The sequence below is a fragment of the Odocoileus virginianus genome, chromosome 2 (assembly GCF_023699985.2).
Source record: "Odocoileus virginianus isolate 20LAN1187 ecotype Illinois chromosome 2, Ovbor_1.2, whole genome shotgun sequence".
In the NCBI taxonomy this organism is placed as follows: domain Eukaryota; kingdom Metazoa; phylum Chordata; class Mammalia; order Artiodactyla; family Cervidae; genus Odocoileus; species Odocoileus virginianus.
In genome coordinates this window covers 45,821,332-45,965,510 of record NC_069675.1, presented here as the reverse complement: position 1 = coordinate 45,965,510, position 144,179 = coordinate 45,821,332, and the positions used below count along the sequence as shown (strand labels likewise).

Below are 144,179 nucleotides of genomic sequence, written 5' to 3'. Positions count from 1 at the left end.
TTCTTCGCAGTCCCATGGACTGCAGCCCCCCACGCTCCTCTGTCTGTGCAATTTCCCTGGCAAGAATACTGGAGTGGGTTACCATTTCCTCCTGCAGGGGATCTTCCCAACCCAGGAATGGAACCCAGGTCTCCTGCATGTTTTGCTTTGCAAGTGGATTCTTTACCACTTGAGCCATCAGCATAGGAAATAATTATATCTGTAAGATCAAGAAAGGTGTCAGAAGGATTCAGACACCTGGGCAGTGTTTGAAAGATGGAAGCAAGGCATTCCAGGCAGATGGAATAGCATATGCTGAGGTTCGGGGGCACAAGACTTGCCCCCAGGACACATTCCTTTCAAATGTTTCAAATCAGTGTATGCACTTCCTTATATCCTGACCTTTATTTCTACTGGTAAACCTTACTCTCTCGGAGTTTTAGTAAATTGTTACGCTTTTTCAAAAAGAGTAATGCCTGATTCTCAACCAAAGGTAAAGACAGGAGCTCAGAATAAGTCAAGTTTGTTTCAACAAACAGGATGATTTAGGGGATTAGTAACCAAGTCATTGGTCTTTGGCAGCAACAGAAACTCACTGTTTACATACTTCCCACGTGCTGTCCACTAGGGAGTATGATGCTCTCCCTGCCCTTGGGACAACAAAGAAAATCAGTCATAAGTTTGAGAACTTCAATCAGAGTTTCTATATTTAAAGGTAACTTTAAATAACCTTGCATCAAGCCCAAATAACCTATTGATAATTTGAGAGGCAAAATGGAGAAGACAGGAGAAGGAGGATTAAACATAATTTAGAATTAATCACTAAGACTTTGATGGTGGTGGATTAGAATTTGCCTGCTGATGCAGGGGACACAGGTTTGATCCCTGGTCCGGGAAGATTCCACATGCTGCAGAGCAACTGTCTGTGCACCGCAACCACTGAAGCCCACTTGCCTAGAACCTGTGGTTCGAAACAAGAGAAGCTACTGCAATAAGTCCACATACTGCAACTAGAGAGTAGCCCCTGCTCACTACACCTAGAGAAAGCTCAGACAAAGTAATGAAGAACCAGTATAGTCAAAAATAAATTTTAAAAAAATTATTTTTTTTAAATGTTGATGAGGGTATGGAGAAAGGGAAACTGTAGATAAGAAAAAAATTAATCATTAGAAAAAGGAACCAGGTAAACCTAAAACCAAGGAAAAGAGGCTCTAGATATAATAATTAGAGACATAAATAGTAGTTGCCTTTTCTGCTTTATTACCATGTGTGCATGTGTGCTCAGTAGCTCAGCATTGTCCAACTCTTTGCAACTCTTTGGTCTGTAGCCTGCCAGGATCCTCTGTCCATGGAATTTCTCAGGCAAGAATACTGGATATTATTATTCTCAAAAGGCCAGTTAAAATTTTTTTTTGAGATAATTATGGATTCCTGTGCAGTTTTAAGGAATAATGCAGAGAGATCCTACATAGTGCAATATCACAACCAGGATACTAACACTGGTTCAGTTCAGTTCAGTTGCTCAATCGTGTCCGACTCTTTGCAACCCCATGAATCACAGCACGCCAGGCCTCCCTGTCCATCACCAACTCCCAGAATTTACTCAGACTCATGTCCATCGAGTCAGTAATGCCATCCAGCCATCTCATCCTCTGTTGTCCCCTTCTCCTCCTGCCCTCGATCCCTCCCAGCATCAGGGTCTTTTCCAATGAGTCAATTCTTCACATGAGGTGGCCAAAGTATTGGAGTTTCAGCTTTGGCATCAGTCCTTCCAATGAATATTCAGGAATGATATCCTTTAGGATGGACTGGTTGGATCTCCTTGCAGTCCAAGGGACTCTCAAGAGTCTTCTCCAACACCACAGTTCAAAAGCATCAGTTTGGTGCTCAGCTTTCTTTATAGTCCAACTCTCACATCCATACATGACCACTGGAAAAACCATAGCCTTGACAAGATGGACCTTTGTTGGCAAAGTAATGTCTCTGCTTTTTAATATGCTATCTAGGTTGTTCATAACTTTCCTTCCAAAGAGTAAGCATCTTTTAATTTCATGGCTGCAATCACCTGGTACAATGCATCAAATTTACCTAGTTTTACATGCATGTGTTATGTGAATGTGTATATGTGTATGATGAATCCTGCTTATATGCTAATTTATCACATAAGTAGAGTTGTGTGGCTACCAGAAGCAAGATCTAGAACAGTTCTATCACAAAGGTCCCTCAAGTTCCTCTTTCATAGCCACAGGCACTCTTGTCCCTCCTGGTATCTCCAGTCCCTGCCATCTCCAATCTGTTCTCGATCTCTATAATTTTGTCATTCAAGAATGATATATACAAATACCTTTTAAGACAAACTGAGTTTGAGCAAACTCAGGGAGATAGTAAAGGACAGGGAAGCCTGGCATGCTGCAGTTCATGGGCTCACAAAGAGTCGGGCACAACTTATCGACTGAACAACAAACAACTTTTGAGACTGGCTTTTTTTTCACTCAGCGTAATTCACTAAGATGTATCCATGATGTCATGTGTATCAACAGTTCAGTCCTCTTAACTGCAGAGTAATATTTCATGGTGTGGATTTACCACGGTTTGTTTAATCCGTCAGTTGTTGAAGGGCATTTGGGTTGTTTTCTGTTTGGGGCTATCACAAAAGTAAAGCTTTTATGAACATTTGCATACACATTATTTTTTGTGTGGATCTGGGATAAATGCCCTGAGGTACAACTGCTGGGTTACATGATAAGCAAGTTCAGTTTATAAGAAATTGCCATAGACTGGTCCAGAATGACTGCACCTTTTTTCCCATCTTCAGTGTGTGGGTGATCCAGTTTGTCTTCATCCTCGCCTGCATCTGGCATATTGCTACATTTTGTTTTAGCCATCCTGATAGGTATAAGGTGATACCTCACTGTGGCTTAAATTTGTATTTTGCTAATTGCTAGTTTTTCCTTTTTCTTGTTTTTTAAAAAATTTTATTTTATATAGGACTAACAATGTTGTGTGAGTTTCAGGAGTACAGCAAAGTAAAATGCTCAATACTCTGTGACAACCTACATAGGAAAAGAATTTGAAAAAGAATAGATACATGTATATGTATAATTGCTAATTATTTTTGAACAGCTTTTTATTTGTTTATTTGCCATCTGTGAATCCTTTTCAGTACTATGTATATCCATGTTTACTTTATATTAAAGTAATAATATTACTTAATATTAAAATAAATAATATTTACTTTATTTATTTGCTTGTGTTGGGTCTTCTTTGTGGCTTGGGCATGAGAGATCTTAGTTGCAGCATTCAGGATCTAGTTCCCTGACCAGGAATTGAACCCAGCCTCCCTGCATTGGGAGCAAGGAGTTCTAGCTACTGGACCACTGGACTCCCTATGCCTTTTATCTGATTGGACTGTTTTTTAAAGTGAGTTCTGAGAGTTCTTTATGTATTCCAGAAACAAGTCCTTTGTCAGATACATGGTTTGCAATTATATTCTCAGCCTATAGTTTCTCTTTTTATTCTCTTCACAAGATCTTTCACAGAGCAAAAGGTTTTAATTTTGATGAGGTTCAGTGAATAATTTTTTCATTTTATGGATTATACTTTTGGTGTCAAATAAACATTCTTTGCTTATCCCCGTGTCCCAAAGATTTTTTGCCAAGTTTTTTTTTTTTTTTTTTAAGTTTTAGATGACCTGTTTAACATTTAAGTCCAAGATCCATTTTGAGGCAATTTTTTAAAAAATATTTGACTTAGATTGAGATTCACTTGTGTTTGGCCTATGAATGCCCAATAACTCCAGCTGTATTGCTGAAAAGGCTATTCTTCCTCTTTTGAATTTTTTCTAAACCTTTGCTAAAAATCACTTGGGCATATTTGTGAGTCTATTCCTGGTCTCTATTTCTATTTCACTGAACTATCAGTCTATCCCTATGCCAGTATCGTGCAGTCTTGGTTACTGTAGCTATATATTTATCTTTTTTTAATTGTTATTAATTATATTTAATAGGCTCTATTAACAAACAAAGTAAAACCTGACAAAAACCATGCAATCACATTTATCTCGCTTCATAATTCTGCTTCATAAGTCCTGGCCATCTTCTTTTTTTTTTTTTTTTTCCATTTATTTCTATTAGTTGGAGGCCAATTACCTTACAATATTGCAGTGGTTTTTGTCATACATTGAAATGAATTAGCCATGGATTTACATGTATTCCCCATCCCGGTCCCCCCTCCCACCTCCCTCTCCACCCGATCCCTCTGGGTCTTCCCAGTGCACCAGGCCCGAGCACTTGTCTCATGCATCCAACCTGGGCTGGTGATCTGTTTCACCCTAGATAATATACATGTTTCAATGCTATTCTCTTGAAACATCCCACCCTCGCCTTCTCCCAGAGTCCACAAGTCTGTTCTATACATCTGAGTCTCTTTTTCTGTTTTGCATATAGGGTTATCGTTACCATCTTTCTAAAGTCCATATATATGTGTTAGTATACTGTAATGGTCTTTATATTTCTGGCTTACTTCACTCTGTATAATGGGCTCCAGTTTCATCCATCTCATTAGAACTGATTCAAATGAATTCTTTTTAATGGCTGAGTAATATTCCATGGTGTATATGTACCACAGCTTCCTCATCCATTTGTCTGCTGATGGGCATCTAGGTTGCTTCCATGTCCTGGCTATTATAAACAGTGCTGCAATGAACATCGGGGTGCACGTGTCTCTTTCAGATCTGGTTTCCTCGGTGTGTATGCCCAGAAGTGGGATTGCTGGGTCATATGGCAGTTCTATTTCCAGCTTTTTAAGAAATCTCCACACTGTTTTCCATAGTGGCTGTACTAATTTGCATTCCCACCAACAGTGTAAGAGGGTTCCCTTTTCTCCATACCCTCTCCAGCATTTATTGCTTGTAGACTTTTGGATAGCAGCCATCCTGACTGGCGTGTAATGGTACCTCATTGTGGTTTTGATTTGCATTTCTCTGATAATGAGTGATGTGGAGCATCTTTTCATGTGTTTTTTTTTTTGCCATCTGTATGTCTTCCTTGGAGAAATGTCTGTTTAGTTCTTTGGCCCATTTTTTGATTGGGTCATTTGTATTTCTGGAGTTGAGCTGGAGGAGTTGCTTGTATATTTTTGAGATTAATCCTTTGTCTGTTGCTTCGTTTGCTATTATTTTCTCCCAATCTGAGGACTGTCTTTTCACCTTGCTTATAGTTTCCTTTGTTGTGCAAAAGCTTTTAAGTTCATTAGGTCCCATTTGTTTATTTTTGCTTTTGTTTCTAAAATTCTGGGATGTGGGTCATAGAGGATCCTGCTGTGATTTATGTCGGAGAGTGTTTTGCCTATGTTCTCCTCTAGGAGTTTGATAGTTTCTTGTCTTACATTTAGATCTTTAATCCATTTTGAGTTTATTTTTGTGTATGGTGTTAGAAAGTGTTCTAGTTTCATTCTTTTACAGGTGGTTGACCAGTTTTCCCAGCACCACTTGTTAAAGAGGTTGTCTTTTTGTATATCCTTGCCTCCTTTGTCAAAGATAAGGTGACCATAGGTTCGTGGATTTATCTCTGGGCTTTCTATTCTGTTCCACTGATCTATATTTCTGTCTTTGTGCCAGTAGCATACTGTCTTGATGACTGTGGCTTTGTAGTATAGTCTGAAGTCAGGCAGGTTGATTCCTCCAGTTCCATTCTTCTTTCTCAAGATTGCTTTGGCTATTCGAGGTTTTTTGTATTTCCATACAAATTGTGAAATTATTTGTTCTAGTTCTGTGAAAAATACTGTTGGTAGTTCGATAGAGATTGCATTGAATCTATAGATTGCTTTGGGTAGTATAGCCATTTTGACAATAATGATTCTTCCAGTCCATGAACACGGTATATTTCTCCATCTGTTTGTGTCCTCTTTGATTTCTTTCATCAGTGTTTTATAGTTTCCTATGTATAGGTCTTTTGTTTCTTTAGGTAGATATACTCCTAAGTATTTTATTCTTTTTGTTGCAATGGTGAATGGTATTGTTTCCTTAATTTCTCTTTCTGTTTTCTCATTGTTAGTGTATAGGAATGCAAGAGATTTCTGTGTGTTAATTTTATATCCTGCAACTTTACTGTATTCGTTGATTAGCTCTAGTAATTTTCTGGTAGAGTCTTTAGGGTTTTCTATGTAGAGGATCATGTCATCTGCAAACAGAGAGAGTTTCACTTCTTCTTTTCCTATCTGGATTCCTTTTACTTCTTTTTCTGTCCTGATTGCTGTGGCCAACACTTCCAAAACTATTTTGGATAGTAGTGGTGAGAGTGGGCACCCTTGTCTTGTTCCTGATTTCAGGGGAAATGCTTTCAATTTTTCACCATTGAGGGTGATGCTTGCTGTGGGTTTGTCATATATAGCTTTTATTATGTTGAGATATGTTCCTTCTATTCCTGCTTTCTGGAGAGTTTTTATCATAAATGGATGTTGAATTTTGTCAAAGACTTTTTCTGCATCTATTGAGATAATCATATGGTTTTTTATCTTTCAACTTGTTAATGTGGTGTATTACATTGATTGATTTGTGGATATTAAAGAATCCTTGCACTCCTGGGATAAAGCCCACTTGGTCATGGTGTATGATTTTTTTTAATATGTTGTTGGATTCTGTTTGCTAGAATTTTGTTAAGGATTTTTGCATCTATGTTCATCAGTGATATTGGCCTGTAGTTTTCTTTTTTTGTGGCATCTTTGTCTGGTTTTGGAATTAGGGTGATGGTGGCCTCATAGAATGAGTTTGGAAGTTTACCTTCTTCTGCAATTTTCTGGAAGAGTTTGAGTAAGATAGGTGTTCGCTCTTCTCTAAATTTTTGGTAGAATTCAGCTGTGAAGCCATCTGGTCCTGGGCTTTTGTTTGCTGGAAGATATCTGATTACAGTTTCGATTTCCTTGATTGTGATGGGTTTGTTAAGATCTTCTATTTCTTCCTGGTTCAGTTTCGGAAAGTTATACTTCTCTAAGAACTTGTCCATTTCTTCCAAGTTGTCCATTTTATTGGCATAGAGCTGCTGGTAGTAGTCTCTTATGATCCTTTGTATTTCAGTGTTGTCTGTTGTGATCTCTCCATTTTCATTTCTAATTTTGTTAATTTGGTTCTTCTCCCTTTGTTTTTTAATGAGTCTTGCTAATGGTTTGTCAATTTTGTTTATTTTTTCAAAAAACCAGCTTTTAGCTTTGTTGATTTTTGCTATGGTCTCTTTAGTTTCTTTTGCATTTATTTCTGCCCTAATTTTTAAGATTTCTTTCCTTCTACTAACCCTGGGGTTCTTCATTTCTTCCTCCTCTAGTTGCTTTAGGTGTAGAGTTAGGTTATTTATTTGACCTTTTTCTTGTTTCTTGAGGTAGGCCTGTAATGCTATGAATCTTCCCCTTAGCACTGCTTTTACAGTGTTCCATAGGTTTTGGGTTGTTATGTTTTCATTTTCATTCATTTCTATGCATATTTTGATTTCTTTTTTGATTTCTTCTATGATTTGTTGGTTATTCAGAAGCGTGTTGTTTAGCCTCCATATGTTTGAATTTTTAATAATTTTTTTTTCCTGTAATTGAGATCTAATCTTACTGCACTGTGGTCAGAAAAGATGACTGGAATGATTTCAATTTTTTTGAATTTACCAAGACTAGATTTGTGGCCCAGGATGTGATCTATTCTGGAGAAGGTTCCGTGTGCACTTGAGAAAAAGGTGAAGTTGATTGTTTTGGGGTGAAACGTCCTATAGATGTCAATTAGGTCTAGCTGGTCCATTGTGTCCTTTAAAGTTTGTGTTTCCTTGTTCATTTTCTGTTTAGTTGATCTATCCATAGTTGTGAGTGGGGTATTAAAGTCTCCTACTATTATTGTGTTACTATTAATTTCCTCTTTCATACTCGTTAGCGTTTGCCTTACATATTGCGGTGCTCCTATGTTGGGTGCATATATATTTATAATTGTTATATCTTCTTCTTGGATTGATCCTTTGATCATTATGTAGTGTCCATCTTTGTCTCTTTTCACAGCCTTTATTTGAAAGTCTATTTTATCTGATATGAGTATTGCGACTCCTGCTTTCTTTTGGTCTCTGTTTGCGTGGAATATTTTTTTCCAGCCCTTCACTTTTAGTCTGTATGTGTCCCTTGTTTTGAGGTGGGTCTCTTGTAGACAGCATATATAGGGGTCTTGCTTTTGTATCCATTCAGCCAGCCTTTGTCTTTTGGTTGGGGCATTCAACCCATTTACATTTAAGGTAATTATTGATAGGTATGGTCCCGTTGCCATTTATTTTGTTGTTTGGGGTTCACGTTTATACCACCTTTCTGTGTTTCCTGTCTAGAGAAGATCCTTTAGTATTTGTTGAAGAGCTGGTTTGGTGGTGCTGAATTCTCTCAGCTTTTGCTTGTCTGTAAAGTTTTTGAGTTCTCCTTCATATCTGCATGAGATCCTTGCTGGGTAGAGGAATCTAGGTTGTAGGTTATTCTCTTTCATTACTTTAAGTATGTCCTGCCATTCCCTTCTGGCCTGAAGGGTTTCTATTGATAGATCAGCTGTTATCTTTATGGGAATCCCTTTGTGTGTTATTTGTTGTTTCTCCCTTGCTGCTTTTAATATTTGTTCTTTGTGATTGATCTTTGTTAATTTGATTAATATGTGTCTTGGGGTGTTTCGCCTTGGGTTTATCCTGTTTGGGACTCTCTGGGTTTCTTGGACTTGGTTGGCTATTTCCTTCCCCATTTTAGGGAAGTTTTCAGCTATTATCTCCTCGAATATCTTCTCATGGCCTTTCTTTTTGTCTTCTTCTTCTGGGACTCCTATGATTCGAATGTTGGGGCGTTACACATTGTCCCAGAGGTCCCTGAGGTTGTCCTCATTTCTTTTGATTCTTTTTTCCTCTCTGATTCATTTATTTCCACCATTTTATCTTCTAACTCACTTATCCTATCTTCTGTCTCTGTTATTCTACTCATGGTTCCCTCCAGAGTGTTTTTGATCTCATTTATTTCATTATTAATTTTTAATTGACTTTTTTTTTATTTCTTCTAGGTCCTTGTTAAACATTTCTTGCATCTTCTCAATCTTTGTCTCCAGGCTATTTATTTGTAACTCCATTTTGTTTTCAAGATTTTGGATCATTTTTATTATCATTATTCTAAATTCTTTTTCAGGTAGATTCCCTATTTCCTCCTCTTTTGTTTGACTTGGTGGGCTTTTTTCATGTTCCTTTACCTGTTGAGTATTTCTCTGCCTTTTCATCTTGTTTAGATTGCTGTGTCTGGAGTGGGCTTTCTGTATTCTTGTGGTCTGTGGTTCCTTTTTATTGTGGAGGTTTCACCCAGTGGGTGGGGTTGAACGATTGGTTTGTCAAGGTTTCCTGGTTAGGGAAGCTTGTGTCAGGGTTCTGGTACATGGAATTGGATTTCTTCTCTCTGGAGTGCAATGGAGTGTCCAGTAATGAGTTTTGCGATGGGTCTATGTGTTAGGTGTGACTTTGGACAGCCTGTATGTTGACACTCAGGTCTATGTTCCTGCATTGCTAAAGAATTTGCGGGGTATGTCTTGTACTGGAGCTTATTGGCTCTTGGGTGGTGGTTGGTTTTGGTGTAGGTATGGAGGCTTTTGGATGGTCTCTTATTCCTTAATGTTCCGTGTAGTCAGGAGTTTCTGGTTTTCTCAGGTTTTGGGCTTAAGTCTCCTGCCTCTGGATTTCAGTTTTATTCTTCCAATAGTCTCAAGACTTCTCCAACTATACAGCACTGATAATAAAACTTCTAGGTTAATGGTGAAAAGATTCTCCACCGTGAGAGACAATCAGAGAGGTTCACAGAGTTACATGAAGAATAGGAGAGGGAGGAAGGAGATAGAGGTGAGCAGGAGGAGAAAAAGGGGACTCAAGAGGAGAGAGACAGATCTACCCAGTTATCTGTTCCCAAAGTGTTCTCTGTAGCCCAGATACCCGCAGAGCTTCACAGAATTGGATTGGGAAGAGAAGGGGAAAGGAGGAAATAGAGGTGTTCTGAGGTAGAAAACAGAGAGTCAAAAGTGGAGAGTAATCACCACACTCCTGAATAGAAATGGGAACTGAATATTGGATTCTTAAATGTCCAAAATTTATATCACATACTGAAAAACAAAGATTAAAAATCTAGTGTAGAGGTTAGACTCTTTGAAATACAATATTTAAAAACAAAAACAATTTAGAAATGTATATGAAGTTCAGTTTAAAAATAGGGTTTCTCTCTCTCTTTTTTTTGGCAATGTTATAGTGAAATGAAAATGAAAATTGAGGAATAATAGAGGAGTATTAGAGGACTTTAAAAGGAAATAGGAGAGAAAAAGAAAAAAAAAAAATTTTTTTTTCCCTAATTAAAATATCGTAAAAATATATGAAAATGAAAGTTGAGGAGTAATGGGGGGGGGGGGATAGGGAATTTTAAAAGAAAATAAAAGAGAAAAAATAAAAAAAAGGAAAGAAAAAAAAATTTTTTTAAGTTAAAAAAATATATACATATATATCTAGGAATTTCTCTGGAGTTGTTGCGGTCAGTGTAGGTTCAGTTCAATTTCAGACAGCTCCTCTTTCCAGCTTACACTTCTCGATATCTATAGGCCCCTTCCGGTGTAGTCAGTGTTACCTTCAGGGATTTTAATCTGTTGCACTGGTCCTTTCTGAAGCGGTTCCCTTTGTTTATTTGGCTTCTGTTTGCTGTCTCTTCGGTGTCTAATTTCCGCCCTGACACAGGCGGGCAGAGGTGATCTCTTATTTAGGTTCGCTAGTTCAGTTCAGTCCTGCTACGGGGAGGGCGGGGCGCTGCAGACAGATACCGCTCTGTGTGGATAGCACTCACCGTGTTCCGGCCACACTGGGTTTGCCCCGCTCACGGGTGTCTGTGCTTTTCCCGTCTACACTGCTCAGGCTCCTGGCTGCTCTATATGGAGCGGGCCCTGCGTTGAGTGCGGTTCCAGTTTTCGGGTACTCCACAAAAGCGCGGATTCAGTTGCGCCTGCGTTTTGTGCCTTTCCCGGCCTGAGCGGTTCAGGCAGCCAGAAGCTTGGGCGTACTTTCCCGGGTGCAGCGCACCTTTTCCCTCCGCGGCGAGCGGCTCAGGCAGCCAGAGTCTTGGGCGCAATCTCCCCGGGTACAGAGCGCTTTTTCCCTCCGCGGCCCCAGCGCGCGCCGCCAGTCAGGTCTCAGAAAGTCTTTAGATAGGAACCGGGGGCCTGTTTGCAGAGTGGGAGGGGGTGGCTTCTCAGGGCCTCAGTTTGCCCTTTTCCCCTCCCTCCTGCCTCCTACCTCCAGCGGGGATGGGCAGGCTCTTCTCTGGAGTTTCTCAGTCCCTTTGTTTTGGGAACCGCCGGCAGTGTGTTCGGGCCAGTTAATTTTGTCCCTTGCTATCCCACAGTTTAAAAAAGCTCCCTCCGATTGCTCTCAGGGTCTTCGGGCCAGTCCTTACCCTAAGCAATGCCGCCCGCTCCTCTCCGTTCCGCCCCTGCTTGTTGCTGGCGGGTACGGGCGTCTGGGGTACTTTTCTGCTGGGAGTTGCTTTTAGGCACGTAATCTGTGGGCCTTGCTTAATTTTTCCTCCCAGTTAGATTGCCGAAAACTTCCCCCAGTCCCGCCAGTGCGAGGGTTTCCTGGTGATTGGAAACTTCCTCTATTAAGACTCCCTTCCCGGGACGGGTCTCCGTCCGTAGCTCTTTTGACTCCCTTTTTATCTTTAATATTTTGTCCTACCTCCCTTCGAAGACAATGGGCTGCTTTTCTGGGCGCCTGATGTCCTCTGCTAGGGATCAGAAGTTGTTTTGTGAAATTTGCTCAGCGTTTAAATGTTCTTTCGATGAATTTGTAGGGGAGAAAGTGGTCTCCCCGTCCTATTCCTCTGCCATCTTGGCCCATCCACCCTGTAGCTATATATTTAGACTTAACATTGGAATAGAATGACTTATCCTAGTTAAGTCTTTGTTTTCAAAATTATTTTAACTATTCTAGGTGTAGCACTTTTACATATAAATTTTGTAGCAAGCTAGTCTATGTTATAAAATACCTCGCTAAGATTTTGTTCAGAAGCACACTAAATCTATAGTAATCAATTTGAAAAGAATTAATATCTTTACTGAGTAATCATATATTACACAAACAGTGTGTTTATCATCATACAAACACAGTAAAAATACATACAAATATATCATACAAACACAGTATGTTTATCCATTTGTGTGGGTAGCTATAGGGCTAGTCAAATGACCTGTTTAGGAAATTCCCTTGCTGTTCAGTTGTTAGGGCTCTGTGCTTTCACTGCTGAGCATGGGTTCAGTCCCTAATTGGGGAACCAAGATTCCACATGCCAGGCAGGCAAAAAAAGAAAAAGAGAGAGAAACATAAAACAAAATGATCTATTTCATACTGTGCAAGTTGTGGTAGTCTGTGTTTTTGAGGTTTGTGTCATCTAAGTTGTTAAATTTATGTGTATAGAGAGTAGAGTTTGTAGCATTTCCTTATTATGTTTTTCGAGAAGGCCGCACACCAAGGCATTTGGAATCTTAGTTTCCTGACCAGGGATTGAACCCATCCCACCTGCAGCGGAAGCTCAGAGTCTTAACTTCTGGACCACCAGGGAAGTCCTCTTATTACCTTTTCAACGTCTGCAGAGTCTTTAGTGATATCCAGTTTCACTCTTGATATTGTAATTAGTGTCTTCTTTTATTTCTTGTCAATCTTATTCGAGGTTTGTTAATTTTCCTTTATGATTTTCTCCATTGTTTTCCTATTTTCGACTTTATTCATATCTGCTTTTGTATTATTATTTTCTTCTTCCTGCTTGCTTTCAGTTTACCTTGCACTTCTTTTCCTGGTTTCTTGAGGTGAGAACTTTTTTTAACCCTGTATTATTTAGAAGTGTGTTGTTCGGTTTCCAAGTCCTTGGAGATTTCCTGTTATCTTACTGTTATTCATTTTTAGTTTAATTCCTCTGTGTTTGGATAGCATGCTAGGTATTATTTCAATTCTTTTAAATTTATTGAGAATTATTTTATGGCCCAGGATATGATCTATCTTGATAAATATTTCATGGACATTTCACAAGAATGCATATTTTGCTATTGTTGGGCTGGGTATCTATAAATGTTGATCAGATTCTGCTAGTTGTCAGTGGTGTTAAATTCTTTCATATCTTTGCTTACTTTCTATCTAGTTGTTTTACTAACTATTGAAAGAAAGTTGCTGAAGTCTCCAGCTAGTAATGTGAATTTGTCTATCTCTTCCAGTTCTGTCAGGTTTTGTTTCACATAATTTGTAACTCTGTTGTCTGGTGCACAGGTATTTTTTTTTCCCATTTATTTTTATTAGTTGGAGGCTAATTACTTTACAATATTGTAGTGGGTTTTGCCATACATTGACATGAATCAGCCATGGATTTACATGGATTCCCCATTCCGATCCCCCCTCCCACCTCCCTCTCCACCTGATCCCTCTGGGTCTTCCCAGTGCACCAGCCCCGAGCACTTGTCTCATGCATTCAACTTGGGCTGGTGATCTGTTTGACCCTTGATAATATACATATTTCAATGCTGTTCTCTCTAAACATCCCACCCTCGCCTTCTCCCACAGAGTCCCAAAGTCTGTTCTGTACATCTGTGTCTCTTTTTTCTGTCTTGCATATAGGGTTATCGTTACCATCTTTCTAAATTCCATATATATGCGTTAGTATACTGTATTGGTCTTTATCTTTCTGGCTTACTTCGCTCTGTATAATGGGCTCCAGTTTCATCCATCTCATTAGAACTGATTCAAATGAATTCTTTTTAATGGCTGAGTAATATTCCATGGTGTATATGTACCACAGCTTCCTTATCCATTCATCTGCTGATGGACATCTAGGTTGCTTCCATGTCCTGGCTATTATAAACAGTGCTGTGATGAACATTGGGGTGGTGCACAGGTATTTTGAACTGCTGTGTCTTCTTGGTGGATTGACCTTGTTATTATGATATAATGCCCATCTCTACCTCCAGTAGTTTTCTTTGCCCTGAAGTCATCTTTATATGATATTAATATAGTTACTCTTACTTTCTTTCAATTAATATTTGTATGATATGTATTTTAAAATACTTTTATATTCAGCCTGTCTATATGGTTATATTTGAAATGAGCTTATTGTAGACATCATATAAGTTAGGTTCTGGTTTTTAATCCACTTGGCCAATCTTGTCTTTTAATTGGTGTATTTAGACCATTTATATTTAATGTAACTAATGATATGTCAGAGCTTAGGTTTGCCATTTTATGTTTTGCTTTCTGTGTCTTTGTTTTCTATTTCTCTAGTTTCTTTTTTCCAGCCATACTGTGGATTACTTGAACACTTTTGAAGAATTCCATTTTGACTTATCTACAGTGTTTTTCCCTAGCTTTATTGAAATATAACTGACATATATAACATTGTACAATTTAAGAGGTACAACATACTGATTTAATACATTTATATACTACAAAATTATTACCACTGCTATGTTTTTTAAATTAATTTTTTAAATTATGTGTTTAAGATTTTGGCAAAATATACATAACATAAAGTTTACCATATTTAAGCATTTTAAGTATGCAATTCAATACATTCATCATGTTGTATAGCCATCATCTCTATCTACTTGAGAACTTTTTCATCATTTCAAACAGAAACTCTGTACCCCTTAAACAATAACGCCTCCTTTTCCTCTTATCAATAGTATTTTTAATTTTACTCTTTGTATATATTTTTTAGTCATCACTCTAGGTATTACATTATACAAACCTATTAAATTATTGTTTGTTGTTTAGTTGCTAACATGTGTCCAACTCTTTTTGTGACTCCGTGGATGGCAGTCCACTAGGCTCCTCTGTCCATGGGATTTTCCAGGCAAGAATACTAGATTGAGTTGCCATTTCCTTCTCCATATCGCAGTTTAGTTGCGTCATTTTATCAATTCAACTTAAGCATAGAAACCTTACCTCCCTTTTTGTCTTTGTCCTCCCTGTTAATATAATTGTCTTAAATATTTACTCTACCTACATTTAGAACCACATCAAACAGTGTTATAATTTTTACTTTCAGTGCCAATTTAGAAATTTAGAAAACTCAAGAGAAGGGAAGTCTATTGCACATACCAACATTTTTGCTTATTATGTTCTTTCTTCCTTATGTTCCAATTATTTTTTGTTGTTTGGAAAATATTATTTTTGGTATGTCTGTGGGTGATTTTCAATGGACATAGAATTCTGGGTTGACAACCCTGTCCTTTAAGTACTTTAAAAATGTGCTACTTCCTTCTGACCTTCATGGTTCAGATGAGGAATCTGCTGTAATCTGTATTGGTTTTCCTCTCTACAAAATGGTGTCATTTCTTTTTGGCTATTTTCAAGATATTTTCTTTATTTTTCAGAAGTTTATCATATGTCTTGAAGTGGAATTCTTTGGGTTTATCATACATAAAAGATATGTACATAAAAGATATCATAAAAGATATCATACATATCTTTGGTATTTGTTCAACATCTTGAAATTATAGGTTTATATCTTTGCCAAATTAGGGAAGTTTTCAGCTATTATTTCTTTGAATACATTTTCAGTCTTACTCTCACTCTCCTTTCCTTCTGTGACTACAATGATATGATTGCTACTTAAAAAATAATATCCCACAGTCCCTGAGACTCTGTTCATTTTTATTCCAGACTATTTTCTCTCTGTCGTTCAGATTCAGTAAGTTCTATTGGTCTGTTCCTCAAGTTCACTGATCCTATCCTCTGTTATCTTCACTCTATTTTTGAGCCCAAATAGAAAGTTTTAAATTTTAATTACATATTTTTAAGTTCTAGGATTTGTTTCATTCTTTTAATAATCTCTATATCTTTGCTGAATTGTCTTTGTTTCAAGAAACTTTGTCAGTGATTGCTGAAGTATTTTTATGATAGCTTTAATGTAATTATCATGGGCTTACCCAGGTGGCACTAGTGATAAAGAACCTGCCTGCCAATGCAGGAGAGGTAAGAAATGCAGGTTTGATACCTGGGTTGGGAAGATCCTTTGGCTAAGGTAATGGCAAGCCACTCCGTATTCTTGACTGGAGACTCCTATGGACAGAGGAACCTGGCAGGACAGGATCGCAAAGAGTCAGACATGACTGAAGCAACTCAGCACTAATGTAATTATAAGATAATTCCAATATTTGATTCATTTTGTTGGCATCTATTGATTGTCTTTTCTCCATCATATTGTGATTTTCCTAGTTGTTGGATGAATAATTAAAAAAAAATCACATCGTGGACATTCTGGATAGTATATTAACAAAGCTCTGGATCACATTTAATCTTCTTCTTTTTCCTTTAGAGCAGGCAGTCCCCTGTTGAGATTTAACACATGGGCTGCTGGGTATGTATGTTTAGCTTCCAAGCCCTGCCAACACACTTTGGCAAAAGAGGAGCCCTGTCTCATACTGCCTTGTTGCAAAGAGGTGGGGTGGAAGTTCAGCACTCCCCTTGCTCCCAGTGGAAGGGTGGGGGTAGCAACTCCCACTGTCTTGTTGCCTCTTAACCAGGGGTATAGACCCAGCTCCCTGCTCAATGTGTTGGTACCACCTGCTGGGGGAACTGGAGCACCACCTGCTTTTGCCAGGCAGGAGACGGAAGGTCAGCTCCCTACTTTGCCTTGCCAAAACCATTCGGCAGAGGAACTGGAGCGCTGCCTCCGTGTCCATGGATTATGCGGGGCTGAGTGGAAAATTACGTCCCTGCTCAGCTCTGCTGATACCATGCTAGGGGGAAAGGATGCAGTTTTTTGTGTTTGGTTGGAGTAGGATAGATATTGCCAACAAAGTTTTCAGTGTTAGCCCATCCCTTTCCCCAAGCTTGGGTTAGGGAAAATAGGCTTTCTTGGAGCCTTTATTGTGTGTGCCTGTTTGTGGTGCTGAGTGGGAGCCTTTGCAGTGCCCCATCTGAGATATGGGGCTTCCCTGATGGCTCAGTGGTAAAGAACTCGCCTGCCAATGCAGGAGATGCAGGTTTCAGTCCTGGGTGGGAAAGATCCCCTGGAGAAGGGAATGGCAACCCACTCCAGTACTCTTGCATGGAAAATCCCATGGACAGAGAAGCCTGACAGGCTATAGTCCATAGGGCTGCAAAAGAGTCAGACATGACTTAGCAACTAAACAACAATGACAACAACTGAGATATGGGAGAAAACCTGTGAATTTACCACCAGGTCATTTTTCAAGTCCTAAGGTCACTATACTGCCCAATTTCTTTCTGCCTTTCAAAATATTCCTATGTTTGTTTTCTGTGCTACGTCCAGGTTTTTTGTTTTTTGTTTTAAGAAACAACCTGGAGGAATGGGATTACTTCGTGTTTGTGAAACTGGAAGTCTCAAAAGGCCATGTTTTAAGCACTTGCCTAGTTTACTATCTGGAGTTTCCCCCAGGTTGTCAAAAGTCATGAATCTTGTACGTCCGCAATTTACAACCTAGACTCTGCCCAAAATAGATGCGGTAGGAAAAGGCAACCCACACCAGTATTTTTGCCTGGAAAATTCCATGGAGAGAAGAGCCTGGTGGGCTACATACAGTTCATGGAGTGGCAAAGAGTCGGACATGGCTGAGCATGCACGCATGCACACAAGATACATAAACAGATGAATCAAATACATACATAAGAGGAAAAAACAGCACCCTGGATTTTTATAGGGCTTCGTTTACAGAGAACTTTCTATGAATCTATACATATTCTTATACATTTACTTATTACATGTATACATTTACCATATAAAACATGTTTAAATTACTTTAGAAATAAATATATATAACTCAGTGATGTTGCAAGGTGGGTGGAGTAGAATTGTTATTTAAAAAAAATAAGACTGTTGGGTTAAGATTGTTGCCAAAGGTGTAAAAGCTGGCAAGTAGAAGTGTTATAATTTCTGTGAATTTTAGCCCTAGACTCCTATTACCTAACCACATTACTTAAATGATCCTTTGTGTTATTAGGAACCACATGCTTAACAAGTAGTTATGGAGCATAATTTTGCTTTTCGGAGATAGAGTACTAATGGGTTTTGGAGTCAGACAGATTTAAATTCAAATTCCAGCTCCACTGTGTATTAGTTGTCTGATCTTGCAGAAATCCCTCTCTGCTTCAGTTTATTCCTCTGTAAAATAGAGATAAAATAATACTTCCAAAGTTGCTTCTGATAATCACATATTTAAAGCAAAGTGCCTGGCATATGTAAGCACTCGATCAATGGTAGGTATTATTATTACTGGAATAAATAAACAAAGCCAAAGTGGGGAAAAAACGCCCATTACACTTTTGCAATGATGAAGTAGTGATTCAGAATCAAAATTTTCAAAAGCAGGGAGGGGCAATTCCCTGGTGGTCCAGTGGCTAGGACCCCAGCTTACACTTTAGGGCACACGGGTTTGATACCTGGTCTGGGAAGGAAGACCCCACAAGCCACAGGGTGTGCCCCCCACCCCAGGGTATCTATCTATTCCTGCTTGGTTGTGTAGTGCCTCACATGTTGTCTAATAAACACTAGCATCTCTGTAACTTTAGAACTGGAAGGAACTTAAAGGTCATCTATTTCAAGCTTCTTGTTTTATAAATAAGGAAACTGAGGCTGGGCGGGGTTGAGTGAATTACTTCCGAATTACAGTGCTATCACCCTTCCTGCTATACCTGTAAACCACACAAAAGAGTGAGCAGGAAACAAAGTTTGAAAGACACTCGGATTCCAGAAAGAAAATGATCAGATCAATAAAACCTGTGGGACCAAGTCCAAAAAGTATAAAACCCCCCCTCCAGGGCATAATATATGAGGGCACTGCCTGCATATCATCCTCACAGAGGTCTTTAAGGGGGTGTCTAAGCTAGAAGGTGGACTTCCATGGTGGTTCAGTGGTAAAGAATCTATCTGCTAATGTAGGAGATACAGGTTCGATTCCTGGGTTGGGCAGATCCCCAAGAGAAGGAAATGACAACCTACTCCAGTATTCTTGCCTGGGAAATCCCATGGACAGAGGAGCCTGGCGGGCTACAGTCCATGGGGTCACAAAGGAGTCAGACACAACTCAGACTAAACAACAAGAAAATGAGAAGGCAGCCAATGAGCAGTGCTCTGGCCTCCAGAAGGGGCGAAGGCCACACTGGGGAGGGCTGTGCTGTTGAGAGAGGCTGTCTTAAACAATCATTGGTGGTGCTGAAAGAAAGTGGTAGTGGACACAAAAGAAAAGGCATTATTGTCAACACTGCCTACCAGTAGGTCATAATGGCAGGCAGGTATAATCCAGCCAGCCAGCAAACAGGCATGTAAGTGGCAATATGCCCCAAACCACACAGGAGATATAAAAGAACTGAAAAACATTCTGATCAATAGTTTTTTCTGGTAGTTATGCTTTTACCCATTTCTTAATTTAGTCTTAGCAGCAATTTCCAGAAATGTCTCATGTGGAGATTTCTTTTTTTTTATGGCTTGAGAATGATGAAAATTGATTTTTAAATAAATGATGAAAAGGAGTGTTATTTTCAAAATTTGATATTTCATAATAACACATTTTGTCAATTTAATCTTACTTTTTTGTATTGGCTGTCAGCTAGAACAGTCAGGAAATTAGCAAGGTCTCTTTCACAAGGTTGTTTTTTTTTTTTTACAATTATAAACATAGTCTTTCTTACTCATAACTGAAAGTGCATTTTGCATAAAAAGCATATTTTACAGGTTTTCTTTATAGATTCTCAAATTTGAAAGATGAAATTTTTACTTTTTTTATCTTGTGTCTGTCTACTTTCAAGCATCCAAGAGTAAGTCAAGATGAAAAACAAAATGTATGAGATATACTGAATAAGGGTGAATGCTAAGCTATAGTTATGTATAACAGCTAATAAACATTTCGATAAGATGTCACAAGCAGTTCTGAAAACTTTTTGTTACAGAAATGTCTGTGCTTAGTCACTCAGTCGCATCTGACTCTTTGTGACTCCCTGGACTGTAGCCCGCCAGGATCCTCTGTCTGTGGGATTCTCCAGGCAAGAATACTGGAGTGGGTAGCCATTCCTTTCTCCAGGGTATCTTCCCAACCCAGGGATTGAACACAGGTCTCCTGCATTGCAGACGGAGTCTTTACTGTCTGAGCCACCAGGGAAGCCCCAGAGAAATGTTGAGAACAATAAAAACAGTCTACAAAATAATTCTAAATAACGAGAAACATCCTTCACGTATGGGCCTATCTGTTTATGCAAGAAAAAGTCTGGAAATTCATCCCAAGTGTTAAATCTAACTTTTTTTCTTCTGGATCTTGGGATTTCACTGGATGATTATTTCTGTTAACCTATTTGCATTTTCTAATTTTCTGACAAAGAAGATGTATTTTGGTCATAAAGCAAAAGGATTTTCCCCCCTTTCTTTGGATTGTTTTCTTAAATGTTACAGAGAATGGAATCTGGGGTGGAGGGGAGGACCAATGCAAAATCTAGAATGATTGCAAATGAAACGGTCTCTAGATTGAACAAATTACGGGGGCAGGAGCTCAGCTGATACTGGATGGGGTTTTTGTTTGTTGGTTGGTGTTTGTGTGTGAGTGAATTATTTTTTGCTGTGTGGTAAAAATGTAGTCATAGAAAAATAATTTGCAGTTGTTCTGAAAATGGACTTTTTCTCCTGTTACTTCTAGAGACTTTTCTCTGAGAAATCAAGGTTTAGGCTGAAAGCAATTATGCCCTAGGCAGGAAGGACCAATACAAGGGAAGAAGGTGACAAAGATCTCTGCTCTTACAAGTACTGTTTTTCTTTCCTTGGTTAAATTTGCAGTCTCTTCTCCTCTTGTTGGGCTTCCCAGGTGGCACTAGTGGTAAAGAACCTACCTGCTAATATAGGAGTTTGATCCCTGGCTCAGGAAGATCCCTTGGAGGAGAGCAGGGCAACGCACTCCAGTATTCTTGCCTGGAGAATCCCATGGACAGAGGAGCCTGGTGGGCTAAATAGGGTCATAAGAGTTGGAGAGGACTGAAGCAACTTAGCATGCACACACTCTTCTTGTTTATCTTCTTCCCTTTAACAAGTACCTAGGGCACTTTTTCTGTGCTGATTAAATCATGGGAGAGAAAAGAAAATTCATCCCTGACCTAGGAGCTAACAATCTAGTTAGAAAACAAGGTACATTTTGGAAAAGTTAACTAAAAATATGGGGGCAGTATGCACTTAAGCATTAAATGGCTTAACAGAGAAGTCCTCCAGCAGTTCAAGGAGCGGTTGGTAACCCTTAGGGTCACAGTCTAGATCAGAACTGTTCAACTGAACTTTCTACAGTAAAGAAAATGTTCTGTGCTGATTAACACAGTAGCCACTAGCATCTGTAGTTACTGTGCAGCTGAAATCTGGCTGGTACAACTGAGAAAATGAATTTTAAAAATTTAACTTAAATAGCTACATAGGGGGACTTCCCTGGCGATCCAGTGGCTAAGACTCTGCATTCCCAATTCAGGGGGCCCGGGTTCAATCCCTGATCTGGGACCTAGATTCTGCATGCCGCAACGAAGACTGAAGATCTGGCATGCCACAATCAAGGCCTGGTACAGCCAAATACATAAATAAAGATTTAAAAATATAGCTACATATGGCTGATGATGACCATATTGAGGAGTGGCAGACCGAGATCTAGGAGGTATCAATAGCGAAAGATATTAATAGTAATAGGATTTGTCTTCTTACTTGGAGAAAGGGAAGGATTTGAGTAGCTGAGGATAAAGAAAAGCATTCTAGGAGAAGGAAAAGCATGACAAAGCTGTGCTTAATTCACCCTGAAAGTGTGAAAGTGCCCAGTGTTTGGATGGGGGATTGTGATGTTTTGCAATGCTGGGCAGACCACACAGCTAAGAATCAGGATTTGAAACTGCAGGTAATGGGAAGTCTTGATTATTTCTCATTAGTGGATAATAATAGCTCTTACCATATACCCGGCATTATATTGAGTGCCTTATATGGATTGTCTGATTTAATTCTTATAACAAGTTTTTTCAGGAGAATGAAGATTATTATTATTATTTTTTGAAGATTCATTTGATGGCCCTGTAGAGGTAAGAGAAGCAATTATAATCTTGGAAGGATGACAAAAGTGCTTATGAAGGAACTTCCCTGGTGGTCCAGTGGTTAAGAATCTGCCTGCCAATTCAAGGGACATGGGTTCGATCCCTGGTCCATGAACTAACATCCCACCTGCCATGGGACTACTAAGCTCATGAGCCACAGCTACTGAAGTCCACACACCCTAGAGTCTGAGTTCCACAAGAGACACCACCTCAATGAGAAGACCATGTGCCACAACTATAAAGTCTGCTTGTGGCAACAAAGACCCAGCACAGCAAAAAATAAATAAATAAATAAAGTACTAATGAAGGTGAGGCTCAGATGGTTAAGAATCTGCCTGCAATGCAGGAGACCTGGGCTCGATCCTTGGGTTGAAGATCTCCTGGAGAAGGGAATGGCTACCCACTCAGGTTTTCCTGAGCTTCCCTGGTGGTTCAGACAGTAAAGAATCTGCCTGCAATGCAGGAGACCTGTGTTCAATTCCTGGGTTGGGAAGATCCCCTGGAGGGGGACCCCCTCTAGTATTCTTGTCTGAAGAGTCTCCATGAACAGAGGAGCCTCGTGGGCTACAGTCCATGGAGTCGCAGAGTCAGACATGACTGAGCAACCAAGCACAATGAAGGAGAAGGAAGTAGAAACTGAAAAGCCTCATTTTAGACATTAGGAAGTTAGACTCAATACAGAGTATGCAGAGAAAATGTGGAGGGTGAATGGAAAAGGGAGTGAGACAGTCTGTATCCCTAGGGAAACTGATGAGGACACCTGGAAAGCACCAATAATTCTGGGGTGACTGAAGGCAGGTTACTTAGTGAAGGGATCTTGAGAAATGCCAGGAGCCAGCTCATGAGATCCCACCCATGACAAGGTCATGAGGAGAAAACCTGACAGGCAAGGTGGATCAGGTTTTCAGGGATTCCGAAAAGCTGCCCCCGGCGCTCACCTTAAAGATGAGATCTGTCTTTCTGATGCTTGCTTCAATAGACTACTCCCTAATTTCTGTGACACAGACAGAAGGCCTTCCCTGATCTCTTCCCAAATAAGAATAAATTTATAACTTTAATCAATAAGTTTCCCGGGTGGTGGTATTTTATGCGATTATCTAGGGTGAAAGGAGTGTTTTAATTTAAACTCCTTTGCTGGTATTTTAGTTTGTTTAGCAAATGTGTTTATGCCCTTGGTACTAATATGCATGATTGCTTATAATACCCTAATCATAAAATAACATAAAGAACCTGATTATATAAAAGCCCTAATAGACCTAGAGCCTTTTTGAGGGGTGAAGGAGTCCTATTAGAAAACATAAGAAAAATTATTCTAAAGGTGGTTATTGGGTTGATGTTTGCTTGCTGTGTTTTGCTTGCTGTGTTTTTGCTTTTAATGTGCTAAGGTTGTGCTGTGGAAACCATTGTTAATATAGTTATATCTAGAAAAATAAGAGCTTAGCCCTAGTGTGGTAACAATGAAATGGTTGTTGTTAGTCAGGAGTGCTAGGCAGGGGCTGCCTCACCAAAGTCGCAGAGTCAGTGTGGAGTAAACTTCTTAGATAAACTCAACTGACAACTTCTGCAGAAGGATTAATTTTTGTGTTAACGAGGTTATACTTCTACTCTGTACTGTTGCCTTATGAGACTGCTACCTTTCAGTTAAGGTCACCATAGAAACAGAAAATAGGTTTACATTCACCTGACTTGCATAAAATGTTAATAGGCCCCAAGGCCAGAAGATAATGTACAAGACCCTCATAAACAAAGAAGTATGCAGAAAACACCCTGGTTTTGTGAAGAACAAGCTGATGTAATGTTAAACTATCTTCCCCTCAGAAATGTACTAACTTAGGGTATAAAAGCTATAGTAAAAAATAAAGCATTGCCAGACTCTGCTGCACACCCCCAGTCTGGTCACTCTCTCTCTCTCTCCCTCGCAGACTTGGCCCTATCAAGGCTGGTCTCACGTGTCTTCTCTTGCCGACGCCGTTCATCCCGAGGGTACCCCTGGATCCTGCCGAGGCTGGACACCAGCAGAGAAGGGTATAGGTGGCAATGGAAACAGGTCAATGGAGTCAAGGAATCTGATGAAGAAAAGGTTTTCAAGAACCCTAGAGGTAAGTTAACAGCTTCCCAGGTGGTGCAGTGTAAAGTATCTGCCTGCCAATGCAGGAGATGCAAGAGACATGGATTCAGTCCCTGGTCAGGAAGTTACCTGGGGTAGGTAATGGCAACCCACTTCAGTATTCTTGCCTGGGAAACCCCATGGCCAGAGGACCCTGGTGGGTTGCAGTCCATGGGGTCGCAAGGAGTTGGACACGACTGGGCAATTGAGCGCGCGCGCACACACACACACACACACACACACACACAGAGGTAAGTTAAAGATGAAGATGGTGAGGTGGCATAGGAACATGGGAAAGTAACGGTAATGCTGACAAAAAATGAAGAGTCAAGAGGAGAGTCAGTTTTGGAAGGGAAATATGGATTCCGTTTTTGACATGTTCGTTGGAGGTAACGAGTTCCCTGGATGATGATGTCTTGCTAGTTGGGGGGAATGTGAAGCTAGTTTATGAGAACAGATCAGGACAATTTTAATTTTAATGTGCTCTCACAGGACAGCAGGTAGAGAGAAAACAAGGTTGAAAACAGAACCTGGGGCAAACGCCCATCCATATAGGTGAATAAATGAGAAAGAAGAGCCAGTAAGAGAGAAGGGGCGACTGAACCATACCATGGCAATGCCCTGGAGATCAAGGAAGGACTTTAAAGGTGATAGTGAGTTGTAATTCTCATGTGTTGCGGTGAGATCAAGGGAAACAAGAGTGAGAAAAGGATGACTGAGCTTATCAAGGTGATCCTTGGAGAAACAGGAGGGGCACATGTAGAGGATTTGTTTGGGCAGTTTGGCCTTGAAAGAACTGAGGAAAAGGGAAACAGATTGAGAAGGCTTAAATGAAGGTTCCCCCTACATTACCAGGTCAGGTGACAGCTTAGGAAGAGAGAAGGGACTCTTCTTCCTTCTGATACTTGACAACAGTTCACAAAATGGATGGTATCAATAGACATATTTTGAGGAGAGGATTCTCAGTGAAGCAGGACTCAGGGTCACCTGCCAAGAAAGAGAGAAAGGAAAATGGGCAAGGGAGGGAAGAGAAAGGAGGTATGTAACAGCCACAGTTGGGGCTGCCCTTGAGAATCACCAAGAAATAAAGGATTGGGTGCAAGATCAACATGATTCCCTGACTAAACTACCCTCTCTTATTTATTCCTGGGAACTGACATCAGTAGTAACAAACACCTCCACCATTCATCATGTGGTTATCATGTGCTGCTTTCTGGGTGTTTTCATAAATTATCTCACTTAACTTTCCTCACAATGGAGTTAAGTATTATTAATCCTAATTACTTCCGAATTATAAAGAAAGGAAATTGAGGCTCAATGAGATTTTACCTAAATTAAAAAAAGAAGATAGCACACCATGTCTCCGCGCACTGTTTCCAGCACACAAAACACAAGCAAGGGGCTGCCTTATTGGAAATTTATTGAAGAGCTACAGACAGAAAAGTAAACGAATAAAACTAGGAAAAATCTTTTTTATTTCATTTCGCATTCTTTACTTGAGAACCAATGGGATATAAATTATTCCCCAATATCAGTACTAAAAATAAAAGCACGCTGTGAGCATTTTTTCCCTTCTACAACTGGAACAATTCCGGGAATCGGTATTTATTAGTTGATTGTCTGAATTAAAAGTTTCCAACTCTCGAAGAGTTTAATTTTCAGATTAAAGAAATTATTATGTCACCTAATCTTCAGAATAACATTTTAAGTTGTTAAAATGCTGCTGCTTTTGCTAAAATGATAATACACTAAATAAAAATGAAAAAGAATAAGCCATTCAATATGAATAACGGCTCACCTATGTAAAAAAATAAAAGTAAATAATTGAATCAGATTATTTCAGATTTTAATAATGGTGCGCAAAGAATAAAACTGATAATACACTTGGTATTACAATCAATGACGTAGCAATGGAGGGAGTGCTGGGTAGAGAATACAGTAGTGCGGTCTGGGGAGGACCCTCAGTGGGACAAGGGAGCTAATTTTAGGATGAGAAGGTAGAAGAGTTTTTCAGGCCAAAGAAAATGCAAGTACAGAGGCCCCGAGGCAAGCAGCAGCTTGGCTCGTCCTCAGCTGCAGCTCAGTCAGGGAGTAGGTATAGGCCAAGGTTGGAGGCAGGGAAGGATTTACGCAAAGGGATAGTAACTCCAATCTATTCAATGGAATAAGGCGCCGAAGAGGCAGGGGCCAGACTCCCCCAACCTCCGACTCGAGCTTCCTCTCCGCGAAGCTACACGTCTTACACGCGGGGTGAAGCAACCGGTCAGGAGAGACTCCAGGCCCAGGGGCCAAAGGGGCGAGGCCTGCGGGGGGAGTTGGGGGCGAGGCGTGTGACCTCCTAGTGTCGCAAGAGTCGAGGGAGCACCGCGCACTGTGCCCGACCACCAGGCACCCCCCTCTCCTGCCCCACAACCACCGCCGCCTTTCATTCTCGTTATAGACCCTCGCCTGTAGCACCTCCCACCCCGTCCGGCCAGGCTGGATTTCCGGCCCCCCCCCCCAACCGGGGCGGCGAAGCCGTCTTCCAAAACTTCGGAACGACCGTACCCCCTTGAGTGATGGGGAGATGAAATAATACAAGGCTAGGGCGAAGTCCTACAGGAAATAGACCTCTTTATTTCTGCCCTGTTTTCCCTCATGGCTTCCCCAAAACGCCTAGCTTCCCGGGAGGCTCTCCAAGTCACCCCCTCCAACAACGAGGCTATTGGTTTGGCCCTTAGTCCCGGATTGGCTGAAGGGTTACGCCTCGGCCAGGGTTTGGAGGACGTTGGGTCCTTACGTGTTCCCGGCGCCCATTGGTTCGTTTTCCCTGTTTCTGGGCGGAGTCGTTAGGGCCGGTTTCCACCCACTTGTTTACGGAGCGCGTAGTTGTAGAGCTCTCGGAGCTCTGGGGCTGTCTCTAAAGTTCCCAATTTAGCTCTTTGGACCAATTAGGCGCTGGCTCCACCCTCTCCCGCTCCCTCGCACGCCTCCCGCGTGGTACGGCCCACACCTTTAGAGCGGCGGCGCGAGCGGATGCGTTCCTCTGCTCGTGCTCGCCGGGCTGACCCCCCTCGACGGTGCGCTTGGTACGGCCCGCGCCGCCTCCTTCTCTAGCTGGGGTGGTTGCCCCCCTCGGGTCGGTGGCGCTTGGTGCCGCCCGGGAGAACCAGGTCATCGGTCCGTTCCCGTGAAAACAAAAACAATCGGCGGCGCCGCGGCGGGCAGTCGAACGCGGCGAGCGGGGAAGCCGGGGTGCAGGGCCGGGTGGGACCAGCGAGCGAGAGCAGCGGCTACGCGCCGGGGCCGGGGCGCTATGGGGCAGGCGGGCGCGGGCTTCTCGAGGCTCCTCTGGCGCCGGGGCTAGCGCCTCCGCCGCCTCGGCCTCTCGCGCCGCCCGCCTGGGGGACGAGGAGCAGGACGCGGCCTCGGCCGGGCCCGGGCCGAACGGCTGCGGACGCTCGGGAGCCGGGGAGCCGACCACCGCCACCGCCGCCTCCGGGATGGATCAGTGCGTGACGGTGGAGCGCGAGCTGGAGAAGGTGCTGCACAAGTTCTCGGGCTATGGGCAACTGTGCGAGCGCGGCCTGGAGGAGCTCATCGACTACACGGGCGGCCTCAAGCACGAGATCCTGCAGAGCCACGGTAAGACGGCCCGGGTGGTCGCGCGGTACCGGGCCCACCCACCCCGAGCCCCTCGGGCCCAGGCGGGCCAGGAGGGTGCCTCCGGGCGGCCAGACCGGCCTTCCCCGGGGCGCCGAGATCCCCAGGCCCCTGTGACTTTTCCTCCTCCTCTCCCCCCGATTTGTCTCGAACCTACCCCGACCTCGTTGTTAATTAAAAGTGAGCGCGAACCCATCTGGAAACCAATTCTGGAGCCCCGGGTTCCATCCAGGGTTGAACCCGGGAGCGGGGCCGGCTCGTCGCACCTGCAAACTGATTCCCTCTTGGGGTGGGCGCCCCTAGTTAATTGCCTTGGGCCCGAGGATTGGGGCGAAGAGAGGGTCAGTGCAGAGAACCCCACCCCTCCTCCTCCTCGCCCCAAACATTTAGCCAGGGACTGACTTTCCTCGTCTTTCTTCATTTTTTTAAAATTAGAAACTCGCATGTTATTCTTAGCTGTGAGTTAACAAAACAGCCGCTGCTTCAACTCCCTAATTTGACTCTCTGTAGAAGCCTGCCTTTCAACTCCGCAGCGGCACTGATGTGATTCCTAAGAAACTAGCTAAATCAAACTGTTAAGCTCTCCCAGTTGCAACCTGCGATGAGACAGGAGGCAACCTCCCCAGAAACCCATGGTGTATCAAGTTGTTCTTTACGTGCGTTACCTGGTCAAGTTTTTACTTGTTTTCCTTTCAGAAAGCAGATTTTCAATAGGTGTTTCTTTTCTATTATTATAGTCGTAGGCCCTGGGGGAAGATACTTAGCTGCAGTTAACTTGTGGAAGCTGGGTGGGATTCTTTGGTTTTGGGTTATTTAAATAACATAAAAAGTCTGGTCTTCTTTAGGTTAACATATCTGTAGTGATGATTCCTTCTGAGCAAGAAATAATGGACTTCATGGAATGGATTATGTTGGGGAGTTTGGGGGCCCTGCTCAACTCAGAGGTGGAACAGAAATTTTTAATAAGGAAGGTTTGGTAGCTGGGGTCACATGTGGACCCTGGAGCAAGTGGTGGTTGAGGACAGTGGCGCTGGCTGAACTTCTGTCCACCTCTCCTTCCTTCCCGTACACTTTCCTTTCCCAGACTGCTTTCAGTCGAGAGTTAGTGCTCATCCATGGTGCCTGCCTGGGTGCGTGCTCAGTCGTGTCTGACTCTGTGCCTCCATGGACTGTAGCCCACCAGTCTCCTTTGTCCATGGAGAATTTTCCAGGCAAGAGTAATGGAGTCGGTTTCGATTTCCTCCTCTAGGGAATCTTTCCGACCTAGGGATCGAACTTGCATCTTCTGCACTGGCAGGTGGATTCTTTACCACTGAGCCACCTGGGAAGCCCCATCCATGGTGAGGGAGTGTTATAACAGCATTTCATCCTGGACACGCAGTCACTGTGAACTCCAGGAAAAAAGCAAACCCAATGACCACAGAGGGGTTACTGCTGCTGCTGCTGCTAAGTCACTTCAGTCGTGTCCGACTCTGTGTGGCCCCATCCCTGGGATTCTCCAGGCAAGAACACTGGGGTGGGTTGCCGTTTCCTTCTCCAATGCATAAAAGTGACAAGTGAAAGTGAAGTCTCAGTCGTGTCTGACTCTTGGCGACCCCATGGACTGCAACCTACCAGGCTCCTCCGTCCATGGGATTTTCCAAGCAAGAGTACTGGAGTGGGGTGACATTGCCTTCTCCAATAGTGGGGTTAGGACATACGAATATGGAAAAATGAGCAGGCCTAGACGGCTGCCTGCAAGGGGAAGGTAGATGTGGGGTAGGATGGGACTCCTGGGGAGGCTCTGGTGAACTTGGTTTGGGACAAGTGAGAAACTGAAGAACCAATGAAGATAATCAGGGGCATCATGTTTCCTGTTGGCTGAAGATGCACTGATGGAGTTTGGGAGCAAAGTAAGGTTTAAGATGGTGTCCCGGTGTCCTTCTACAAAGGAGAGTGCAGATCATTAGGTTGCACAGAGGAAAGATAGTAGGGTCTAACCACAGCCTTGAACTCCTCTTGAAGAGCGGAGGTCCTGGTGGTGCCAGCAGAAACAGAAAGGACAGGCTTAGAGATGTTGGTCAGCTGGTATTTGGCTATGGGGAGTCACTGACCCTCTTTGCAAGCAGTTTCATAGACTTGTTAAACTAGATGCCTAGGAGTTAAGAAAAATAATACAGATTGAGGTGAGAGTGGCTGCTTAAGTAAGGGGGTGAAGGTGTGCCCCCTCCGCCCCTTATCTGGAGAGGCAATCTTTCTGTATCCTTAAAGACTGAAAGGGACTTCCCAGGTGGCGCTAGTGGCTTCTGCTGGCCACTGCAGAAGACAGAAGGGCTGCAAGTTCGATTCCCGAGCCAGGAAGATCCCCTGGAGGAGGGTATGGCAGCCCATTCCAGTATTCTTGACTGGAGAATCCAAGGAGCTTGGTGGGCTAAAGTCCATAGGGTCCCAAGGGTTGGACATGCTTCACATGCAAAGACTGAAAAAGGTAGGAGTAGCTGAAGGGTGTAGACTTGGAGAGGTGGAAGGAATGATTTCATTTTTAGGGAACAGGTTGAATGTTAAGGGCTTGCAGAGTTTGAGAGAGAGAGAGAAGATAGAAACTATTAAAAAATTCCTTTCTTCCATGAGAGAGAGAGTGTATTAACTGAAGGCGAATGTGATTTGAACTTCGTTTTAGGGGATTTGGGGCCCATTCCAGATGGATAAAATAATTTTGAGAACTTGCTGAAGCAGGAATGTGTGTTAGACCTCTTTGCTTGGGACAGCTCGAGGAACTTATGGTCAGAGGGGTATTAGCCACAGAGTTTGCTGTGTTGTTCAAACAGTCTGATGTAAATTGTGGCGTTCCAGCCTATTTTTTACCTTCTTGTCTAACAAATTGCAGTTTTATATTGATAATCTCTTTGATTTTTTTTAATTCTTTAAGAATAGGATTAAGAAACTAAGGACTTCTCCAGGCAGGAATACTGGAGTGCGTTGCCATGCCCTTCTCCAGAGGATCTTCTAGACTGGGATCAAACCCTGGTCTCCTGCATTGCAGGCAGATTCTTTACTGTCTGAGCCACCAGGAAAGCCCCTAAGAGACTAAAGGCAGCAATAAAACACGAAAGAAAAATAAATACCACAAGTACTAGGTCTAGTTTTCAAAATAAAATCTTCTTTCTTGTGATATTCTATTGTATGAAGATAACAGATATCATGCCTTGGTGTCTGGGAGATGGTATTTTTTAAAGCAGATGATTTCTAAAGTTCTCTGCAGACAATGTGGGTATTACACTGAGTCTTAAGTATACCCCTCTTAAAGCTATATGGACTGAACTCCATATAGTTCCATATTGGAACTCCATTTTCAAGTTTAAAGGAAGTTTTCAAAGCTCTGAATATGCCTGTCTGGGCAAGTGATCTGGTGGTTTCTCATGACCTGGTGGAGGGGCTCCAGTTGGCACCCTCTATAATTAGGTTTGTTATAATAAGCTCATTCTTTGGGTTCATTTGTGGTGATGTTCTTGTAAGAATGTGATATGAATAAAGTAGAATCTTGAGGACTCTACAGATCCCCCAACATTGTGTCACACTGTTGGTGAGTGACTGCCTGATTCAGTAGTGTTCTTTAGTGAGGGCCAGGGGGTCAGGTCAGTTTTTGAGGTTGCATTACATTTTCTCATGTTTAAATTTCTCTTTCTAAAGTTGTGAGCAGACAGCTATACCACGTGAGGATGTTTAGGATGGCTTGTGGTAGAAACTGATCAACCATCAAAGGAAACCCATTGACAACCGTGGTCCACTCGCACCACCCTTGTTCCAGATTGTGACGTGCACTCTACCCAAAGGGGGCTTGCCTGATCTCCCCTAAGATCTCGCTCATCTGCTCTAAACTGCCCCACATGGCATTTCCCTAACTGAGGGAAGAGGAGAGCGCTGTTGCCATTTAGTCATCCTTCCAGTGAGAGTTTCCCTGTGAGTGTGAAGTTTGCTCTAAGATTTAATACAGTTGATGCTGTTGGTGATTGTTCTCACTCTGCCCTTGATCTCATTTGAATGATGCCCTGGTTCTTCTCAAACTTCACTCACACATGCACACTTTTATTTTTCAGATAGATTCACAGTTTCACTTCAGTAGATTTATCCTCATTCTGGGCAATAATTGTGAAGTCATAGATGTGGTATGTTAGGTATAATCAACCTTATATTAAATATGTTAAAATACTTCACATACAGCTAAAGTCACCATTCACATCATTGGTAGGGGAACCGCACTTTGGACAGCCCTTGATTAACAGATAAGTGGTATTAGATACATTCTGGTGATTTGCCTTGTGGTTATTTATTGTTAACTTTTGCGGGAGGGCAAGTGTACTTATATTTTGTTAATCATTAGCACTTCTGTGGTGGAAAGGAGAACATAAAAGAACCATAAATGACATATTGCTGATATTCTAAATTCATGTTTGGTGATAGAAAATTAGGCTGGAACAACTGGGTAACTGTATTATTACATGTATATACTATACTTGAGAAAAATTACAGTGTAAGTGTAAAGGATGTACAGTATTTAATGAAATTGTTATTTGAGGGTTGATATTAAAGGGAGTTTGAATATGGTTTCTGAAAGAGATTGTCAAGGAATTTTCTAAATTTAAAATTGTATTTCTTTTGAGTAGATAATACATTTAAATGGTATAAATTCAAATGATAAAAAGGATATCCAGTAAAAAAAAATCTCCCTCTCAGTCCTTCTTATTCTCAGACCACCTAGTTGTCCATATTGCAGCCAAAGATTTGGCTGTTTCCAGAAAAAATTTTAAGAAGATTCAGGGAAATGATAATTTATCACTGTTTATTTTTTCTCTAAGGCATTGGACATGTAGTTCTACATACTGTGATTTAGGCTTAGTATTGTATTATTGTATTATCACAATTTGCAAGTTGGTAGAGATTGTTTCATTTGTGGGTGCAGCCAGTATATATTATCAGCTAAAACTCAGTGTGTTTCTGTGTGGTCTAACAGAGTATGATCTTCTACCTTTATCTCTTTGGTGAATCAAAGAGAATTTAATTACTAATTGCAGAATTGCCTCTTTTTTTGTTTTTTTAATTTGAGAGTGATAAATGAGAAGTAAGCAATTAAACATGGAAGAAAAAGCAAATTAGATGGTCACATTTTAAACTAATTTTTGTGATGTAGTATTGGGTCAGGAGACAAAAAAACCAGAGGTCCAGGGTTACATGTTAGGTATAACTAACTTTACATTCTAGAATTTGAATTGTATGTGTTACATATATATATTGAAAAGTAGGTTTATTTATATATGCAGATTCTCTGCTTTTCAGCATCTACCAGTGTTGAGTGTCTGTGTTGAACTAATTGTAAAAGGATCAGGGTTTGGTGGACTAGTGGTTTGTCTTACTTAGTCATCCTTATTCTTTGGTGTACTTTGAGTAGGCTGCATACCTTGGTGTCCCCCATTTGTTAACTAAACTTTTTGCTAAGTATAAGACACTCTTGAAAGAATAACGCCGTTCAAGTTTTGAATAAAATTTGGTATCTGCATTTAGCATCTAATCTGGAAAGTAGCAAGATAAGTAGGTCAAAAAAGTTTATATGAATTAACAATAGCCATTGTTCAAAAACTCTGAAAGAAGACAATAGACCAGTCACCGATCTACTTGTGCTGTTTTATAGATGGTGAGAATCATAATAATAATAGGCTAGCGTTGGTGTTTCCAGTTGGGTTTAGAAGCAGATTTAACTTTGTCAGCCACTCCTTTCCAGGCTCATTTAGGAGCTAACTCTGTCATTTGGCACCTTACTCATTCAGACTGCTGTATCACTCAGGATCCTTTTGGTTGCAGGTGGCAGAATGGTTTTAATTAAAATGGATTTTGTTGACTTCATAACTAAAAAGGCTGAGGTTAGGCTAGCGGCTCCTGGGGCACAGAGGGTGTCATGAGGACTGGTTTTGTTCTCTTCCTCTCTTGGCTGTGTTTTCCTCCATGATGGCCTTCATCCTCAGCAGAGCTTTTTCCACGTGGAAGCAAAGATGGCCTGTGGACTCGCGTCATTCTTGTACTGCTTGTAATCCCAGAGACAGGGACATGCCTGTTTTCTGTATTTCCAACAGAATTACCAGGGAATGTTTTTATTGTCCTAGTTCAGATCAATAACAGGCTGCTGGGTGGAGTCCAGTAGCCACCTTGGGCTGTGCTTCCCCAGTGTCAGATTCATGACCATGGGACCTGCTGTTGCTCAAAGAAAGGAGAGCGTTCTAGAAAGGAAGACTTGCGCCAGACAGAAGTGGTAGATGCCCACTGTAGCTGAGCCAGCTGCAAGTTACATCGAAAACAGTATTCTTTGAGATGGTTTCTTGATTAGCCCAATCTTTACTTCTCAGCTTTCGCCTTGACTTCTAACTATAACGTTCAGATAATTCAAACCCTGAGTTGCTGGTATGACTTCATGTGTAGACTCTGAGACTATAGCTTGATTCATGTTACCTTTGGGAACTTACTTGAAATTACTTTAATGCTTGGTATAATAAAATCATTTTCCTAAGGTTATCTTATCTCCTGAGTAGTTTCTAATTCTAGGTAATAACCTCGGTAAGGGGGAAACATGCCAGCACTTCTGTGATACTATCTTACTAGAGTTAATAGAGAAATTTCTGTTGTTTTCATGTTGTAGTCACTTAGTAGTTAGCATAGTGAAAGTGGTGTTTTAGGCAGACTGCTATTCACTTGGGATATTGAAACTTACTTGTTTTTATTTGGGACCCTGCTTCATCATCTGTAAAATCTTTAAAAATGACCCCAAGAGGCAGTTGTGGGGAGACCTGAGGAGTCCTGGCCATAAGCTATGTACTTGGAGACCTGTGCACTGGAGGTACTCCATGTAACTCCCCAAAGTTGAATACTGGGGAGGTGATAACTCTCAACAGGGCATTTCTTCTGGCCTTCTTAGATCACTTGCTAGTCTAACGGCTCAGAGAGCAAGAGACTAGAATCTCTGGCAGCACTTGAGGCTTTTAGAAATAAGCTTCCACTCTGTTTGGGTTTAGTGATCGTATGGCTGAGCTCAAAGTGGTTCTTTGGGAACATTGGGAAATCCATATGGCTTCTCTTGCCAAGTCTTTCTCCACCTAAGAGGCCTGGGGCACAGTATGTTCTCTTTGATGAGTTTGCTGTATCTGTGCAATCCATATAGATTTAATATCTTATTATTGGTCCGCGAAGATGTTTGGGAGGAGATAAAGAGAGACTTTTTAAAAAAGAAGCATGGTATGCATGGCCTCAGTCCGCCAGGAAGGTAGAGGCTTGTTGAGGAGACAACATGTGTCTGTGCTTGTGGAGAAGAACATAAAGTTTTGTCCTTGAGCTCAGGAGATCTGGATTTGAGTCCTTGTTCTGTCACTTCACTGCCTGTCTGTGTGTGTGTGCGTGCACGTGTGCACATCTATGCACAGTTGCATCCAGCTCTTTGCCACCCCGTGGACTGCAGCCTATCAGGCTCCTCTGTCCATGGGATTCTCTAGCCAAGAGTACTGGAGTGGGTTGCCATTTCCTTCTCCAGGTATCTTGCCAACCCAGGGATGGAACCCGCATCTCTTGTGTCTCCTGAATTGGCAAGTGGATTCTTTACCACCAGCACCACCTGGAAAGCCCTTACTGCTTCTACAATCTCACTTAACCTCTTTCCTCCTCAGTAGACTGATAACTTATGTCATGGGTTGTGGAAATTAGATAGTATGAGGGCTTTGAACTCTGTAAAACAAGGTTTACTTATTATTTTTAAGGTCCATACCTTTAAGTAGTGTCTTAATTGAGACACTGGATTTAGATATCTTTATTACTGGTGTATGTTAACTACCATTGTGTCCAGTGGTCTGCTTAACGCTGTAAGGAATATTCAAAAAGTATTACATAACAGTGTTTAAGGAACTTTATATGGATAATGAGGGCAGAGTTTTACAGTTGAGAGGGAAAAAACCATGGCCGTGGAATAGAACACAGCATAATATCAAAGGGCTTCCCTGGGTGGCTCAGACGGTAAAGAATCCGCCTGCAGTGCGGGAGACCTGGGTTTGATCCCTGAATTGGGAAGATCCCCTGGAAGAGGGTATGGCAACCCACTCCAGTATTCTTGCCTGGAGAACCCCCATGGACAGGAGCCTGGGGTCGCAAAGAGTCAGACATAACTGAGTGACTAAGCGCACAGCCCACTTAATATTATTAGATAATAGTGCTTCTGATTGGTGTAAATGCTATCAGTTTAGAAGAATGGGAAGAGAAGGAGCCCTTAGAACGAACTGCTTAGAGGTGGGCTGTTTCAGTTCCATGTAGAGCACTTGGTCAGTAGTTACTCATCCCCAGTTACATGTGAAACTGGGCTCAATCTTGTGGGAGTTGCAGAGGACAGGCAGTCATCCTCATGCTCCAAGCACATTCTGAGTAGTTGGGGAGGTGAGCCCGGTATGTTTTTACAGTGTGAGGCTGTGTACACGGTAAATGCTGATTGAAGGATACCAACAACAGGGTGGGATTTGAGACAGAGACAGGCTCTTCTGACCTGTGGGCAGTTTCAGTAACAGAGACTGAGTGAGGAGAGTAGGAAGATAGATGGGGTGCGAGGAGAGGAGGTCGGTGAGAACACAGATGCAGAGGAGTGAGAGTACAAGAGGTATCCTGGGAACAGGGAAGGATCAGAGTGGGGAGGGAGGAAATAGAAGGATGAAAATTAAGTTGGACTCAGGTTTTGTAGAGTCAGGGTTGTCAGGGAAGGTGGTAAACTGAGAAGATACTGAAAGAGTTGGGTTGGAGGCGGTGAACAGGGAAAGGACAGGGATATGATCTGAGACCAGTTAGTATTTTGGGTGATTGGAGTTGGGAGTGAAGTTTGACTAGAGGCAAGAAGACGAGTTAAGGTTCCTTGTCAATGTGCGACTGATGAAACAGGGGCCTATTCTGGGGTAGTGGTAGAGATGTAGAGACCCAGGCGTGGAGTCTCCTGAGGGAAGAAATTACCAGGACTTGGTGCAGAGTAGGAGAGAAGGGCTGGAAAAATCAAAGGTTCATTTAGGGTTCAGAGTATAAATGACAGACTATTATAGAACCAGAAAGGAAATGGGAAGTTCAGGAGAGGGGAAGGTAGAAATTTGGGTTTGATTTTTAAATAAGAAGGCCACATTCAAATGCTATAAGAAGCCCTATCTGGTTCACCCATTCATTTCAGAGATAAATAGATGTCTCGATTAATTCTCTATATTTCGAATTTGAAGGGAGTGAACAGGCTCTCTCAAAATACCCTGTTGTTTAGTCACTAAGTCGTGTCTGACTCTTTGCAACCCCATGGACTGTAGTCCGCCAGGCTTCTCTGTCCATGGGATTCTCCAGGCAGGAATACTGGAGTGGTTGCCATTTTCTTTTCCAGGGGATCTTTCCGACCCAGGGATCGAACCCGAGTCTCCTGCATTGACAGGCAGGTTCTTTACCACTGAGCCACCTGGGGAGCCCCTAAAAATATCTAGCAGACATTTAGAAACTTGTTCCTACATCTTCCCTCTCCTCTTCTTCTCTGGCCAGTTCTTACCTCACAGGCTACTGTAGAGCGCCCGTTCCTTCCCTGTGCCCATCACACTGGTCTGGCGCTCTGCTCCAGGAGGGCTGTTAGCGTGTGCCGTGTCAGTTAGCTCTCAAAGATAAACTGAGGTGATTTGTAGGTGATTTGTCTTCTCTTGTGTTTGGACTTGCAGCCCCCTCGGCTGTGATTGGTGCAGTGGATCCGAATACCCATCTGTGAATCTGCCTTTGGGGTGGACGAACAAATGCTATACTTCCCTTTACTATATACATTTGCCAGCTGTTAATATACCAAAAAGTTTATTTTGTTTTCAGGGTGTACTTCCTCTAGGGAAAAAAAAAGAGAGTGTTTTCTATTTGTGCCTTTTCCTGCTTCCTCTGAGTATATCTCTGTTGAGTGGTTACTGTGTCCTAAGTGCCGAGGTAGCTCACGAGAAACCCAAAACCTTAGCAGGCGACAGTTTGGCTTGCTATTCGGGCTTCCCCGGTGGCTCAGACTGTAAAGAATCTGCCTGCAATGCAGGAGACCTGGGTTCAGTCGCTGGGTTGGGAAGATCCCCTGGAGAAGGGAAAGGCTACCTACTCCCGTATTCTTGCCTGGAGAATTCCATGGACAGAGGAGCCTGTTGGGCTACAGTCCTTGAGGTCGCAAAGAGTCAGACACAACTGAGCAACTGACACTAACTATGGTTTGCTACATACAGTATGAAATAACCCTTTATTATTATTTTCAATACCAACCTTACTTTTTAGAGTTTCAAGTTTTTCTGTTTTAGTATCTTGCAAGCATATCCATGTTCACCTTGTCAATGACTTCTTTTTTTTTTTTAATTGGAGGGTAATTGCTTGACAGTGCTGTGTTGGTTTTTGCCATACATTTAACATGAATCAGCCACAAGTATACATATATCCCGTCCCTCTTGAACCTGCCTTCCAACCCTGCCCTCCATCCTCCTCTAGGTCATGACAGAGCCAGAGCACCAGGCTGAGCTCCCTGCGTTATACAGCAGCTTCCAGTTAGCTACCTGTTTTACACAGTGTCAACGACTTCTTTAGAATCAGTCCTGTCCTTGAAGTTGAGATGGTGTAGTACACAATCTATTGTTTTTCTATTCATTCAGTAAATAGTTATTGAATGCCTAATATGTGCTGGCCTCCATGCTAAACATGGGAAATTAAATACTTATGTTTTCTACCTTCAAGTAGAAGGGATGAGAGACAAATAAATATTTACAGTTCAGTGTGAAACCCTGGTAGAGAAGTACAAGAAGCTATGCAAGCAAATATTTTTCTAATTTACTGTCTCCAGGTAACTAATGGACATAAACCCTGAAATGGATAGGCAGTGAAGCTAAGGGCAGAGCTTGAAGTCTTAACTGGGTTCTATAAAAACAATTAGTGTTGTATGCTTAGTTGCTCAGTCGTGTGTGACTCTTTGTGACCCTGTGGACTGTAGCCTGCCAGATTCCTCTGTCCATGGGATTCTCCAGGCAAGAATACTGGAGTGGGTTGTCATTTCCTTCTCCAAGTAATCTTCCTGACCCAGGGATCAAACCCATGTCTCTTGTGTCTTCTGCATTGTAGGCAGCTTCTTTACCACTGTACCACCTGGAAAGCTAGGTAAAATCAATTTAGGAGTTAGCTCGCATATGTGTAATTTAGCTTGGCAGATGTCTGATTTTGGAGGAGACCATGTCTATTCTTGGAGAAGGCAATGGCAACCCACTCCAGTGTTCTTGCCTGGAAAATCTCATGGGTGGAGAAGCCTAGTAGGCTATAGTCTGTGGGGTCGCAAAGAGTCGGACACGACTGAGTGACTTCACATCACATGCCTATTCTAATTTCTGAGAATATCATGCTTAAATTTTGCTTGTAAAAGGTACTATTCTATTGCCCTAAAAGGAAGAGTATCTTTAACTTAGACCAGCTGTGTATGTTGACTCTTTACTTGGATTTAAGATCATTATTGCCATACTAATTATTTTGCTTGTTGAGTCAAGTCAAATGATAAAAGTGACCTTAAAAATAGTGCTTTTGTGTTACAGCCACTTTGGTGGTGTTTTCTTACAAAACTAAACATTATTCTTACAATAAAAGGCAATAGTCAGTGTTCCTTGGTATTTACCCAAAGGAGTTGAAACTTATCTCCACACAAAAACCTGGACCTGGATGTTTATGGCAGGTTTATTCATAATTGCCAAAACTTGAAGACAACCAAGATGTCTTTCAGTAGATGAATGGCTAAAGTGTGGTTATACCCAGACAATGGACTAAATAAAAAGAAAAGAAAAGAACTTTCAGGCTGTACATTTGTAGAGGCAGGGTATACTGGGAAATCTCAGTGTCTCCCTTTCAATTTTGTTGTAAGTATAAAACTGATCTTAAAAAATAGTCTTTGAAAAAAAAGTGTTTGTGGTGACAGTAAAAGGTGAGTGATTTCTTTTCATACTTGTCTATGAGTCCTGAGTCCAGGGAGGTTTATCTCATTGCCAGACACACTTGGCACAGGACTTCATCCTGGGTAAAAAGTGACCACTCTCCTAGTGGCCAGCGTGGATCCCAGCGTTCACCTTCAGCTCTGGTTGTTATGGTAAAGATGGCTGTCACAGTAACTGCCCAGCTTTACTTCTAGGAACTGAATCTGGTTAGTTTTCTTTTATAGAGAAGCAGGTTTCTGTTTCTCTAAGAAGCAGGTTTTGTTTTCACACAAGTAAATGAAAAGAACATGAGGCCTCTCCCTTTAGGACTTAGAAGTTTGGTCTCCGTCGATTTGGTGATTACAGTGATTTCCAAACCTGTTTTTACCTTTGGCTGCTTTCCACCAAATCCATTTGAAATTGCATTAGTGGAATCCTCTCTGAACAGGGCTTTCCTGGGGTTCTCTTTCAGATTATGCCGTTATACTTTTCTTGTGCTTTCAAATACTTGGTAGAATTTCTTCTCCTTGGGGCCCACTGGAAACTCAGTGTTAATTAATTGACCTTCTTTCCTCACATCTATGATTTATAAGCGTCGCAAACTGAGTCACTAAAACTCGAAAATGTCGATGGATTTTGCGGTTGGGGCATCGAAGTTCAACTGGCAAATCCCAAATGGCCCCTCTCTAGCTTGAGCCGTGTTCCTTAACCTTTCGTTTGTTGTCTACTGACTGTAGAAGTAAACATGTCCAGATGTTACGGTTTGCATTTGTTAGGCTTTTTAAAAAATTAAAGTTCACATCCCACAAAATCACCCTTTGAAAGTGTGAAATTCACTAGCTTTTAGTACCTTCAGAGTTGTGTAGCCATAACCCATTGTCTAATTCGAGAACATTTTCTTCACTCCAGGAAGAAACCTCTCATTCACAGTCATTCTCCATTCCACACTTCTCCAGCTCTGGCAACTATGAATCTCCTCGCCTGTTCTGGACATTTTGTATAAATAGAATCAAACAACATGTGGCCTTTTGTGTGGCGTATTTCACTTAATGTTTTCAAGGTTCTTCCATGTTGTAGCATATTCCTGCTTCCTTCCTTTTTATAGCTGAATAATACTCTGTCATATGGATTTGCCACATTTTGTTTATCCATTCATCATTTGAGTGTTTGAATTGTTTCCATTTTGGGGCTCTTAAATGCTGCTGTGAACATGTACAAGTTTGTGTATGGATGTATGTTTTCATTTCTCTTGGGTGTGTACCTACAGATAGAATTCTTGGCTTATAGGGTAACTTTGTTTAACTTTCTGAGGAATGTTTTCTACAGCTTTTGCACCACCCCTCAGCAATATATGTAGGTCTAAATTCTCCACATTCTTGCCAACACTTATTATTGTCATCTACCTTTTTTCATTATAGCTATCCCAGTGGGTGTGAAGTAGTTTCTGACTGCAGTTTTGGTTTGCATTTCCCTATTGATTAATGATGCTGAGTACCTTTTCCTATGCTTATTGGTTATTTGTATATCTTTTGTTTGGCCATGCCACACGACTTGTGGAATCTTAGTTCCATGATCAGGAATTGAACCTGGCCATGGCAGTGAAAGCACCAAGACCTAACCGTTGGACCACCAAGGAATTCCCATTATATCTTATTGGGAAAAAAAATCTAGTCAAATTCTTTGCCTATTTTTAATTGGATTATTCATCCTGATATTGATGAGTTATAAGAATTCTTTTTGTATACTAGATACTAGACCCTTATCTGATGCATGATTTGCAGGTATTTTTCTCCCATTCTGTGGGTTCTCTTTTCATTTTCTTGGTAGTGTTTAAAGCACAGAAGTTTTAAGTTTTGATGAAGTGAAAATCGCTCAGTCGTGTCCAACTCTTTGCAACCCCATGGACTGTATAGTTCATGGAATTCTCCAGGCAAGAATACCGGAGTGGGTAGCCTTTCCCTTCTCCAGGGTATCTTCCCAACCCAGGGATCGAACCCAGGTCTCCCGCATTGCAGGCAGATTCTTTACCAGCTGAGCCACAAGGGAAGCCCTTGTTTTGATAAAGTCCAATTTAATTATCTTTTCGTCTGGTTGCTTTTGGTGTCCTATCTAAGAAACTATCACCCAATCCAAGGTCAAGAGTAAACCCATTTTCTTCCAAGAGTTTGATAGTTTCAGCTTTTAATTTCTATCTTCATTCCATTTTGAGTTAATTTCTGTCTATGATATGATCTTTTTTTGGAAATGAGTAGCTAGTTATTCCAGCACCATTTGTTGAGTATCACTTTCTTTTTAACTGTTTTCTCCCCCTTACTTTATTTACCATCAATCTGTATACTTACATTAATAGCACCTGCAAATGTGCAGGGTTTATAAGACTGTGGAGTATACAGTTTAAGAACTTGTCTTCCCTTTGGTTCTTACATCTAGTTGAGACTGATGATGCTGTATATATCTGAAATTGTTAAATGGTGTTTGATTCTGTGCCAGAGGAGTGGTGGAGAAAACAGAATTCATTAGGAATTGAGAAGACTGGGTAAGTCTGTGGGCAGAGATGTTCAAAGAGAAGATAAAGCCATTGAGGTTAGATGAGGGTTAGATACAGAAAGAGAAGAAATGGCCAGAACAGAGCTTACTGAAGCAATTAGGTTCTTTTGGCCCAAAGTATGTATAGGACATATTTTAGACAGATTTAAAATTTTTTCCTGGCTTACCAGGTCTTCCCTTAGCCTAAACTGCATCACTAGAAATTGGAAGCACTTGATACATACTTTGTACAGTTGTGTTTAGAAATAAGGGCAATTTCTGTTTTGGCCATCCCATATTGAATTGGGTACCTTATGGAAACATTCTTCTGTTTACTTATTTTTTTACTTCTCTCAGTGGTTGTCATAAATGCTGGAATGCTTTCCTCTGTAGAGAAGGAAAATGTAATTTTACATCTACCCTTGTGAGTTCTTGGCTGAGACTCCTATAATAAAAAACAGAATAACTAGAGAAAAGCAGTTTGTTAACATGTATACCTCATGTGCATGTGGGAGATGTACTCAGTATTCCAGGGAGTAGTGAGTAACTCAGAGTGGTGGCTTAGAACTCAGGCTTACAGGCAGCTTCAGCTAAAGACAAAAGAAAGGTAGGTGTGGCTAGGCCAGTAATGGGGAGGTTAGCAGGAGAAGCACAGTAAACACGGATAAGGTTTTTTATATCTAAGTCTGAACGTTCATAAAAATTTCTTGTGATTTAGGAGAAGGTAATGGCAACCACCCAGATAATCACAATGGTGTGATCACTCACCTAGAGCCAGACATCCTAGAATGTGAAGTCAAGTGGGCCTTAGAAAGCATCACTACGAACAAAGCTAGTGGAGGTGATGGAATTCCAGTTGAGCTATTTCAAATCCTGAAAGATGATGCTGTGAAAGTGCTGCACTCAATATGCCAGCAGATGTGGAAAACTCAGCAGTGGCCACAGGATTGGAAAAGGTCAGTTTTCATTGTAATCCCTAAGAAAGGCAATCCCAAAGAATGCTCAAACTACTGCACAATTGCACTCATCTCACACGCTAGTAAAGTAATGCTCAAAATTCTCCAAGCCAGTCTTCAGCAATATGTAAACCGAGAACTTCCAGATGTTCAAGCTGGATTTAGAAAAGGCGGAGGAACCAGAGATCAAATTTCCAACATCCACTGGATCATCGAAAAAGCAAGAGAGTTCCAGAACAACATCTATTTCTGCTTTATTGACTATGCCAAAGTCTTCGACTATGTGGATCACAATAAACTGTGGAAAATTCTGAAGGAGATGGGAATACCAGACCACCTGACCTGCCTCTTGAGAAACCTGTATGCAAGTCAGGAAGCAACAGTGAGAACTGGACATGGAACAACAGACTGGTTCCAAATAGGAAAAGGAGTACATCAAGGCTGTATATTGTCACCCTGCTTATTTAACTTCTATGCAGAGTACATCATGAAAAATGCTGGGCTGGAAGAAGCACAAGCTGGAATCAAGATTGCTGGGAGAAATATCAATAACCTCAGATATGCAGATGACACCACCCTTATGGCAGAAAGTGAAGAAGAACTAAAGAGCCTCTTGATGAAAGTGAAAGAGGGGAGTGAAAAAGTTGACTTAAAGCTCAACATTCAGAAAACTAAGATCATGGCATCTGGTCCCATCACCTCATGGGAAATAGATGGGGAAACAGTGGAAACAGTGTCAGACTTAATTTTGGGGGGCTCCAAAATCACTGCAGATGGTGACTGCAGCCATGAAATTAAAAGCACTTGTTCCTTGGAAGGAAAGTTATGCCCAACCTAGATAGCATATTAAAGAGCAGAGACATTACTTTGCCAACAAAGGTCTGTCTGGTCAAGGCTATGGTTTTTCCAGTGTTCATGTATAAATGTGAGAGTTGGACTGTGAAGAAAGCTGAGTGCCGAAAAATTGATGCTTTTGAGCTGTGGTATTGGAGAAGACTCTTGAGAGTCCATTGGACTGCAAGGAGATCCAACCAGTCCATCCTAAAGGAGATCAGTCCTGGGTGTTCATTGGAAGGACTGATGCTGAAGGTGGAACTCTAATACTTTGGCCATTTCATGCTAAGAGTTGACTCATTGGAAAAGACCCTGATTCTGGGAGGGATTGGGGGCAGGAGGAGAAGGGGACGAGAGAGGATGAGATGGCTGGATGGCATCACCGACTTGATGGGCATGAGTTTCAGTAAACTGGGAGTTTGTGATGGACAGGGAGACCTAGCGTGCTGCGATTCATGGGGTTGCAAAGAGTCAGACACGACTGAGCAACTGAACTGAACTGAACTTAATGGCAACCCACTCCAGTATTCTTGCCTGGAGAATCCCAGGCTCCCGTCTATGGGGTTGCACAGAGTTGGACATGACTGAAGTGACTTAGCAGCAGCAGCAGCAGTCATTCTTCTCTTCCTCCTACAGAGATACCCTTAGAAATGGATGTTTATTTTATACATTTAAATTTCCCTTACAAAAGGGTCACTTCTACTCTGTTTTCAGAGCTTCTCCTTTTCTCAGAAATAATCAGCTCAAGATCATCCTTATGCCAAAGGCTATTTTGGGGTGGCATATTCTGCTACCCTTCCCCCGCTTCTTTCAAGTTTTTGCCCAGATGTCACTTCCTCAGTGAGGCTTACCACGTCCACCTGTTTAAGATTACAGTGGCTCAACCCACAAACACTCTCCATTTGTTTTACTCTGGTCCCCTGCCCCTGCCAGGAGCACGTATCCTCTTTTGTCATATTGTGTAATTGACCGACTTCGTATTTATCTTGCTCACCAGAAGTTATGGTTTGCTGGGATTTTTGCCTGGACACAGCTGTACCTGTCACATAATTGAATGCTTAATAAATAGCTGTTAGATGAATGAAGATCCTAAGACTGCTTTTACTTTTGGGCTATTATCTTTCAAATTCTTGGGCCCTATCCCAGACCTCTTGAATCAGAAACTCTGGGGATGTGGATCCATCTACTTTGTCTTAACTAGACCTCCAGGTCACTCTGATGTAAATTATAGTTTTAAGAACCACTCAGTAAGGTTTCAGGAGCTAGGTCTGTTGCTTACAGGTGTGGATATGTAGGTCTATACTTGAGGTAACTTGACAAGTATAACTGAATACAAATTCAGAGAGACAAAGAGAATACAAATAAAGAGAACAATTTCTTTTTGGACTTCTCTTTCTCTTCCTCCTGCTGCCTTTTCCTGAGGAGGTAGCACAAGGAAAGAGGCTATCAGCTGTCGTAACTTTCTGTTGATTTATCAAGCAAAAAGTGTCCCCAAGACTACTTTGTTGTTGTTTGGTCCCTAAGTCATGTCCGACTCTTTGTGACCCCCATGGACTCCTGCACACCTCACTTCTTTGTCCTTCACCATCTCCCAGAGCTTGCTCAAACTCATGTCCATTGAGTCAGTGATGCCATCCAACCATCTCATCCTCTGTTGCCCTCTTCTCCTGGCCTCAGTCTTTCTCAGTACCAGGGTCTTTTCCAGTGAGTTGGCTCTTTGCATCAGGTGGCCGAAGTATTGGAGCTTCAGCTTCAGCATCAGTCCTTCCAGTGAATATTCAGGGTTGATCTTCTTTAGGATTGACTGGTTTGATCTCCTTGCAGTCCAAGACTACTGTAGATTCCAGTAATACAGGAGGAGGCACTGGACTCAGCAGGTAGTCACACTCATACTCATGGCTAACATTTGTTACAGCAAAAAGGTACGAGACAAGCAGCCAGGGAAAAAAGCACACAGGGCATTGTCTAGAGGAAACCAAGAGAAAGCTGCAGAGAGTCCCCTCCCAGTGGAGTCAAACAGGGCATACTTAATTCCTCTAGCATCAAACACTAACAAGTATGAAGTGTTATGGTATTCCCCTGGTGACTCAGTGGTAAAGAATCCACCTGCCGATACAGAAGACACAGGTTCGAGCCTAGGGTCAGGGAAGATCCCCTGGAGAAGGAAGTGGCAACCCACTCCAGTATTCATGCCTGGGAAATCCCGTGGACAGAGGAGCCCAGCCAGATATAGCCCATGGGGTCGCAAAGAGTTGGATACAGTGGCTAAACAACAACAACGTGAAGTGTTTATTTCCGAGGGAGGCTCATTTGGAGACATAGTCTTCTGATGTTTACTGGGTACTGTCATGTAGGCACCCTCTTGTCTAGCAGATAGCAAAATTCCAGACTCCCAGAAGAAAAGCAGTTCAGCACAAACCACATTTTACAAACAGTTTAGGCACAGCAAGCCATTCTTAACCAGTTAGAGTGGTAGGAACCCTCCTGAAATCCAAACTCCCAGATGCCCACCAGAGACCAACCTTGCAAGCCAGTCTGAGGCTGCTAATTCTTAGAAAGACCTGCTTGCAGGGTGGGCCCTTGGCCGGCATCTGGGAACTCGAAGTTCCAGAGAGTTCCTCCCACCCTGACTGGTAGGGATGGCTCACTGAGGCTTACAGGTGGGCGTATATAAACTCTTTCTGCTATGTTCACTGTTTCTTTATGTTATCCAAAAAAAGTTTGTTTTTTCTTCTTTATGTAGAACATAAAGCAATTAGACTTCTCTCTTCTTGGGAAATTTAGTAATAAAATGTTGTGAGAATGACTTGGACAGTTTAAGTGGATTGAGTAAGTGAGTTTATTCACTTAGACATATTTTCTTAAAAATGCCTTGGCAGTATTATTCAATTTAGTAATTACGTAAGTGATTTATGTCATAGTAATATTTTAAAATATATTCCAAATGATACAAAAATTAAAATAGCTTTCTTACTGTTCATTTGAAAAATAGCACCTATGGATGTTACCGTCTGTTTCAAAGTGGACAGTTGATTTTTCTTCACGTCTACCTTTTCGTCTTCCAGAGGGCCAATGTGATAGCTTGCCATCTTTGGGTTTGCTTTTGTGAATAGCCAGTCTTCTTTCTTTCTTTTTTTATAGGTCAAGATGCTGAATTATCAGGGACACTTTCACTTGTCTTGACACAGTGCTGTAAGAGAATAAAGGATACTGTTCAGAAGTTGGCCTCTGACCACAAAGACATCCACAGCAGCGTTTCTCGGGTTGGAAAAGCCATTGATAAGGTATGGTGTTGTCGGGAGTGTTTGGTATGTTCTAGCATCATCCACCGTTTCCCATGACTGCTTTCATCACATTAGCTTTCTCATTGTTTATACTGTTTCTTTCATCCTTGCTTTTAGTAATATGGTGTTACTATGCTCCTCTTAAAGTTCCGTGTTGCTGTTATTCCAAAAAACAAGAATAAAAACAAACCAAAACCCATCTCTCTTTATAGCCTTTTTTTTTAAAAACCCATTTTCTTGTGTGATGACCACTCCTAGTGTCAAGGTGAGTCAGTTTCCAAATTTTTAACTTACTCTGAGGGAGTTTGTTTATAGAAGTAACTTTTCCTACTTCCTGAGTAATTCCCAGGGTGTGACTTGGCCTCTGTTATGGGATGATTGGAGTAACAAAGCTTGCGTCTGTCTGCCCTGCGTCATCCTACTCTCCTTGTCTTCCTGTGTGCTTGCTGGTCACTTTGCTCCAGTGTTGTTTGCCCTGTGAGTGGGTTGGTTGCTAGCCAGCAGAGCCGGCCACTTGACTTGAGTGATTTTCTTATGACATCTCTTAAATCTTTGACTTGGAGGTTTGCTTATAAGCAGTTACCATTTTTAGCACTGGGGCAGTTTTGCCCTTGGAGTTCTTAGTCTTAGTAGAGCCCAAGAGAAGTGGCTTAAGGTTACTGTGTGATACCTAGGAATGTTTCAGCTATTGTGGAGTGTGTGACTGGTTGTGGACATTTTTGTTCACATGTTGTAAACTTCTGGGAGAGTAGGAAGAAATTTTGAGGAGAGCTTTTTGTAACAAAACATGTCTTATGAGCTGCTCCATCTGTATGCATGAGGACAGTAGCTGTAACATGGAAACTCGTGGAATCCTGAGAATGGCTGTTAACTCGTGCACAAACCTAACTGTTAGAAATAATCTGACAAAGTGGTAGTGTTGGCTGGCTAGACTCAAGGCAGCCCGAGTGAGAACTGTAACATGGATGCTTTTAAGGAAGTATTGCTAACCTGTAGGTACGGTATGACAGGACTGAATGGCTGGGGCTCTGCAGATGGTGTGGGTAGCTGGGCCTTCAGAGGTGTTAGTGACCTTTGGGAGAGCTCTCACTGCGCCCAGTGTGCTGAGGGCTTTGACTCAGCGAAAGAGGCCAGAGAAGTGGTGTTGGCCGCAGCGGCCCCATTTTTGGATCTGTGATGGCGGTTGCCAGCAGGGGCTGGAAGGCAGTGAGTGTCCTCTGAAATAGCTCCAAGGTCGAGGGGGCTGTCTGTTAACTCTGAGGATGTAAGCAGAGCTCTGGAAGTGGCTTCGGCTGCAGACGTTTTGGAGACTGTGGCGTCGGATGTCTTCAGTTGGTGCCTGATGTGATTATTGCTGTGTACTGACTCAAGGGCCTTCTGGAAGAGTGGGGTTGGGAGTGCTTTAGAGATGATCTTAAATCACTGTGAGTGAGGAACCCTCTGTGTCTAGGGTGAAGTAACTACTGGTGGTATTTAGGAAGCTTCAGATATTGGTGGCTGCCAGTGACCAAGGCATTCTAGTGATGGTTCAGATCCCAAGAGGTTCCTGGCAGTGAGCACTGGGCTACCCGCAGTTATGACAGTGTGGGGACAGGCAGGATGAGAAGATGCCAGAATAGTGAGAGTAGCTGAAGCCTCCAAAGCAGCCAGTCAGAGAAAAGACCCCAGATTCCGGAATAGGTGGGGATGGCCTTGCAGTCATGCCTCGTGTGTGGTCTCCAAGATCTGGGATATGGGGCTTTGCATACTGCCGCTGGTTGGGGCCATGTGTCCTCATTTCCTAGCTTATGTCTTGTCTGATCAGTGTTAGTCCCTCTGTCTTGTCCGACTCTTTACAACCCCATGGACTGTAGCCCGCCAGGCTCCTCTCTCCATGGAATTCTCCAGGCAAGAATACTGGAGTGGGTTGCCATTCCCTTCTCCAGGGGATCTTCCTGACCCAGGGATTGAACCTGGGTCTCCTGCATTGCAGGTGGATTCTTTACTGTCTGAGCCCTCAGGGAAGCCAGTTATCATCAGAGCTCTCTTTTACTCTTGTCCCCCAGCCACTGGAGACTTGCTAAACATGTCTTCTTCCCGATGTGGCAAGTCTTTATACGTAATCGTAAGGGTTGTCATGTTTTGGCTCATTTTTGAGACAAAGCATTTAAATGTATTTGGTGCTGGAAATGGAAGTATCTATTTGAAAGTGGACGACAAGGGATCCACATAGTGAATAACAACCTACATTCTGACCTTTTTAGTGGGGAGGTAGTTGAGGTGAATATTGCTGATTAAATATTTTAATGTATTAATTTCTCTTTCGAGTATATTTTTCATGTACTTGGAAGTTATAAAGGCTTTTACAGGTAATTTTGGAGGGGGCATAGTTTTTTATATGTTCCTGTGAAAGTAGTTTAGGTTCTAGGTGACCTGGCTTCTAGATTCTTCTGATATATCATGAAATGACATCATTAAGTTGATCCTGGGGTCATTTGTTGAATTATAGTCCTGAGGCACAGCCGAAAGCTTGGATGTCTTAGTGGAGTTCTATAACATTTTTCAGTGTATTCTCTTCCTTTTTGTGGGAAGGCATCTAAGGGGCGGCATCTACTTAGCCTTAGCTGTAAAGGAAACTGTTACCCCACTGGAACTACCTAGACCTTGTACATGAGCTTCTCGCGCACCTGAGGAATTCTGTGTTGACTGATGTTGTCCATGATTCCATTGGTTTGTAAAGTCTTCCTGCCCTTCTAGCTTGCACCTCGTAAATTTGTGCAAGCTTCCGGGGCCACCTGTCACAAAGGCTGGGTGGACTCGTGCGTTGGCGAACAAACAGGATGAAGCTGAAGCCACTGTGGCTTAAGCCTTTAAGTATCACAGTAAACAACCTGAGTAATAAACTGGAATGTCGTCCGGCAGCCTGTGAGCACCATGTTGTGGGCACATGTTCCCACCCTGCCGAGAGGAAGACAATAAGGAAGCTGGTGACTCGTATATGAGCAAGCTGGTTGTTGAGTGAGGAACTTGAGTAAATTTTTGACATGCTTAAAAATTTTATTTTTTCCTTTAATGTTTCAATGCTTCCTTTAAACTTTTTTAGTCATCACTTCCCTGAAAACGTATGCAGAAAAGTTTATGATGTTAGGCAAGACACTTTCTGGCTTTTAATTATTGCCAACATAAAAAATTATTTAAGATTTCTGCTTTAATGTGTTAACAGTTTTCAGATGTCTGTAGTATAATCACAATTTAAAATAAATATCAACCACTGGGTTCTGTAGCCAAAAAAATGTTTTGTTTTTTTTCTTTTAGTAAAACCAAATGTGTTTTTTATTTCCTTCTCTATTTTTAAGAAAATCTAGAATTGTTTCCTATTTAGGATATTTTATTTAGTGTTTTACTTAGTCTTTTGACTTTTTTTAAGCTTAATTCCTAAGTAAGAAAAGTCAGTAAAAATAATTACTGCTTTAGACTTTTGTGTGTGGGTGGATGAAATAATGCTAAGATTTAAGTAACATTTGCTGTGGGACAATTGAAAGCGAAAAACATTGTACATGTTCTTTAGAAAACTGGTGTGGTTCATTCGTGTAAGGGTGCTTTTTGTACATGTCAAAGAACTGGAAAGATTCTGAGGCAACATTAAGTTTGCTTAGGACAGACTTTCCTTACTAATAAGAAGTAAAGATAATCACTGAGTTCTTGATTAAGGTTGTGGAGTTTATATTTTATTTTATTTATTCATTCATTTATTTTTGGCTGCTCTGGGTCTTCGTTGCTGCGAGTGGCTTTCTCTAGTTGCAGCAAGTGGGGGCTACTCTTCATTGTGGTGTGAGGACTCCTCATTGTGGTGGTTTCTCTGGTTTCAGAGCACGGACTCTTGGCACTCGGGCTTCGGTAGTTGCAGCATGCAGGCTCAGTAGTTGTGGCATGTGGGCTTAGTTGCTCTGAGGCATGTGGAATCTTCCCAGACCAGGGATTGAACCTGTGTCCCCTGCATTGGCAGGCAGATTCCTATCCACTGTGCCACCAGGGAAGTTCCATTTTGTTGTTTTTAATTTTTAAAAAATTGTTTATTTTTTTGGCCACCTCACAAGGCATATGGGATCTTAGTTCCCTGACCAGGGATTGAACCTTCGCTGCCCCCCCCCCCCCCCCCCGCCCCCCCCCCGCTTTGGAAGGCAGCATCTTAACCACTGGATCACTGGGGAAATCCCTGGAGTTGATATTTTTACATTTGACTTGTGAGAGTGGGTAAGATTTAGCACAGCAGAGCAGTGAGGTGTGGTCTTCTGTGGGGCCAGGAAAGGAACTGAACAGCTGAGAAAATGCTCAACTCCTGTTAAAGACTCTGAGGGACTGACTTAATGGGAGTGGCTGCCCCTGTCAGGCAAGGTCAGGCTGGGGAAAAGGCAGTGATGGAAGGCCTAAAGATTTGATCCAAGGAGATTAGGGGTAAAAGGGAGGGAATGATAAAAAAACATTTGAGGATTTACATACCCTCCTTAAATAGGATGAAATTAGACTAAGGAGAAGACAAAAAATATAGCTGTCAGTACGGCGTATTGATCATGTTCCACACACTGAGCTGAGAGCATTACATACATTTAGAGGGCTTCCCAGGTGACGCTAGTATTAAAAGAATCCATCTGCCAATGCAGAAGACATAAGAAACTCCAGTTTGATCCCTGGATCGGGAAGATCCCCTGGAGGAAGGCATGGCAGCCCACTCCAGTATTCTTGTCTGGAAAATCCCATGGACAGAGGAGCCTGATGGGCTATATGCCACAGGGTCACAAGGAGTCGGACACGACTGAAGCGACTTAGCACGCACACACACGCATAGCCCATGATGTGTGTTAGTTGCTCAGTTGTGTCCGACTCTTTGCAACTGCATGGACTGTAGTCTGCCAGGCTCCTCTCTCCATGGAATTCTCCAGACAGGAATACTGGACTGGGTTGCCATTTCCTTCTCCAGTAGCCCATGACACAAGCACATTATTCCCTTTTCACATGTGAGGAAATTAAGATTCAGAATATTAAGTAACATACCCCAAGGTATGCAAGTGGTAGATCAAGGTTCAGGAAAAGGTTTCACTCAAGAGTTTGTTCTTAAACACTGTACTGTACCAGGCCATTGCAGGGCTGGTCATGTTTTAAGGCGGCAAATAATGGTTAAAAGAAACCCCTTTTTGTAAACCACTTTTCCTAAACTGATCTTCTGCCACTAGATGGAGCATATGCGTTGATGAGGCAAAATGATGACTGTGTTAAAAAAAATGGCGTAAGGCTATAAAAAATGAAATAGAGAACATTGTAAAATAGTTCTGAGTGAACCTTTTATATAGGTCTTACTGGGGTGTAAGAGGAGAAAAAAGTAATGGCAGGAGAAAATTTTTTGCGTTTAGCCTTAAACAACAGTTAGAATGGGCGAGGTCAAGTACTATTAATATGTAATGGATAAATCCTTATGTAGTAGAGATAAGTTACCCTTCATCAAGGAGGGAAATGAAAAAGTCTAGAAAGCTTACTCTGAGCAAGGCGATAAAGAACTGAGTTTGAAATATAGGCAGATAGTTTGACACATGTATTGGGTAGGATTTTCATAATTACTGAAAAGAAATGGCTAACAAAGCTGTAAAAAGATCCCAGTGATTAGAAGCTAGGAATGAATTCCCTAAAAATAAAACAGGCTAACCACACCCCCTAAAAAAGTTACTAGTAATACATTTAGTAAAAATCTCATATTTTCTCCCATTCTGAGGGTTGTCCCTTTGTTTTTGGTTTCCTTTGCTCTACAAAAGCTTTTGAGCTTAATTAGGTCCCATTTGTTTTCATTTTCATTACTTTAGGCAGTAAATTGAAAACGATTTTTCTGTGATTTATGTCAAGAGTGTTTTGCCTGTGTTCTCCTCTTAAGTTCTATAGTATCTGGCCTTGGTGCATTCAGGTCTTTAATCCATTTTGAGTTTATTTTTGTGTATGATGTTAGGGTGTTCTAATCTCATTCTTTTACTTGTCACTGTCCAGTGTTTGCTTAGTATCTCTTTTTTGTTTTGTGTGAAGTAGTAGATAACTTTTCCCAAGCTGCTTGGAGCCAGAGTCCAGGTCGTCTTCTCAGTTAAATGTTCTCTGCAATACCCCTTTCACTTCTAAACCAGATTAGCTAGGTGCTTGGAAGGGAAATTGATTCCTGGTAGGTGCAACAAGAGCACATTGTTAGGGTCACATACCAGTTTTTCTACCAAAGTCAATGGAGAAGTTTTTTAAAAATTAGCAGTATTAAAGAATTGGCCACCACTTCCCTGGTGGCCTAGTGGGTAAGACTCCTTGCTCCCAATGCAGGGGGCCTGGGTTCCATCCCTGGTCAGGGAACTGGATCCCACATGCCACAACTTAATAGTTCTCATTCTGCAACTAAGACCTGATGTAGTCAGATAAATAAATATTTTAAAAAAGAGTTGGCACTTAGGCATTAAATCAAATACTGAGTTTTATCATGTACTTCTTTTGTCACTACTTAATAATTATAATTTCATAAAATGTATTTCAGAAAGGGATTGATTTTGGATGGTGAACAGTGAAAGGCAGTCCTTAAATCTAGTCAGTTCGTAAGCATGTTTAAGCAAACAGATAGGATGGTTTGTTTAGATTTCATAGTCTTGTGAGGATCGTCTAAGTTATTTACTTCTCCTCTGCCTAGCTTCCAGATTTTAAAACCTTTAATCCATTAAAAATGTGAATGATACTAAAAGTACATGAGATGGTATACAAATTTGTGTGTCCTGCATGGAAGCAACCCAGATGCCCATCAGCAGACGAATGGATGAGGAAGCTGTGGTACATATACACCATGGAATATTACTCAGCCATTAAAAAGAATTCATTTGAATCAGTTCTAATGAGATGGATGAAACTGGAGCCCATTATACAGAGCGAAGTAAGCCAGAAAGATAAAGACCATTATAGTATACTAACACATATATATGGAATTTAGAAAGATGATAACAATAACCCTGTATGCAAAACAGAAAAAGAGACTCAGATGTATAGAACAGACTTGTGGACTCTGGGAGAAGGCCTGGGTGGGATGTTTCAAGAGAACAGCATTGAAACATGTATATTATCTAGGGTGAAACAGATCACCAGCCCAGGTTGGGTGCATGAGACAAGTGCTCGGGCCTGGTGCACTGGGAAGACCCAGAGGGATTGGGTGGAGAGGGAGGTGGGAGGGGGGACCGGGATGGGGAATACATGTAAATCCATGGCTAATTCATTTCAATGTATGACAAAAACTACTGTAATGATGTAAAGTAATTAGCCTCCAACGAATAAAAATAAATGGAAAAAAAAAAAAAGAAAAAAAAACAAATTTGTGTGTCCTGGATTTCTCTTTTTAAGCTGTAATATCTTCTCTAGACAGACACACCCTTGAATGTGTGCTTTTTATATTTTGAGAATGTGCCTTCACATTAAGAACATCCTTCCATGCTTTTTCTTTTCTTTTCCTTTATAAAAGGAAAAATGTAGTAAAACAGAAGTGCTAATAGACAGGTGTTTCTCTTCACTGTCTACTTCTTGGCTGGTTTGCGATGCTGCAGATTTCCTGGGCAGCCATGCAGATGAGTTTGGTTACCTAGCAACAGGGCCTGGAACTGATCCTTGCTCTGATGCAACAGTAAGAACGTGCAGTTACAACAAAAGGAGTTCTTATACTATATTGCATTTCCTCGACCTCTTTTTACAATTTTAGCTTTAATTTTTACTACATGTGAGCTAAGAAAAAAATTAACTCATCCACTTTAGTGGTTTAAACTGCAAAATCTAAATGATAGAAGGGAGGTCAGAAATTTTCATCTAATCCTTTGCTTAGTCATGCTTAGTTGTGTTTTCTAAGACTAGCAAATAAGTTCTAGAACTTGAATGTCATACAGATGTATTGAGTGTAAAGGTTTTTGATTTTTCTTAGCACCAGTGTAGTAGTGAAATAAAATTATATGAAGAGCATCATTATAAAAGAAATTGTTTACATTTATTTAAATGTTAGACTGTTTTAAACTTTTCTTGATGAGCAAAATTTACTTTTGGTAAGTATATGAAGGAAAGATTTGGAGGAATCGTTTTGTTTGACCAGTTACTGTCTGGTGGTAGCTATTAGAATTATGACTAAATGTAAACGTATACTGCTGAAAACAACTATTTTCATATGGGCTGTGCTTTGGAGTTGACCATTGTGTCTTCCAAAGTTATTTCTTTTTTTCCTGCAGAATAATAGACACCTGATTTGTTGGGGGTTGATGTGATTGGGGAATAATCAGTAAATGAATCAGTAGAAATCTAAAGGTTGTGTTTGGATTGAATGAGTTTGATAAATCAGTGAGAAATCGTAGTCTCAATGATTCTTGCCTGTAGAGTGCATTCAGACATTTAGAGAGTTATAGACAGATTCCTGAGTTGGTAATAAATTCTGTCATCCTCTGATACCCATTCTTTTATTCATCTGATTAGCCTTTTATCTGGGGGAATAAAATATGGGAGAAATCTGTGACATTGTTACTGAACCCAGGTCTGACTGTGCCCCAGTAAGGAGGCCAGGTTGGTGAGAAGGAAAGTTTGCTTTATTTTGGATGCTGGCAGTGGGAGGTGGGGAATGCTTGTCCAAAGGCTGACTCCCCACCCCCAATCAGGGGCAAGAGCTTTTATAGACAGAGGGAGGGGCTCAGTGAAGAAACAGCACAATCAGCTCTGACAGTCATCTTGATCATCAGTGGTCTAATCAGCGTCATCTTCCTTGTTTTAAGAACAGTAAGTCTTCCATTCCAGGATTGGTTTGTTCCCATTTCCTTGAGGCCAGTTCTTGGAATTGTGCAGCTGTGTCATGGTTACAGTCTGGTCATCGTGTAGTTAACCTCTCTACCTAGAGTGGTCTCAGTATCTGCAAGGACAGCTCACAGGACATGGCTCAGAATATTATCTATAGCCTTTGAAAAGAAACTAAAGGTTCCTGACTGTGCTTAATGACTAAACTGTTATTATTTGGTCTCCTTTGACTGTTTTCCTTTGTTTCTGCATTTTCTTGCTTCTCTGATTAAACTTAATTCTTTGGCTAAAGTTTTTCCACAGGAAAAAGATAGGCTGAGGACATGGGGGGCGAGGCCCTTGGGTCCTGCTCCGCTTACCATCAGTCACCCTTGTAGGCCTGTATCCCACCCAGTCCAGAGGAGGAACAAGGTAGCAGCATCTTTACTTCTAGTGTTCTGGTTGTCACAAACAGCATAAAGATGTAATAATTAGCTTAAAGGTATTGATAAACTGCTATAAAATCATCTCTCAACAGGCAGAATCTGGTAAGCAGATTGGATGAGGAAAGTGGAGAGCCACAACCAAGCAATTCTGACTTTTTTCAGTGCTAGATACAGTCTATTCAATATGGGCATGGACGCTATTGCCTTAGCATCTAGGTACTCTGTATTATTTCACTCTTTAGATTAAGTACCAGGCCAAGAAATAGGTCTATAAAAAGAGAAGGAATAAAAATTTAAGATTCTGAGAGTAATTTTGCTTTTTTGTTTTTGTGTTGAGTAATTCCAAATGTAAAATGTGTATATTTAGTTTTAGGCTACTGACTTGACATCTAAGAATAGGTAGATCTTTAAAGAAAAGTGGGCTGAATTTTGGAGAGGAGAGCTGTGCTGTGCTGTGGTGATTGTAAATAGTATGTGGTTTGCAGTTCTATTGTGGATTACTTACCGCCTGTTCTTATGTCTGCTGTGAAATAACCCTGTGTTGCTTGTACCATGCTTAAGCAATGATTAACTAAGGATTGAATTAATAATCTAAGTTTAACCTAAACATAAATTAATTAAATTTATGTGCTTAAAAGCAATTCAAGAGGCTTATCAGGGTTAACACCTATGAAAGATAAGGGGGTGGAAGTAAAATTGGGCAGAGAAAGCTTTCAGAGGTAGATTGGCCAATTTATTTACTCTTGATATTTTGAGTTGCCTTCTACTGGGGTAATTTCCCCTTTGTCAGAAGAACTTTAGCAGTTCTTTTAGAGCAGGTCTTCTTTCAACAAATTCAGCTTCCCTTCATCTGAGAATGTCTTTATTTCATCTTCATTCCTGAAGGATATTTTCACTTGATATAAAATTCTGGGATGTCAGTTCTTTTCTTTTAGTACTTGAAAAATGTGTCACTTCTTTCTGATTTCTGCATGGTTTCTGTTGAGAACTCTGTAGTCCTTTTTTCTTTTTTAAAATATGAAAGTATGATAACACCTTTACCAGAGACTTGGAAAATACAGAACAAAGTTGCATATGGTTCCATTATATATTACAATTATTTTTTAAGTATATAAATTAAGATTTTTAGTTGAAAAATCTGTAGTCATGTGAATTATAGTTTCCCTATAAGCAATGTATCACTTTTCCCTAGCTACTTTCAAAATTTTTCTTGATCTTTAATTTTTAGCACTTCGATTCTGAGATGTCTGAGTTTGAATTTCTTTGAATTTATCCTTTTAGGAATTTGCTGAGCTTCTTGAATCTGTAGATTTATGTCTTGACAAAGTTGGGAAATGTTAAAAAAAATTTTCTTTTCCTACACTACACTCTTCTTCCTCTAGCAAATCACTGACATAATGTTACATCTTTTGTTATTGTCCTACAGGTCCCTGAGGTCCTATTCATTGTTTTGTTGGTTTTTTTTTCTTTCAACTTTTATTTGGTTGTTCAAATTAGATTCATTTCTATGGATCTCCACTGCCTTGTGCTGTTCACCTCTATTCTGCTGTTAAGTACATCCTGTGAGGTTTTTTTTTTCCCCCCTGTGAGGTTTAAAAAAAAAAATTATTTATTTGGCTGTGCTGTGTCTTGTTGCAGCATGGGAGAGACCCTAGTTGCCTAACCAGGAATTGAACCCAGGCCCCTTGCATTGGGAGCAAGGAGTTGTAGCCAGCCACTGGGCCACCAGGGAAGTCCCCATCCACTGAGTTTTTTTAGGTTTTGTTTTATTGGTCACTACCTGGTTGGGCTCAAACTATAAGTTCTGACGAGTCTTCTCTTGAGTTGTAGTTTCAATGTCAGCTTATTTCCAAAGCCTTTACAGAGCTGTTCAGATATGTCTTGTTAGTGTGCAAACCAGTGGCCATTCTAGGACCTGGAAGCTAGGTCTGACTCCTAGTTCCTCTTTCAAAGTCTGTGCTGTGCTGCTGAGGGTCAGACCCATGCCTGTGCCACTTGAGGGCAAGCCCGGGGGTTCATAAACAGCTCTGGATGGGAGTGTTACTTTTCTGAGTTTCTTCCTCTCTCTGATCTCCCTGCTACTTTAGGGTTCTCTGGAGCTTCCTGTTTAGTCATCCAGCCAGAGAACTGGGCTTTATATACCCTGATCAGTTCAGTTCAGTCACTCAGTCGTGTCCAGCTCTTTGTGACCCCATGGACTGCAGCACGCCAGGCTTCCCTGTCCATCACCAACTCCCGGATCTTACTCAAACTCATGTCCATCAAGTCGGTGATGCTGTCCAACCTTCTCATCCTCTGTCATCCCTTTCTCCTGCCTTCAGATCTTTCCCAGCATCAGGGTCTTTTCCAATGAGTCAGTTCTTTGCATCAGGTGATATACCCTGATCACCTGTATTTTATCATAATTCTGCCTGTATCTGGGGCTACGAGGTAGAGGGACAGAGAGAAAAGATGCGAGAGGAGTTTTGGCCCCTCCTTCTTGGGACCGTCACTCCTCTGATTGGAGAGAAAAGATCCCTTGCCTCAGAGTTTTAACTTGCCTACTGTGGTGAATTTCCCAGGTGGTGCTAGTGGTAAAGAATCTGCCTGCAAGTGCAGAAGACATAAGAGAAGGGTTCGATCCCTGGATTGGGAAGATCTGCTGGAGGAGGGGATGGCAACCCACTCTAGTATTTTTGCCTGGAGAACCCCCATGGACAGAAAAGCCAGGTGGACTACTGTTCATGGGATTGCAAAGAGTCAGACATGATTGACTTAACACGTGCAGAGTTCTGAAGATCTGCCGAGTCTTGTTTCCTACTTATTCAATCAAACATGATCTAGGCACTGCTGTGAAAATTACGACACCATTTCTTCTTTTTTTTATGACACCATTTCTGTTCGGGGAAAAAAAAAAGCTTACAAATGCTTGTTACTCACTACAGAAGCTTAGCTGAAGACTGCCTTGAGCTAGGGATGCAAGAAAATGGAGGGAAAAAGCATGTGATTTATTTCCGTTCCCTTCTACGTGATAGGAAAACTCACTTCTGTTCCTCATGCGAGCCCTGGAGGGCTTCTCCTGGAGGTGCCCACTCTGTTGTGGGTTTTGGTTGTACTACCTCCAGACGGAGAGATAGATGTTGGAGGGAGGAAAGTAGTAAGTTCACCTTCAGTTCTTTGCCTTCCTCCCCAATCCACTTAGTGCTGTTCAGAGTTACCTTGAGTAGCCAATCCATTCAGTCCTGATTTTGGAACTGCATTCAGAGAGACAGGGTGGGGTGTACTTGCTTGATCTTACCCAAAACCAGAACCTTCAACACCCTCTCTGTTTGTAATAGATTTTAACGAAATCCTTTAGCTTGCTATAAAAGGAATGTTTGCTATTTGTGTAAGAGTGGTTATCTCCAGTGATAATCTCTGCTAGTACTTTATATATTCTTTTCACATTTGTTCTGTGAGCATTTGTAAGCTTTTTTTAAAACAGAAATGGTGTCATTAAAAAAAAAGAAATGGTGTCATAATTTTTGTAGAAGTTGCTTTTTTTTTTTTTTTCACTTAAGGGTAAGAACATTTTTCCATGTTAATAGATACAGAGCAATGAACCTTACTTTTAAATTGTGAATAGTAATACGAACAGAGTAGCAGCTACCATTTCATTGCACCAATAAGTGAAGTGAAGTGAAGTCGCTCAGTCATGTCCTACTCTTTGCGACCCCATGGACTGTAGCCTACCAGGCTCCTCTGTCCATGGGATTTTCCAGGCAAGAATACTGGAGTGGGTCGCCATTTCCTTCTCCAGGGGATCTTCCTGACCCAGGGATCGAACCCAGGTCTCCAGCAATGCAGACAGATGCTTTACCGTCTGAGCCATGAGGGAAACTAGGGAGCATATTAATTTCCAAGAGCTGCTATGACAGAGTACCACAGACTGAGTGGCTTACACAGACATTCTTTTCCCCACTGCTTTGGAGACTCTAAGTTCCTAATCAAGGTATGGCAGGCAGGGTTGGTTTCTTCTGGGGCCTTTCTCTCTGATTTGTAGATAGCCATCTTTTCTTCATGTTACCACGTGGTGTCTTTATCTGCTTGGGCTGCCGTGACTAAATTCCATTTAAACAACAAAGGTTTATTTTGTTCTGGTTGTAGAGACTGGGAAATCCAAGATCAAGGTGCTGGGCAATTCGCTGCCTGTTGAAGGCAGACAGCCTTCTTCCTGGCTGGCAGATGAGCACCTTTTCCCTGGGCCCTCATGTGGTGGAGAGAGAACAAGCGAGTCCTGGTGTTTGTTCCTTGTCTCATAAGAACGCTGGCCCTACTGGATGAGGGCCCCACCCTTATTTCATTTAACCTTCATTACCTTCTCCCAGACTCTGTCTCCAAAGACAGCCACACTGGTTTCTAGGGCTTTGAAGTAGGAATTTGGGAGGGACAGAGGCATCGGCCTGTAACAGGTGGTCTTCCTTCTGTACCTGTCTGCCCCGTGTGCGTGCATGCTCAGTCGCTTCAATTGTATTCGACTCTTTGCAGCCCTGTGGACTGTAGCCCGCCTGTCCACGGGATTCTCCAGGCAAAGATACTGGAGTGGGTTTGCCATTTCCTCCTCCAGGGGATCTTCCCGACCCAGGGATCCAACCTGTGTCTCTAAGTCTCCTGCATTGGCAGCCGGGTTCTTTACCACTAGTGCCACCTAAGACAAGAGTCGTATTGGATTAGGGCTCAAAATGGTCTCATTTTAACTTTGTAAGGTGCTGGGAGTTAGGACTTGAACACTGGGATTGTGAGAGGGTACAGTTAAGTCCATAAAAGTATTTTCTCTCCTTAAGCTGAGGCTCAAATACCTTGAGTGATTTAGCCAAGATCACACAGCTAGTTAGATGGAACCAGGATCCAGACCCTGGTGGACTGGCTCCAGAGCCTGCTCTCTGAGCCATCTGTCCAGTCTCTTTTCCCCAACCACCCCCCCACCCCCACCTTGGCACTGCAGTTGTTGGGATGGGCCAAGGATTATTGAATAATCCTATGTTGGATATAATGGCTTTTCTTTTTTTCCTATTAGACAATGCTGCATTGAACATACTTTTACAATTATCACTGCACACCTGTGAAAATATTGCTGTCATATAATGCCTAGAAATCAGTTTATTTACAGAATCATTATAAAGTTTATTTTTCCAAAATACCCTCAAAAAGTGAAAACATTTACCCTTGCAGCAATAATGAAATAGAGTGGGGGTTTCAGAAAAGAACAGTGGAAAGACTGCTTCCTGTCATAGGCTGCAGACAAATTGGAATTGGGGACTTATTGGAGTTGTCGCAGAGTTAAACAAAGGTGGTGGTTTCTGTTAAGGTAGGCGGGGTGAAAACATATCAAGTGATGCATCCTGGTCAATTCATGACTCGCTATCTTGTCTTTCAGAATTTCGATTCCGACATCAGCAGTGTGGGGATAGACGGCTGCTGGCAGGCAGACAGCCAAAGGCTTCTCAATGAGGTGATGGTGGAGCACTTCTTCAGACAAGGAATGCTAGATGTTGCTGAGGAGCTCTGCCAGGTGAGGATGAAATGAAAACAAGGGAGATTCTTGCAGTTTTTAAGTCTTCTAGCTGTAGGTAGATTGTTACATGTTAATCACCAGTGCTGACCTCAGTTTACAAGGAAGTCTCTCTCCTTTTTTTTTTTAAACTTGGTTAAAAATTATAGTCCTAGAACTTGCTTTTCAATTTATTTCCTTATTCTTGCCCCAGAATGTTGGTCCCAGGTCATCAGTCAAGGGTCAGAAGTGATGCTGCTTTTCCAAACATCTCCTCTTTTGTTTTTTGGAAGGGAGCCAGTGCATTTTACTTAATTTTTTAAATCTTTTTTTTTATTATTGTACCGTTGATTTACAGTGTTGCGTTAGTTTCTGCTGTTCAGCAAAATAAGTCAGCCGTATGTATATCCACTCTTTTCCAGACTCCATTTCCGTACAGGTCATTACAGAGCACCAAGTAGAGTTCCTTGTGGTATACAGTAGGTTGCTACTTGTTACCTCTTAAATATAGTACTGTGTATGCTCAGTCATTTTAGTCACGTCTGACTCTTTCCAACCCTGTGGACTGTAGCCCACCAGGCTTCTCTGTCCATGGGATTCTCCAAGAATACTGGAGTGGGTTATCATTTCTTCCTCCAGAGGATTTTCCCGACCCAGGGGATCGAATCCTTTTCTCTTACGTCTCCTGCATTGGTTGGTGGGTTGTTTTTTTAGCACTAGTGCCATAAAACATCTCTTTGATAGGAAAGTTAGTATACCAGAGAAGAGGACAAAGAGGATTATATTTGCTCTTCTAATCTGGCCCAATCTAAAGAACTTTATCAAATGAATTTCAAGCTAAAATTTACTTTAAGTGAGCAGCTTTTGTCTTTTATTCCTATTAGACATGAACTTAGAACAGTTTACCAATACCACTTAGTCATAATATCAGCATAATATGTATTAAGTATTTACCACCAGCCAAGCCCTGCCTTTACTCCTTACTGCAACCCTGTGAAGAAGAAATTATTTCCCCCATTCTACAGATGAGGAATCTGAGGTCTAGAGAAATAACCTGCCCAAGGCCATACAGGTTCTTAGTGGAGGAACTTGGATTCAGTTCCAGTTCACGTGTCTTCAAACTCTGTTCTGTGGCTTATACTTTGTGCTGTTGTATTTTCCATTTAGAAGAATGAAGGACCATATGGTTTAAATAATTTAAAGCTAGTCTGTAAACCAGACCTCTCATCTAAGACTTTGCTATTTTAAATAATTTAGGTAAGTAGTAACTCAAGTCTTCCTCTGTACATTACAGGATTCTGTGTCCGTATAAATTTCCTAAAATAAATTGTGTCATTTAAGATTGTTTGTTTACAAGTATCAGAGACCCAAAATACCAATGGCTTAAACAAAAATGAAGTTTATTTCTCTTACACAAAAATAGGAGATAGTAAGCCACCCATGACATATATGGTAGCCACACACCATGAAACTCTTAGGGATCTCAGCTCCTTTTAGCTCTGCTGTTTCTAAGGTGACCCCTGTCCTCATGGTCCAGGGTAGCCAGAATGCCAGCTTGAACTTCTTTGTTTTCCAGGAAGGGGCAAAGACATATGCTTGTGTTTCATTGGCCAGAACTTAGATTTTGCAAAGCCCAGCTTTATTCCATATGCTTACGTGCCCAGCTAAAATATGGGGTTTACTATCACGGGAAAGGAGGAAGAGGGGTACTGGGGCTTAGTCCCTCAGTCTCTGCCAGAGAAGTATATGTTAAAAAGAAACTATCTTTAATGATTTATCTCACATTTTATAATGTAGAATATGCTTTCACGGTATCTCTGTACTCTGACTTTTGCTAACAAAAATTCTTTTGATTTTTTCCAGGAGTCTGGTCTTTCTGTAGACCCAAGCCAGAAAGAACCATTTGTGGAGTTAAATCGAATATTAGAAGCATTAAAAGTCCGAGTTCTGAGACCTGCTCTGGAGTGAGTTGCTGAGTTTGTTTTCCTTTGCATATTTTGCGAGAACTCTGTAAGAAAGGAACTAGAAAACACATTGAAGATTTTGAGATCTTTCTTTCTTAATCACATGTGGGGTAGACTGAGAATTATTTTATCTCTTTTAGTCAAGTGAATTTGGGGGATATGCAATTTGAGAAAATGGTTAACACTCATTTCACTTATCAGTTGGTCTGAATTCCCATGAGAGAAGAGGGTTTCCTGTAGTCAGACTAGCTTTATAACTGAAGGACTGTTGTTCAGGGGATCTGAATTTGATATTTGAACTTCCATAATGTGTGGGGTTTGGTGTACATGAAGAGAACAAACGTTGCAGAGTTTTACTCTAATTACCATCATAAAATAGTTCACTGTGAACTTGTCATTGATGTGAATTCTATGAAATTACTGGGTTAGCCCTGTTAAGTATTATCCTAGAACAGGGTCAAGGAAAGTTTTTCATAAAGAGCCAGATAAATATTTTAGGTTTTGCAAGCCACGTATGGTCTCTGTTGCATGTTTTTCTTTATTTCATTTTATAACCTTTTAAAAACTTAAAAAAAAACAAACCAAACAATAAAACCCACCTTAGCCATGTGGCATATGAAATAGACAGCAAGTCCTGTTTGGCCTGTGGCCATGGTTTGTGACCCCTGTCTTGGAATTTTTTAATGTGATGATAATCACTTATTTGTTTTAAAAAGGAAGAAAGGAAGAACAGTTACAAAGTAAAAGAAAGAATCTGGGTAATAGAAGCAGTGATATTGTTGTGAGGGCACAGCCTTAGAATTGTAGTATTTTAAAACTGGAAATATGTGAGAGCATTATTATCGGGGGGAAATATCGTTGGGAAGATCCTTGATGAGTTTTATAAAATACACCTTTTATCCTTCTGTAACCCATTTGCATCTTTATAGCTTAGTTTTTTTCTGTTCTCATCATTTCTCACTTCTTAGGAAATTCTAAAAGTTCTAAAACCAGACTAGATGAACAGGCAGAGATAGTAAGAAGTAAAAGTTGCTCAGTTGTGTCTGACTCTTTGCAACCCTATGGACTATACAGTTCATGAAATTCTCCAGGCCAGAATACTGGAGTGGGTAGCCTTTCCCTTCTCCAGGGGATCTTCCCAACCCAGGGATCAAACCCAGGTCTTCCACATTGCAGGCGGATTCTTTGCCAACTGAGCCACAAGGAAAGCCCAAGAATACTGGAGTTGGTGGATTCCTTCTCCAGCAGATCTTCCCGACCTAGGAATCGAATTGAGGGAGGTCTCCTGCATTGTAGGTGGATTTTTACCAACTGAGCTATCAGGGAAGCCCTGACAGAGATAGTGTCCTATGTAAATTTATAAATTACAAATTTCTGTATAAATTATAAATATCAGGTAGCTCATTTCTTTTAATTCTTTAAAGATATAAATGTCACCCAACACTACTGTGTACTATGCATATCACTTGTATAGTTTATTTTTATAATTGATTTTTTTAGCAGTTTTTATTGTGATACACCCTTATAAGAGGAAATTTAATCAAATGCCTCAAACACCCTCTTAAAATATGGCAGTCACTCTTGTCTCTACTTTCATATTCCATCTAAATGATTAAACTCTATAAGGGAGCCTAAATATAAAAATGTGATAGGTTTGTCAGTTGTTTTATAGTGATTTAGAAATGATATGTAAGTTGTTAATTGAGGTAGTATTCGTTTATCCATTAATTTCTCAGATTTTTCATCAGACTTTTATTGAGTGCTTATTACTATGTATCAGAGACTGTACTAAGCATTTGGACTGCCTTAGCCCTCAAGCTACTCAAGGTTTTTTCCTTTTAGACTGCAGAAAATTCTAAGACCCTTTTAACTGTGTACTTTTTCTGTAAGATCTCAAGTTTCTTACTGATAACTATATTTATATATATCAGTTATTTCTGTAAATGTCTTTTGTTATTTGTAGCCTTAAGCAGTGCCTCTCAGGCAAAAGAAGGACTTACTCCATCTGCCTGGCAGTAACAGTGGAAATTTCTCTGCAGTCGTCTCTTAGTATCCATGGGACATTGGTTCCAGAAACCTCTATGGATACCAAAACTCACAGATACTCAAGTCCTTTATGTAAAATGGCTTGTTACCTTTGGCCCTTTGTATTTGAGGTTCTGCAGCAGTGGATGCTGAAGGCCAACTGTACAGTAAAAATTTTCTTGTTACATTTTTCTGGGAATAGTGCCATGTTAAATATCTGCACGTGGGGTATAGTGATAATTACAGTTATCTCTCTTGGAGTGCTTATTATTAATATATGCCTCATGTTGTTCTGAGCGTTTTGTATGTATTAACTTATTCAGTCCTCATAATAACCCTATAAGTAAGTACTCAGCTTACAGAGGAGGAATTGAGCCTGGAAGATGCTCCATGGGAAAAAAGGATATGGAGTCAGAAGGTTAATTAAGGAAAGCTTCATGTGATAGTCTCTAATACTCTCCTCTAACAGATTCACTTTAGCATACTAGATGGGCCATCTGCAGTTCTATGATAAAGAAACTCATTTAACTCTGTGAAATCCGTGTTTCCTGTGCATATTTAACCAAAGAATCCTTCTCTCCTTTCACCCCCAATAACACCTACTAAATAAAACTCACAAAATTGGAGATCCGTGGAACTATAGGGGTTTCTTTGGTGGCTCAGATGGTAAAGAATCCTCCTCCAAATGCGGGAGACCCGTAAGTTTGGAAAGTGTTAGTTTAGTACAAATATCCGTTACAGAAACTCAAACTTTTCCAGTTCTTGCCAGTTATTGGTGGATGCAGATATTTACTCAGCATCTTTTATGGGCAAGGTTTGGACTTCCCAGGTGGCTCAGTGGTAAAGAATCAGCCTGCCAAAGCAGGAGACTCATGAGACACAGGTTTGATCCCTGGGTCAGGAAGATCCCCTGGAGGAGGAAATGGCAACCCACTCCAGTATTCTTGCCTGAAAAATCCCATGGACAGAGGAGCCTGCTGGGTTACAGTTCATAGGACTGCAAAGAGTCAGACACAGCTGAGCCACTGAGCACATAGCACTCATGTGGGCAAGCACCCACGTACTCAGCATGAATGAAAAATTTAAAAATGTGGGACATGAGTTCCAGGATTCTGGTTCAGAAACACTGGAGAGAATCTTTCATATTTCACGTGTGGCATCTTTTCTTTGTACTGGAAGCATTGTGGAACCACCCAGGAGAGGAAGAAGAAGTTCCTCCAGGCAGCCTCGGCAGTTGAGGCAGAGGCCAACCAGAAAGATTAGTGTGTCTGGAGTTGACTGAATGAAAGGACTAGATGAGAAGGAAGTCTGGTGAGCGTTGTTAGCTATTAATTGCAACCAGTAAAAGACAGTGGAAAGAAGGTGGTAAAGAAAGATGTTAGGGCTGAGAGAAGTGACAGAAGAACAACTAATTATATATACAGTCAGGATCCTGCATACTCTTTTGTTCCTGCCCCTGTATTTCTGAGTTTGTGTGCAGATTTTTCTCCTCACTCAGATCACCCTATTTTTTGAGTTCCTCTTGGCACCTCGCAGAGCACTTATTTCATTGTAGGCATTCAATAAGTGATGGAATAATTTGAAGAAGAACTTTGAAGAAACATGACCTCCTCCTTCATGTGGCAGATAGAAGCAAAGTCAAAAATAACTAGTGTTCATGGGAGAATAACAGTAACTTAATATGGTGAGATGGAGAAAATTAGAAAAATAGAAACTGTCCTTGTAGACATGTACCAGTTGTTGACATTTTGAAAGTGCTATCTTGAGGGGAAGCCAGATGGTTGCCTTCCTAAAGATGTTTCAGAAAGTAATATTGCCTTGGTGGGTTTGCCATGGTCTAGAATTTGATTTTCAACCTTGCATACTTGGAAACCCATTTTCTTTTTTCTCGAACACCCAAAGCAGGCCCAGGGGCCTCATAGCACTTGTTTAGAGGAATTTGAAGTTCTGTTTGCAAAGCGTCAGGGAATGCCATAAGGAAACAAACTAATTGAATGATTATAATACAGAGAGATGTTCTAGTATTTTTTCACAGAAGAAAGAGTATTTAGAGACTACTGCAGAGTTTTAGACTGAACAGGCCGTGAACAGTACAGGCAAGCTTTGAAATATGAGAGGACTCCATCTCTAAGCCTACCAACTAGGTGAAGCTAGAAGTAAAAACCACAGAGGGGTGTGAGGTGAGCTTGCCATTGTGGTTTCTTGGTGGTGTGTGTGAACAGTGTTTCTGAAGTGAAGAAATTACTTGCTGGAATTAGAGAAATTGTGGTATCAGTGACTCAAACACTATTTATAAGCCGAGAAAAGTTTTAGAAAATGGAGGTTTTAGAAAAGTTTTAGAAAAGCCAACAAGGATGTCTGGTAATGGAGCCTTGACTACTACTAGAAAAGAGAGCGACAGTGATTAAGCTCTTTCTGCTGTCTGTTTTGTTATTAGTTTTGTCTTCCTGCAGGTGGCAGTCTTGCTGACTCAGGTACTTTTAATAGCCACATAGAACCACAGATTTGTTTTCTTTGTTTTTGGTTTTGTTGAGTGGTGTGTGCATGCTTAGTTGCTCAGTCACGTCAGACTCTTTCCAACCTCATGGACTGCAGCCTGCCAGACTCCTCTGTCCATGGGAGTTCTCAGGCAGGGATACTAGAGTAGGTAGCCATTCCCTTCTCCAGGGGATCTTCCCAACCCAGAGATCGAACCCGGGTCTCCTGCATTGCAGGTGGATTCTATATCGTCTGAGTGCTGGCTCTTTTTAATTCTGAATGGGCCGAAGAGGTAAATTGAGGAATGGGATACAGTTTCAACTCACTGTGTCCATGCACTGAATCCAGTGAAGAAAGAGCAACTCTGTTAAAAAAAAACTAATTGAAAATGGAAAGAGGTGCCCAGTGGAAAGAAGACAGGAGAGAAGAAAGGTCAATGGAATATAAAGGCCAAAAGGGGAAAAAAAAAATCTGGTGTGAGGACATCATTCTCTGTTGTCTGGCCACAGTTTGCGTGAAGTTGCAAGGACAGTCAGTGCTTGTCAGGAGGAAGAAGAGACATGGCCATCTCTTACCTGGATCCATCGTCACCACGGACTTGAGGTTTATTGGAAACAAGTGGGCAAACCATGACTACAGAGAGACGGAGGATCTTCTTTTTAAAAGAAAGGAAAATTGAAATAAATCATCCCTGAGAGGAAGTGTTTAAAAGAATAAGGAGCTGAACTGGGCCAGGAGGGGAGCTAAGGGAGACTCTGGAATTTGTTCTTATAAAATGCTGATGTGTTATTAATTTAGGCTTATTAAACAGTTGGTTTTGTGGTGGGAAATTAGCCTTAAATAAGACAATGTCATATTTAAGTACTTTATTGAAAAATCAACAGTCTGCAGAACTGTACTGTCCAACATGCTGGCCACACATAACATGGCTACCACACTCTGCGTGACTAAGACCCTCATGTAAAAGTTAAGTGTGAATGTGGTGGCTTAAAGAGGTTCAAATGTGAATCATTGCCCTTTGTGTGGTTTCTTAAATAGCATGTAAGAAGGACAGAGATTCACACTAGCTCTGAGATGAGTGAAATGTTAGTAGTCCCAGCGATGGATTCAACTCATACTTGAGGAGTTACCATTTGCCAGTAACCTCAGAGCAAAATGATAGGGTTCCTCACTGTTTTGGGCTGAACTTTGGTTTTCGCCAATCTCTGAATGTTTTAAGCCCTTGATTTGGTTACCAATAACATTAGCCAAGTCTCCCCCTTGGAGTAAACGCCTGCCACTCATTTCCCTTCCGCTTTTACCCCCAGGAAGATAGCCCCAAGATAGATAGAAAAAGGAGATATTTGTGAGCCTTTTAAGAAATGTTGTGAGACTTAGACAATGAACTTATGGTTGCCGGAGGGGAGGGATAGTTAGGGAGTTTGGGATGGACGTGTACGCACTGCTTTATTTAAAATGGATAACCAACAAGGACCTGTTGTTCAGCACAGGGAACTCTGCTCAATGTTATGTGGCAGCCCGGGTGGGAGGAGATTTGGGGGAGAATGGATACATGTGTATGTATGGCTGAGTCCCTTCACTGTTCACCCGAAACTATCACAGCATTGTTAATCATCTGTGCCCCAAAACAAAATAAAAAGCTCAAAAGGAAAAAAAAATGCTCTGAAAGATCATAATGGAATGTGCCATAGGAACTGGCAAGAGGCATTTTTCATTGGAAAAGACTCTGATGCTGGGAAAGATTGAGGGCAGGAGGATGAGGTAGTTGGATGGCATCACTGGCTCAGTGGACATGAGTTTGAGCAAACTCAGGGAGATAGTGAAGGACAAGGAAGCCTGGCGTGCTGCAGTCCATGGAGTTGCAAAGAGTTGCACACGACTTAGCAACAGAACAACACCAAGCAGAAATAGAAACCTACCCAGGCCGGCAGGATGGTGGGAGGAGAAAGGTAAACAGACCAGGGCTGTCAGTTAGTCCTGGAAAGGAACAGCTCGCTTGAAGGTGGAATCTTGTTTTAATTATTTTTGGATTAATAAGGAAATGCTAAACATGGAACGAACAGTGGGCCAAGTCCCTTTGGAGGCCTGACAGTGAAGATAATGAATACTTCCCATTTCTGTGTGATAATTGCGTGGATGTGGGTTGCCTCTGACTTCATCACCTAAGTAAGTGGTGGTGTTTTGGGGTCTTTTTATGGAAGAGGCCCAGAAAGTCTCTTTATTAGCACTACAGTGAACAGAACTGTGACATAGGTGACCTTACTGGGTGTCATTTTGTTTGGTTTGCAGTGTTTCCCTAAACCTGGAATGGTTCCACAGCTGGAGGTGCTATTGTGGTAAACCCTGGGAGATTTGGGAGCAGATTTTTTTAGAAACTACAGTAAGGCTAATAATTTAGCTGAATGGTTACATTTAGCTTGCTGGTTATAGTGTGCGTGAGTGTGTGTATTTGTTTGTTAATGTTAGTCACTCAGTCGTGTCCGACTCTTTGTGACTCCATGAACTGTGGCCTGCCAGCTCCTCTGTCATAGAATTCTCCGGGAAAGAATACCGGAGTGGGTAGCCATTTCCTTTTCCCGGGCGTCTTCTTGACCTAGGGATCAAACCCCAGTCTCCTGCATTGCAGGCAGATTCTTTACCATCTGAGCCACCAGGGAAGCTGGTTATAGTGTAGCGAGTGTTCAGTTCAGTTCAGTTGCTCAGTCATGTCTGACTCTCTGTAACTCCATGAACCACAGCACGCCAGGCCTCCCTGTCCATCACCAACTCCCGGAGTCCACCCAAACCCATGTCCATTGAGTTGGTGATGCCATCCAACCATCTCATCCTCTGTCATCCCCTTCTCCTCCTGCCCTCAATCTTTCCCATTATCAGGGCTTTTTCACATGAGTCAGTTCTTTGCATCCGGTGGCCAAAGTATTAGAGTTCCAGCTTCAACATTAGTCCTTCCAATGAACACCCAGGGCTGATCTCCTTTAGGATGGACTGGTTGAATCTCCTTGCAGTCCAAGGGACTCTCAAGAGTCTTCTCCAACACCACAGTTCAAAAGCATCAATTCTTTGGCGCTCAGCTTACTTTGTAGTCCAACTCTCACATCCATACATGACCCCTGGAAAAACCATAGCCTTGACTAGATGGACCTTTGCTGAAAAAGTAATGTCTCTTCTTTTTAATATGCTGTCTAGGTTGGTCATAACTTTCCTTCCAGGGAGTAAGCATCTTTTAATTTCGTGGCTGCAGTCACCATCTGCAGTGATTTTGGAGCTCAGAAAAATAAAGTCAGCCACTGTTTCCACTGTTTCCCCATCTATTTGCCATGAAGTGTTGGGACAGGGTGCCATGATCTTAGTTTTCTGAATGTTGAGCTTTAAGCCAACTTTTCACTCTCCTCTTTCACTTTCATCAGGAGGCTCTTTAGTTCTTCTTCACTTTCTGCCATAATGGTGGTGTCATCTGCATATCTGAGGTTATTGATATTTCTCCTGGCAATCTTGATTCCAGCTTGCGCTTCCTCCAGTCCAGCATTTCTCATGATGTACTCTGCAGATAAGTTAAATAAGCAGGGTGACAATATACAGCCTTGATGTACTCCTTTTCCTATTTGGAACCAGTCTATTGTTCCATGTCCAGTTCTAACTGTTGCTTCCTGACCTGCATACAGGTTTCTCAAGAGGCAGGTCAGGTGGTCTGGTATTCCCATCTCTTTCAGAATTTTCCACAGTTTATTGTGATCCACACAGTCAAAGGCTTTGGCATAGTCAATGAAGCAGAAATAAATGTTTTTCTGGAACTCTCTTGCTTTTTCAATGATGCAGCGAATGTTGGCAATTTCATCTCTGGCTCCTCTGCCTTTAGTGGGTGTTAGTGTTTTAAAAGGAGAAGGAAATGGCAACCCACTCCAGTGTTCTTGCCTGGAAAATCCTAGGGATGGTGGAGCCTGGTGGGCTGCGTCTATGGGGTCGCACAGAGTCAGACACAACTGAAGTGACTTAGCAGCAGCAGCAGTGTTTTAAAAAATGAAAGATCAGAAGTCTTCTGCCAGAAGTGCCATGGACCAGAGTACAGCACCCCATTCCTTTGTTAACTGTTTTTTTTTCTGTCATGTGTCTTCCGGTACTGTGTACACAAGTAATTTTTGGTGCTGAATGTAGTTTTGTGTTTTTGTAGTTTCATGTGCTTCATTTGATGGTTTTGATGGATTTGATGGATTTGATGGTTTTCAGGTTAATTAAGGTGGTGACTGTCTTCTACCCCTTACTCCTGCTCAGTGAATCAAACACCCACATATTCAGTGTGAACTTCTAGTGAAGAAAACTTCAAACATTTTTTAAGGGAGTTAGGTGGTACATGCTGATTCCCAGAGAGTTGTTTATAGAAAAACCAAAGTAACACTGAGTATTATATGGAAGTGCCCAAGTAACTTTTAGATTGTTACTTTCTTATTAATGACTCTTGATGAAAGTGAAAGAGGAGAGTGAAAAAGTTGGCTTAAAGCTCAACATTCAGAAAACTAAGATCATGGCATCTGGTCCCATCACCTCATGGAAAATAGATGGGAAGACAGTGGAAACAATGTCAGACTTTATTTTGGGGGGCTACAAAATCACTGCAGTTGGTGACTGCAGCCATGAAATTAAAAGACGCTTACTCCTTGGAAGGAAAGTTATGACCAACCTAGATAGCATGTTAAAAAGCAGAGACATTACTTTGCCAACAAAGGTCCATCTGGTCAAGGCTATGGTTTTTCCAGTGGTCATGTATGGATGTGAGAGTTGGACTGTAAAGAAAGCTGAGTGCAGAAGAATTGATGCTTTTGAACTGTGGTGTTGGAGAAGACTCTTGAGAGTCCCTTGGACTGCAAGGAGATCCAACCAGTCCATCCTAAAGGAGATCAGCCCTGGGTGTTCATTGGAAGGACTGATGCCAAAGCTGAAACTCCAATACTTTGGCCACCTCATGCGAAGAGTTGACTCATTGGAAAAGACCCTGATGCTGGGAGGGATTGGGGGCAGGAGGAGAAGGCTATGACAGAGGATGAGATGGCTGGATGGCATCACTGACTCAATGGACATGAGTTTGAGTAACCTCCGGGAGTTGGTGATGGACAGGGAGGCCTGGTGTGCTGCGGTTCATGGTGTCGCAAAGAGTCGGACACGACTGAGCGACTGAACTGAACTGATTAATGACTTTAGAGAATATTATGCTTATCTATTCAGTAATCACATATTAAGTAGCTTATTATTGTCAATTTGTGCCAGTCTCTGGGCTCACTGCTTTAACTTGCCTCCTCATTTAATGCTCATAACCCTGTGAGTTGCCCCCATTTTATAGTAAGGAAACGGATGTGAGTGCATTAAGTAACAGATCACCACGATTCACACCACAAGGCCAGCATTTAAATCCATGCATGTTTGGAGAAGGAAATGGCAACCCTCTCCAGTAGTCTTGCCTGGGAAATCCCATGGACAGAGGAGCCTGGCAGGCTATATAGTCTATGGGTCGCAAAGAGTTGGGCATGACTTAGCAACTAACAACAATGACATTTGGTTCAACTGACCTCCTCTATCTTGTGCCTCTTCAAAGTAGGTGGGATGCCGAGCTGAGCAAGGCAGAACCCCCGCCTTAAGAGACCATTGTCCCAAGTGGATTGTGTGAAGAGCTGAGAGAGGTTCGAAAAAAAAACATCTGGAGTTCAGTGGATGAAGAGATTATTAGGAAACTTATAGAAAATGTGGTAATTGAGCCTGGGCCTTGAATTTTTCAGTTCTGTTCTCAGTTACTCAGTTTATTCCATTGTACTTTTGTAAAAATACAACTGCCCCCTACACTGGGAGAAGGGCCATGGCTTCTCATTTCATGGAAGGAACAAATGTTCTCTCCAGACCAGCTTTGCTTCACCTAAACGCATCGCTGTTGATGGTGATACAAGTTGCTGCATCAGGTTGTCTGAATATGTTTGCATGTTTTTCTTGGCATGCACTTCTCTGTGCCTCCATTCTGTTCTCAGCAGCCCTCTTAATTTCCTCCTTTAATTCTTCACACCACATCACAGATGCCTCCAGCTCACCCTATTTGGCCTGCCACTGTGTTCTTCTCCTTCCCTATGTTGCATAACCTCCCCTCTGGGTTTTCCAGCCTCCCCTCCTCTCAGAAAGAAGGATGGATGGGGCAGAGACCTCAGTGATGATAGACCCAGTTGCTCAAACTTCTTTCTTCATTGTACCACTCTGGGCCATCTTTGTCTTTATAAAGTAACCTCCTGCCTCTGAAATCCTTATTTTTTTTCTCTCCTATTTCTTTTCTCTACCAAACCTATGGGCAGTTCTCGCTGCACAATTCCCAGTATGCCCAAATTTCACCACAGTTTAGTGAGATAACACCAATTCCCCAGGAACACAGTTCAGAGTTCAGTCACCATGGTATATTGTGAGTAGGTACATAAAATACAGACTTCGCTGCCAGCTTTTTAGTTGTGGATCACAACATAGATAACAGATGTGCAGCGTGGTCACAGCCGGTCACATCACTGCCCTTCAGTCTCATGGTGCTTGCTCACAGCATATCTGTTACTCCGTTCACCCTCAGACAGTAAGGCTGTGGCTCTATTGCCTCCTCACCTCCTGGTAATAAGCCCACAGGACATATTGCAGAAAGGGATCATTGAAAGATAGGCTGTCAACAGAGATGAATTACTGGAGGTGAAATTGAAGGCATTGAGGATGATTTGAAAATGATGACAGCAAGGGGAAGCTGGGATGAGAGCTAGACTTACATGAAGCTGTGGTATGAGGCATATTGAAAAGTCCTGTGGGGACTTCCTTGGTGGTGCAGTGGCTAAGATTCCATGCGTCCAGTGCAGGGGGCCTGGGTTCAATCCCTGGTCAGAGCACTTGATCCCACATCCAGCAACTAAAGATCCCGCATGCTGCAACTAAGACCCGATACAGCCAAATAAATAAATAAATATTTTTCTTAAAAAAAGAGAAGTCCTGTGAATGTAAAAACCAAGTTGAAGTTGCTTCAGTACCTTTTATTGTAAATTGCACTAGGAACAGAAAGCTGCTTGTGGTTTAAATGATGGAGCATTTACTTCTGCTTTGGATTGAAGACTGTAAAAACAAACAAACAAAAACCCAAAAAACCTTGCCATTTTGGGGACTTCCCTGGTGGTCTAGTGGTTAAGAATCTGCCTTGGTGTTACAGTTGGACTGCATTGACCTTAGTGCTAGTTAAGGATCCAAGGCTTACTTAAATTGAAGTAAATATTTCCAAGATCCAAGTGATTAGTATTTTTAAAAATTATTTTGATTTTGAGTTCAGAGGAGCTTCTTGATTAGACTCTAAGATGCGGCTGCATCAACAGATTGATTACAATATTGATATATGGATTTGCAGCCCTTTGGGGAAGGATAGGATCCAGTGAGGGCTTTCCTGGTGGCTCAGACATAAAGAATCTGCTTGCAATGCAGGAGACCTGGGTTCCATCCCTGGGTGGGAAAGATGCCCTGGAGAAGGGAATGGCTACTCACTTCAGTATTCTTACCTGGGAAATCCCATGGACAGAGGAGTCTGGAGGGCTATAGTCCAGTAGGTCGCAGAGAGTCGGACATGACTGAGCAGCAAGCACCCATGCAGGATCCGTGAAAGTGCTGTCTGGGAAGTCTGATGCCAGTCAGCTGATTCATTACAAGTAACTGGAAACATTTTACACGCGTATTGGATTGACCCATAAGTTCATTTGAGTTTTCCTTACCATCTTAATGGAAAAACCCGAACAAACATATTGGCCAACTCAATAGTAGAGTAACTCAGTTTAGATTTTGAGGGTCGTTAGTGAATGGGGTTAAATGGGGAATATTTGTCTAAGTGAAGATCAGATTAAAGAAGAATGTGATACTGACATCTTCTACATGTTATTATGTTTAGAGAAATAAAGCAGTGCTTCTTACCACTTGCAAATTTGATTTTAACAGCTGGCTGATAGACTTTTCTGCTTTAGTGCTTACCTTTAACTGGTGGTCCTGGCTCAAGATAGTTATTCCAACTTTTTGTACTACAGAGGCTGATGTCACTGTACTTTGGATCATTCAGAACTGCATATTCTTTCACACTGCTGGTACAGACCTTTTTGGCACTGTGACACAATACATGATATTTATATAGCTTGATCTGCCTGATTAGATCAAAAGCACCTTGAGGGTAAATACCTATATTTACTATTTTTAATCTAAAAGCAAGTAGCACAAAATCTTGCAGCAGCGAAAGCTTCCTTTAAATTTTTATTGGAGGATAGTTGCTTTGCAGTGTTGTGTTAATTTCTGCTGTCCAGCAAAGTGAATCAACTATATGTATACACATATCCCCTCTTTTTTGGATTTCCTTTTCACTGAAAATTTAAACATAGATGATTCTCCTTCAGAATATTCTGATACATTTTTAAATATAACAGTTTAACAGGAAGAGTAGTGGATCTAGACAGCCAGTAGTGAATCTCATGAATGACGTCGGCTTTAACGTGTGGCCTTGTACAGTTCCAAATATGTCAAAATCGTATCTTGTATTGATGTAAAACCTTATTAGATAGTAATTGTCATCTAATTTGATGTTTTTCTTTCTTTCACTGGCTGCAGAGCATCTTTTGGTATATAGTTTGTTTATTTTCTTTACAGTCTCTGGTCCTAAGGGATGGTGTTACCACCGACTTCCACAAGGTGGCAGACTAAACCCATTTTTGTTGTTAGATTTCAACCCACTTTTCACATACATGCCTGTGCTTTTTATTACTGTTAAATCTTTTATTGCTTTTTCTTTAGATGGGCAGTATCAAACCGAGAAATGCTCATAGCCCAGAACAGCTCCTTGGAATTTAAGCTACACAGACTCTATTTTATTAGCTTGTTAATGGGTGGAACTACAAATCAGCGAGAGGCGTTGCAGTATGCTAAAAATTTTCAACCGTTTGCCCTAAATCATCAAAAAGGTGAGTCTAGAATCTGAGGGTTTTAATGGTTGAAACAGGGCTAAAGCTGCCACTGGAATTTGTTTGTCTTAACTAGATGTAACATGTATTTGCTAAGAAACTGAAACAATTGTGGATGATAATCACTTAATTAAAAAAACTCTTGACTGGCTCTAGAACAGAAGTAAAATATTAAAGCCTCTTGATTGAGGGAATTCCCTGAAGGTCCAGGGGTTAGGACTCTGTGCTCTCACTGCCAAGGGCCCCAGGTTTAATCCTAGTCGGGAAACTAAGATTCTACAAACTGTGCAGCAAGGCTTAAAAACAAAAAGTCTCTTAGTTGAAAAGCCAGAAAGAAACTTTACATTTTGGAGGATTCTGTGGTAAACTAAAAGGAGACAAAGCATGTTCTTGCCCCACCACTCCCCCTGCCGCCCCCAGTGCAGCTGTTGTCACCGCAGCCAAATGTCTGAAGGCGCCCCGAGGTGGTCGCACTGAACCCCAGGGGTCAGTGTAGGGGACCAGCTAGTTTTACAGCCAAGGATAGTAATGGCCCCATTTACGACCCAGGGGTTACTCCTCTGGGTGATGGTAGTCACACTGTGCTGCGTGTAAGAATAAAATAATTATACATTCAGTAGTTAGTGCTTTCCTTTTCTTGTTTTTCTCTGCTGTTTCTGTAAAAGACAGCAAGCTTAAGGACCAGAATTTTACAAGACATTGTTAATAAGTTATTTTATGCCATGTCCACTGGGAAAATTCTTACCTTTTTCACTGTAAGACTTGCAAACTCTGTTTCAAGTGTGAGCATTCACACCTCCAAATCGCTGCTGCTTCTGTTTAGACATTCAGGTCTTGATGGGGAGCCTCGTGTACCTGAGACAAGGGATTGAGAACTCACCGTATGTTCACCTGCTTGACGCAAACCAGTGGGCTGACATCTGTGACATCTTCACCCGCGATGCCTGTGCCCTCCTGGGACTCTCTGTGGAGTCCCCGCTCAGTGTCAGGTATGGACACTGTCCTGTCTAGTTGTTGATTTTTGAGGGTTCCCTGTGCTCTATAGTTGGTTCTTGTTTGTTAAATATTTTTGCATAGTAGCATGTATATATTGATCCCAATTTCCCAGTCCATCCCATCCCCCCTTCCCCCCTTGGTATCCATAAGTTTGGTCTCTACACCTGTGACTCTTATTTCTACTTCACAGACAAGCTCATCTCGACCATTTTTGTAGATTCCATGTATATACATTATATAATTTATATATATTATAAATTATATAATATATATAAATTATATATAATACATATATATTATATATACAATATTTGTTTCTCTGATTTACTTCACTCTGTGTGACAGTCTCTAGGTCCATCCTTGTCTCTGCAGATAGCACAATTTTGTGCTTTTTAACAGCTGAGTAATACTCCACTGTATACACGTATCCTGTCTGTTTTTGAAACGCTCACCGCATCGATCAGTTCCGCCTAATTTGCGGTCTAGTTCTTGATGTTTAGAGCTGAGAGAACTCATGTCTTTCTGAAGAAGACTGTAGCTGGTATTGCAGGAGATCATCACCCTTGGCGACAGTCTCAGAGGCGCGGTTAGCAGAGTGTGCTCTGTGATCCTTTAGGGTTTCTGGGAGCCTTTCCCATGTGAGCTCACAGCGTGGGCTAATAAGCTCCTCCATCCCTGGCACAGGTGAGGGCAGTGGTCCAGACCCCACAAAGACTTGCTGTATTCCTCACCACTGCACACTTGCAGATATTTTAGTTTTACTTAAGAATGTTCTTGACAAAATGTTAAAAATCATTTACTTTATTTGTGTGCCTGAATAGGAAGTTCAAATAACGCTCTTCAGCTTATGCTAGGTCATGAGATAATGTGATGATGTCTCAAGAAAAAGTATCTAATGTTTGAGTTATAAGCCTAAGAACTAGTTGCTTTTTCCTAGAACACAGTTTTTACTTGAAAATCCACTGAAAGACTACAGATATTCACACTCAGGCTTTTGGCAGACATCTATTCAGATGAATGAAGTGGGCCTCTTATGTCAGGTTGTATTTTTTGCCACAGTGATGGAATTCAGGGTTTTAAGCTAAAATAGAAATTTGGTGAACTTGACAGCTTCCCAGTGCTTAAAGACATTTCTGATGAAATTGGTGGTGATAATTTTAATTTTTCGATATATAATAAAACGTGCTAGCTCTTAGAAGAGTAGTATGATCTTACAAAATCATGCATGAGTCAAGGATTCATTCAGAGTTCAAGACCATTGGGTTTTAGTAGAGCAGAGTAGAAAAAATACTGGACATAACAGCAAGGATTCAGATTCCACTTTGCAGCTAACCCTTTTAACAGACTGCTACTTTGTGGTGTTTCAGTGAGGCTTTAAGGAAGAATATCCACAATTATATGAAAAGGCAATTAAAGTGTTACATATCTGTGTGAGACTGGGTTTTTTTTTTTTTCCACTTCAACCAAAAGAATACATAGCAACAGACTGAATGCAGAGGAGGGTATAAGAATCCAGTCGTCTTCTGTTAAACCAGAGGTTAGAAAGATATGAAAAAACAGAACAGTGCTGCTCTTCTCACAAGGTTATTTTTGGTTTGGAAAATATAGTTATTTTTTATGAGACTGTTATCTATCACATGTAATATATTTATTATTTTCAACATTTAAAAACATTTAAATGTTAAACGTTTCTCAATTTTACTTTCTAATACAATAAAGAATGATGAAACCCACAGAACCAAACACCCTTTGAGATCCTTAATGTTTCAGCCTGTAAAAGGGTCCTGAGATCAAAAGGTTTAAGAACCTATTTCAAGAACTGACTCTTGCAGCTTTTCAATTCATTTGATTCCTCTAGTGTTTTGAATCCCTGCTCCGTGCCAGGCATTGTGTGGGACACAGAGATGAATCAGGTGCAGCCTGTGTTCACAGGGGTCAGAGTCCTATGTAGGAGACAGTGCACTTCACTTTAATGTGCTGTGGGTCTGCAGGGTCAGGTTCCCTGGGACAGACTTGAAATGGGGGGAGACAAACGTGCAGGAGGTTTACTGGGATCACCCCCTGCAGGGAGCGAGCGCAGCAGGATCAGGCAGAGAGGACGGCTGGACTCTGATGCAGTGTCACCAGAGGCCTCAGCCCACCCCTGGGGCACTCCGGAGCTGCGTTGGCCGGTGGAGTCATCCCAGTTGGGGCAATTTTTGTATCATCAGGTGGAGCTGTCTTAGAATGCGACCCGGGTCAGGTCACTTCCTTCAGGTGAGGGCAGTCTTGAAGGAGGGACTCAGCAGAAAGTTGACTGCCAGCATTTGCAGATCTGAGAAGTGTGTACTTCTGCTCTGGCTCTCCAGGGTGATCTAGGTCTGGAAGGGGCTGTGCAAGGAAACGTTTCAGAGTGTCATTAATGCTAAGAATTCTGGGGGGGGGGTGGTGGTGCACAGTTCCTGAGGTACTAGCCTGCTGTTTCCCCTTTGCCTGGCAAAGAAATCTACTCTCTTCTCCTACACTTGAAAGAAAAAAAAGAATGTGCATGTGTGGACAACACTACTTTAGCAAAACAGATGGCTTTATCATACCTAGAATCCAGTGGGACCCTCTGCACACAGCACGCAGTCTGGAGGAATTGGTGTTGCCTGGGACCAAGCTTTCTGCCCCCTGGCCTGGCTTTAACATTTCCTCTTCTGCCCTCCAGTTTCTCAGCAGGTTGCGTGGCGCTGCCGGCTTTAATTAACATCAAAGCTGTGATCGAACAGAGGCAGTGCACTGGCGTTTGGAACCAGAAAGATGAGTTACCTGTGAGTGCCGTTTCCTATTGGTTATTACCTCTCCTGTCAAGAGAAGAACGTGGATGCAATGGACTTTAAATGCTTATTTTGCCTTTTAATCAGGAAACTTTATTGTAGCCATTTGACAGGGATTCTTTTATCTGTACGGAGACATAATTAAACAGTAAAAGCAGGGTAGGTAGGAGTGTTAGCCACTCAGTCATGTCTGACTCTTTGTGACTCCATGGACTGTAGCCAGCCAAGCTCCTCTGTCTGTGGAATTCTTCAGGCAAGAATACTGGAGAGGGTTGCCATTCCCTTCTCTGGGGGATCTTCCCCACCCAGGGTTCAAACCCTAGTCTCCTGCATTGCACGCAGATTCTTTACTATCTGAGCCATAGGTACATTTTGGAGGCATTGGAGTTTTCTTACCATTTTGACTTAGAGCAGCAGCGACAGCTAGTGAAGGAAGAAGTCAGAAGGGGGAAAGGTGGATATACTGAGGCATGTGCGGAGTTCTAAGTGCTGTCGACTTAAAAAAAAATGTATGAGAGTTGTGAGTTAAGTTTTATTGAGGACAGAATGAGGACCGCAGCCTGGAAGACAGCACCTTAGATAGGTATGAGGAGATGCAAGGATTGGGCTCATAAAATCAGTTCCTGAAAATATTTAACTATCGGAAGACCTGTTGCACCAGTTTTACTGGAGCACAGGGTGCCTCACTCCTGTTCACCCTGCACTACCCTTCAGGGTGTCTGGAAGGTCAGCATCTACTCTGGTCACTTGCCAGCCCTCTCTCTTCTCAGAGCGGTAGTTTGTCCATCTCTAAAATGGGGACCATCCTTCTCTTTATGGGGCTGTTAAAGGCTCGATAGAGATAACAGAGGAATGCTTAGAATAATATGGGACACACAGTAGGTAGTCAGGTTTTGTTGCCATAGGAGTTATGACATGGAAGCATAACATAGTTCATTGTGTGTGTGTGTGTCTGTGTTTTTCCACTAGGCCTCTGACAGTAGGCACTGGATCTTTGACAGGAATTCTCATTCCTGCCTGACTTGGTCACGGATCCCAAAGCCCAGAAATATGTATTTAGCTTTTCGCTTTTCTCCTGCCACCTTTGCGTGCAGGTTTATCTGCAGTTCCCTTGTAATTCCAGCTGATAACTGTCAGTTGGTTGCCCCAGCTTCTCCGAGATCAGTTCTGATTAAAGGCGCAGGTGCACGCCCAGCCCTGAGTGTGGTCAGGACACAAGCAGTACCCCGCGTGGCAGCTGCTTGTTGAAACAAGTGAAAAGCACGCGAGCCTTCCCTTGCTTTGCTGAGAACCTGGCAGTTTCCCAGTTGTATTGTCAGTGCCTGACGCTTGCAGCCTAGAACAGAGCACACCAAAATCTGAATTCACCCAGCGCCTATGTCAGGGGAATAAAGCAGTCGGGGGTGGAAGGGAATGATCTGGTTATTTATCTCGGGATCGTTGTTACACTCTGCCAACTTTCTTGGAAGAATCTGGGCAATATAGACTTTGCTGTTGATAGCCATTTGAGATTTAGAAGAAAAGAAAACAGAACTGTTTGTGAAGCCTCTTGTCACATGCTAATCACTATGCTAAGGTGATTTCATTGCTTTTGTTTTGTTCACTGCAGAGAGAGATAGCTGATAGAGTGCTATGGGCACAGATGGATGGGGTGTGAATTCTCCGGCTGAAATTTAGTTTGAAGCCCTTGTTTCAGGTGGTTTCTCTGGACAGTTCCATACAAAACACGGGAAACCCAGATCTAAAGCCCACACAGCAGTCAACAGTATTTAGTCTGCCTTTAATGAATTAGCACACTGAATTGTATCAGTGTGTTGTGAAAACCATTGGCATTTCTGGTGAGTTTATTTATTTGGCCATGCTGTGCAGCATGTGGAATCTTAGTTCACTGACCAAGGATCGAACCTCTGCCCTGGCAGTGGAGGCACGAGCTCTAAGCACTGGACCGCCAGGGGAGTCCCTTGGTGTTACTCTTTCACACATCTTGAGTCTTTGAGAGTGTTTAACTTCCAGAGTATTGCCTTGCCTTTGACCTTTGCTTTCAGGCATTAGAATTTGGTTTGCTATATAGTGTTATAAATAATGTTGAAGATTGATTTAGAATGATGAGGTAATACTTTGAGTCCCTAAGACTGTCCATCTTTGAGTTAGTTTAGAAGAGTGTTGTAAAAAGTTACCTTCGTATGAGCAGGTTTGATGAATGTTCTTTACTGCAGAGTATATACTGGCATATGGATGGTTTCCTGAAATATAACTTGAGTCCTTTACCTTTTTAAAAACAGATTGAAGTGGACCTTGGTAAAAAGTGCTGGTATCATTCGATATTTGCCTGTCCTATTCTTCGTCAGCAAACAACAGATAACAATCCACCCATGAAATTGGTCTGTGGTCATATTATATCAAGAGATGCCCTGAATAAAATGTTTAATGGTAGCAAGTAAGTGTCTTGACTTTTTAAATGTTAGTAATATATATATGTCGAACTTGTTGGACATAGCTAGAATTTAGAAATATGTAGATTTACTTATTTAGTGGGTGGTATCTGATCTTTTCTCAATCTAAAGACTGAGAAATTTGTTCAAGAATTTATTAATTAGATTTTTAAAATACAGTCTCAAAGCTATTTCTAGCATAGGCAGCTAGAGAATTTCTCATTGGAGTTCATTTCAGACCCATTACAGCGAAGTCTTTCTTTGAAGAAAAGGCCCTGAAGCTGTTTGTGCCCTTCTCAGCAGCTGAATGGGGGAGGGTGGCAACTTGGTTCAGACCATGCTGGTTTCTGATGCCCCCACAGCGTGTCGTGTGCCACCACGGGCATGTAGGCCACTCTGAACAGTTGTCTTTGTTTTGTTTTCAAAATACTTTTCACTGATCGCCACTGAAGAAGAGCCTTGCAATTTAGGGTCTGGCTTGGACAGTGTTTATTTTTAACTGTTCCTAAGCATGGCTGTTCTATTAAGGGAAAGCACAGTTATAGACGTGCACAAGCAAGCATATCTGTGAGTGTAATTGTTACAAGATACTCTGTAACTAGATAAAAATTGAATGCTCAGTACTGATCCTGTTTCTTGATTCAATCTTTTCTCTCTTGTCTTTAGATTAAAATGTCCATATTGTCCAATGGAACAAAGTCCAGGGGATGCCAAACAGATATTTTTCTGAAGAAATAACTTTAGTTTGCAATTTGTAAGTGAAACTGAATCGAGGGTGCATTTCAGAAGAGAACGTTCCATTTAATGCAGCTAACCAAGGACTCCCATGTTTCTATAAGCTAATGCTCCAGAAACTTTGCCAACATCTTAGTGTGTACACACGGTGGGGAGTGCTCCAGTTGGATATTATCATAGGGCTTTATTATATTCTTGGTCTTCATTTCTGATCAAGTAAATACACCAGCAGTTGTCATTCAATGCAGGTTTTTGTACTTAATTATATGGTGATTTTTTTACTTTTTAAGAGCAGAAACAGAAATTTACCTTCCTGCCATGTGTTTAATAGTTCTCCTGCTTTTACTTTGGTCATTCTCCTGATAACTGTAAGCCTTGAGAATGTTTGTGAAGAAGTTTTATTTCCTGTTATGTAACATAATTAAATGAAAATCTTTCAGAAAAAAAAGTTTGATAAACTGATTGTGGTTATGAAACTCATCTGCAGGGTTTTGTTTTTGTTTTGCTTAAGGAAGAAAGCTGTGATAAATTGCAAATTTGCTTTCTGATATTTTCCTCTGCTCCAGCTCTCACTGAGGAGTCAGCAGACCTGCACCTGAGCTGTGCTGGTAGCTCCAGCAGGCTGCCTGTTGCAAAATTCCATAATGAATTTATTAGCAGGTCGGTGTGAGCAGTCTTCCACTAGAACAGAGTGGAAGCAGTACTATTGTTTCTTTCCTTTTATTGCCAAGAGATGCTTGTTTTAAGAGTGTGTTCAATAAAAACAAAATTCTGATGTTAGAAGTGTTAAGTTGACATTTGCTCTCTTGGTCTTGGTAGCCCTCTTCTCTGAAATCTGCCTTCAGGACTTGGCTGTGTATATTGCATTTGTATATCATTGCAGACACAGTGTTGTGCATGTGTGTGTACATAGATATATACATGTGCACCAGCATCAAACATTGTGTATCTGGAAGGGAAGAAGCATGTTCCAGTCCTCAGATGCAGTTATCAGACTCATCACTTTCAGTCCTTAGAAGTTAGCAAATTTTCTGTAGCGCAGAATGTTTATTGCTGTTTTTTTGTATTTGAGTAGCATCCTGTTCAATGCCTCTCTTCTGCAAAATGTATCATCTCATTGACTGTGAATCTGTATATTATTCTGATGGATACAGATAATGATCGTTTCTCTTGTGAGGTATCTTCATTTAATGCACTGTCCGGAAATAGCCATGCGTGAGAGTCTTTCTCTGTATGATGAACTACAAGGAAAAGACGTCTGTGGACGCAATTCTGACTTAAACCCATGAAGTTACTTCATTTTGAGGAGAATGTCATATGGAAATCACCAAATACTTTGCAACTCTATATCATCTGACTCAGAACTGAATATCAACATAGGAAAACTTCCACGAGAAAATGAAGAAAGGAGACGACACAGAAGCAAAGAGAAACGTGACGCTTCACATTTTAAACTGCAGACTGACTTTGTTTGCGTGGGCGGGGAGGAGGGTGATACCGGATTTGGTGCTCAGTTATTGGAAACTGGCAGCATTTGCTGTCATATATACCAGCCTGGATGGTTCATCCTGAAATGTTTACCAGGAGAGCTGGGATTTGTTTGTAAATGAAGGGGATACTGCTTGGTTGCTGTGTGTGGTCAGGCTGACGGTGAGGGTTGTCACTGCATGCCGTGGGGCTGAGCCAGGATTTGATTGGCCAGCTCAGTGCTCGCTTTGCCCGACTTCCTGCTTTGGCCAGCTTAGGGCTCAGCTCCACAGCTCTCCTGCTGGAACCTGCTGTCTGCTAAAGCAGTGAAGGAAGAGAGCAGAGAGTAGCTCCTCGGACTCCAGGAGAAGCTAGAAAGAAAACTCCAGGCAACACTTGGGCCGAGGATGTAAAAGTGATTCATCTTTTTTTCTTTCAGTTAAACACAGAGTGTCTTTTTTATTTTTTATTTTTATTTTTTTTTACCTTTTGCTCACTAGGCCAGATTTAGTTTTAGTTACAACTTAATTCTCACCTTTCCACCTCAAACACCCACACAATATTGAGGCTTTGTGTAAGGTTCCTACATTACTGACATTGCTCTGGAGGCCGGTGGTATGTGTTTTTGACAGCCAGACCCCACAGCAGCTGGCTTAGGCCCCTTTCAAGAAGAGAAGCCAGAAAAAGCTCTGCTTTATCCCTCTCGCAGTGTTGGCAGCCCCACTGACAATTTTCTATGCCGCTCGTGAAACTTTAGAAAGAATATGCTTTAATGGAAGCATCTGATTTTGCATTTGCCCATGCAGGGTCCTTGTGGTTCCCACTGGGCAGGGTTAGGGCCAAAAATTTGAAACTGTTGATCTGATAATTTAACATGCAAAGGATGTCTTGTGACCTTCTATAATTAAACATTACCGACTTAAAATTCACTGGTGACTAAATGTGAAGGAAAGAGGTGGATTTGAAGAGACCAGAGCTTAACCAAAGATACAGAAATGCAGCATGCTGCCCTTTCAACTCTAGAAACACCTTCCCCGATTGTGTCAGGACCAGGTCGTCACTGACACTGTCAGTGCAGTCGTTGCACTCTGCTTTCTCTTGCAAAAGGTCGTGATAGAGCCAAGGTTTTTACCGTCAGATTAATGATAACAGTGTGCATTTAAAACAGAATCTGAGTGATTTCTTAAATCTCTTGGAAACTATTTCCATTTCCCAGGCTCCGACAGAGGCCATGGAACTATGCTAAACCAATAAAACCTTATCAGATCCTTACATTCTGATTTAGAGCCACTGTGCTTTCAAGTACACAGTGAAGTGCAGTGGCGAAGGTTGTCTTTTGATCTTTTTTCTCCTTTGTGCGATCATCACTGATGCCATTTCTGTCATTTTAGTGGTGATTTTATGATACTTCTAATACATAAATGAACGGGTATTGGTGCCTCTTGATTTTTAAAATTTTGAAGAGAAGAGCCACCTCATAATTCATAGGGTGTATGAGTATCTTGTGAGTGTATGAGCATTTGATTGAACCTAAGAAAGTGATGAAGCAAATCTTACTGATTTTTCTGTAGCAGCTGATGTATACGGACACACTAAAACCCACATCTCATTATGTGGGGAATGAAGATCCTTTTTTTCCTCTCCAAGTAGTCCCACGGGTTATGCAGTTTAAGTTCAGTATATTGTATGCTGTGAGTTATTTTCCACCTCGGTGATTTCACCCTCTGGGACAGTAGATTTTGCAAAAACCAAGAACTCTTGGTTTATCGGCACAAGACAAGCTGCTGGTAGACATTAACCCTCCGGTTTTCCAGCTCAATCTCTGATTAAGTGGATTGACAGGCTGGCCAGTCTGCTTAGTCAGCTGACTCAGGTTAATTTCAGGGAAGGCATGGAGGCATGTTTGGTTAACTTCATCGCTAGGCTGTGTAAGGTGAAGACACAAACCAAATACCTTTCATTACTTATCTCTACTTGCATCATCCTTGGGAACACTAGAATGCTGTGGTCTTGAGGGAATGTCATTGGCAAAGAACACGCAGGAGATTTGGTGCTCTGTGAGGCCGTCCAGCGATGGCAAGTGTTTTGCAGCACAGTGGTGTTTACCATAAACAGGTACAAACTTCACAAACTGTGCTTATTGAAGGAGAATTGAAAAGATACCAAAAATAGAATGACAAATGTATTTTAATTGCAGATGAGGCAATTAGTTTTAGGGCAGGTTTTTCTGCTGTTGATTTTACTTCAAGACGTAGGGAGAGAAAACACTGTAGTTTTCAAGACATTTCCCTCTACGGTTTTAAACTGTAGTGAGCATATGCTTCATTTACTTCCAAAGAGGCAGAAACAGCTGGAATTGGCTTATCGCACATGCTTTGTTTGGTGTTATGGGTGATGACCTACACGCTTCTTTTAGCAGTCACTTAATGTTCTCCAGCAAGGCAGATGTGGGGTTCACTAGGACTTAGTGCCTGACATTTTTCTTTTGGGAGGGGGTGGGACTGAATGTATCGGGGATGGGAGGGTAGCAGGAGAAGAAATGGGAGAATGAGTGAGTGTGCATGTGTCTGAAATTCACCATTTGCCCCCACCTGTGTCTCGCTGAACAGGTATTTAATGTATTTCGCTCCTGACTGCAGTGTGCATGTATTTTTTTTCCCTCCTCCATGTTTTCTAAACCTACACTTAAAAGGATTCATCAGATCATCTTTTTCAGATGGCTCAGGATTGCATTTCTTTTGCTTACCCTGTGCTCTTGGGTTCTATAGTATTTCTATAATTATGTAACAATAGTGTTGCACTGTAATCTATCATATAGAGCTATATGTATGGAAAATTTTGATCAGTTTTTTTTTTTAAGAAATGTATTCTGTTTGCAAAGGCACAATAAAGTTGCATCTTATAGACTATAGGCAATAAAGCTAACAATAAACCTTATTTAACACAAACCATATTCACATTCTCTGTTCATTTGATCTTGAGAAAAAGTCGAGCGTATCTGGTAGTTTCAGGGATCTCATTTTAACTTAAAAGGTTCTGCTATATTTAATTTATAAATTTCAGACATATAATAGAGTTTTGGGAAACTATAAGAAATGCTTTGTTAATGTGTGTATTCCTATGTAAAACACATGGCTTCTCCTGTGTATATTTTTCAAAATTAAAGAAATGCACATTTGAAAAGTGTTTTGTGGAACCAGTCTGTATAAATGTGACAGGTACCAGAGGCGGGAGGGAGCATGGAGGTGAGAGAGCATTACTGTCTGCCTTTGCTGAGGGTCTGCATGTAAAGAGTTTAAGAAAATATCTTTGTCACCATCTCATCCTTTTCCTGTTGCCACCAGCAGTGTGAGAGGAGTTGTTGGTTGGGCACCGTCCCCAACTTCTAAAGGGGGATTGGGTTGATAATTACAGGTTCCTGCCCGTCATGTTCATCCTGTGGGTGCCTGGGACCCCCTGACCAAGCAAACAGTGGGCAGATGAGCCCAGAAACAGCTGCTGATGGAGGAGGGTGGCTACACCCAGCTTTGCCAAGGAGGAACAGAGGATGCATTGTCTGTTTTCCTCCGTGACACCCTAGGTGGTAGAGACCCAGAATCTCTTTGTGCTGCTTCTGTATTTTCTGAGAGAGAAAGACTCATTCTCATCTGAGATTTTCTGAGAGAGAAAGACTCATTCTCATCTGAGATTTTCTGATGAATCCCACACCCAGTGGCATCTGGAGCTAGGAGGTCCAGGAGGCGTAGATGAAACCTGGCATCGTCAACTATCCCTGCAGCATTTGGGGTTCTCCAGATTACAAGTGCAGTCTTCCCTGGTGGCTCCGCAGTAAAGAATGAGCCAGTGCAGGAGACAGGAGTTCAATCCCTGAATCGGGAAGGTCCCCTGGAGGAGGAAATGGCAACCACTCCCAATTTTCTTGCCTGGGAAATTCCATGGACAGAGGAGCCTGGCGGGCTATAGTCCATAGGGTGGCAAAGAGTCGGACACAATTTAGCAACTAAACAAGACTCAGTAGCAGCATCACCTGATAGCTTTTAGAACTGCAGAATTTCAGGACTTAGCCCAGACCTACTGAATCTGCATCTGTGTGCTCCAGAGAAAACTTACTTCACAATGAGTTCTCCGGATGCTCTTTTATTTTGTCTCATTGACCTGGGGGTTTTTGCAGAAACTAACAAAATGACTGGCAATTTGTTGTGTAAGTGAATATTGAAACGTCTCCAGTGAATAACGTTTGGATAACAAAAGCAAACTCAGGGAGATTGTTGATGGACAGAGAAGCCTGGCGTGCTGCAGTTCATGGGGTCACAAAGAGTCGGACATGACTTAGCAACTGAACAACAATAACCAAAGACGTATTATAATATGTCTCTGGTCACTAATGTGTTGTATGTGCATGCATGCTAAGTTGCTTCAGTCATGCCCAGCTCTTTTTGATCCCAGGGACTGTAACCTGCCAGGCTTCTCTGTCCATGGGATTCTCCAGGCAAAATTACTTGAGTGGGTTGCCATGCTCTCATCCAGGGGATCTTCCGAACTCCTGGATCAAAACTGCGTCTCTTACATCTCCTGCATTGGCAGGCAGGGTCTTTACCACTAATGCCACCTGGGAAGCCCGTTATTGATTGATTGTTGGTCTCTCAGTCTTCCAACTATTAGCAACCCCATAGATTGGGGCCCTCCAGGCTTCTTCATCCATGGGGTTTTTCAGGCAAGAACACTGGCGTGTGTACCCATTCCCTTCTCCAGGGCATCTTCCCAACCCAGGGATCAAACTTGGGTCTCCTGCGTTGCAGGCAGGTTCTTTACCACCCGACCCACCAGGGAAGACATTATTGCATATCCTCCCTCTTAAATGTGGCAGATAAGGGTCACGTGTACTGAACAAAATTTAACCTTGATGACTAAGTTATGAGTCATCGAGAAAAGTTAAATTTAGTGTGCTTTGAACTCTTTTAGTACAGTTATCTTAAAAATCAGTGTATTTCTTTAGGCATCCAGGTAACTGAGAGACTATTTGTTTTATTTGTTGTTGTTCATTCACTAAGTTGTGTCGACTTTTTCAACCCCGTGCACTGCAGCACACCAGGCTTCCCTGTCCTTCACTATTTCCTGGAACTTGCTCAAACTCATGTCCGTTGAGTCAGTGATGTTATCGAACCGTTTCATCTCCTGCCACCCCCTTCTCCTCCTGCCTTCAATCTTTCCCAACATCAGGGTCTTTTCCAGTGAGTTGACTCTTCATATCAGGTGGCCAAACTATTGGAGCTTCAGCTTCAGCATCAATCCTTCCAATGGATATTCAGGGTTGATTTCCTTTGGGATTGACTGGTTTGAGCTTGCTGTCCAACAGACTCTTCAATAGTCTTCTCCAGCACCACAGTTCCAAAGCATCACTTCTTTGGCACTCAGCCTTCTTTATGGTTTAACTCTCACACCTGTACATGACTACTGGAAATTTGCAGCATGGCAAAATGCATTTTCCACCCCTTGCCACCAAAACAGGGAAAAATGAGCACCGAAGATGTAAAATACTGGCCTTTTGTCATGGCAAAATAAAGACTGAAAAATGCACCTTCTGATGCCCCTCACCTCCCCTGCTACCCCCAGAGAAGCTTGAAGATAAACAGTATCCCAGCAAACAGAAATGTCACTTCCCAGAGGACACTCTTTCCTACTTTTTTTCTGGCAACCAGTAAGAAATTAGTATAACCCTGTATACATGTAAAATTTATAATTCTCGAAAGTTTTACAAAAAACTACCTAGTGCTTATTATTTGGCTTATGCTTGTTAAGACAATTGATTTCATGACTCTAATGGGTCAGAATCCACTATTTTTAAAAGCCTTGCATTGGGAATTCCTTGGCGGTTCAGTGTTTAGGAATCTGCATTTTCACTGCCAAAGGCCCACAAGTCATGAGGCACAGCCAAAATAAAAAAAGAAGCCTTGCACTAAGGGATGATAATGGAATGATCCATTCACAAAGCTTCATTGAAATCGCTGTTAATATGTATGGTGATACATTTTTGTTTTTCCAAAAATCTTTTCCTTGCAGTGGGTTGTGCTGCTCTTGTGAGTCTTCCATACTAGCAAATGTAAAATAGCTAAACATTAGAAGCACTGTCTTAAGCAAGGGCGCTTGTGTGTCAGGGAATTTCTTGTTTCCTTAGCTACGTTCTCCTCCAGCTCAGAAAAGTGCAAAGTGCTTCAGGCTAAATATCAGCTTGTGCAACAGAATCCATTAGTAACTTAGGCAGATGTGTGCCTGTGAAATGCAGAAAGTAACATAGTATGACAGCTTCAGTCATTCAACATAGAATTTTTTTTTCTTAAGTGCCAGGTATTAGGAAGAAGCAGAGTCCTGGGCCTCCAGGAGCTTATGGACTTCCAATAGGTGCAGAAAGGTAGAAGAAAACCAAGATCCTGTAGTGTGGTTAATGCCCACCATTGACCTAACTACTGCAGGATGATGGGAGGGAAAACAAAGAAGAGATGTAATGATTCGAGTCAGGGGGTGGGAGGGTGGGAGCGAGTGCAAAATCTTAGTTCCCCATCCAGGGATTGAATCAGTGACCTCAGCAGTGGGAGCCTGAAGTCCTAACCACTGGACCGCCTGGAAATTTCCTGATTTGTGTTTTTTAACTTATTTATTTTAATTGAAGTATAATTGCTTTACAATGTTGTGTTAGTTGCTGCTGCACAACAATGTGAGTCAGCTGTAGGTGTTCATATATCCTCTGCCTCTTGAGCCTGCTTGTCACCCCCCCATCCCCCCCCCCCCCCCCCCCCGCCCCGAGGTTGTCAGAGAGCGCCGAGCTGAGCTCCCCGTGCTATATAGCAGGTTCCCACTAGCTATTTATGTGTTTTTAAGGTCCACTCTGGCCACAGTGGAAATAAAGGTGGCTGGGGAGAGGATGAGGTTAGACCCTGGGAGGGCCTGTTCAGTAGGTAATGAAGGTGAGTGTGAGTTTTTGTTGAGCACAATAGGTCCTAGGGGGTAGTATGGTGAATAAGACAATCTTGGTCTCTCCTCTCAATGAGGGTAATCTGAGAGAAATTAAAATACAGCAAGATGATGTTTTTGTCACATGCGATGCTCCAGAAGTCTCAATATAGTGAAGCGTTCAAGTGTTCTTGTCTCTCAAGTGCTGGGACTCCTTGCTCTGATTGTTCTAAAAATCATTCCCATTTCTTCCTATTGTCTTCACTTTCTGGATGAGTTTCTAACTTCTCCACACTCTCCTTACGTAATTGGCTTCCTACACTATGTGAGCTTAGCGATGTTCTGCCAGTCTCCTGTAGGGATTCACCTTTTCACTCCGTTTGGAGACCACATTCAGCCACCGAGCAAGTGCTGCTTTTCAAATGAAGGACTTTGGTGTCATTTCCTGTCGGAAGCAAAGATGTGCCTTAAAATAAAAAGCAGGTTATTTGTTAGCATTCAAGACTGTTTTGGGAGCTTTCCCTTCTGAACAGATTAGAAATGGCATATGTATATCACCATGTGTAAAATAGATAGCTAGTGGGAAGCTGCTGTAGAACACAGGGAGCTCAACTCAGTGCTCTGTGATGGGGGTGGAGGTGAAACGCTCAAGAGGGAGGGGAGATATATATATATATATGGCTGAATCATGTACCGCAAAAACCAATACAAGGAGATGAGATGGTTGGATGGCACCACCGACTCAATGGACATGAGTTTGAGCACACTCTGGGAGATAGTGAAGGTCAGGGAAGCCTGGCGTGTTGCAGTCCATGGGGTCACAGAGTCAGACATGACTTAGTGACTAAACAACAACGAAGCCCAATTTTTAAAAAATGCATTTCGGATTTCCTTTCGTAGCACAAGACTATGTTGCTTTTAGTTCATTTAGATCAGTGAGCGCATCAGCCCTGCAGAGGAATTCCACAGGAAATTGTTACATTGTCATGAAAGCTTTGAGAAGTGGTTCTGGAAATGTGGGCTGCGGGCCTGTGTCTGTTTGGTGAGTCTCAGCAGCACAGGTGCAGTAAGCTATCAGGTTTGTGTGGTGGCTTCATGCCATCAAGGGACCCACAGTCTTGCCGTGTGGCCTCAGTTTCACCTCTGATCATGTCTGTGTTCCAGGCAGCAAGGAGGAAGCAAGTGGGGGGAAAGAACAAGTTTCCCCCTAGGTTAGCCCTTTTGAAGTTTTTCCTGGAAGCTCTACCCAGTGACTTACTAGCCACACTTGGCTGCAAGGAAGTCTGGGTAATGTAGTCTTTGAGCCAGGCACATTGCTGCCTATAATAAAAGGAAGGTTCTGTTAGGAAGGAAGAAGGGGTGAATGGCTGTTAGGAAAGTAACTTGTGGTCTCTGCCATAAGATGCACTTAACTGTGCATCTCAGCCAGGTAACAGGTGAAATTTCATTCACAGAATGAAATTAAGTCATCAACACCAGTAGTCAATGCAACTTCTCACCTGTCCTGAGATGTGAGACAAATGAGTTTGCTATTACTGGAATATCTCCTTGAACTGCATTTCTTGGCCTCTGGTGGTATTCATGGTAGAAGCAGGAACCTCACCCTAATTACAGACAGAAGCTCTATTCTACACTTGTTCTAGAACATTCTTCTTGCCATGTGTCAAATTTCAGAGCCAATGATGACCTCTGTTTTTAATATTGGCCTGTGTAGGTAAAAAGTGTGCATCTTGGTTTTGAGATGCTTATAAAGCATTTTTAAATGCTATATTGGAAGACCCAATTTTATTGTATTTTGCTTTATTGTGCTTCACAGATACAGTGCTTTTTTTAAACAAATTGAAGGTTTGTGGCAACCCTTCATCTAGCAAATTTACAGGTGCCATTTTTCCAAGAGCATTTGCTCACCTTGTGTCTCTGTCACATTTTGGTAATTCTAGCAATATTTTAAACTTTTTCATTATTATATGTTATGTGATCTTTGATCAGTAATCTTGGATGTTACTGTTGTGACTTGCTGAAGGTTCAGATGATGGTTAACGTTTTTTAGCCACAAAGTTTTAAAAATTAAGGTATGTGCATTTTTTAGACATAAAGCTATTGTACATTTGATAGACTAGGCTATAGTATAAACATAACTTTTCTATGCACTGGGAAATCAGAAAATTCTTGTGATTCACTTTATTGTGATATTCATTTTATTGCAGTGGTCTGGAACCAGATCTACGATATATCAAGTATACCTGTATTTGCCTAATTTTAAAATTAAAGACAGACTATAAAATAATCAATATAGCAGGGCATTTAAGAGTTTGGCATATGGGATTAGATATGAGTTCAAATCCTGATTCCACCAAATTCCAGTTGTGTGATCTTGGGCAAGTGATAGAAACTTCCATCCAACTTCCCTGGTGGTTCAGTGGTTAAGAATCTGCCTCCCGTTGCAAGGGACACAGGTTCGATCCCCGGTCCAGAAAGATTCCACATGGCGTGAGGCGACTAAGCCCATGAGCCACTACTAATGAGCCCACACTCTAGAGTCCACTCACTACCACTAGAGAAAAACCTGCACAGCAGTGAAGACCCAGCACAGCCATAAATAAATAAAGTCTATGCCTTAAAAAAAAAAAAGAAACTTCCTATCTATGCCTTAGTTGACCCATCTGTAAAGTAGAATAATAGTTTCTACCTCATGGTTTTGCGTGCGTGCTAAGTTGCTTCAGTTGTATCCTACTCTTTGTGACCCTATGGACTATAAACTGCCAGGCTCCTCTGTCCATGGGATTCTCCAGGCCAGAATCTGGAGTGGGTTGCCATGCCCTCCCTCCTCCAGGGGATCTTCCCAGTCCAGGGATGGGATCTTCCCAGTCCAGGGATGGAAGCTGCATCTCTTACATCTCCTGCATTGGCAGGCAGGTTCTTTACCACTAACCTCACCTGGGAAGCCCCACCTCATGGTTTTGATGAGGCCTAAATGAGATACCTGGCCCACCGTGAATGCTGAATAGCTGGTAGGTAGGTTTTATTTCATTAAGCCAATAAAACATGAGACGCATGACATATGCAAATCATAGCCAGCTCAGAGAGAGAAGAAAACGGGGACTGGTAGCTGGCGTTTCAGAGGTGAACTGGGCTCACAGGGACGGGGCCTTCAGTAGGTGCTGAGATGAGCAACAGTAGAGCACAAGCATTTCATATTGTTTCTGCTGTACAGTTTCACATCTGCCTTGCTGGAGAATATTCAGTGACTGCTAAAATGAGTGTAGGTCATCACATGAAACAAAGCACGTGCTATAAGCTGGCTGTTTCTGCTTCTTTGGAAGTAAATGAAGCATATGCTCACTACAGTTTATAACTGTAGAGGGAAATGTCTTGAAAACTACACTGTTTCAAGGATGGTAAGACTCTTGCCACACAGGGAGGGTGTGGCACTCAGGATGCCAGGCTGAAGGGAGCTGCTCATCACGCAGTGCAGAGGCCGTGTGCATCTGAGACTGACCTCTTGTGAGATGTGTATCTGTATCTCTCCCAACCCTGGAACAGAGATCCCTGCATATACATAGTACATGGACCCCTCAGGAATGACTATTGTGTACCCCTTTTATGGATATATATATAAGATAAGTTGGAAGAATCAGACACAAGTGGCTGCATTCAGAGTATAACTGGTACAACAGTAATCTTAACAAGTTTAGTACACGTTCATTTTTTCAGGATATGTTTGTTACTGTGTTCCAGAAGCTGTTCTAGGCACTGAAAAAAAATACATATATTCTTTCCAACAACCTTTTGAGATACAGACTATTGTTACCCCCATTTTACAAGTGAGGAAACTGAGGTATCGAGGCATTATCATTTGCTGGAGAATGCACAGTTAATTTCTAGCACAGCCAAGAAGATGTTTTCAGTGCCTCTGCATTTAACCTAATCTCAGGTAACTGAGGCCTCCTGCAGTTCCCTTTGGTGGAGAAGAACGACTCAAGTCTGCTTTTAGGAATAGCTCATAAAATCACGGCTATCGTAAAATTGGCTATTGTAAAATCATGTGCAGGAAGGATTTGCACACAGGCCCAGCGCAGAAGGGAGGGGCAGCTTCTTGCTGGTTAAAAAAAAAGAGAGAGAGTGTTCTCTTTGACCCACTTGCTAAACTGTCTCAGGGGATTTCCGTAGGGTAGGCTCTCTTAAAGCAGTTTAAAAGCTGAAAAAAAGAAACAACCAATTTCTCTTTTTCTTCAACAATTAGGCTATGGTCTTGATAAGAGGATGCATCCTTATGAAATGTCGAAACTAGATTCTGTCCAGCTGAACCAAGCTTACTGCATAGTACAAAAGTGATTTCTCTAAGTTCCTGTTTTTCAGGGTCCTAAAATGTGTTGTGGGCATCTTTCATGTAGGAAAATTGGTAAAAACCACTGCTTCAGGCTAGAGATTGGCAAGTTAAAAAAAAAAAAAAAAAAATGACTCTTGGGACTGAGGCCTCCAGCTCTGAACTGTCGGTCCTTCTCCGGCACGTGTGGAACAAGCAGGCTGTCTGTGGTCTCCAGTGAGCCCTGAGCCTAGATTCGCAGCCCACCCCTGGCGTGCCCGAGGCCTCCTACTCTGTACACGCTGCTATTTTCTTCCTGGTCTCGAGGGCCGGTTCTAATGATTGCTTTTTCCTGTGTTCATATTTTTAATCTCCAAACTGTTGTTTTACCATTTTATTTGTGGTGAGTGAAGAAATTCTTTCACGTATGTGTTGGTGGCTCAGTCGTGCTGACCTTTTGCAATCCCAGGCACTGTAGCCCACCAGGCACAGATTCTTTGCTGTCTGAGTCAGCAGGGAAGCCCAACCCTTCGTGGAGGATATGAAAAAAAATCAGGGCGTATTTAACCGTTTCTGGAGCCTTATGGCTCCCATTTGCTCACACCTGAGCTGCAGGTTGGAGAAAAAATATAAAAGAATGTAGCCCAGAAAGAATGTGGCCCTTTTACTGTCCCTTCCTTTGAGGAATGCTCCTCCTCACCTCTTTCAGGAAACACTGAGACAGCCCCAGAGCCTGCAACCCACTCCAAGCTAGACCTCTGTCCCTGGGGTATGCCCCCTCCATCCCCGTTCTGGTTAGCTTGATAGGTTTGGGAGGAGGGGTCAGAGCCAGATTTTGTCTTGAAGGAATGTTCCCAGTTTCTCTTCTGCTTTCCTACACTGAAGATACTTCTTCCTCTAGATTTTTGTTCTCTAAAAGTAGACTGCTTTTTAAAATTAAGGCTGTGGAAGGCCATTTCTAGAGGGCAGGGAAAGTTCTGTTTCTGATGTGGTGCTGGCTATGTGAGAGTTCATTGAATAACAACTTGGAATTGTATGCTTACAGTTTGTGTACTTTTCCGTATGTCTATTTCACCTGAAGGACAAAATGAAGATTTTGTGATTTATTATGAGAGGAGTAGCAACTCGTCTGTTACCAAGGAAGAAAAAATTAAGGAAGATGATACAAGAAGAGACGAATTGATTTTGATTGATGTGAAAATGGGGAGTCTGAGGTGAAAGTGGGCAGCGACCCAAGAATTTTAGGTATTTGTCCTCAAGATGTCTGCAACTTTTTAGTAGCGTTTGTTATTACAGTAGTGGAAGATCGGAAACAATTAACTATCAAGTAATGGTTAAATAATGGCACAACCAAAAATGAATTATGACTTTGCTATTAAGAAGTAAGCCATAAATGTTTGTTTATTAAAGCCACTTACAAAAGCATGCTGCTGCTGCTGCTGCTAAGTCATATAAAAGCATAGTGCAATCCCACTTTAAAAAGTTATATATTTTATATGTAGGCACAGAAAATAATCAGGAAGAATGTAGCCCATAATATTAACAATGGATTATCCCTGAGGTAAAGAATTATGGATGATTCTTACTACCTTAGCTACATTTTTTCTTCCAGTGAGCATGCATTTTTTGCAGAACACAGAAAGAAAGGAAATGCCTTGTAGGGCTGCAGCTGGGCTCTTAGCCTCCTCACCAGAGTCTGTCTGCCACGTCCCCTCAGCTGCTAGCCTGGGGTGGCCATGGCCCGTGCCAGCCTGCTCGGTCACAATTCTCCCTTTGCAAACTGTAAAAACTCACCGATGACCCAGGAGCATGTTTGAATACAGAATCCCAATGTTCAGAGAGAGTTGAACTCCATTCAACTTTCCTGACATTCAAATCATGCTTGCAGAGGGCGGCCTTTCCTCTCTCATGGGTCCCTCGGCAACACAAGGGCTGGGAGAACCATCTTGCCTCCAGGCTGGAATTTCTCAGAGACTTTCTTCAGAGGTCAGGTTGCTCATTTTCCAGGGTTCAGTTCACTCCTTCCACTTCACTGGAAGAATTCCTATCATCTGTATCATTTCACGCTTGATTATAAAAAAAAAATCTGATCCTGTTCAGCAGTCTCACAGAACTCTGTCAAGTTTTCTTGACCTATTTCATTATTTCATCGAAGCTCTGGGTGCATCATAGGTCTGTCTCAGGTGCTTCAGGCGAGGCTCTGGGTGCAGTCATGGGTCTACCACAGGTACTTCAGAAAAAACTAGTTCTCTTGAGGCTTGAGATCCAGCTCCCCACGCTGAGACAGAGGCCTCCGGAAGAAAGACCTCAGTGGTATGGAGTCCCTGGTAGGACTCTGATCCAGCTGTTCCCCATCTCTGGGCCTCAGCATCCTCCTTTGTAAAATGGGTGGAGGAGACGTTGGAGCTGAGTGGGTGCCGAGGCCCCCACCAGTTCTCACAGCCAGGTTCTGAGAACACAGCTTGCGGTAGCTCTGGCCTGCCCGCCCTCTACCCCAATATGGGAGCACAACAGCATGATAACCCTTGTGGTATGCCGTAGACACGACAGTCTTGTTTTGTATCGAAGTAAATAATAAAGAAAAAGTAACTCTTTCCACCCCACCCCCATGAAAAATAATAATAATGAGAAGGAAGGAAGCGCTGGAGAAATCAAAAGGGAAGGATTCTTTGCTCTCCATTAGGGGAGTTCTCAGTCTGAAGTCTTGTAGTGGCTGTTGCACGGGGCCCATCACCATGTTAGACATATTTCTCTGAAGGGCTGGGCTTGCCTGCTTGTCTGACCACGGGCCTGAAAGAGAGGTGGGTGACCGTCAATACAGCAAGAGCCCCTGCAATTTGATGCAGCATCCACCCGTGTCTACCCACACCCACTCCCACACCAGCTTCCCAGCCTTCATGGGGGTCTGAGGACTTGTCCCCAGGCCACCAGCATGGGACGGGGTGAAGGACCTCAGCAACCCTGCCAAGAACTTTCCTTGTGCATTCTTGAGATGAGAGGCTGGCGAACGTGCCCAAGGTCACGTAGCTAGGAGGGGTTGGAGCCAGCATCTGAAGCTAGTTAGTCTAGCTTCTTAGAGACTTTGTCAAGGTCTCCATGGAGGTGTGAGAGCAGGCTGATAACCAAGCCATCATCTGAGTTGATTCTCAGCCCTTGAGAGGATCACAGCGATAGGGGAGGATGTGAATGAACCACCATCTGTCAGTCAAGTAGAGCTACTTTACCTAAAAGTCCCTTTGATAACCCAAATTTGATGTGTTAATTCACTACTGGGCTAGCACCTTCTAAATGGGCTGATTCATCATGTCTTGTCTATACACACCATCCTTCAAAACCTCTGGGTTGAAGCTGAGCTGCCCTTGGTTATCACTGAGCTTATTAACTCAGGTGTGTGAATTGGCCATAGTTTTGATCTGCATGGTTTTATATTTTGGACAGGGTTTTATTCTCAGTTACTCATTTCAAAATTTCAGAAAAGATAGAGATAAGGGATAATTCTCCTTCAAAAACTTCCCAATATTGAAACGGCTAAAAAAATCCTTCTCTGCTCTTAAAGAGTATCCATTAGTATATCAACCTCTAGTATATGCATTGGAAATTTATTACATTTCCATTGTTAAAAAATAACACTGTATAAGACACTGAACTTGGGTTTCTGCAGAGAAATATCAAGGAGTGTGAAATGCAAACCTCAGGTATAAAATCTGAAACATTGTCATCTACTGGAAGGAACTGGTGAAGAGAGTTGGTTATCGTTAACTCCCTCTGCCCTGGCCCCCGACCACAAAGAGGAGCCTGGGCTTTGAACAGAAGTTGCAGCTCTCCTGCTTGCTAGCAGTACGGCCTCAGACAAGTCACTTAAGGTCCTAAGCCTCAGTTTCCTCATCTATAAAATGGTAACCACACTGACTACTTTAAGTGTTGTTATGAAACTTGAAACTTAAAAACTTTGTATATATTCATATATATAAAGCACTGGTAAACTTTAAGGTTGTTATGATTGAGTTGGCCAGAAAGTTCATTTAGGTTTTGGGAAAAACCTAAATGAACTTTTTGGCCAACCCAATATTACTGATGGGTGGCTCAGTGGTAAAGAATCCACCTACCAAGCAGCAAACATGGGTTTGATTCCTGGGTTGGGAAGATCCTCTGGAGAAGGAAAAGGCAACCCACTCCAGTATTCTTGCCTAGGAAATCCCATGGACAAAGAAGTCTAGGGGGGTCGCAAAAACTTGGACACGACTGAGCAACTAAACAACAGCATTATTGCTAGCTGACATGCAGGCATGACTCTGCCACCTTGGCTAGCTTCCCTGATCTCTGAGCCAGTGATCTGTAAGATGGCACTGTGGTATCCCCCTATCGGTTGCTGTGAGCATAAGGAATTCCCTGGGTGTGACTCCCATCACTCTGCTGGGCTAGAGAGGGCACTTGCTAGATGTCAGGGCAGTGCTGCCTCAGACTAAGCTGGAAGGAGAAAGGAAGCTGAGGCCTCTCTTTCATACACGGTTTTTCACTTATGTCTTTTCCTGGTCATTTCAGAGTGATCATGAGCTAGAATTGGATGAGGGAGTCACTTGAACTGCCAGATAGTTCTTTGCCTCTATCCCTGACTCCCCCTTCTTCCCCCTCCAGTCCTTGGCAGTAAATCAAGGCCCTGAGTTGCCACAGGGAAATGAGCAACTGAGGCCATTTTTTTTTTTAATCAAGTGATTTTTGGTTCAGGTGATAAAACTGACTCTCCCCCCCCCCCCACCCCTGCCAACCCCCAAAAGCTAGACCAAATCAATGGGAAAATTAAAAAGTTTTCTTAAGAAGACAACAAGACTCGGACTTCCTTGGTGGTCCAGTGGCTAAGACTCTGTGCTCCCACTGCAGGGGACCCAGGTTTGATCCCTGGTCAGGGAACTAGATCCCACATGCTGCAGCTAAGAGTTCACATGCCGCTGCTAAGGATCCTGTGTGCCACAATTAAGACCCAGTGCAGCCAAATAAATAAAAACTTTGAAAGAAAGAAATCAGTATTTATGAAAGAAAGAAAGAAAACAAGACTCAGACAGAATCGTCCAGATAAAAGAACCTCGGGGCTTTGGGGGCTTCCCAGGTGGCGCAGCAGTAAAGAATCCCCCTGCCAATGCAGAAGACAAAACAAAAGTGTGTTCGAGCCCTAAGTCGGGAAGATCCCCTGGAGGAGGAAATGGCAACCCACTCCAGTGTTCTTGCCTGGAGAATCCCATGGACAGAGAAGTCTGGTGGGTGTCCACGGGGTTGCAAAGAGTCAGACATGACTGAGCACGCGTGGATATAGGATTAAGTGGGGGAATTCTTCAGGTTAGGCCAAATAAGATGGACATTTCCTAAAATCACACTGCTTTGCCCGTTAGCCCAATTTGGCCTACATCTCCTCCCCAGTGTCAGCCTTCTGCCTGCATCTGTTCAGACACTATGGTAACTCCCTGGACCTCAGGGCTTTGGTGCCATGGCCTCTGTCTGGAAAAGATTCCCACCATCTGCTGCCTGGGGTGAGCAGGTCCAGAGATTATAAGAGACTGACCTGGGACATTTGCAGACACGTCTTCGGTTTCCTGGATAAGGAAAAAGAGGGGTAAAATGACTATCTCACCATGACCAATAGTTCCAAACATGATTTCTGCTTCACTTTTCCTATTTATTTAGGATTATAAGTTTTTTTTCTAGTGTGGCTATGACTATTTTATTCAAAGCAAACAATAACTACATCAACATTATAAAAAATACATCATAGGTGTTTGGTGGTCTGGTGTATAGGACTCCGCACTGCCAGTGCAGAGGGCCAGGGTTTGATCCTTGATCAGGAAACTAGATCCTACATGCTGAAACTATTAATAAAAGATCCCATATGCCCTGACTAAAACCCAGCGAAGCCAAATAAGTAACTATTTGGAAAAAATACATCATAATAAAGTAAATTTGTAAAATGACAGAGCATAATAATGATTGACACTGAAAAGAAGATTAATTTACTAAAACACAAGCTATAAAGCATAATATATTTACATTTTATGGTTTTAATAATTATTATTAAAAGTAAAAATTTGAAGTATAGTTGATTTACAATATTGTGTTAGATTCAGATGTACAGTAAAGTGATTCAGTTTAATATATATAAATATATTATATATATATATATATATATATATGTAAATATATTGGGCTTCCCTGGTGGCTCAGATGGTAAAGAATCTGCCTGCAGTGCAGGAGATCCAGGTTTGATTCCTGGGTCAGGAAAATCCGCTAGAGGAGGAAATGACAACCCACTCTAGTATTCTTGCCTGGGAAATTCCATGGACAGAGGAGCCTGGTGGGCTACAGTCCATGGGGTCCCAAAGAGTCGGATGTGACTGAGGGAATAACACATATACATATATATGTAAATGTACATATACATGTATATGTAAATAAATATTTCAGATTATTTTCCCTTATAGATAATTACAAGATATTGAATATAGTGCTATGCAGTAAGTAGCATTTAACTCTTGAGAACTGAGGTGAGGTCTTCTTTCCTACCCCTCTTCACATCAATTTAAAAAGCATTGCAAACAGACGTGGCTGAACGTGGGTTAGTACGGCCACGTGCAGTAGGATACAAATTGGGGTGGGGTCTCTCAAGGAGGGGGCCAAGGATAAACCACTGCCTGTAGTGGTTTTGACCCGGGCCTACTGGGCACTGGTCCCCGGGCCACAGCCGGGCCCCGCCCTGCCCCCATCCCCATCCCAGGCGTTTGTAATAAGCCCAGACTTGCGGGCTTTGCCGGTGGAACACCCCACCCCTGCCGCTGCCGCTCCGGGGATGGGGCTCTGCCTTCCTAAAGACTTCCTGGGGTGTGGAAAGAGAGGGGGTTTCCCCTGCGTTCTCTCTCCAGGAAAGACACAGGCAGTGCCTGGCCCTGCGGTGCAACTCGAAGTTCCAGAAATCCGAACCCAACTGAACTGCCCTCAAGGTCTGCCTAGAGCAAAGCGATGCAAAGATCGGGCTGAATCTTCCCGCGCGATTTCCCAGGACTTACGGCGGTAGCAGATGCCTGTGATGACCAACGACAGGAGAAGGACTGCGCAGGTCCCGACCAGGGGAGCCCAGATGTAGATATCGCAGGCGAAGTCCAGCCGGCTCGTGTCCACTGTCGGCACAGAAGACGCGGACATTTAGGAGAGGGCCCAGGATCCCCAACCCCACCCTGGGGACCCCTCCCCCCTCATCCCACCCCGGTGGCGCGGGCACGTCCCTTTCCCGGTTCCGGCTCTCGTTCCCCCACAGCTTGTGCTGCTAGGAAAATCAGTGGGGCCCCGGCGAGGGCCTTTGCCGCGCCCGCCTCACCTGCGCTGCCCGCCGAGGGCCGGCACACCTCTGAGCGCGGAGAAACAGACCTAGTCTGAGGCGCGATGGTGGGCGCCCGCGTGGATGGCCGCATCGCCGGCGTGGTGGCGGGCTTCGCTGCGGGAGCAATCGAGAGTGCTTAGGGGCCGCGTTGGAGCTGTGCCCGCGAACCCTCCCCACCTCTCCGCCAGCCTTTGCCAAGGGGGCGCTCCCTCCGGATTAGCCACTGGAGGAGCCGTAGAGGCTCAGCGGAGCTCGGCGTTCAGCGCAAGGAGATGCTGAAAGACCACCTGGTCGTCTGAGAGCACTGGGTGCCTTGGGCATAAACACAGAGGCCCGTGCCCCTCCGCCCGGCCTCTCTCCAGGGCCCCACCAGAAACCTCGAGGGCTTGGAGGAGGCGGGGGTGGGAGGGTGGGACACCCGCCTTCTACTGACCAGCAGAGGGAAGCTCAGATAATTTAAGTGCAATGACTGGCCCAGGATCAGACCAGCTCGGAACTCGAGCCCAGAGCAACCAGACCTAAAAGGTCACCTTGAATTACTACGCAGTCGCACCCTAGCCTCAGTTTCCTCGACTGTGAATTGGGGCTCGAACCCCAAGAGACTCGAAAGTAGCTGTGTCCGTGTGAAAAACGGACTCAGACGTGAACCCCAAAGCCCACCCGGGGCGCCCGAACCTGGCAAGAAGACAGGTACGAAGTTACTGAAGTACAGGATCGAGTTGCTCAAGACCGAGCAAAAGTAGTAGCCTTGGTCCTCCTGGCGGAAACTGCTCAGGGTGAGCTGGAATCTGGAGTTGGCGACCTTGGAGCCGGAAATGTGTTTGGGGTCCAGTCCCTCGGCTAGCTTGGGCCGTTGGCCGGAGAGGTACATTAGGAAGATGGGTCTGGGGTCGTCCCCGGGTATCTGGCGGAGCCAGGAGCACCCTGATGTCATGCCGGACTGCAGCAACTCGCATTGCAGCTCCACCTTCTCGCCCAGTCTGGTCTCCTTCTTCGTCGGCGACATCCGGAACGAGAGCGACCCGAGGACCGTGGCAGCATCTGCGGGGCACGGGCAGCGAGGCTGAGCCGGGAGCCCCGCGGGGCCCCCCCTCCCCACGGCCCCCCCACCCCATCCCATGCCAGTCCCGCCCCCGCCTCCCCCAGGGATCGCCAACTCACGGAGCAGCAGCAGGGCCAGGGGCAGGATCAGGGCGGTCGAGAGTGAGGCCATGGTGCGCTCCCTGCCGCGGAAGCTCCGAGGCGCGCAGGAGCCGGTGGATCACCGACGGGGCCGGGGGAAGTTTCGCCCTTCGACCGGCCGCCGAGCCCGATTTCGCATTCGGAGGATGTGATGTCACTTGAAGCCCCGCGGAGGAGAGAGTCGCCCTCCTTTTCGCGGTTGTCACCCTCCAGCCCAGAGAGCGGTGGGGGTGTGGGGGTCCGTGAATGGGGGCCGTCGAGGCAATCTGGCCGGGTGGAGAACAAGGACAAGGATGGATGGAAGTGGCCCTTGGAAGGCCTCTCTTGTGGGTGTGACAGAGGCAGAACATACAGATGAGAGATTTCTAGAAGGGAGGGTGAGCGAGCAGGAAGGCGAGAGAACTGTCCACTTCCTTTGACCTCAGTCACAGAGGCACTGGCACCGGCAACTTGGGGCTTTAGGCCCGGGAAGTGGGCCCTGTGGGCTGAGACCAAGAGGAGTTAGTGACTGGCCCACGTCTGCGGAGCTCGGACAGGGGAGTCTGGGTGCCCACAGAGAAAAAAACCTTCCTTCCATTGAGGAGATTTCCACCAGTCAGCCGGTCAGCAGTGTGTGGGGCTTGTGATTTTCTGCTCCTCACGCTCTTTCCTCAGCCGTGAAACCTGGCCACCACAGCCTCGTTCCTTCGAGGCCGCTGCAGCAGCCTCCACACTAGCCCCTGTTCTGGCCAGTCCCCCAACCACACTGCTGTGAACAGTATTCTCCAAAAGGGAATGTGATGGTGTCACTCTTGAAGCCTCCTGGTGACCTGCAGGTCTGCGTGGAAGCTCTGCGTGGAAGCTCAGCCCTGCCTTGGCTTGGAGCCTCTGAGTGCTGGCTCTGCCCAGCCCCCTGCCCAGCCTCCTGCCCAGGCCCCTGCCCTAGTCTTTCCTATTCACCCCCCACTACATGCCCATAGGATTATCTTATGGTGCGCTCAGTCAGTTATGGGACTCTTTGCGACCCTGTGGACTGTAGCCTGCCAGGCTCCTCTGTCCATGGCATTTTCCAGGCAAGAATACTGCCAGTGGGTTGCCGTTTCCTACTGCAGGGAAATCTTCCCAAGCCAGGGATCAAACCCGTCTCTCTTGTGTCTCCTGTGTTGGCAGGCAGATTCTTTATCACTAGCGCCATTGATGATCTGAACTGTGGGCTCCCCATGCTGGAATGCGCTTCTGTTTCAGCCCCTGGCCAGCTCTCAAGCCTTGGGACCTGAATCTCATTCTTCTGGCTCTGGGTGCTTGGCAGGCACATGTGTCAGCCTGGGTGGAGATGGTTCTTCCTGTCTGAACCTGACACACACACGGCCCCTTCCTTTTTTGTCTGCTGCTGTCCTGAAACCTTCCACCCCATAGTGGGTCCCCTCTCTCATTTCTTCCGGGTCGTCCCACTTTGCATCCCATAGTGCAGCAATCCCCAGACTTTTTGACATCAGGGACCAGTTTAGTGGAAGACAACTTTTCCACTGACTGGAGGCAGGGAATGGTTTGGTGAAGATTCAAGCACATTTTATTTATTATTATTATTATTACATCAGTTCCACTTCAGATCATCAGGCGTTAGATCCCAGGGGTTGGGGACCCCTGCCACAGTGCGTGCCCCGCATGCTGCTGTCCCCGGTTTCTAGAGACAAACCACCTGGTGTTATCTGTTCCATGTGTCTGCCCCATCCATGAGTTCTGCCCGGTGGCGAGGCCTATGTCCCAGACGTCACATGTCATATCACGGCAGGCTGAGCTGTGTTTGCAAAACTGCAAAACCCTCTTCATGAGTCTGAGCTTGAGTGTTGGATGGAATTTTTTTTTTTTAACTTTGATGTCAACCCTCTCCCTCACCCCTCTACCCGGGGTGTCCAAGGTACTTACTCTAACACACACCGTTTAACGTTTTATATTTAGAGATTTTTTAAAAAGTGTCTTTTAAATTACAAAAGTTATATATTATTGAAAAACTTCAGACAATACAAAAAAAGAGTATGGGGAAGTTTCCGTGTCTCAACTCTCCTCCCATTGTCCATTCTCTAGAGAAAACCACTTATGTATGCCCCTCATATATAGTCTATGCACAGATACTTATACATCATTTTAGACACATAGTTGTACCATACACATATTTTTTGCAACCTGCATTTTTTTATCTGACAGTAGACGAGGAAAGCTTTTCATGTCAGCACCTGTAGATCCACCCATACTTCTAAAGGGGTGTATTTTAATATGCTTAGTCGTGTTTAAGACTCTTTTTTTGACCCCAGGGGCTGTAGCCCACCAGGTTCCTCTGTCCATGGGATTTCCCAGGCAGGAATACTTGAGTGGGTTGCTATTTCCTTCTCCAGCATTTTATATGAGTGTTCTATAATTTAGTTTCCCTATTAATAGACATTTAAGGAGTTTCTCAATTTTTAAAAAAGCACTTCTTTACTTATTTGGTTGTGCTGGGTCTTAGTTGCAGCAGGTGGGATCTAATTCCCTGACCAGGGATGGAACCCCAGGCTCCCTGGATTGGGAGTGTGGAATCTTAGCCACTGGACCACCAGGAAAGTCCCAGCAGTTTCTCAATTTTTGCAATTACTAGTAAGGCTGTAGTAGATCCAGTGCATCTATATCATTGAGCAATCACTCATGTACATGGAACATTTTCAAATGGAGGACTAGGGAGGTTGAGGAAGGAAAACCCTTTGTAATGATGGATATGACTGTGGCACACAGCAGTGGTTCCCCTGGCATACCAATATGTGTATGTGTTGTGTCCCTGGCTGTGTAGACACAGCCTTAACTCACATGTGCCTTAACTCACATGAGTGAGGGTGACAAGGAAACAGCCAAGTCCAGATAGGCCACTGACAAGGCAATCCTCATTTTAGATAATTTCCCATTTTGCTTCATCTCTGTTCCCACTGCAGGAGTGTTAAATGGCCCTTTTGGCTAAAGAATGCCATCAGGAGGGTGGTAAAGAGTATGGCTGGCCACAAAGGTGCACCTTGCTGGTGGAGGAAGCATTGGAGGGGAGCCAGAGTCAACCTGCAGATATTTGGATCTTGGGTACCAGGTTCCTGAGGATGACGATGCCCAGACTCTGGGGTACAAAGCTTGAAAATAGAATCATCCTATTCTGCTCTCCTGGAAGTGAGCTGTAACTGGCATGGAGGTCTTCTAGCCTTGCAACTTAGTAACGTGTCAACCAGGGGGCTGGTGGCCCCCTTGTGCAGAGCATGACAGAAGATGGGGGGATGTCAAAGCAACATGTCAAACCCACCGAGGAGGCTCTGTGACCCCAATGTTATTTTTCAGAGAACTGGTAGATTTTCGGCATAACCACAATGACATCCGCCCTGTCGCAGACAGAGCAGATGCAACAGTGCACGTTCTGGCGATGCTTGTGTGCTGTAGGGCCAGGTGTGCAGAGGGCTGGGTGAGGACTGCCAGGTGAGCTCCGCATCCCACACTGGCACTCACATGGTGTAGATGAAGAAATGGGAGCAGCCTCACTCTCAAGTAAACTTATTTTTAAACACATTTAGGGAGTGACAGGGTAACAGAGTCACCAGTTTCTATGACAGAGAGGCTAGCACTCTTCCAGGGCTTCTGGCCTCTTTCAGTGAAGATCTTGTCCTGCTAACCTGGTCTGTGCTCCATCCTGCCAGGCCTTTCCACGGTCCCTTAGAAAACACCAGTTTTTATGCTGATTTAAACAGGTCACCAGTTTCTAGGCCGAATTTAAGCAGGTCTTTGTTTTCCTCAAGGTATAGGTTATTTTTTTTTAATGTTTTTTAATGTGGCCCATTGTAAAAGTCTTTATTGAATGTGTTACAATATTGCCTCTGTTTTATGATTTGTTTTTTTTGGCAGTGAGGTATGTAGAATCTTAACTCCCTGACCGGGAATTGAACCCACATTCCCTGCATTGAAAGGCAAAATGATAACCAATGAACCACCAGGGAAGTCCGAAGGTGTATGTTCGTAAACCACAGAAATACTCAGCGGAAAAGAAACCACTTGCCAAGCAGGAGACACAGGTTCAATCCCTGGGTCAGGAAGATCCCCTGGAGAAGGAAATGGCAACCCACTCCAGTATTCTTGCCTGGGAAATCCTATGGATAGAGGAGACTAGTGGGCTACAGTCCATGGGATCGCAAAAGAGTTGGACACGATGGAGCATGCACACACATATTGACACACATTAATTAAAGACCTATTCAGAATGTATAACTGGGTGGGGTAGTGGTAGGAGATTAGTCAGGCCCCTGTGCCCCAGCTCCTAAGATGCTGACTCAGGACCAACCTGGAATCATGGTGTTGGAAGCTAGCTGTTGTCTCCCCTTGCTGGTCCAGGAGATAGTACTATCTCCTGGAAAAGAGTTAGCTTGCTTGGGCCTAGAAGGGTTTTTGAACTCTAGAATTATCAGGGCCTTGCTTTATCTCAATCACAAACACCTGTTAATCCTACCTCACTTCTGCCATTCCCACTTTCCTCTACTCTCAAGCCCCCAAGTTCAACTAGGCAATCGTCATGTCTTATCTTGACATTTCGCAGTGGCCTTCTAACTGACCACCCCACTTCCACTCTGGCCTCTTCGTGTGCTCCTGGTCCCTTTCAGTGAAAATCTGGTCCTGCTAATCCTGTGCTCCATCCTACAGGGGCTTCCTATGGTCCCAGGGGGAACACAGGGTGATCCTGAACGTTGTTGGAGGCCCTGCACACTTGGCTCTGCAGCACCATCTCCATCGTCTCCTGTTTGCCTTCTTCACACAGCCTAAGCTTGGTGTCTCTTGGTTTCTCAAAGAGACCTTGCTCCCTTCCACCTCAGTGCCATTAAACATGCTATTCTTTTAGCCTGGATTGTTCTCAGCTCTGCTGTCTGCTTAGTAATCTCCTCTTTCTCAAGTCCCAGCCCAAGCATCTCCTCCTCCTGGGGCTCAGTCCCTTACCCCCTCCCCCTGCTCCTAGGAAGTATAGACCATAGGCTTCTTGGTGTCACCTGAACCTTGGGCGTTCCTAGACTGAAGCACTTATTCTTCACAGCAGTGGTTTATTTGTTAATCCAGCTTGATGACCAGAACCTTGGTCCCTTGAGGAAGAAACCTCATCTTGTTCATGGTTGTTATCATGGTGCCTCATAGGAAGTGCTACACGCTTGGTCTTCAAGAACCTTCTTTGGTAAAAGCTAAATGCAGGTAAAAGCAGAGGAGAGCAGACAAGAAGATGTGGAGATAGTTCATTTCAGATAAGAGTGTTCAGGAAAGGCTTTACGAAGTGGCTGGCTTATAGATAAAGTAAGAATAGGGAGAGAGGTTATTTTTAATGAGGCATTTAACACATTTCCCTGGTGGTACAGGGGACAAGAATCTGCCGGCCAATGCAGGGGACACAGGTTCGATCCCCAGTGTGGGAAGATTCCTCATGCTGCAGAAAAACTAAGTCTGTGCACTTCAACTGCTAAAGCCTGCTAAACCCATGCTCTGCAACAAGGGAAGCCAAGAAGCCCACGCACTGCAACCAAGAGTAGACCCCCACTTGCCACAACTAGAGAAAGCCCGCACGCAGAAACGGAGAGCCAGCACAAGCCAAAATTAAATAAATGTTAAAAAAAAGAAGGATGCATTCGACTCCTAATCAAGATGGTGCTGATACTGTGTTTTAATATGTAGTAATGGTGTGGTTGAAGGTAGAAGGAGGAGAAGGAGGAAGGGGAGAAGATGGACTCATTCAAAAGCAAGGTGAATATGTCCTCAATGTAGGGGTGGAACCAGGGCTGAAATCAGGAGCCAGGGGGTCTGTTCTTGAGCCTATGTCTTGAGGTTCTGTCTTGAAGCAGGGGCACTGAGGGTTTGACTTCTTCAGCTAACAGGGTCCCAAAGTGCTTCATCTATGGGGAGAGGCTGAAGCCAGGCTCCCTATTTGAACCAGGGGGTTGGGTCAGGATTTCTCAGTGAAAGGCTGGAGAAAGCTGTGCATTTTTCCATAATCATGGCTCATATGGGGCTGTGTCCCCACAGTGATGGCAGGGCAGGCCAGAGACTGCAGTCACTTGATTGCCAGTTTCACCACTGAACAGAGCCCAGAGCCACCAGAATAAGGCCTGGTTCTGACTGTTGCCCTGAAAAAAATAGGAGGATGAAGTATAAAGAGAGAGAGACAGATTTTGTTTTTTGTTTTTTTAACTTTCATTGTGTCACTGAACTTTATTACCAATATCATCATTTCTGCCTACAGCTGCTGAGAAAAGGAGAAACTGACCTTTACTGAGCACCCTCAGTGGTCTAGAACGTAGCAGGACTTATTTTAAATCTCATGGAACCTCTGAAGTGCGTATAGTTCTCCCTTTTTTCAAGGAAGGAAATTGAGGTTCAGAGATGTGAGAATAACTTACCCACAGTTACACAACTCGTCAATGGTGGAGATGAGATGGAAACGCAGCCTGGCTCCTAACTGATCCTTTAGTCCCACATTTCTTCTCTCTCCCTCTCTAAATAGAGAGACTTTTAAAGTTCCCATTCAAGATGAGATTACATACACACTGAAAATTCAAAATACATGTAAAGATAACTTACTGAAATTGGGATGGGAGTTCACTTCAGAAGAGATACAAACTACAGAGCAATCTGAAAAGAGTTTAAAACAGAGAAAAAGAAGGTATAGAAAATGCAGAAATTAAACAAGAAGAACTGAATATGATAAATACTGAGGATACTGGAAATAAAATCTATATATAGTTTAGATATAAACTAGGATACACCCTACACTGGACACAGTTGAAAGAATAATTGGTAAAATGGAAACTATCACTGAGGAACTAACAGATTGCAATCAAGAAGATGCAGAAGCAGTTTGAAAAGCTGTTAAGATGTGGATGAGCACTGTGAAATGTTTAATAGAATTTCAGAAAGAAGAGAATAAAGAGAGTGTGGAAAAGGAACACTGGAAGAGATCTTGGCTGAAGATTTTCCACAATTAAAAGACACAAGCACTCAGATCAAAAGGGCTCCCAGGATGCCAAACAAGATAAGTAAAAATATGTTCATCTCTGAACATATGAAGTTGAACCAGAAGACTTCAGAAACACAGAGAGGAAGGCAGCCCAGGAGGCCAGAAGAAGTTGAGATAATATTTAAAGTACCCTTGGGAGAGCCTTAGTCACAGCTTGGATGGGGTGAAGAGAGTAAGAACCTGACCTGTGACAGGAAAAACCCACACGTCTGTTGACAACTTATAATGATGCTGTGTCATTCTCTTGGTGCAGACACGCGCTTGCTATCAAGTTGGGGGCCAGCTTGCTACAGATCTTTAATGTCAAGAACGTTCAAACGGAAGCATCCTGAATGCAACTGGAGAGGCAGGATTTGAGTTTGAGAGAGGGACCAGGGCTGGGAACCCAGCCTGTGTAAGGTTGTCTTCATCTAAGTTGTGAGATTGGGTCTGATTGCAAAGGCAGGTAGAGCGGAAAGGAGAAGCAAAGGAGGATATTGAACCTTTAGGAAAGGTGCATTTTTAAGGAGAGGGAAGAAAACATTGGCAGTAATTCAGGTGGTATAGGAACTTCAGGGTGGGGTTTAAGAGATGGCAATCCTTTATGGAGAGGTGGCTGCTATGGATTTGGGCTTTAAAGGAGCTTTGTGAGGACATGGAAGCTTGGGACGACTTGAATGCAGCCTGTAGCAGAAAGAGATTGTAAGCCTGTGTTCAACACCTGGCCCACTTAAGGACATCAACTCCCACATGTTTGTCAGAGGAAGACTCCCAGGTAAAGAGGGAGGTGGGGGCAGAGGGTGGGCTGGAGAGGGTAGGGAGCTAGAGTAATATTGGATGAGGTGATGTTGATGTCTGGATATCATTTATTGTTCATTCACTTAAATGTTTCTTCCATTCACCCTTTAATTTTAAAGAAAGCATTTGAACACAGAAAAATAGAGCAAATAATATAAAAACACCCATAGGTTCCCCAGAAAGCACCCCTCAAAACTAATGTGTTAACATTTTGTCACATTTGCTTCAGATGAACATTGCAGATAAAACTGCACATCCTCAAATACCTTGCCTCCTGTCCAGAAGCAGCATTTGGGGTCTATCAGTTACGAAATGTGGATGTTACATTTCCAGTCATGTTCCTGGATTTGTCTGTTTCTCCCTTTAACTCTGTCCATTTTTTGCCTCTCATATTTTGAAGCTTTGTTGTTGGGTACACACACATTTAGGATTGTTTTGTTTTCTTGGCGGATTGACCCTTTTATCATTACAAAATGTCCCTCTCTACCTTTGGTGATACCTTGTTTTGAAATCTAGTTTGATATTCACAGGGCCGTTCCTGCGCTCTCACGTTTTCTTTTTTTCCCTTACTCTTTCTGTTTGTTTTTTCTGGTTTGTTTTGTCTTTAATTTTTAATCGGAGGATAATTGTTTTACAGTGTTGCGTTTGGTTTCTGCTGTACAGTGTGAACCAGCCATAAGTATATGTATCCCCCTGTCTGTTTTTCTGTTGAATTTTTTAGTTTTTGAGGAACCTCCTTACTGTTTTCCATAGTGGCTGCACTAGTTTTCATTCCCACCCACACGGTATACACATAATTTTAAGGGAGATGTTTTCCGATCCTCAAAGCCTATTTATCCTTTTTCCTGAGATGGATCTGCCCAAGAACAAATGCCTTTGTCTAGTTTTCGCAGATTCTTTCTCCACTCCACATTTCACGATTGCTCTCTTTTCCTGCTTTAAAACAAAACAGCAGACCTCCCAACCTCCTGTATCTTACTGTGGTGCAATCAAAGAAAAGAGATACATGCACCCCTATGCTCAAATATTTTTCATCTAACGTCCATTTGCTTAGGAATTGACATAGAATGCATTTCTTTCGAGAAGAGTCTCTGAGATGCTGGAAAACAGGACATTGGGCAGAAATGCTGGAGGCTGAGCTCCTTTATGGCCATCTCCTGAGCCTCATCACTCTACCAACCTCTACTGTAGAGCTGGAGTTCAGAGAGAGACAGGTATCATGGGATGCGCATTAACATGTTCATTGGAGAACTTCCCTGGTGATGCTGAGGATAGGAATCTGCCTGCCAGTGCAGGGGACACAGGTTCGATCCCTTATCTGGGAGGATTCCACATGCCACAGAGCAACTAAGCCAGGGACCACAATGACTGAGCCCATGCTATACAGCCTGAGAGCCACAACTACTAAAACCCCTGCATCTAGAGCCTGTGCTCCACAAGAAGAGACGCCATCGCAATGAGAAGCCCAAACACGGTAATGAAGTGCTCTGCTCACCGCAACTAGAGAAAGCCCATGCAGCAGTGAAAACAGTGCAACCAAAAAAATACATATATTAATTAATTTAAAAAACATGTTCATTGGAATTGCAAAAGGAATCAGACTTCTTTTTTAACAGAAGGTAAGCCTGATTTGCTAGTTGGTTTGACATTGAAGCCTGTGCCAATGAGGATAGTTGGCAGTTTTGTTTTTTTTTTTTTCCATGAATCAAATGAGAGAAACCTTTAGATCCAAAGTTTTGGTGAAAACAAGGTGGAAAGCCTTTGATAAGATAAAAATATCTTTTTGGTAAATTTGTATGGTAATTAAAAGTATTTATATTTCCCCAACTGTTTCTAAGTTCATCAGGGTAGGCAGTTGCTTTTCGGTGAGAGAGGGACAGTAGCTTTATCAATAGCTACTTGAGAGGCTATAGTATAAAACCTATTTCACTGACTCCAGAAACTGAGAAGTGAATAAGTCTAAAGATCATGACCAATTCACATGTAGCCCAGTGCTTCCTGAGTCTTTGATTCCAAAACAATTGAAAGAGGACCTGCTAGAGTTGGTAAGTGTTATAGATTGAATTATGTTCTCTGTCCCCTCCTCGACACCCACAAAAAATTTACATATGAGTGAAGTCCTAATCCCCAGTATCTCTGAAGTTGACCTTATTTGGAGATAAGGTTTTTACAGAGGTAATCAACTTAATGGGTTTCCCTGGTGGCTCAGACAGTAAAAAATCCACCTGCGATTCAGGAGACCTGGGTTGGGAAGATCCCCTGGAGGAGGGCATGGCAACCCACTCCAGTTTTCTCGCCTGGAGAATCCCATGGACAGAGGAGTCTAAGTAGGCTACAGTCCATGGGCTTGAAGAGTCGGACACAACTGAGCGAATAAGCACTAATCAAGTTAATGGGCTTCCCAGGAGGCACCAGTGGTAAGGACTCTGCCTGCCACTGCAGGAGACACAAGATTGGGTTTGAACCCTGTGTTGGGAAGATACCCTGGAGTAGGAAATGGCAACCTGCTACAGTATTCTTACCTGGAAAATTTCATGAGCAGAGGAGCCTGGCGGGCTACAGTCCATGGAGCAACAAAGATTTGGGCATGACTGAGTGACTGAGCACATACATAATTAAGTTAATATGAGGTCATTAGGAGGGGTCTTAATCCAATTTAACTGGTGTCCTTAAAAAGGGGGAAATTTGGATACAGGCACACAGCCAGGGAGGCCATTAAGTGGAAATAAAGACATATATGGGATGACTCTCTTACAAGTTAAGGAACCCCCAAAGTCAGCTGGCAACCCACTAGAAGCTACGAAAGAGTCATGGAACAGATCTTCCTTTCAACGTTCAGAAAGAACTAATGTAGCCAACCCCTCAATCCAGCGATTCTAGCTTCCAGAACTGTGAGGTAACACATTTCTCTTGTTTAAGCTACTTAGTTTGTGGTACTTTATTAGTTGCAAACTAACGAAGCAACTAATAGATCATTAAAACTACATTTTGATGATATATCACTATTATGGGGTTATTGTTGGTTTTGTTTGGCCAAAAATTTTTGGAAAAAGTGAAAAAACGTAATGACACTGCTGTAACAAAGTGTCAGTGTTAGTCATTCAGTCATGTCTGACTGTTTGCAACCCCACCGACTGTAGCCCGCCAGGCTCCTCTGCCCATGGATTCTCCAGGGAAGAATACTGGAGTGGGTTGCCATTCCCTTCTCCAGGGGATCTTCCCAACCCAAGGATCAAACCTGGGTCTCCTACATTGTAGGTGGACTCTTTACCATCTGAGCCACCAGGGAAGCCTGTTGTAACAAAACCTACTATTTATTTGTGGGAAAAAGATTTCTTAGTGCTTACACTGTATGAAAAAACAAAACAAACAGGAAACTAATTGATGCTGCATCCTGTCTCATTATAACAACAGGTCATATTATCCCACGGGTTCATTAACTAATTGAACCCTATTCATCTCATTAAGAGCTGAATTTCCCCTCCAATTTACTTTTAAATAAAGCTTATTATTTTGAGATGATTATAGATTGACATTGCAATTGTAACAAATAATGTAGACAGATCCTATGTATCCTTCACCTACTGGTAACATTTTGTATAACTATAGTAGTTTATCACTAAAGGTTACTTTTTACATTTAATAATTCTTCTTTAATAATTTAAACTTTTATAATTTATAATTGATTTTATTTGTAATTTGTTATTTTTGAGTAATTGTATACTATGTTGCAATGGTGACATAATCTAAATTCTTAGTACTTAGGAGTTTATGGTTCTAGAAATTTAAAACTTCGTTTGCTTTTGTGGGGGCAGAGAAGTATGATCAATAAAAGTTCTTCAAGCATAAGAACATACCATATTAGGATAAATGTCTATGGAAGAAGTGGGATAGAATTCATAAGTTTGAGGGGAAAAAAGAATGATGGAAAATTTCCAAAAGTTAAAGAATGTGTTCTTATATTTTCAAAATGGGTGATTACTGAAATAAAATTGATATATAATTTGTTCTATTAGGAACAAAAAGGGTGATGTAAAGTTTTATTTTAAAATATTTATGGGGAATTCCCTGGCAGTTCAGTGGGTAGGACCCCTGGCTTTCACTGCCAAGGGTGAGAGTTCAATCCCTGGTTGAGGAATTAAGATTCCAAAGCTTACATGGTCCCCCCCCCCAAAAAAAAAATCAATATCTATTTACAACACTTTGGAAATTATATACTTTACAAGTATTTAAGATGGAAAGTATTTTATGTCAATTTAAAACTGAGTGAAGAAGTATACCATATTCACAGCAGTATCATTCACAATAGCTAAAATGTGGAAGTGACCTAGAGGTCCACTGATGGGTGGATGGATAAGCAAAATGTAGTATATACATACAATGGAATATTATGCAACCTTAAACTGGAAGGAAATTTGACACATACTACAGCATGGATAAACCTTGGGGATGTATGCTAAGTGAAATAAGGCCATCACAAAAAGACAAATACTGTATGTTCCACTTAGGGCTACCCTGGTGGCTCAGAGGGTAAAGAATCTGCCTGCATTGCAGGAGACCACAGAGAACTTGGAGGAGTCAAATCAGAGACAGAAAGTAGAATGGTGGCTGTTAGCGGCTGGAGGGGAGGGGGAACGGGGAGTTATTGTTTAAAGGGTACAGAGTTTCAGTTTTGCAAAATGAAAACTTCTGAAGATGGATGGTGGTGATGGTTGCACAAGAATGTACTTCACACTGCATATTGAACTGTACACTTAAAAATGGTTAGGATGGTAGTTATTATGTTTCGTGTATTTTACTACAATTTTTTTTTCATGAGTGGAGCACATAATCTTTCATATTTGGGGGGATACAAGAGAAGTAATCAATCTGATTTTGGTATTGACCATCGGTTGATGTCCATGTGTAGAGTCTTCTCTTGTGTTGTTGGAAGAGGGTGTTTCCTATGACCAGTGCCTTCTCTTGGCAAAACTCTATTAGACTTTGCCCTGCTTCATTCTGTACTCCAAGGCCAAATTTGCCTGTTAGTCCAGGTATTTCTTGACTTCCTGCTTTTGCATTCCAGTCCGCTATAATGAAAAGGACTTTTTTGGTGTTAGGTTTAGAAGGTCTTACAGATCTTCATAGAACCATTCAACTTCAGCTTCTTCAGCTTTACTGGTCAGGGCATAGACTTGGATTACTGTGATATTGAATGGTTTGCCTTGGAAACGAACACAGATCATTCTGTTGTTTTTGAGATTGCATCCAAGTACTGAATTTCAGACTCTTTTGTTGACTGTGATGGCTACTCCATTTCTTCTAAGGGATTCTTGCTCATAGTAGTAAATATAATAGTCATCTGTGTTAAATTCACCCATTCCAGTCCACTTTAATTTGCTGATTCCTAAAATGTCAACGTTCACTCTTGCCATCTCCTGTTTGACCACTTCCAATTTGCCTTGATTCATAGACCTAACATTCCAGGTTCCTATGAAATATTGCTCTTTACAGCATTGGACTTTACTTCCATCACCAGTCACATCCACAACTGGGCATTGTTTTTGCTTTGGCTCTGTCTCTTCATTCCTTCTGGAGTTATTTCTCCACTGATCTCCAGTAGCATATTGGGCACCTACCAACCTGGGGCATTCATCTTTCAATGTCATATCTTTTTGCCTTTTCATACTGTTCATGGGGTTCTCAAGGTAAGAATACTAAAGTGGTTTGCCATTCCCTTCTCCAGTGGGCCACATTTCGTCAGAACGCTCCACCATGACCTGTCCATCTTGGCTGGCTGTACGTGGCATAGCTCATAATTTCATTGAGTTAGATAAAACTATGGTCCATGTGATCAGACTGGTTAGTTTTCTGTGATTGTGGTTCTCATTCTGTCTGCCCCCTGATGGAGAAGGACAAGAGGCTTATGGAAGCTTCCTGATGGGAGAGACTGAGAGGGAAAGTGGGTCTTGTTCTGATGGGTGGGTCATGCTCAGTGAAGCTTTAATCTACTAGAATCTTAAGTTGAATGTTAAATTAAACCTTAAATTAAAGATTAACAGAATCTTTAATTCTGTTGATGGGCAGGGCTGTGTTCCCTCTGTTATTTGACCTGAGGCCAAACTATGGTTGGAGGTAATGAAGATAATGACGACCTCATTCAAAAGGCCCCATGCAGGCACTGCTGCATTCAGTGTCCCCCACCCTACAGTAGGCCACTGCCGACCCACGCCTCCGCCAGAGACTCCTGGACACTTGCAGGCAAGTCGGGGTCAGTCTCTTGTGGGGTCACTGCTCCTTTCTTCTGGGTCCTGGTGCACACAAGGTTTTGTTTGTGCCCTCCAAGAGTCTGTTTCCCCAGTCCTGTGTAAGTTCTGGTGGCTCTATGGTGGTGTTAATGGCAACCTCCTCTAAGAGGGCTTATGCCATACCCAGGTCTACTGCACCCAGAGTCCCTGCCCCTGTAGCAGTCCACTGCTGACCCATATCTCTGCAGGAGACACTCAAACACCATTCTGTCTCAGTCTCTGTGGGGTCTCTGGGTCCTGGTGCGCACAAGGTTTGTTTGAGCCCTCTGAGAATCTCAAGTGGGTATGGGGTTTGATTCTAAACACGATTTCACCCCTCCTACCATCTTTCTGGGCCTTCTCTGCCCTTGGACATGGGGTATCTCCTCAGAGTCGCTCCAGCACTGCACAGCTGCCACTCCAGTTGGTGATGAACATCCCCAAGAAAAAGACTTTACACATGGACATCACCAGATGGTCAGTTCTGAAATCAGATTGATTATATTCATTGCAGCTAAAGATGGAGAAGCTCTATACAGTCAGCAAAAACAAGACCGGGAGCTGACTGTGGCTCAGATCAGACTTAAATTGAAGAAAAGGAAAAGCACTAGACAATTCGGGTATGACCTAAATCAAATCCCTTACAAGTATACAGTGGAAATGACAAATAGTTTCAAGGGATTAGATCTGATAGACAGAGTGCCTGAAGAACTATGGATGGAGGTTCGTGACTTTGTATAGGAGGCAGTGACCATTCCCGAGAAAAAGAAATTCAAAAAGGCAAAATGGTTGTCTGAGGTGGTCTGGTATTCCCATCTCTTTCAGAATTTTCAGATCACAGCAGTTTGTTGTGATCCACACAGTCAAAGGCTTTGGCACAGTCAATAAAGCAGAAGTAGATGTTCTCTGGAACTCTCTTGCTTTTTCAATGATCCAGGGGATGTTGGCAATTTGATCTCTGGTTCCTCTACCTTTTCTAAATCCATCTTGAATATCTGGAAGTTCACGGATCACCTACTGTTGAAGCTTGGTTTGGAGAACTTTGAGCATTACTTTGCTAGCGTGTGAGATGAGTGCAACTGTGCAGTAGTTTGAACATTCTTTGGCATTGCCTTTCTTTGGGATTGGAATGAAAACTGACCTTTTCCAGTCCTGTGGCCACTGCTGGGTTTTCCAAATAGCTGTGAAAAGAAGAGAAGTGAAAGGCAAAGGAGAAAAAGAAAGATATACCCGTTTGAATGCAGAGTTCCAAAGAATAGCAAGGAGAGATAAGAAAGCCTTCCTCAGTGATCAATGCAAAGAAATAGAGAAAAACAATAGAATGGGAAAGACTAGAGATCTCTTCAAGAAAATTAGAGATAACAAGGGAACATTTCATGCAAAGATGGGCACTATGAAGGACAGAAATGGTATGGACCTAACAGAAGCAGAAGATATTAAGAAGAAGTGGCAATAATACACAGAAGAACTATACAAAAGAGATCTTCATGACCCAGATAACCACTATGGTATGATCACTCACCTAGAGCCAGCCATCCTGGAATGTGAAGTCAAGTGGGCCTTAGGAAGCATCATTATGAACAAAGCTAGTGGAGGTGATGGAATTCCAGTTGAGCTCTTTCAAATCCTAAAAGATGATGCTGTGAAAGTGCTGCACTCAATATGCCAACAAATTTGGAAAACCCAGCAGTGGCCACAGGACTGGAAAAGGTCAGTTTTCATTCCAATCCCAAAGAAAGGCAATGCCAAAGAATGTTCAAACTACTGCACAATTGCACTCATCTCACACACTAGCAAAGTAATGCTCAAAGTTCTCCAAGCCAAGCTTCAACAGTAGGTGATCTGTGAACTTCCAGATATTCAAGATGGATTTAGAAAAGGTAGAGGAACCAGAGATCAAGTTGCCAACATCCCCTGGATCATTGAAAAAGCAAGAGAGTTCCAGAGAACATCTACTTCTGCTTTATTGACTGTGCCAAAGCCTTTGACTGTGTGGATCACAACAAACTGCTGTGATCTGAAAATTCTGAAAGAGATGGGAATACCAGACCACCTGACCTGCCTCCTGAGAAATCTGTATGCAGGTCAAGAAACAACAGTTAGAACTGGACATGGAACACAGACTGGTTCCAAATCGGGAAAGGAGTATATCAAGGCTGTATATTGTCACCCCACTTATTTAACTTATGTGCAGAGTACATCATGAGAAATGCTGGACTGGATGAAGCAAAAGCTGGAATCAAGATTGCTGGGAGAAATATCAAAAACTACAGATATGCAGATGACACAACCCTTATAGCAGAAAGCAAAGAAGAACTAAAGAGCCCCTTGATGAAAGTGAAAGAGGAGAGTGAAAAAGTTGACTTAAAGCTCAACATTCAGAAAACTAAGATCATGGCATCTGGTCCCATCATGTCATGACAAATAGACGGGGAAACAGTGGAAACAGTGACAGACTTAATTTTTTGGGGCTCCAAAATCACTTATGATAGTGACTGTAGCCATGAAATTAAAAGACACTTGCTCCTTGGAAGGAAAGTTATGACCAACCTAGACAGCATATTAAAAAGCAGAGACATTATTTTGTCAACAAATGTCTGTCTAGTCAAAGCTACGGTTTTTCCAGTAGTCATATATGGATGTGAGAGTTGGACTATAAAGAAAGCTGAGCACCGAAGAACTGATGCTTTTGAACTCTAGTGTTGGAGAAGACTCTTGAGAGTCCCTTGGACTGCAAGGAGATCCAACCAGTCCATCCTAAAAGAAATCAGTCCTGAATATTCATTGGAAGGACTGATGTTGAAGCTGAAACTCGAATACCTTGGCCACCTCATGTGAAGAACTTACTCATTTGATAAGACCCTGATGCTGGGAAAGATTGAAGGCAGGAGGAGAAGGGGACGACTAGTATGAGATGGTTGGATGGCATCACCAACTCAATGGACATGAGTTTTAGTAGGCTCTGGGAGTTGGTGATGGACAGGGAAGCCTGGCATGCTGCAGTCCGTGGGGTCACAGAGTAGGACACAACTGAAAGACTGAACTGAACTGAAGAGAAGATTTGATGACAAATGCCACTGTTTATTTTTCTAATCCTCTGTTGATGAACCTTTTGGCTGTTTATAGGTTTTACCATTGTAAACAACACTGCAGGGAACATCCGTCTACATATACTCCCTAGAGTCCATATGCCTAATTTTCTCTAGTGTATCAACCTGGAAAAGGAATGACTTAAGGAAGACACTGATCTTGAGAGGAATGATGACTTGAAGCATCTCCTTCTCTTACCCCCGTGTGTGTGCTCAGTTGCTCAGTCATGTCCAACTCTTTGCAGTCCTATGGACTTGTAGCTTGTGAGGCTCCTCTGTCCAGGCAAGAATACTGGAGTAGGGTGCCATTTCCTACTCCATCTTACCCCCATAGCTGTTCACAAAGTTCTTTCACAGCTATTTCATAGCTATTTCAGTAGCTATTTCACAAAGTAATGGTACCCGCTTATACTCACACCAAGCTATGGATGAATTTCTGTTTGCCCACATGCTTTCTAATTCTTGGTTTTCCAGTCTTTTCAATTCAGCCAATCTGATAAGTGTGAGTTGGTATCTTATTGTTGTTTCAATCTGTATCCCCTTAAATATGGTTGAGATTGAACCTTTTGTCAGATGTTGGCTGTTTAGCCTCTTTCCCAAATGGCCCGTTTGCTTTCTTTGTGGTTGAGTGTCAACAATGTTTAAGGAACTCCCTCACACCAGGTGCTGTCCCTGCCTTCCAGAAATCATATCACTTAAAATGCAAATTTCATTGGTGCTTAAAGAACCTGCTTTCTTTTCAATCAGTTGTTTACTACTAATTTCAACAAGCAAATGAAACTTCAGCTCTTCTGTCTGTTCACAGAATCCCAAGTCCTGCTGTATTCACAGTTCAGGCTCTTCCAAAAAACTTGGTGGGGCAAAATAAACTATTAAAAGGCTCCTTTCTTTCTGTCCTCTCCCCCACTTCCTCCCCCCACCTCCTCCTTTTTCACCTCCTCTTCCTCCTTCTCTTTTTGGTGAGATGATTTGTTGCCTGGAAACAGTTTACCCCAAATAGAAACTTTAAAAAGGCAGTGGAAATTTTTCTTTTTACACAAGAGGGTTAATTCTTTTATTTGGCGCATCCATGAAGTAACCTCAGCTCAACCAGTAAGTCTTACATGGTCACATTTTACAAACCATGACTTTGCGGGTGGTCAGCCCCCCGGGCAACTTTCCGGGGGGATCTGCGTTGTGTTCTTGGGTCACCCGTGGGGTGAGCTGTGGAAGCCAGAGGGCAAAGCAGTGGAAACATTGCAGGAGGGGAGAATGACTGTTTCCAGAGCTAACCACCAGAACCAGAGGGCGGGCCCTCTAAAAGGCCCCCAGCAGCTCCTGCAGCATGGTGACCCATTTATCAGAGCCTTCTCAGGGACGAAGAGGAGGGAGGAGTGGACCTGGAAAGAGGCAGAAAAGGCGGAGCTGGGAAAGGAAAGAAAAGGTGAGGGAAGTTGAAGGCGTTCCCCTCCATTCTCTACTGGTCCTCCAGCTTCCCCCATCCGCCAAGTCCTCTGCGTTTGTTGGGTTTCAAATGATGCGGGTTAGAGGATTTCTCAGGGCGGTTTGCACCTTCTCAGTTTAGCAGGAAGGAGAGAGATGAGCTGCTCACTCCACACCTCAGACACTGGGGTAAAGCGCCCTTCGGGAATGTCCCTGCTTATGTCCAGAGGACGGGGCATGAACTACGATCTCACCTGTGCTCCAGTCAGGCTCTTACTGGGAAGGCAGAGGCGGCGCCCCCCCTCCCGGCGGTTGTGCAGTGGAGAAAAGTACAGGGAGCTGGGGTGTGGGTGTGGGGACAAACAAGGGAACACGTGATGATACCACGATGAGGGTGCCAGGATGTGGTGGGTGCACCCCCGGACAGGCGCACTGGGAGCCCAGCCGCCTGCCGCCCCCAGCCAGGTGGGCTGGGGCCTGGGGAGGGCGATCAGGGCGGCTAGAGCCAGCTGTGCCTGAACTGTCTTCCTGGAGGCGAAGAAGCAGGCGTGATGGGATTGGGGGGTGGGGAGGGTGGGGAGCCAAGCTGCTGGCAGGCAGTGTTGCCGAGGCACACGGCCGGCCGAAGCAGCTCGCAGTGTCTGGGGAAGCCAGCACCCGGCAGGGCTGTGAGGCATAGTTGATGCTGGAGAGGAGGCGGGGCCGGTTCACGCTCCCTTCTTTTCTTGGTCATTCTGTTCTGTACAATTCTCTGGGCCAGACTTGGCAGAAGTCTAAAAGACCACGCCGATGGATCCAAGGTCAATCGGTGATCCCCCTCCACCGTTTCTCCTAAGAACTCCTCTTTTTTTTTTTTTTTTTTTTTGTTTCTGGAGACAGCCCTGATCAGAGGTAGGCAGCACATTTATGCTCTTACTCCAGGAAAACAGTGGCCCCAAACGGGGGTCAAGTCCTGACCTTGTGCGGCTGCACGCATAGGGCACAGAGCCCAGCGTGGGTAGAAACTGGGGCGCTACCCAGTGGTGGGTGGGCAGGACCCTGCGGTCGGAAAGATGAAGAAGCGCCTGAGGGGCCCTGGGTGGGGTCGAGTTGGGGGCAGGAGAAAGGAAGGATCTAGAATCTGGACCTGGAAGTGAGCTCAGAGAAGAGACCATCCAACACATTTTTATGTTATAGAGGAAGACAATCGGAGGCTCAGGGAGGGTGAGCAATTTAATTCAGGAGGCAGTGACTGAGCCGGGACCAAGTAATCCATGACGCTGCCTACCAAGTCCGAGTGTTGCTCGCACAGGATAAAGTCTAATGCCCCGCTCTGTCCTGCAGGGGGCGGCGTTGCTCTAGTTTGGTCCTGGTTGAGCGTTGGGGAGGGGAAAGGAGAGCGCTTACTCCTTGGAAGAAAAGCTATGACAAACACAGACAGCATATTGAAAAGCAGAGATATTACTTTGCCTATATAGGTCCCTTTAGTCAAAGCTATGGTTTTTCCAGTCGTCATTTACGGATGTGAGAGTTGGACCATAAAGAAGGCTGAGTGCCAAAGAATTGATGCTTTTGAACTGTGGTGTTGGAGAAGACTCTTGAGAGTCCTTTGGACTGCAAGGAGATCAAACCAGTCAATACTAAAAGAAATCAACCCTGAATATTCACTGGAAGGACTGATGCTGAGCTGAAACTCCAGTACTTTGGCCACTTGATGTGAAGAGCTGACTCATTGGAAAAGACCCTGATGCTGGGAAAGATTGAAGGCAGGAGGAGAAGGGAGCAACAGAGGATGAGATGGTTGGATGGCATCACCGACTCATTCGACATGAGTTTGAGCAAACTCTGGGAGATGATGAAGAACAGGGAAGGCTGGCATGCTGCAGTCCATGGGGTCACAAAGAGTCGGACATGACTGAGCAACTGAACAACAACAACAAAGGAGGGAAGAATTTTGAATTTAGTTCGTGCTTGCTCACCTGCAAAACTGAAGCTGGTTCATGTTCCCTCCCAGCCAGCTGGGGACCAGCCATCTTCAACGCCCCCACCCAGCTGTCCCCCAGCAGTGACTTTGGACGTCACCTTTCTCAGGATTCCCACCCCGACTCCCAGGAGTCCTATTATAGGCCCCTAGAATTCCTGTTTTCTTCCTTCCCTGGGGGATGGAGTGGAGTGGGATGGAGGGTAAGACTTGAATTTGACTGGGGATCAAAAGACTGGTTAAAGATGGAATATCTGGCTCCAGCTAGATGGGGGCCAGGATATGCTTCCTGTAGACTCCTAACCTCCCCATTCTCTCAATATCTACCAGTAAGTCCCTGTCCTTAGAAATAAAATGTTGATGCTTTAAGGGTGGAATGAATGCATGCATGCTAAGTTGCTTCAGTCGTATCCTACTCTTTGTGACCCTCTGGAGTGTAGCCCGCCAGGCTCCTCTGTCCATGGGATTCTCCAGGCAAGAACACCGGACTGGGCTGCCATGCCCTTTTCCATTAAGGATGGAAAGGATTCCTCAAATTGAGAACCTCTTTCTTCTCTGTGCTAGGCTGCAAATTCTCCCAACTCTCCTTCCCTCACTTGTCAAAAAATAAAAAGAGACCTGACCAGACATCCTAGGTCATCCCCAGCTCTGGGAGTCCCGCCCGGGACCCACTCGACCAGTCTGCTGGTCCCCTGGCGCAGACGGCGGGACATAAGAGCAGAGGGGTCGCGGATGGGGTACTCTCGACTGCTCATCCGGACCTGCATCTCCGAGTGGGGGTGGGGATCGGGCCGAGGGGAAGGAAGGAGGGAGGCACCGGGCAAGAAGTCGATGGGGCAGGAGCTCGGGATGTCCTGGGGACAGGTGGAGCGCAGGTCACCAGTTGCTTGCACCCGTGGGAAGCCGAGGTCGCCGTGCAAGCAAAGGTCTAGGCAGCGCTGGACTCGGGTTGGTCCTGGAGAAGGGAAAGGCCCAGAGCGCTAGGTGGGAGGTTACAGGGGCCAGGGCTCCTCTGAGGTTCCTTGGCCCGGTTCACCGATTTCGTTCAGCTCTTGGCTTTAGTTTACGTGGAAGGCCCAGCCCTGCGCTGGTCTGGGCAGGGCTCGGAACCAGAGACCCTCGGTCAAATCCTGTCCTGCTGTCAGGAACCAGCCAGTACCCAGGCCCGGCCTGTTTCTTCTGGTGCTGTCAGGCTCTGTGTCTGGTTGCTGACATGAACCCTGAGCTGATTAGATATAGAAATGGAGTAGGGGTCGAGGTCGGGTGGGTGCAGTGGGTGCCTCCTCATCCCTCCCCCTTGCACTGACTGTGATTCTAGCACATCCCTAAATTACTCTCTGCCCCAGATGGATGCCATCAATATTTAACCCCCCAAAGGCTTGCCTTTTCTTCAAGGTTAAAACATTTTTTTGGAGAGGGGGAGGAATACAAAAGAAAACGTAATTGCTCATAGTGCCAGTATGGAGCTATGTGTGTTTGTTGAGTCGTTCACTCCCATCAACTCTTTGCGGCCGCATGGACTGTGGCCCACCAGACTCCTCTGTCCATGGAATTCTCAAGAATACTGGAGTGGGTTGCCATCCTCTTCTCCAGGCGATCTTCCCCATCTAGGGATCAAACCCTGGTCTCCTTCATTGCGGGTAGATTCTTTACCGTCTGTGCCACCAGGGAAGCAATCTGTCTTAACGTTTTGGTGTATTTATTTATTTATTTTGTGGTCTTTCCTTTGAATCCTATATTTATACTTTAAAAAAAAATTTCCATTATTGTCATATTTTTTATTCTATTGTAAAAAGGATGCTGTTTAGAATTCTTTTACATACACAGTTCTCTTCTCACATGTTCTTCATGAATCTCACTTGATCTCTGCATAATACTCTGCTCGTGTTTTGCCCAATCACTTCCCATCCAGTTGGTAGGGCATTTAGGTTAGGTTCATTATGATACAGTGGTTTCCAAATAGTGTGTAATTAAAATTTTTGTTTTTTAATTATCCTGAATGTTTGTTGAAAATGTTAAAATTTTTTAAGTTTGTAGATTTTTTTTCCCATTTGCTTTTCATTTTATTGTCTGGTGATCTGAAGATGTGGCTTCTATTTACGCTTTTGGAATTTACTGAGCTTTTGATTGATGGTTAATTTTTAAAATAACTTTAGGCATAGTTCTGACTGACTGAATACAAAACTATATTAGATCAAGGTTAGTAAATATACTCTTTGCAAATATAACATATATGCTATGTTCTTGATTTTAATCTACTTGATTTGTTAGTTTCTGAAAGAACTGTAAATTTTCAAAATATGTTTATGAATTTACCAGTTCCTATTTATATTTCTGGGGCTTCCCTAGTGGCTCAGAGGTTAAAGTGTCTGCCTGCAATGTGGGAGACCTGGGTTTGATCCCGGGGTCGGGAAGATCCCCTGGAGAAGGAAATGGCAACCAATTCCAGTCTTCTTGCCTGGAGAATCCCATGGATGGAGGAGCCTGGTAGGCTACAGTCCATGGGATCGCAGAGTCGGACACGACAAAGCGACCTCACTTTCACTTTCATTTATATTTCTAATAGATTCTGCCTTACATATTAATTCAGTTCAGTTCAGTTCAGTTCAGTCGCTCAGTTGTGTCCGACTCTTAGCGACCCCATGAATCGCAGCACGCCAGGCCTCCCTGTCATCACCAACTCCCGGAGTTTATTCAAACTCATGTCCATCGAGTCGGTGATGCCATCCAACCATCTCATCCTCTGTCATTCCCTTCTCCTCCTGCCCCCAATCCCTCCCAGCATCAGGGTCTTTTCCAATGAGTCAACTCTTCTCATGAGGTGGCCAATGTATTGGAGTTTCAGCTTCAGCATCAGTCCTTCCAATGAACACCCAGGACTGATCTCCTTTAGGATGAACTGGTTGGATCTCCTTGCAGCCCAAGGGTCAATTAATTAATTAAAAATTTTTTGTTCAAGCTTTATTGAGATATGATTGACATATAACATTGTGTAAGTTTAAGATGTAAACAATATGATGGTTTGATATACATATATATTTCAAAATCAGCACAATAAAGTTAGTTAACACATTTATCACTTCATATAGTTACATTTCTTTCTGTGTGTGCATTGAGAACATTTAAGATCTACTCTCTTAGCCACTTTCAAACATGCAAGAGAGTATTATGAAGTATAGTCACCAGGCTGTACAGTATTTCCCCAAAACTTATTCATCTTATAGCTAGAAGTTTATACCCTTTGACCATTTTATTTTCTTATTTTAAAGTAATATTATTGGTGTAAAAACCACATGACTCTTAAACTGATAAAGAAATATGCATAGTGGTATATGTACCTTTTTATACATTTTGAGTTATTTTCTTGGTCTGGATTTTCAGAAGGAAATGGCCTTGAAAGCGAAATTGGCCTCTTAAGGATTTGACAAATGCATACTGTTGGCTGCACATGGTCAACAAAAGTTATTAAAAGAACACAAATAAATAAGACAGTAAGAATCACAGATGCTTTAAAAAAAATTTGCTTTGATTTTTATTGAGGTTGACTTTTTTTTTTCCTGTAGGTCTAATCAGTTCAGTTTTCTTTTTTTGTGAGTGGATTGTCTGTTCTTGCCCCTTTATACTTCTTTTTTCTAACTTTTCATTTGTGGAGGTTAGTCTCTTCCAACTCTTACATTTTAAGAATTACATTTAGTAGTAGTAAGTGTTCAGTTGCTCAGTCATGTCTGACTCTGAGGCTTCATGGACTGTAGCCTGCCAAGCTCCTCTGCCCATAGGATTTCCCAGGCAAGAATACTGTAGTGGGTTACCATTTTTTCTCCAGGAGATTCTTCCAACCCAGAGATCTAACCCGAGTCTCCTGCATTGGTGGGCGTTCTTTGCCACTAGTGCCACCTGATAAGCCCAGCAATTATGTTTATTCTGCCATAAAACACCTTTTTGAAAAATAAAAATCCATCCCTTCAAACCTGATACTGTGAATCCACCCTGACTGCCTCTCTTCTTGCTGCCCCCGCACCTGAGCAAGTCTTTCAGTGTGCTGCACAAGAGGGTAGGGGTTCCGTGGGGCCCAGAGCGTACACAATTGTGGGAGAGATTTCTTTAACTCATACTTAGAACAGTGAGGGGACTTCCTCAGTGGCTCAGTCTTAAAGAATCCGCCTGCAATGCAGGAGCCACAGGAGACCTGGGTTCGATCCCTGGGTTGGTAAGATCCCCTGGAGGAGGGCACGGTAACCCATTGTAGTATTCTTGTCTGGAGAATCCCATCAATAGAGGAGCCTGGCGGGCTACAGTCTAGTAGGTTGCAAAGAGTCGGGCACTACTGAAGCGACTTAGTATGCACAAAGGACAGTGATATTTTAGGATTGGTTGAGCTGAAATGCAGGGAAAAGTGAAGTCCAATGAGATTACATGATTTTCCTGGAATTGACAGATTCCTGCTCTAATGGCCCTCAGATAAAGGGAGTGTTGTTGGGGAAGTGGGGTAAGGCATGGGGAGCTGAAGTCCTTTTTTTTTTCAGGACTAAGAAAGAGGAGGAGTGGCCTGGCTTGTCAGACACAAGTAGTTCCGTCATTTACTGTATTCCTTCAGCATCCCTTTAAGGTCCATGTGCTCAGCAGAGATGACCTTGCTTTCATTTCTCTATTAGTAATTTGTGTCGCTCTTCTTTCTTCTTGGTTAGCCTGGTTAGAGATTTATCAGTTTTATCGATCTTTTCTAAGAACCAGCTTTTAGTTTCCTTGATTTTCTCGATTATTTCTATTTTTAATTTCATTGATTTCTGCTCTAATTTTATTTCTTTTCTTCTGCTTGCTCTAGGCTTAAATTGTTCTTCTTTCTCTTATATCCTAAGGTGAAGGCTTAGACTTTTTATTAAATTTGCCTCTAAGCACTGCCTTTGCTGCATCCTACACATTTTGATAAATTGTGTTTTCATTTTCATTTAGTTCAAAATATTCTTAAATTTCTGGGGACTTCCCTGGTGGTCCAGTGATTAAGAATTCACCTTCAGTCAGAGGACATGTGTTCGATCCCTGGTCAGGGAACTAAGATCCCACATGTCATGGGACAATTAAGCACAAGCCCCAACACTAGAGAAACTCGCTTGCTGCAAGGAAGAGCTGGTACACAGCAATGAAGACCCATAGCAGTCGGGCGGGGGTCTTAATTAAGAAAGTCTTAATTTCTATTTAGACTTATTCTTTGACACATGTGATATTTAGATGTATGTTGTTTAATCGCCAAATAGAATATATTATTCAGATACCTTTCTGATATTGATGCTAGTTTAATTTCGTTGTCTTCTAAGAACATACTTTGTATGGTTTCTATTCTTTTAATTTTGTAAAGGTATGTGTTATGGCCCAGAGTCAGGGCTGCTTTAGTGTGTATTCCATGTGAGCTTGGGAAGAATGTGTATTCTGCTGTTGTTTGATGGAGTATTCTATAAATGTCAATTAAATCAAGTTCTTTCATAGTGCTGTGCAAGTCAGTTAACTCTTGGTGGTTTTCTGCCTGCTAGCTCTACCAGTTACTTAGAGAAGGGCATTGAAATATCCAACTATAGGGACTTCCCTGGTGGTCCAGTGGTTAAGACTCCAGGCTTCCAAGGCTGGGGATGTGGGTTTGATCCTTGGTCTGGGATCTAAGATCCCACATGCTAAGTGGAGAGGCCAATTAAAAAAAAAAAATCCAACTGCAATTGTGGATTTGTCTGTTCCTCCTCGTGCCTTCTCAGTTTTTATCTCAAATATTTTGATGGTCTGTTGTTAGGTGCATTCATGTTAAGGATTTTAAGTCTTCTTGGAGAATTGACCCCTTTAATAATATGTAATGACCCTTTTCAACCCTGTTAATTTTCTTTGTTCTGAGGTCTGTTGTATCTAACTCCAGCTTTCTTTCCATTAGTGTTAGCTTGCTAAAGCTTTTCCATCCCTTTACAGCTCATCTGACTCTTTTCATTTAAAGTAGGTTTTTTTTGTAGACAACATATGGTTGGGTTTTGTATTTTTATGCTCTGATGATCTCTAGGCAGTTTTGGAGGAGGGAATGGGGATGAAGTCAGTACTAATATTTATTTCTTGAAATAAAAAAAACTGAAACAAACTGGAAAAATGTTACACTTTCTAAATCTGACAGGAGTCTCTGTGTATTTATTACATGACTTTCAGTACTTTTATTTGACATGTTATACAATTTAAAACAAAATTTTTAAAACTCCATCCTCTTTAGACATTTAATGGAATAATTACATGTAATAAGTACCTTCTGTGTCCTATGAACTGCTTGAAGTACTGGTAATTCCAAGGTTAATGAAGCAGCTGTTTCCTGGCCTTGAGTGGGGGTGAGATTTAGGGTATTCAAAAATAGCCAGGGAAATCATAAATTTGATAAGAGGTTAATATCGGACATATATGGGCTTCCCAGGTGGCTCAGTGGGTAAAGAATGTGCCTTCGATCCAGGAGATATAGTACATGAGAGTTTGACCCCTGGAGGAGGACATGGCAATCCACTCCAGTATTCTCGCCTGGAGGATCCCATGGACAGGGGAGCCTGGTGGGCTACAATCCATAGGGTTGTAAAGAGTTGGACACAGCTAAAGTGACTGAGCACACATACATCCAACATATTTAAAGAATTCATACAACTCAATAGCAAAAAAAATTGAACAATCCCATTAAAAAATAGGCAGAGGAACACTGAATAGACAGTTTTCCAAAGAAGACATATGAATGGCTAATAGGTACATGAAAAGGTGCTCAGTGTTACTATATCAGGGAAACGCAGTCAAAACTGCTCTGAGATTTCACCTTGCTTCTGCTAGAATGCTATTATCAAAAAGATAGGAGATAGCAAGTGTTGCCGAGGATGTTTAGAGAAAAAGGAACTCTTGTACACTGTTGGTGGGACTGTAAATTGGTGCAGCTACTATGGAAAATAGTATGATGGTTCCTTAAATAATTAAAAATAGAACTACAATAAGATCCAGCAATTCCACTTCCGAGTATTTATCCAAAGAAAATGAAACCACTATCTTGAAAAGTTATTAGTGCCCCCATGTTCATTAAGCATTATTGAAGCAGTCAAGATATGGAAACAACTTAAATGTCCTTAAATGAATGGATGGATAAAGAAAATGTGGTATATATAAACAATGAAACAGTACTCAGCCACAGAAAACAAAGAAATCCTGCCACTTACAACAACATGGATGGGCCTTGAGGGCATTAACAAAATGCAGTAAGTCAGAGAAAGCTAAATACTGTATGATCTCACTTATATGTAGAATCTAAAAACACTGAACAAAGCAAAGCAAAGATTAGCAATTACTAGAGGTCGATAGTGGGGAAAATGGATGAAGGGGATCAAAAAGTATGAACGTTCAGATGGAAGGATAAATAAATTCCAGGCATGTAGTGTACAGCATCGGAGAAGACAATGGCACCCCAGTCCAATACCCTTGCCTGGAAAATCCCATGGACGGAGGAGCCTGGTAGGCTGTAGTCCATGGGGTCGCTAAGAGTCGGGCACGACTGAGCAACTTCACTTCACTTTTCACTTTCATGCATTGGAGAAGGAAATGGCAACCCACTCCAGTGTTCTTGCCTGGAGAATCCCAGGGACAGAGGAGCCTAGTGGGCTGCCATCTATGGGGGCGCACAGAGTCGGACACGACTGAAGTGACTTAGCAGCAGCAGTGTACAGCATTGTGACTATAGTTAACAACACTGTACTGTGTATTTGAAAGTTGTTATGAAAGTAGACCTTAAAAGTTCTTATCATAGAAAAACTTGTAACTATGTGAGATGAGGAACATTAACTAGACTTATTCATCATTTCACTATATTCGTATATCAAATCATTATATTGTATACTTTAAAGGAATACAATAATTTATGTCAATCTAATTTCAATAAAACTAAAGAAAAAATAGCCAGGGTCACTTGCCCAGCATCACGTGGCAGCCCAGGTCTGCCAGATACCAGCCTCTGTTCTAACTACTGAGCAGTTCTGTCTGTCCCCAGGGCTCCCACCACCTCTCTTCAAGTCTCACCTCTTTTCCTGAACCAGTCTGTGTAGCTGGACTTCATTAATTTGAAATTTGAGAAGTTGAGGATTCATTAATTTGAGAATTTCTTCTCAAATAATTCAATTACTCAGACATTGATCAGGTTACACAGGTTTCTCCCAAGTTTTTCCACCAAACTTAACAGCTTTGCGTCTCCTCCAAGTCTTAAAGAGCAGCTGGGCTGTTTCTGGCACGTGTGTGTAGTAGGTAAAGCATTGGCGTCAGGTCCCTGGGGGCTGAATCCTAGCACGTCGATTCATTAAACGCTGTGTGATTTCAACCATGCTGGGGAGCCTCTCTGAGCCTCAGTCTCCTCACGTGTTAAAGGGCTCACTAAAACTGCTGCCACCTAGGGGGACCCAGCGGATGGGAGCTTTATTACCTATCTTCATCATGTCGTGATGAAGCAACTGGGATCTAGGCCCGCCAGGTCTCACTTGAGCTGAAGTGCTCCACGGTTCCTTCACCCCCAGCCCACTCTGGGACACAGGGTGAGTTGGGGTCACTGCCGTAGGGCTTGGTAACTGAAAGCTGGAGGACTGTTTTCAAGCCAGTGTGGACCCCCTAAGTGGAACATCTTCCCTCCCAGGGCAAACCACTTCAGAACCCTTGGAAAATCACAGTTTCACTTTTAGCAAGACCGCGGCGCAGTAGGGGAAAGCCCCCACAGAAACCAGCCCTCCGAAAAGGCAGAGTCCACTAAGGGGTGGGGTTGCACTTGTTCTCTGCCCCTTGCTTCCTGCACCCTTCCCTTCCCACTGCTAACCCCATCGTGCGTTTGTTATTCTTTTGCCTTTTCCAGCTCTGCTGCTCTCTTACTTTGGAGAACTACTGACTGCTCTTAGGTTCTGGGTTGTCCCTCTGCCCTCTGCTTGCGTGGGGGTGGGGTGGGGTGGGGTTCTGCCCAACAACTTTGGCAAAGACTCTCTTGCTGTCACCTCGAGCAACTCAGTGTAACCCTGTACTTAGATTACTGCTGGTAAATAATCCTGCCCTAAGGGTCTGCTGATTTTGTTTCCAGGCACCAGATACCTTCCTTGGTATGCGGGCAATGCAGCAAATGGAAAAACGAAAAAACCTTAGGGTGGGTATCTGGTGCCTGGAAACAAAATTAGCAGATCCTTGGGCAGGATTATTTGCAAGTGGTAATTTAAGTACAGGTTTCCCTGGTGGCTCAGACAGCAGAGAATGACTGCAATGCAAGAGGCCAGGGTTCAGTCCCTGGGTGGGGAAGATCCCCTGGAGAAGGAAATGGCAACCCACTCCAGTTTTCTTGCCTGGAGAATTCTATGGACAGAGGAGTCTGGAGAGCTGCAGTCCATGGAATTACAAAGAGTTGGGCACAACTGTGTGACTAACACACACACACACACACACACACACACACACACACACATATATATACTGGAGGGTAATTGCTTTACAATATTGTGCTGGTCTCTGCTGTACGTCACTGTGAATCAGTCATAATCATATATGAGTTCCTGCACTGTTTCTAGCATAAGTTCTGTGCTTTAGGTCTATAAACACAATAGCAGGAAGGTCTGTGTACTACAAGGAAAGCTGTTCCATGTGGGAAACACAGAGTTTTAAAACCCTGCATTCTAAGTCACGATCCTTGAGAGAAGTAAATGATAAGATGGACTTCATTGAAATGAAAAACTTCAGCTCTGCTAAGACAATGTCAAGAGAGTGCTAAGACAAGCCACAGACCGGAAGAAGTATTTGCAAAAGATGCGTCTGATAAAGGACTGTGATCCAAATTATACTAAGAACTTTAAAAACTCAACAATAAGAAAATAAACAACCTGGTTAAAATAAGGGCCACAATCTTAACAGATATCTCACCAAAGAATATATGAAGATGGCAATTTACCCTGAGAAAAGATGTTCCACTTTATACACCATCAAGGAAATGCAAATAAAAACAATAATGAGATACCATCACACACTTATTAAAAAGACCAAAGTCCAAAATATTAATACTGACAACATCAAATGCTGGTGAGGATGTGGAGCAACCAGTGAGAATGCAACATGGTACAATCACTTTGGAAAACAGTTTATCAGTTTCTTTCAGAACTAAACATATTTTAATCCTATGATCCAGCAATCATATTCCTTGGGTTTACCCAAAGGAGTTGAAAGCTCACGTCCACACAAAAACCTACACAGAGATGTTTATAGCCACTTTATTTGTAATTGCCTGATTGGAAGTAATCAAGATACCCTTCTGGCTTCCCTGGTGGTTCAGACAATAAAGAATCTGCCTGTAATTCAGGGGACTCAGGTTGAATCTCTGGGTCAGGAAGATCCCCTGGAGAAGAAAATGGCAACCCACTCCAGTATTCTGGCCTGGAGAGTTCCACGGACAGAGGAGTCTGGTGGGCTCCAGTCCATGGGGTTGCAAAGAGTTGGACATGACTGAGCGGCTAAAACAGACAAGATATACTTCAGTTCAGTCAGGTCAGTTCAGTCACTTAGCCGTGTCTGACTCTGTGATCCCATGGACAGCAGCACACCAGGCTTCCCTGTCCATCACCAACTCCTGGAGCTTACTCAAACTCATGTCCATTGAGTCAGTGATGCCATCCAACCATCTCATCCTCTGTCATCCCCTTCTCCTCCTGCCTTCAAACTTTCCCAGCATCAGGGTCTTTTCAAATGAGTCAGCTCTTCACATCAGGTGGCCTAAGTATTGGAGTTTCAGCCTCAGCATCAGTCCTTCCAATGGATATTCAGGACTGATTTCCTTTAGGATGGACAGATTTGATCTTGCTTTCTGAGGGACTCTCAAGAGTCTTCTCCAACACCACAGTTCAAAAGCATCAATTCTTCAGCGTTCAGCTTTCTTTATAGTCCAGGTCTCACATCCATACCCTTCAGTAGGTGAATGGATAAATAAATTGTGGTACATCCATAACATGGAATAGTATTGAGCACTACAAAGAAAAAAGAGCACTAAAAAGAAATGAACTATCAAGACATGAGGAAACAAATACATATTACTAAGTAAAAGAGCCAATATGAGAAGGCTCCAACTATATAACATTTTGGAAAAGGCAGAACTATAGAGACAGTAGAAAGATTAGTGGTTGGCAGGGATTAAGGAAAGGGAGAGATAAACGGAGCACACAGGACTTTTAGTGTAATGAAACTGCTCTCAGTTCAGTTCAGTCACTCAGTCGTGTCCGACTCTTTGCGACCCCATGAATTGCAGCACACCAGGCCTCCCTGTCCATCACAAACTCCCGGAGTTTACCCAAACTCAAGTCCATCGAGTCGGTGATACCATCCAGCCATCTCATCCTCTGTCGTCCCCTTCTCCTCCTGCCCCCAATCCCTCCCAGCATCAGGGTCTTTTCCAGTGAGTCAACTCTTCACATGAGGTGGCCAAAGTATTGGAGTTCCAGCTTCAGCATCAGTCCTTCCAATGAACACCCAGGACTGATCTCCTTTAGGATGGACTGGTTGGATCTCCTTGCAGTCCAAGGGACTCTCTAGAGTCTTCTCCAACACCACAGTACAAAAGCATCAATTCTTCGGTGCTCAGCTTTCTTCACAGTCCAACTCTCACATCCATACATGACCACTGGAAAAACCATAGCCTTGACTAGATGGACCTTTGTTGGCAAAGTAATGTCTCTGCTTTTTAATATGCTGTCTAGGTTGGTCATAACTTTCCTTCCAAGGAGTAAGCGTCTTTTAATTTCATGGCTGCAATCTCCATCTGCAGTGATTTTGGAGCCGCCCAAAATAAAGTCTGACACAGTTTTCACTGTCTCCCCATCTATTTCCCATGAAGTGATAGGACTGGATGCCATGATCTTAGTTTTCTGAATGTTGAGTTTTAAGCCAACTTTTTCACTCTCCTCTTTCACTTTCATTAAGAGCCTTTTTAGTTCCTCTTCACTTTCTGCCATAAGGGTGGCATCATCTGCATATCTGAGGATATTGATATTTCTCCCGGCAATCTTGATTCCAGCTTGTGCTTCTTCCAGAAGAAACTGCTCTACCTAACATTATAATGATGGATATATGCCATTACACATTTGTCCAAACCTATAGAATGGGCTTCCCTGGTAACTCAGATGGTAAAGCGTCTGCCTACAATGTGGGAGACCAGGGTTTGATTTCCGGGTCAGGAAGATCCCCTGGAGAAGGAAATGGCAACCCACTCCAGTATTCTTGCCTGGAAAATCCCATGGACTGAGGATCCTGGTAGGCTACAGTCCATGGGGTTGCAATGAGTTGGACACGACTGAGCGACTTCACTTTCACTTTCATAGAATGTACAACCCCAAGAGTGAATCATGATGTAAACCATGGACTTTGAATGATAATGTTGTGTCCCTGTAGGTTCATTAATTATAACAAATACACCACTCTGGTGGGGAATGTTGATAAGAGGAGAGGCTAGTCATGTGTCGGGGCAGGGAGTATGCGGGAAATCCCTGTACCTTTTCAATTTTGCTGTGAACCTAAAGTTGCTCTAAAAATATAAAGGCTTTGGAAAATATGGCAGTCTTCTAATACCAAATCATAACAATACTGAAAAAATATTTACCACCCATAACTCAGCAGGGGGGAGAAATGATACCTATTGTGGATGAAAGTGGTGTAGAATTGGAACTTGTTGACGGTCTGAAAAGCAATTGATACCAAGTATTAAAAGCTATAAAAAATAGTTATACCCATATGCCCAGTAACTCCAATCTGGAAAAATTTCCCAGATTGTATATAATCTTAGACTTGGCACAGTAGGGTATGAACAGAGATGTTAAAGGTTGAAAACAACTGGAATGTTCAAAAATAAAGGGTCATTAGTAAACTATGATAATCTGTTAATATAATTTTAAGCATTAAAATTATGAATCATAATTATAAAACTGTATAAGAATAAGAAACTGCTTATAGTATAAAGACATAATAAAAACATATAAAACATATTAAAATATGTATGTATATACATATGTATAAATATACACACATATGCATATGTATAAAAATATGTGCATATGTATAAATATGTATATAAGCATATGTTTAATAAAAACATACACAGTATAGAACACAAACTCGTGCATGCTTAGTCATGCCTGACTCTTTGCTACCCCATGGACAAGGGCTCCCCAGGCTCCTCTGTCCACCGGATTTTCCAGGCAAGAATACAAGAGTAGGTTGCCATTTCCTTCTCCAGGGGATCTTCCTGACCTATTGAACCCATTGTCTCTTGCATCTCCTGCATTAGCAGGCAGATTCTTTATCACTGGGAAGCCCACACTCGGCATGATTAAAACTAAAAAATGTTTTAAAAGCATTAGATGAAAATACATTAAGAAGCTTCTTCCTCACTCTTTTTTTCTAGTTTTTAAGTCTCTGCCATGTATAGTACCATGATTACATTACTTTTATAAATGGAAGACTTAAAAATATCTCACTTCCAACCTAGATGCCCATCAGCAGAAGAATGGATAAGAAAGCTGTGGTACATATACACAATGGACTATTACTCAGCCATTAAAAAGAATACATTTGAATCAGTTCTAATGAGATGGATGAAACTGGAGTCCATTATACAGAGTGAAGTAAGCCAGAAAGATAAAGACCAATACAGTATACTAACGCATATATATGGAATTTAGAAAGATGGTAACGATAACCCTATATGAAAGACAGAAAAAGAGACACAGATGTAGAGAACAGACTTTTGGACTCAATGGGAGAAGGCGAGGGCGGGATGATCTGAGAGAATAGCATTGAAACATATATATTATCAAGTGTGAAACAGATCGCCAGTCCAAGTTGGATGCATGAGACAAGTGCTCAGGGCTGGTACACAGGGTTGACCCAGAGGGATGGGATGGGGAGGGAGGTGGGAGGGGGGTTCAGGATGGGGAACACATGTAAATCCATGGCTGAGTCATGTCATTGTATGGCAAAACCCACTACAATATTGTAAAGTAATTAGCCTCCAACTAATAAAAATAAATGAAAAAAAAATTTAACTAATTCAAATTAAAAAAATATTAGGGGGAAAATCCACCAACATAATTTAGCATTCTCAACAAACTTTTTTCAAACTTCGTTCATAACTTCCAAAACCTATTTAAAAAGCTAAAAGACCAAGCAAACAAACAAAAACAAACAAACAAAAAACTAAAATACCAGTACCAGTTATAGCAAGGGGTTATAAATTTTATCTGTAAAATAAAAAAATAAAACTTTTAAAAAAAACAAAACAAAACAAACTCACTTCCCTTTGTGGGAAGAGATGCTCAGCACAAAGCCACACTCCGCCCTGAAACAGCCTTCAGAACTGGGCTTCTTTCTTTTGGGGGTGCTTAATCAAGTAGTACATGTGTTGCTTTTGCTCCATATTGTCTGTGTCATTTATTCATATGTTGTTTCAGAATTTTCCAGTTAAGTATATTTATGATTTTCCCACAACTATTATACATTTTTTAAATTGTGGCAAAATGTATATAACAAAATCTACCACATTAACCGTTCAGTGTACAGTTCAGTGGTGTTAAGTACATTCACACTGCAACACTGGCAGCACCGTTCTTCAGAATTTTCTCATGTACCCATTGAACACTAACCTCCCTGAGCTTCTCCAGTGGCTCGAGAGTGAAGAATCCATCTGCTAATGCAGGTAACTCGAGTTCAATCCCTGGGTCAGGAAGATCCCCTGGAGAAGAAAATGGCAACCCACTCCAGTATTTTTGCCTGAGAAATCCCATGGACAGAGAAGCCTGGTGGGCTACAGCCCGTAGAGTCACAAAGGAGTTGGATAAGACTTAGCGACTAAACAACAACTAACCTCCCTTCCCTCACCGTTCTACTTTCTGTCTCCATGAATTTGACTACTCCAGGAACCTCATATATGTGAATCATGTAATATTTGTCATGTTCCACAATCATTTTTTAAAAATCCCCAGTCATTTTCAAAGCTCAGACCAAGTCTCTGATTTATTTTCATTTTAAACATATTGCATCTTTGCTCATTTATGTAAATACTGTAGTGCTAGGCAGAGCACTGAGCCACGGCTCAAGAAACACACGTGGTCTTTGAGGCTGACAGTGTAGTGGGGCAGAGAGAACAGGAAAAACACAGAGAAAGAAAGACAGAGTATGAGAACTACACTGAGTGTATTTAGTCGCTCAGTCGTGTCGATTCTTTGACCCCATGGACTGTAGCCCTCCAGGCTCCTCTGTTCATGGGATTTCCCAGGCAAGAATACTGGAGTGGGTTGCCGTGCCTTCCTCCAGGGGATCTTCCTGACCCAAGGAGTGAATGTGCAGCTCTATCTCCTATGTCTCCTGCATTGCAGGCAGATTGTTTATGTGCTGAGCCATGTGGAGACAGTGAATTGCAGAGGGGCTTCATGGAAAACCTAAGTGTCAGAGGATGAGTGGGGGAGGCATGACTCCCTAGGATGAGGGGAGGAAAAGAGGAGCCCTGGGGTGTCCAGGCAGAGGGAGGGGAGCACAGAGTGTGAAGAGGAAGTGGTCTTTGGGCGATGTGTGTGTGTGTGTGTGTGTGTGTGTGTGTGTGTAGGGGTCCTGGGGGCGATGACCTGGGGTATTGGGGGAATAGTGGTATATTCTAGGTGTGGTGGGAGTTTTGAGGAAGACGCCCAGTTGAAAAGTGCCCCGGGCTTGGCCAAGTGCACAGCCAAGACTAGGAACAAATGCCACTACTTCATGTGGGGAGTTCACGCTGCCACACGCTGTACCTGCATGACCTCTGGGTCCAGGGACCTGGGAGCACCTTTTCTCCAACGCCAAGGCTGAGGCACAGATGAGTGCAGTCTCTTACCTGGCATGACCTTGAGTCCGGAATCACCACTGTGTTCCACAGCTTCATTTACTGCTGGATAGGTTGTGGGTACGGTAACTAATGTAGGTCAGGGAGGTGGTTGTTCTAATTTGTAGGAGTGAAAACAGGCTTAGGGACCAAAAGCCACCTTGCCCAAGATCGAGCAGCAAGTGAGTGAAGACTGAATAAATGATCGGATGAAGGATCGATAGGAAAGAGGAAAAAAAAGTCTTATCCCCTCATCCCTCATTCCTTCACTCCCCCATTCCCTCCCAGGGTCATGGGGGTGGGGTTCATCATTTCATTGTGGGGTGGAGTCGACAGAGGGAGGCCTGTGGGGAGAGGAGGGGAGAGGAAGGGAGAGCAGGGTCCATCACAGAGGGTGAAAAGAAGATTCTAGATTCTTCAGAGTATGCTTGGGTGTGTTTTCTTTTGCTTCTTACCTACAGTCTCATCTAGACCTTACTTGCTGTAAATGCAACGTTGTGTTCTATTTTTCCATTGTGAAAGAAAGTGAAAATGTTAATCACTCAGTTATGTCCTACTCTTTGTGGCCTCAAGGGTTCTAGCCCTCCAGGCTCCTCTGTCCATGGGATTGTTCAGGCAAGAATACTGGAGTGGATTGCCATTCCCTTTTCCAGGGTATCTTCCCAACCCAGAGATGGAACTCTGGTCTCCTGCATTGCACACAGATTCTTTATCACCTGAGTCACCAGGGAAGCCCATCAGTTATTTGCATGAATACTCTGAGTCTCTTAAAAAAAATCTTTATGACAGTTGTGAGTGTTGAATAATTTTCCGCCAAGTAAATGGACCACAATGTATTAAAATGTCCTCTTAGCATCAATTATTTGTGTTGTTTTGATATTTCTGAAACATGTGAATGATGTTACTAATATTAAATAAAGTTAATAATACCGAGAGTAGTCTTTCCTGAGGATTGAGCTCCAGTCTGGGTTTCAAAGTTCTGAGTGGTTTCTTTGGGAGCTGTCGGTTTGGACCTTCCAAGGTGCCTAAGGCAGCTGTGGGCCTGCCACAGAGGACAGAACTGGGACACGGCATCTGTGCTTGTAAGTGAACTTGTTCCTCTTACAAAACAGCTGCTGGGGGGGAAGGGGCTGCCCTACATAACGTCCTCACATAAAAGAAACCAATGTGCAGGTGGGACTCTGGGTGGCAGCAACTCCACCTGACTCTCCTTGCTCGTGGCAATGGCCTGCCTTGAGCATCCCCTCCTCCCCACCGAAGCACTCCTTGGGTCATTCCTTTTAACTCCCCTTGGGAAAAAGTCCAGGGTACAGGGACCTTTGCACATTTTAATCCAACTTCATCTGAAGTGCAGCCGCAGGGTCCCTAACTGTCACAGCAAACCCCAGGCACGCAAAGACAGAGGCTTGTGGCTGGCTTGCGGTCGCTGTGATCAGCCATGATCATGCTGCAGTCAGAACGTGCTGGGTGCTCTGTCCTAGTGGATGATGCCCTGGGGCTCTGGGGGAGACCGTGACCTGGGAGCCTGGGCTCCAGCCTGCTCAGCCTCCTACTTACTGGCTGATGCCCATGGACCAGACCCCTCTGGGAAGAAACCAACAGAAAATATACAGGAGAAGAAAAGTACCATGATCGTTCTTGGTGCTACCTCTAAGCCTGAGTAATCAGCAGACCATAACTGAGGCGTGGGAACTTTCCAGAAAAGACCACCTCCGTTGGGGTCAGTTCACCTCCTGCCCATTCACTGTCAGGCCTTACTGTGTCAGGCCAAGTGACTCAGCATGTGTCTGTCAGCTACCCTCAAAGTCACACTGAGAATAGCCACGACCCTGTCCTCAGGGAGGGGACACTGCTCGGCCATGAACAGGAGCACGTACCTGCATGGGTGGACGTCACTGGCTGGAGCTCTTGGAGGAAACATCCAAGAGAGCTTGCCCAAACTCTGAT

At 42.8% G+C, this 144,179-nt stretch overlaps 2 protein-coding genes across 3 annotated transcripts; one reads left to right on the top strand and one right to left on the bottom strand.

The window, feature by feature from the left end:
* Positions 1 to 27,204: 27,204 nt before the first annotated feature.
* On the top strand, positions 27,205 to 89,195 carry RMND5A (required for meiotic nuclear division 5 homolog A). Of its 2 annotated transcripts, XM_020889472.2 has the most exons (9): positions 27,207 to 27,813; positions 47,261 to 47,403; positions 62,023 to 62,157; positions 64,000 to 64,100; positions 77,418 to 77,584; positions 78,408 to 78,573; positions 81,270 to 81,372; positions 83,661 to 83,815; positions 84,477 to 89,195. In XM_020889472.2, exons 1-9 carry the CDS (start codon positions 27,672 to 27,674, stop codon positions 84,538 to 84,540), a joined length of 1,176 nt encoding a protein of 391 aa, XP_020745131.1. In that variant the 5' UTR covers positions 27,207 to 27,671; the 3' UTR covers positions 84,541 to 89,195. The 2 variants fall into 2 exon arrangements, with proteins under 2 accessions (XP_070335463.1, XP_020745131.1); XM_070479362.1 differs by lacking the exon at positions 47,261 to 47,403 and having other exon boundaries at positions 27,205 to 27,813.
* A 9,454-nt stretch (positions 89,196 to 98,649) lies between these two features.
* CD8A (CD8 subunit alpha) lies at positions 98,650 to 106,223 on the bottom strand. The gene is made up of 6 exons (XM_070479350.1): positions 105,788 to 106,223; positions 105,302 to 105,667; positions 104,624 to 104,740; positions 104,316 to 104,426; positions 102,821 to 102,851; positions 98,650 to 100,056 (listed from the first exon to the last, which is right to left on the bottom strand). The coding sequence occupies exons 1-6, from the start codon at positions 105,837 to 105,839 to the stop codon at positions 100,005 to 100,007; spliced, it is 729 nt and encodes a 242-aa protein (XP_070335451.1). The 5' UTR covers positions 105,840 to 106,223; the 3' UTR covers positions 98,650 to 100,004.
* Positions 106,224 to 144,179: the final 37,956 nt, after the last annotated feature.

Excerpts from the sequence above, each read along its gene's own strand:
- RMND5A (XM_020889472.2), top strand. The coding sequence starts at position 27,672 with ATGGATCAGTGCGTGACGGTGGAGCGCGAGCTGGAGAAGGTGCTGCAC. Across the intron at positions 27,814-47,260 it reads CGAGATCCTGCAGAGCCACG|GTCAAGATGCTGAATTATCA; the intron begins GTAAGACGGCCC and ends CTTTTTTTATAG. Across the intron at positions 81,373-83,660 it reads ACCAGAAAGATGAGTTACCT|ATTGAAGTGGACCTTGGTAA; the intron begins GTGAGTGCCGTT and ends TTTTAAAAACAG.
- CD8A (XM_070479350.1), bottom strand. The coding sequence starts at position 105,839 with ATGGCCTCACTCTCGACCGCCCTGATCCTGCCCCTGGCCCTGCTGCTG. Across the intron at positions 105,668-105,787 it reads CCTGGCCCTGCTGCTGCTCC|ATGCTGCCACGGTCCTCGGG; the intron begins GTGAGTTGGCGA and ends CGTGCCCCGCAG. Across the intron at positions 104,741-105,301 it reads CGTACCTGTCTTCTTGCCAG|CGAAGCCCGCCACCACGCCG; the intron begins GTTCGGGCGCCC and ends TTGCTCCCGCAG.